At 41.3% G+C, this 144179-nt stretch overlaps 3 protein-coding genes across 5 annotated transcripts in view; 2 read left to right on the top strand and 1 right to left on the bottom strand.

The window, feature by feature from the left end:
• Window positions 1-10716, top strand: part of si:dkeyp-97a10.3 — a 13902-nt gene extending 3186 nt beyond the window's left edge. The window contains exons 3-9 of the mRNA XM_042424118.1: window positions 2117-2464; window positions 3630-3896; window positions 5173-5460; window positions 5823-5927; window positions 6120-6181; window positions 6343-8262; window positions 8668-10716. Of these exons, the coding sequence (XP_042280052.1) occupies window positions 2117-2464; window positions 3630-3896; window positions 5173-5460; window positions 5823-5927; window positions 6120-6181; window positions 6343-8262; window positions 8668-8697 (3020 nt within the window). The 3' untranslated portion in view covers window positions 8698-10716. The remainder of the gene's footprint in view (window positions 1-2116; window positions 2465-3629; window positions 3897-5172; window positions 5461-5822; window positions 5928-6119; window positions 6182-6342; window positions 8263-8667) is intronic.
• A 13578-nt stretch (window positions 10717-24294) lies between these two features.
• LOC121905721 (free fatty acid receptor 3) lies at window positions 24295-27375 on the top strand. Of its 2 annotated transcripts, none has more exons than XM_042424191.1 (2): window positions 24295-24384; window positions 25043-27375. In XM_042424191.1, the coding sequence occupies exon 2, from the start codon at window positions 25298-25300 to the stop codon at window positions 26327-26329; it is 1032 nt and encodes a 343-aa protein (XP_042280125.1). In that variant the 5' UTR covers window positions 24295-24384; window positions 25043-25297; the 3' UTR covers window positions 26330-27375. The 2 variants fall into 2 exon arrangements, with proteins under 2 accessions (XP_042280125.1, XP_042280126.1); XM_042424192.1 differs by having other exon boundaries at window positions 25040-27375.
• A 14492-nt stretch (window positions 27376-41867) lies between these two features.
• On the bottom strand, window positions 41868-139774 carry iglon5 (IgLON family member 5). 2 transcript variants are annotated; one of them, XM_042425279.1, is made up of 8 exons: window positions 139185-139774; window positions 58803-58881; window positions 55896-56128; window positions 54104-54223; window positions 48154-48285; window positions 47765-47885; window positions 45762-45913; window positions 42742-42936 (listed from the first exon to the last, which is right to left on the bottom strand). In XM_042425279.1, the coding sequence occupies exons 1-8, from the start codon at window positions 139243-139245 to the stop codon at window positions 42833-42835; spliced, it is 1002 nt and encodes a 333-aa protein (XP_042281213.1). In that variant the 5' UTR covers window positions 139246-139774; the 3' UTR covers window positions 42742-42832. The 2 variants fall into 2 exon arrangements, with proteins under 2 accessions (XP_042281214.1, XP_042281213.1); XM_042425280.1 differs by lacking the exon at window positions 45762-45913 and having other exon boundaries at window positions 41868-42936.
• Window positions 139775-144179: the final 4405 nt, after the last annotated feature.

Genomic DNA, 144179 nt, shown 5'->3' with positions numbered 1-144179 from the left:
TGTGAAGGCAGTCCAGCGAGACTGATCAGGACCATATTGATTTGATTCACTATAATTCATTGGCCAGAGCATTCTTGCGTGGTAGCTTTATACGCCAGTAAAAAGGGCATTGAAAATTCAGCCTGGGTTTCCCTGCCTGGGTCTGTAATACCAACACAAACAAGAGGGACTGGCAGCCAAACACAAAAACAAAGTGTTGGAGAACAATTTCTTTCCATCTCCACTCACATACAGAGTACAAACGGACAAACAGTATACAACAGTGAAATGCCTGAATGTGTAAAATCAATGATTCTTTACATAAGTGTTTTTGAAAGATTGCCTATGCACCAAGGATTCTTGAGAAGAGAGACAGCAAATATTTCGGCGCGGCTTACGTTAAGACGAGCTAACAAAAACACAAAATAGATGTTTAGCTTTGGATCACTCACAATCCAGAAAACATGGCGTGAAATCTACAAGGGACAAAGGAGTGTGTATCTTACTAATGGGTTTTTACCCCCTGAGCCAAGTCAGTGTGCATGTATAGATTTTGTTCTCTGCAGTGGTAAAAGGAAGTATTCAGATCCTTCTCTTAAGTAACAGTACCAATACGTTACGTAAAAATACTCAATTGCAAGTAAAAGTTCTGCATTCAAAATATTACTGAAGAAAATGTACAGACGTATTAGTAGACCCTGCACTTTACATATTATGTATAAAATTATTAGATTGTTAATTCTGATGCATCATCCTGGAAGCTGCAGTTGTAGCTGGTTTTAGCTACTTCATATACAGTCAGGTAGTTTAATCCAGTGGTTTCCAACCAAGTGTTGGGCCCCTAAAGCTTCACAAGATAAAGCAGATGGGTTGTGATCCTGAATACACTGTATTTGTTACTGCTGGGGCCATTTTTTTTAAGCATATTTTGGCTGTGGTTGATCGGCTGAGACTGATACCAGCTAAGACATAGTGTGCGTGTGGTGCAGCAAGAGGTTAACTGAACCAGGTGCGACAAAGGAAAGAGACGCCGCAGAGAAACAGTTTTTCAACCGCACGCTTCTTAGTTTGATAATCTTTTATTACCGTTTTGTTGTTTTGATACATTGAATTCATATGAATAATTTTCTTTAACTTACGTTAAGCTACTTGATTTGAACTTGACGTAGATGCACATTTGCATAACATATTCAAACATCCATTCACCTCATCTGTACAATGAGAGGCCTACAGGCAAAAACATCTGATGGTAAGAAGATAAATGTGCATGTAGGAAGTCTATGGCGTCTGACCGGCTTTATTTGAAAGTAGAAAGTCAGAACAGTTATTAATGGGGCAGGAAAGAAGAAAAAACATTCTGTTCATTTTTGAAAAATGATTCTCTTATCTTTGCTTTTTTGTCAATTATTAGATTATTTGACCTGTTTGGGTAACAGTCATTTAAGTAAAACCATCTGAGAAATTTAGAGAGGGAAATTACTTTGCTAAAAGCTCATAAACATCTGAAAAGTGACAATAAAAGGGCCCCAAGTAGACACTTTATTGTAAGGATTCACAAGCCAAACAGACCTCGGAACCACTTGTTTGATCTTTAACAATACACTGTATTTTATAAGCTCATCATATACTTTTTATGCAAAGTATTAGAGCCACAAAATTTAGCAGATTCATTGATTAATCGATTGACAGAAAATTCAATTCAAAAATTTGAATATTTTTTGTTTTTTAGTCTTCTATGATAGTAAACTGTACGTCTGTGGGGTCAAAACAAGACATTTTAGGTTGCATCTTGGGCTTTGGGAAGTGGTGATCAACATTTTTGATCATTATCTGACACTTTATATATAAAACAACTAATCGATTAGTTTAGAAAATAATCAACAGATTAATCAATAACGAAAATAATTGTTAGTTGCAGCCCTACGAAGTATGTGGCAACTTTACTGCAGGTAGTAAATTAGAGTAAAAAGTACAATATTTCTTTCTGTAATGTAGTGGAGTAGAAGTATAAAGTTGCATGGAATGGAAATGCTAAATAATACTGTAAGTATAAGATGCTCAAATTGTGTTTCAGTCCTTGAGTAAATGTTCACAGTTACTTTGCACCACTACTTCTCTCCTTTTATTTCCTTTTTAGTCCTCTCTGCCAATGTGTTGGCGCAGGATCCTGTACAGATTGAGTTCCAGACAGACCCGTTGCTGGTTCAAACTGGTACTGATGTAGTGTTCACAGTGCTGACGGTGCCTGAGGTCCTATCCATGACATGGCAATACCAAGGAGGAATCACCCTTGGATTGTTTGCCGGAGGAAGTGCAGTGGTTAACCCGGTGCCTCAGTTCCAGGGGAGGGTCTCTATCACTGCCACTCAGCTCCGAATTGGAGGTGCTCAGCTCCGAGATGCAGGGAACTACACGGTGGAGGTGATCCCCTCTGCTACAACAGGCCTGTCTACTAACTCCAGATCAGTACAGCTGAGAGTGTTTGGTAAGAAATAAAGAAGTGTGCCTGTAAGTTCACTGAACAGAGAAGAAGAGGAGAAGGGGAAGTAAAGGAAAGTAGGAGGGGTACTGGAGTGTGTGGGAGAAGGAGGTTTTCAAGGAAGCGCTAATGTTAAGGAGGAACAGAAGGGAGTAAAGAGAGAAGCTGGAGGATTTGGGGAGTAAGAGAATTAGTCTGGGAGGTATAATGAAATTAGTGACCCATAGTAGGCGAGGTAAAATTAATGAAAAATGAGGAGGGGATGAAGCTAGTGGCTCAGGGCTTTATGCTAATTAAAACTCATTTGATATGCAGCGCTCGTGCTCTTAGATGTTTGATACTGTACCAGTTTAAATGTAGCGTTACATTTACATACAGTACATACAGGATTTGCATTCATTTACATACAGTATTGTAATGGAACCTGAACAGCTGAGTGTCTCTTTATTTTGAGTCATAAGCCCACGCTGGAGGGATGACGTACAGTCTCTCTCATCCCTGTTATCACCGGCACTAATGGGGTGGCAGGGTGACCAAATTGTTAAAAGCACTAGTCTATTATTGCTGAAAGGTCACATCCTCCAAATGCACAACAGCGAGTTCATGTCATGCAGCAGCCGTGTTCTTGAGCATGCCTCTCAACCTCCTACATACTCACTCATAACTTACTCTGGAAATGAGAGCCAGATAAAATCCTAAAATACAAAATGCTGCTGCTGAGTCACAGGCGAGCGGAAACAAAAATGCGAGTGATTAGAGCTATCTGGTTGTTGTCTGAATGTTTTTGTTTGTTTGCTGTTGCTGCTGCCGCGGTTCTCTCTTAGTCACAGCCTCCTCCGTCCATACGCCCCCTCTTCTCCCTCTCCAATTATTTAACTTAGGCTGCCCGCCAAGAGGCATCTCAGCTAACACTCGTACCGTCTGCCCTCTTATTCAACATCTGTGCCTCTATCTGAATCCTGTCCCTTCTCGGCTCTCCCTTGCTTTGATTACAAATTATTCCCAACAGAAACATAAAACTGCACTCTATTGTTTTGTCACTCCAACTTTTGAAGTGAGCGCTCTCACACTCTGATGCTCTCTAGCTAGTGGTGCCTTTAGAAATCTTTTCTGGATAATTCTGCTTTTGCAGCTCTTTGCAGAAATCTTTTATTTTTTACTGTCTCTGTAGATGCAGTGGCCGGGGTCAGTCTGTTTGTACCCTCAGTGGCTGTGGAGGGGAGAAATATCTCTCTGAGGTGTACATGGACGGCTGGGACAGAGATTACAGTCCAGTGGGGTAAAGGAGGCGAAACCATCACCGCCAACTCCAGGATCACCATCTCAGGTGGCTCGCTGGTCATCAACCCAGCCAGGCGGGCTGATACCGGGGAGTACACATGTACTGTCAGCAACCCTGTCAGTGCCCGCACCGCCACACAGAGCTTCACTGTCTACTGTGAGTGTGCACTGATTGAAGTGGCAGCTAATCTGCTGTAGCCACTGCAAATAGCAGTAGCTTATCTGCGTATCCACATTGCACTGAATACAGTGTGCTGAATTGCACTCAGATACAGGACATTTCTCCATAAGCTTCTTGATTTGTCTTGATCATAGCCTTAATTCTGGTGTGACAGTCTCACGGTATTATCCCAACACTCCCAACATCACCCCAGTGGCATACTACAATATCCACAACATCCCTGTCTTCTAGCATCTAACACAGGTTTCTTTACTGAAATGAAACACACATCAGATCATGAGTGTTGGTAAATTCCATTGAGACTATTCATTCCACAGATATATGCACTGACGGACATGTAACGCACTTTAGTTTTGAGTCACCACTTCCTGTGTTCGTGCTAGACAGCAGACTTTATTTTAATCATGTAGAGTGAATAATCAATGTCATGTCAAAATCAGAGGGGATTTTGCAGTCCTGCTTTTAAATTAAGGCTTATAAAACTAGTGTTGGAAAATGTCCCTCACACCTTTCAAGGAGCTGAAGTGTCATCTTCAAATGGTGTGTTTTGTCCGGGGAACAATCCAAAACCGAGAAACATTTAATTTACGATGATATAAAAGAAGAAAAAAGCAGCATATTTTCACATTTGAAGAGCTGGAATTTTTAATCAAATTGATCACCATCTGTGCCGCTACCTGAATTAATCAAATATCAAAGGCTGTTGTTTGATTTTTAAAATTTTTTTTTTTTGATCTACTAATCAGTTCAACAACTTATCTCTTCAGCACTTCAGAGACCTGTTGCACTACTTTTTTTTTGCTGCATATAGCTTGAAATAAAAGTCAAGGTAAACTTTAAAGGTTAGTATGCAAATTCTAGTCTTACTAACAAACTATGTTGAACAGCAGGCTGCAGTAATTTGTCTGGGAAGTGTCTCCTCATTATGCAGTATTTTCTTTAGCCTCTGTGCAAGATTTTGAATGCATAATGCCCCTCACCTGCCAATCTGATTCACCTGTAACCATGACTTGTTGAGACACATGTTCATTCAAGAGGTGGCTGCTATTATGATCCCACCAGAAAGTCCTCTGTGCACTTCTTCATTAGCTGAGTGATATGGTGACAAGTTCAAAGTGCTTTAGCCAGACTTTTCTTACTTTTAATTTGGTGAATTTATCCCAAAATTAATAAACAGATTAATCTTTCTTGCACTTTTGAACCAAAAGTTTGTGATGCTGATAACAATGTCCTCTGATCATCACCAAACCAGATGGCCCTGACACCCCTGTACTTACCAAGGAAACCCCAAAAAATTGTGTCGGAGGCGGTGATGTTTTGGCGGGAGGGACGGTGCGTCTCACCTGTTTGTCTGACTCACTGCCCCCTGCCCTCTTCTCATGGCAACGTGATGGGCAACCAGTCACATCTGGCCAGCCAGACAGCGGAGTGCTCAGCCTTCAGACTTTCTCGTCTAATGAGAGCGGCCGATATGTCTGCACGGCCAGAAACGGCATCACTGGGGGCACCTCGGAGCAGGGGACAGACTTGGCCATCGTAGGTGAGTTATGGTGGACGTTGACCTCTCAGTGACTGATAATGATGACGGTTAGTTTTGGACTCCGTTCCTGTATCTGTCTTTGCGACAGGAGAGGGACAGAATGTGTCCTGGGAGATTGATCTGGTGAGAATGTGGTCAAAGTCATTCAGTGACTTTCACATACACACACATACACACTCTTTTCTCCCTTTATTTTCATTTCTTTCCCCCTCTGTCTCTTTCTCTGCTATTACTTTGTCATCCTTTTATAGAATCTTCTCCTCCTCTCCTTTCTTTTTTCTTTTCCTCCTCAAGTCTGTCTAAACTCTAGACTCATTATCGTTATCAGTTCTCCTAGTTTGACAGCATTCTTTCTATTTCAGACATATGTCTTAATGCAGGAGAAGTGGTGGGGATTGTGATTGGCTGTTTGCTGCTGATCATAATCATCGCGCTCCTCATCTTCTGTCTTGTGCGAAGGAGGAGGGGTAAGTCTGTGTATGTGATTGTGGACATTTTGTTTGTCCACTTCTTATTTATTTCTTAGCGTAGTTCTATTTTGCCAAGACACGCTTTGAAAAATGCTTTTTGATGCTGTCTGTGTCAGTCTAGCCTTTACATAAGAGCTCTGGTGTGTTTTCTTGCACTGAAGTGATATTTCTTTATTTCTATTATTACAGAACAGCCAAGACAAAGGGATACTGTGGTTGTGCAGAAGACCAATACAAATCCCAGGCCTATAGTAAGCCACTGTAAAGTTTATATATGATTCACTATTGATTTTGTCTTTAGCTTGTCCATGTGATGGTGCTAAACGGCTTTTCACAAATTAACCCCCTAATTCTATCTTTGTTTTGCTGTCTCTTCTCTCCCTCCCTTCATTTTTCATCTGCTCCCATTAAGCCCTCTGATCCACAACCTAATGGTGCAAGGGAATTGGGCCAAGGTCTCCACCCCCCTCTCTATCACCTTAACACACACACGCGCCACCCTGACCACTTATACACAGGCCTGCGTGAAAGCCCTGGCAACCCACAGACACTGCCGACGAACGGCATGCATAACTCTGACACGCACCAACACAATGGTCGTACCCACACAAATAGCCTCCTACACAATGCTATTCAGAACACCAATTCATACCCACACAATGGCATTGACAACCCGGCTTTCACACACACTGAGGCTCAGAACGCAAACATGCTCACAAACACACAGCAGCAAAACCCTAACATTCTCATACAGGCTGGCACTGCCCAGGGCGGCGCCCAGCCACCGGCAGTCCACGTCAGCCTCAACACGCTGCCACAAACTGCCGAGCAAAACAACAATGCACAAATGCCCACCATTCATGTCAATCTAAACTCATTCTCAACCAATGGCCAACAGACTCAGCAGGACAGCTCATTTCCTTTTACCGCTACAGCCAATAATAATGCTTCACAAACCCAACAAAACCTGACACAAACAGGGCAATCAAATCCTAGAATGCAAAGTGGGCAGTCCTATCCGAGTGACACCCGGCCGAATAACCACATAGACACAGGTCATCGAGCTCAGGCTGAACCAATCCCGACGGGATACACACACTATAACATTAACAACACCGCTCAGCGAAATGCGAACACACAGACCTACCAGCAGGATCCAGAGCATCATAACAGGTCTGATAGAAACTCACAGAGACATGATGCAGCTGCCAACTCCTCCCGTCGACAGATGCCATGGGATCGCCTCAGAGGGACACCAGCATATCCCAGCGGCACACTTCAAAGAGGACAGACATCACCTGAATTCACCTCTTCCACTACAGACTATACTTACTATCCTCCTGTGCATGAGGCTAACAGATCTCAGCCTCAAACTCAAAGCCAAACCACTTCCCGGAGCAGACCTCCAACCAGACAAGATACACTAACACTGGACAGACAGACGAGGAACCGCTCAGCCGATCTAGGAAGCCCATACACTCTTAGAGTGCCACAGCTTGAGCCTGATAACCACACACATAGAAGCCCCCACACACAAAGAGAGCGTGCTCAGCAAGACATCAGAGGTCCGCCTGGTAGCCAGACTGCCCACAGGCAGGAAGCCACACACAGCAGTAACCCTCAGGCACTGCCTCTCATGAGCCAGCAGGCCTCTGTTGGCCGCTCTGCTGTGTCACAAGGACCCACGACACAACAGGGTGCAGATACAAGAGCTTTGGCTGATCCTAATCACCTTCCACAGGCACACATGGCCCAGCAACACAGAGCAGCACCGATCCAAAAAACACCACAAGGTCTAGGCACACAGACACAGCCTGTCATACATGGTGCCAGTCATCCTCGCCAAGGAGGCACTGCTCCAGTCCTGCACCCATCTGCCCAGCCTAATCCTAGTAACTTAACCCGGGCTACACTTAAAGCACACACGGACAGGGCTCAAATATTTCAGAACCGGAAACAACAGACTCAGGCTGCCCTGCTTCACCCTGGACAGCAGGCTCAAGCTCCTGCTGCTGGAGCTCAGCACCCACCAACTCTGCCTCCTGTTATCCCCCTTGCACAGTTCCGAACCCTCCCCAAAGAGCGCACCCAGCACAAATCCCCAACTAGGGGCCCTCAGCCCCCCAGACCCCCTGTTAATATACCCGTGGCTCAACGACACCTACAAGTACAACAGCGGTCCAATGTGCAGCGCCATGCTGCCACAATGCCCGTCAACCGTCATCACCATCCTGGTAATGGCCACGTGCATGCCACTACACACCGGCATCCCCATGCCCATGCCCATGCCCGAGGTCATGGGAACACTGCCCACTTCACCCACTCATGGCAGGTGAGTGAGACACAGCATGATAATTTGAAACTGCAGCCAACAGATGCCATATGTTTATTGATAGTACAGATTTCCAGCACATGGCTCTCTCCGATTGTACTTAGAGCTGTCATATCATGTCATACTTCCATGCTGTACTTGTGTACAGCGTTATAGACCCACTTCTACCTGCGCTGTCTACTTCATAGTTTGTGGCTGTGTCTGTTCTTGAAGGAAGCTTGACAGCAGCTTTAAGGGAATGTTGCATTTTTACGATTGACAGTCCTCTGGATGCCATGAAAACGTATTTAGTCTTGAGTGTTTGTGACACAGTGGCAGTTTTTAGAAGTAGCATTGTGTGTCAGAGGTTCTGCTTCTTCTTCTGCATGACATGTTGGCAATGAAGGGCTTGTTGTGTCTCTCCAGCAACAGGCTCACAGAGGGAGACCAAGATGATGACAGATGTCAGCAGACTACACTCTACAACTGTCCCGTATCCACTGACACAAACAAACAGCTGACAGACGTGATCCAATAAACCACCAAGCAAGACTGACTGCACAAGGTTCTGCACTCAAGCTGTCATAACCTGGTATCTCAGTACTAAAGTCAGTTTTTTTTAATAATAGAAATGAACACATCTCCCACCGGGATGATAAAACCTAACTTTATTGAAGAAAGTCCTACTTTCTTAGAAACAAAAGACAAAATCTCTTGAAGTACGAGACTTAATTTACCCTTTTTAAGATGCTGTCATGAGAAATGTATTAAATTAAGTAAAATATACGAAAGGGTTTTCATACAAAATGTTTCCCCATCAGCAACCCTCCTCTCCAAACACACACACACACACACGCTGTTTCCCAGACCCTCATGTAGTATTGTTGTATTTTGACTTTGGGAGCACTGGTCATGCATCAAACTTTGCCAAGAGCCTCCTCAGAGCAGACAAGTTCAGTGATCCATAGCTCCTGACCAAGCTTACATCCCCTCATCCATTCATCATCAAAAATGAACAACACTACCTTGGCCAAATGCACTTGAGGTGTTTGTATGAATATATTTGACATTTAAGAAGATCTAATAGTGACAGATGGTAAATGAGAAGAGACCCTGCACAAGATGGACTTAGCCCCTGGGAACGGTGACAATTATGAAAGAAGAAATTAGCTGTAGGGGTGGTCTTGATGTACATGGAACTATTTATTTTGTGCATTCTGTTTACAGATGCCTCTCATGACACTTCTCAATTAAGGGGATTCGCCTCAGTGGAGCTCGAAAGCAATGCTCAGCTAACTATGAAGGGGACCCCACGAATGGATGGGCGCTTATTAATTAAATGCTTTTATGTGACTTAAATGAGTTGGAAAATAATCACACCCGTGCATGAATGAGGTCAGCACAAAGACCTGAGCTGCCACGCTTTCTGCTGAAAAAGCATAGTGTAACAATTTACTGTCTGCGCTGGGTCATGGACAGCACATTAAAAATGATGGAATGTCATTATTACTTTAACATATTATGTATTTATTGGTTTTATATTGTTTTTAGTTTTTAAACTCAGGGATGTACTTGTAAAGTTGATTTAAGTTGTACTGATTGATATCATTGCCATTAATTATCAAGTGTACCCAGAATCCATATATGATATTCTGTATTGCTCTTATTGTCAACAAATACAACCAATTATGAATTAATGTTTCAAACAAATTTTGTCTGTGTAGCCAAAACCTGATATATCTTATATCTCTGTGCCATAAACCTCCATTGTTGTCCAAAAGTATTAAAAACTCATCAGCGAGTCACACTGTTGAACAGGATGACATGTTCCCTTATTACGATAAACATGAGCACTGTAGTTATTTTGAGTCCAACATAGACAGTCATCGTGCTGTAAATACTCACTAGCCACCAAATGTGTATTAATCCTTCACTGCAAATAGTTCCCCAAACTAATGCACTATTTACTCTTGTCTGAGTAATGTTTTCTAAAAACTACCCTGTTCGAAAATTATTTGGCCTTTTAGAAAATTAAACTTATATATTTGTGACCTTTACCAAAGACTTATGGCTTATTGGGAACAAATGGGCTTGGAGAGAATGCTGCAGACAAGATAGGGAAGTTGGAAAGTATTAGTAGACATTCTAACTTTTTTTTTTAGTAAGTTGAGAATAAGAGAAATACAGACTAGCACCAGCTTTATATAAACATCCAAAGTTGGAAACAAATAGAAAAAATACACAGCTCATCGAACAACAAAAACATCTGGAGCAAGAGGTTACTTTACCGCTTTTGGAAAATGAATGCTTGTAAATACAGTGGTTTATACAGATGTTGAATATTCATGTCAGAATGTACAAGTACAGTATTTATCTTTGCTCTGCAGGAAGGATCTGTAAATTTTTTGGGCTCTATGAATTGTTCAAATACCTTTTAATGTTATTAATAACAATAAAGAATTGTTGCTCTTTTCATATGGAGTCTACTGGTGAACAGATTCGGTGCATCGGCTGTCCTATTTTCATCACATCAGAGATCACTTGTTGACTACTCACAGCAGAATGCACAATGAGGATTTTATTAAAGCTCTACTATTTCAAAATGAATACAATCCACCAAACAGGAGGATCTTTTGATTTTCAGTACAATACATCTTCACACACGTTGACAGTAAATCAGACCACAAAAGCACCTATTTATTTTGGTGTTCCTCTGAATCACAGAACTGTTTGCAGTCTGAGCATATTTCTGCTCACTGTCTATAGTGCTAATTATGCATGGTGCCTGTGTACACCGGGTGCTGTTGTTGATTCTATTCAGATAAATCTGTTCCTTCGGCTTGTTGTGGAGGTGCAGAGCGTGTATTTGGATCACAGCTCCATGGATCACAGCTCCATCAGTCTCCCAATCCCCTGCTCCCACTTGTACGTCACCTCTGATGAACAGTCCTGCTGCTCACTATTGAAGACACTTCACGGTAGTCTAGCACTGTAATGAGTGGAGATGGAGTGCATTTGAGTACCTGGTACTAGAAAAGGTTACAGCATTGCCTACCATTTCACAAATGCAATACTTTGTATACTATATTGTGTCTGCCGTCTTTGGAGTGAAGTGTGTTGTTTATGGTCTAAACGAGTGAAATTACAAGGCACTCTGTAGTCTTGAAACACACACAGTAAACCTCAAACGCTGATGCGGCCACCTTCTCTTGGCCAATTTGCATGTAAATCTGCTCGTGTTGTTTAATTTACCGTGATTTACTGTGACCGCTGCAAGTAATTGTAATTGTTTACGCATCCCTTTGGGGGCATAAATTAAAAGCAAACATAACTCAAGTGTGCTGGGTGCAAATAGGGCATTTTTTTTTGTATTGATGAATGCTTGTTTTGGTATGTGTGTGTGTGTGTGTGTCAAACTGCAGCAGTGAGCTTTCCTGACTCGAGTGTGGATGGAGCCTGTGTTGATTTTACTCAGGAGACTGCAGTAGATTTGCGCAGAAAAACGTAATACCACAAGATGGCCAATGTAATCCTAATCCAATTTTAATTTAAATTCAGTCTGGCTCAGCAGCCATACATATTTTTTTGTAGATCTGATGGCATTTCACAGTTTGAAATGACATGGGAGATGCCATACGGTACAATTATTTAACATCTCCAAGTGAATACAAATTTATGATGGTGCCGTTCTTTTTGCTCACTGTGGTGATGACAGTTTTTCTCCACAACAAGGGAAAAGAAAGGGGTCAGGCATGATAGCCCTCATAAGTCCATATCATCACAGAAATGAACTGCAATGTCCTTTGAGATGTGTGTGTGTGTGTGCATCCCTGTCAAAGTGTCCTTGTGCAACCCCCGCTGTAAACGCTAGGTGAGGTGACACATGTCTCACTCTGTGCACTGACCCCCTTTAGCGAAATGGCACATGAATATGAGCCTCAGAGGGATATGAAATGAAACAAATTTATGATTAAACTTCGGACTAACCCCCCCCCCCCCCACCCCCTACTCCCTCAAAAAAACTCCACATTTTACAGCATGACAGCATAACCCTGAATTTATAGCTCCAGTCTGTGCCACAGTTATCCGTTCAGTCAAAGTGTCCTTGAGCAGGACAGTGAATCCCCAACAGTTCACTAACTGAAAATCGCTCTAGATGGGAGTGTCTAAAATGTAAATCATAAGCTGAAACTGCACTGTGGCAGCCACAGACTCCATGCCTCATCGTCCCACAAGGGGGAGCCATGTGAGAGGACTTTTGAGGTTATCTATTGATCACTTTCAACCATTTTTTTTTCCTCCTCAGGGCCCTCACCATCTGTGCAAGTATGATGGTGGGTGCTGAAATTAAAATACAAGCCATAGGCAAAGTTATTCTTGCCTGTAGTCCAGCACACACATACACACAAAAAGCAACAAGAAAATCCTCAGTTGTCACACGCTTATTTATAGATGCTTAAAGGTGAACTGCTGCCTTCGGGGATACATATCAAACACAATAACTTCAAAGACTTTTGTGTTTTATCATAATCTTTTGTTGATTCAATTGAAGGTATCATGTTTTTCTTATTTCCATGCTTTCTCTTTCAAATAATGGCAGTTTCGGTCTTGCTGAGATTTTCAGTAAGGTAAATCAGAAGCAAACCAGAGGAAGGCTTGTAAAAATTCAACATTTGAACATAGAACTTTGATATCCTCTGTGGGATTGAAAAGAACAATGAAGAAAAAACCAATTCGTCACAGATACTGGATTGTAAGTATGTTGTGAAATTTACACATGGTTTCCTTGGTTAAGAAACAGAAATGTCAGGTTAGAAATGACTAGGCATTTTACCATGAAACTAGCACAGTTGGCTGCTGTGAAAGACTAACTAATACTGAAACTATCAATGATAGAGGTCACACCCGCTTACAATTAAACTAACATTCACAATTTCCAAGTATTTCAAAGGAAACAGCTTGACAGATGAAGACAGAATCCACAAAAATAAGTGCCCAGAAGATAGCAAACAGGCATCTTTTGTTTGAACTTGCAGTGCAGATATTTCCTCTCATAACTAAGCCATGTGTTGCAGGAAAAAAAAAAAATCTAACGTCAGCAGAAAAAAAGAAAGATGATGGTACAAAACAGAACAGATGCACAAGTCACTATAAATATATGTAAGCCAAGAACAGAGAGGAACGGCAACATCACAGTTAAATGCGGTTACAGAAGGCATTTCATTTAGTGCTATTTGGTCCACTATCTGTGTACTGCAGCTATGTCTAAATCGTACTTGTTTTCTAATGACATGAACAGATTATTTTATGACTCTTAAGGCTTAACATAGACATATAACATTTCTAGAAGGAATTAGGGCTGTCACAGAGGAGATTACTCTGAAAAACAAGTTGATGGGTGTTACAATTCTGTTAGATCCTCATTTAAAGTGAGCTATGTAACGTTTACTGAACAGCTGCCACTGTGGTTACAAGTGACATTTACAAGATAATGGCAAATACCAAAAACGTAGTGTATTAGCAGCACAAGTACAGCAATGTCTATCTAAACGTTTGCTAACATTAGCCACCATAAGCTAATGGTCGTACCAGACCAAGTAAGGCGTTCAGATTGATCTCAGCTCTGTGTGAAAAAATGCAGCCCTCTCATTCATATGAATGAGAGGCAGTGTATTAACATAGTACCAATCAAAAAGGTTGAACCAGGCTCAACTTTTGCTGCAACCATAGACTGTATATAAAGATGGATGTAGCAAGGTGTGATGTCACCCACTGGTTTGCATTGGAGCCAGTTTGAAGCCCAGAGTTGCCATCTTTTCCGTTTGGAGCTAGGACCCTCCAAATAAGGAGTTCAGGGTGTTGCCTTTCACGCTCGTGTGGAAATTTACCGACCAACACCATAATGACTTGTTGAAAAAATGTATCGACTTAGTATTTAATGAGAGAAGTTGACACTTTTTGAATGGGAGTCAATTGGAGCCACGAAGCCAGCATCTAGTGGATGTTGATGGTATTGCACTTAAAGCTACTTCCACATTGGCTTCAGCCTCCAGCCGTGGTGGTTGCCACTTGACTCCAACATAATGTCATCCAACAAGGCATTGCATTGGCCAATAACATAAATTCACATTCCTAGTAGATTACTTCATACTCAGTAGCCGTTCAGTGTTTTGGCATCTGATAAGCCTTTAAATGCATCAATCTATAGCTCCAACTGGACTTTCTGGATTGTATTTTATTGTCTCACCGGTACCTTAAACAACATGCCCCCACCAATGCAGCCCCTCACACTGTTTTAATGCAGGGCTGATTTTGGTCTGAATGGGTGGAGCAGCAAAACCCCTGAGTGTATTGCCTTGAGCAAGAGTGTGTTTTATTGCTGACAAATTCAACTTCCCCTTTGAAAGAACAGTTAAAAAGTCACACAGTGTCATTTTAAGGTCAGGGAATTAATGCACAACACACTCCAGTGTACGGTATAGCCGTGTGCAGGTTCTACATTACACCAAACATCACTAAAAGCTATTTAAAGAACTCACACACCTTTTAAGTAGAGAAGAGATTCAAATATGCCGACATACCAACCAGCAGTGACAGAGATCAGAGGATGATTCCCAGAAGCAGTTCTGCAGCCACGGTGTTGGCCAAACTTCTCAGATGAGTTTCCATAAGCAAAAATGTGTCTTTCTGTGTGCTGCCAACAATTATGTTAGAGGATGAAGAAAAAAAGAGAGAGTTGTAAATATCAATTCAAAGAGTCAGGGTGAGGTAGGGTGCTGCATGTGGTAGTAAAAGCCTGATTAAACAGGCAGGCAGCTTTCTTCCTACGTGACATGTCTGCAGGGAAGACCCACATACCTTTTTATCATCAGGCTGTCAGCAGAGCTTTTAATACCCTGCCGGACAGCAGCTATACTCTGCTAGTAACTTGACTTATATTTGCATGACAACAGCTGCATAGACTCACTCCTGGTTTATGTTTCTGGCCTACTTTCTTGTGACTGACTTGCAGAGCACACACAACCAAAAATACTATAATTCAGATTCCAGATTAACGACCTTTCATTCTTCAGGTGTTTGTTATATCCGGGCTGATACAAAAACAGCAGGGATCCCTCAGATTTGCTTATCAAAGAGTTGTGACAGAGAAACACACTGAATGTAGTCAACCAAAGGGAGGAGCTTTACTGCTGAACAATGAACTACTGTGAAACTGCAGCAATATCTGCACAGAAATAATATGCTGCCATTTTACATGCTGTAGACTATGTATGAACACAGTATGTGATTGATGCCACTGTTTCTAAATAACTTCAAGTGCATCTCCAAATTAGGTGATTTTGAATTCTCCACCTTTTTAATCTAAATTAAAAAGCAGTTGATTTGCTAAAAATGCATTGTCACAAAGCTGGAAACAGTCTTTTTTAGCCAATAAGAAGATTTTGGAGATGCATGGTTCTCACCCGTCATCCATGCTAATACAGATATCTGTAATTTGTCATCAGCCGATGGTAACGATTAGGATCTTGTCTACATGGTGAATCCTCATTAAATACAGGTTGTGGCCCGTGTGTGTGTGTGTGTGTGTGTGTGTGTGTGTTATTTGATATAGATGTGTTGCCTTACTTATTTGGTCTCGGTCCGGCTACTTTAAAATTCTAAATATATTTTACACCCACAGGGGGAATCGAGAATGGTTTATATTGACAGATTAGACAACTGTAATGAAGTTGTCCCCATTTAGCAATTCATTAAACATTTCTGAATGCAATATCAAGTCCAGTCAAATTTATTTGCATAGTCAGAGTTGGAGTCTAGAAGGACTTCAAGGTTTTAGCACTATAAATCAAAATGAAAGATTAAGTTAACACTTTACTTTAACCCCTTTATTCAGCATTTATAAACACCTAAGTACATCTTCATAACTGAAAGGGTGCATTGAACTTACAGTATGAAGTATTTATAAATGTGCCTTCACTCTCCATAACAACTGAGCAAATCCTGTCTGCAGATGAAGGCCATGAGAAGTGAAAGCTCAGGAATAAACCTATTTATTTTTGTCAAGCTAAACTTGAACTTGAAGCTCCACATGAAATGTCTTCATGAATTTTGAACATATTTATAAACAGTTTAAAATCTGCCTGTGAGTGACGTGCACAGTTAATAACATGTTTGTTCATGCGTCATCAATTATTAAATACTTCAGCCACGTCATTTTGACTTTATGGTTCATTAACTGTTCATACACCATTTATAAATGCTTCAGAGGAGAAATTAGAGTACTACACAAATACATTATGAATCACTTCAAAATGTTGTACTGTCTGCTTACAGCTAAATTCTAGTGTTAAGAATCAGGAATTGAACGTGGGTTAATACTGCTGAAACGATAAGCTGATCACACGAAAGCCGAAAAACTTAATTTTGAGATTCCATTAATTGTTTCAGTCACAAATTAAATAAACTACTAAATCATTTGCTGTTGTCATTTTCATTTGTAAAATTATTATTATTTTTTTTGTCAGACTCACTTTCAGCTCTGCTAATTCATGATGTGCTTTATTACTTTTGGCATTTAAGACTAAATGATTCATCAGAAAAAAAAATTGATAACGAAAACAATCACTGGTATCAGACCTTGTGAGCATATACCAGCATGTTTCTGCTTATTTTCTCTTGACTTTCTGTTGCAAAATGTGGCCCAGAGAGCCCCTGACTATCTCTGCCTTTCAAAATGCCACCGTTGGGCCACGTGACCTCATGTTAAGCAAGCCTCTGGGGGAGTTAACAATGACATTTACAACATTTTTGGCAGGGTTCACTTGTATAAAATTGCTCGCTATGATATATTTTTGAACAGCTTTTGATAAGGACAACATTTTTTAGGGGATGTTGAAGGTCTTTAGGAAATGACATTTTTGCTGACCTAAAAAAAAGTTCTGTTTATCCTATCAGCCTTTTACATATCTTCAGAATAAGAATAAGCAAAAACGCTTTAAAGCTGGAAACACTGTAATGCATGTTATTTTTCATCCATCTATCTGTTCTACATGGCAAAGATTTAAGTCCTATAAGTCTGAATCTTTACTTGGCATTATGTAATTTCTGTTACAGATAAAATTGTAAATATAGTTGGCACTGTGAGTACTAATGTTTCCATGTGGATATTTTGATTTTGGAGTCCTCAGTATATTTATTTTAAGCCCTGAAAAGCCCTGAAAAGGCTCTGAATCCTATTTTCTCACTCATTCTTTTTAGAATTTGGGTTCTGCACCAACAGGACCCCAAACAACTATTTTCTTTTAAAGAACAATTATATTATTCTACATGAGTGATTTCTGTATTTGTGTTGTTGTCTGTGGTCTTCTCACTGGTTCGAATGGGGTGAGCCTATTTAGGAAAAGGTGACGTCAAGTGTGGTTTTCTCAGAGCACTTTGATGTTGATCAAAGTTTTGGGGCAAAGTTCATGCTTGCTTAACTGGAACAACGAGCTCAATATTATGGAAAGGTGCACAGTATACACGGCAACTTGGTTTGGTTTGCGTCATCAGTAAAACACATTAAGCTACAGTATTATTTGATAAGAACAACATTTTTTAGGAGATGTTGAGGGTCTTTAGGAAATGACATTTTTGCTGACCTAAAAAAAAGTTCTGTTTATCCTATCAGCCTTTTACATATCTTCAAAGAATAAGCAAAAATGCTTTAAAGCTGGAAACACTGTAATGCATGTTATTTTTCATCCATCTATCTGTTCTACATGGCAAAGATTTAAGTCCTATAAGTCTGAATCTTTACTTGGCATTATGTAATTTCTGTTACAGATAAAATTGTAAATATAGTTGGCACTGTGAGTACTAATGTTTCCATGTGGATATTTTGATTTTGGAGTCCTCAGTATATTTATTTTAAGCCCTGAAAAAGCCCTGAAAAGGCTCTGAATCCTATTTTCTCACTCATTCTTTTTAGAATTTGGGTTCTGCATCAACAGGACCCCAAACAACCATTTTCTTTTAAAGAACAATTATATTATTCTACATGAGTGATTTCTGTATTTGTGTTGTTGTCTGTGGTCTTCTCACTGGTTCGAATGGGGTGAGCCTATTTAGAAAAGGGTGACGTCAAGTGTGGTTTTCTCAGAACACTTTGATGTTGATCAAAGTTTTGGGGGAAAATTCATGCTTGCTTAAGTGGAACAACAAGCTCAATATTACGGAAAGGTGCACAGTATACACGGCAACTTGGTTTGGTTTGCGTCATCAGTAAGACACATTAAACTACAGTATTATTTTCTCCTTAGACCTTTTGAATGATAAATTATTTTATGTCTAAATTTGTGTTTAAATAAACAAACATATTGTTTTTTTTGTATTGGACTCTTTTTAGTGTGGAGCCAATGCAATAAAGACAATAAAATAACTGAAAATTATTAAGGCATTCCTCAACTATATACTGAAACCCCTTTCTTTAGTGATTTTTTTCTTTTTCAGTCCACTCACCTTTTGGTAATGTCTTGTAAGAAAGGAAATCAAGAAGAGCAATTATTGGTATTAGAGCTACTTATTTTAGAGTGTCAGTGTGAGGTCATTAGCAGCTGGCTTCTCATCTAAATGCTCCCAAATGTTAGCAAAGGTTACCATCATTAAAATTTAATCTCACCTTAACATGGAACCGCACTCGCTTTCACACTCTTCCCTATTACACCACTAAGATATTAAAGATGTGTATTCTGTACATCTATTGAGCAATTTCAGACTGTAATCACGACGAGTAGCGGCTTTCAAGTTTCATCGACCTCCAAGAATGAGTGTGATGCCTCTGTCGCATGGCTCTGGTCCAAGTGGGGGCTCCTTTTATCTCGCCAATCACCCGATGTTTGACAAAACCATTGATTCGACTCTCTTTTGCTCCCATAATGAGATGCATTTTAAGTGCTATGCTTTTTGATCTTTCAAGACATTTTTATCTCCACAAAATCTAAGCTCCTGGTCTGAGTATCAGCAGCTTTTCAACATCTAGTCCTTCCATCAGCTCAGTGCCATATACAGTAAGCTATTCACCACTTTCTCCAGTGGTACAATAAAAACTAAACTCTCTTTATTGGCGCTGAAGTGACTAAAAGTATTTTGTATTCAAGACCTTGAACAATGGCTGATTAATTGAGACAGGTTTTGTATGAAAGCCACAACTAAAAAAAAATATGGTATTCAAGTATGTAATTGTATTGTAGATAAAAAGCAGACAAATAATGGAGGCCAGTTTTCAAATAAAGGCTATATAATAGATGGGCGAGCACAAAGCACAGTTCAACAAGCCTTGTAAATAATCAACAAGCCGTTTCCTGTTGTGCATATTCATCATTTTCAGGCTCATAATGAAGTGCCGATGACGTGAGAGCATGATTGCTTAGGAACCTCAAACATTAATGCTGTATGCCGCAGTGATCTCTGACCACTTTTAAAGCACATCCATACATCCAGCAGCCTCAATATCAGCTTTGCTTTTACAACCACTTCGTGAGTTCCCAGCAACACCTGATAACCCAATAAACAGTCCATTGTACAGGTGTGTGACTTGGCCTCGTTCCCAGTCGTGGGAGAAGTTGATCACAAGCTTTAGCAAAGTTACACTGAAACGTAGTTTGTTTACAAGACTACACCAGTGTATCGCCACATGTTGTTGGCTGAAATATTAATTGCACGCATTGGCAATGAGAGCACACTGCAGAGCACTTTGAAATGAGACTACAGGAGAGTTTCCTTTTTGGTATTTCTCTATAAAAAGAATTTATATGATCGTTATAAAACTGATTAGTTGTTATGGGCGGGGTGCCAAGGGCTGAAAATCTATTTTGCCTCCACGGCTTTTAAAATGTCGTCTATTTTTCCTCGCAGATTTCTGTCCCCCAACAGTTGTTCTTTGGACTCAGGTCATACTTGATAAGACCACCAGCCAAATGAACAAGATTATCTTTTCAACATAGCGAGCTTTATTTTAGGAATGTGTCACTGGGAATAAATTGAGTCCAGCTATGTTGGAGGAAAAGTCACTCTTCAAATAGCAATATGGTGGCTTAGCAGCCACTGAACTCTTCTGTCGGGACGAGAGAATTATGTTGTTATTTTTTCCCCCTGCCACAAATATAAGGAAGCTTATAGGTTCATGCTCTGGGTATTAACAGAGGGATTAGCAAGGAGGCTTCTGGGATGCTCCAGTCCGTGAAGCACAGAGCCGCAATCTCTTCATTGTTGAGATATCTACTTGATGTAACACAATTAACTATTTATTTCAAATGCACCAAGGTCTTAGAGGCAAGATGCAAGCGGATTTCAGTAGCAATCATTCTTTATGTGTTGCATGTAACCTGTTGTGCGCAGCGACTGTGTGAGACAATGATTGGTCTTGTTTGATCTGGACCAAAACAAATTTGCTGATAAGAGGCAGCTGAGTCTATCACTGCAGGATGCTGGACAGATAAGCTGTAAAATTGGACAAATTAACTGTATAAGCCAGCAGGTTTGGCTTTTTCTACCATGTTCAACTAATGAAACTACAACTACTACAGCCTATAAGACTCAAAGGTAACCAAAAATAATGAATGATTCTGTATAACACTGTTTCATATTATCAATATTTTTTGGTACAGCAGCATGAGTTGCAAGAATTCACACTTCAGTGTCTGTCTTTCTGAAGGAGATGCATGTAGCCTGCTTAAGTCACGTAGTAAGAAAGTTGAGGTTTTAGTTCCTTCCTCTTTCTCAGGAAACCTAGCATTTGTTTGTATTTACATCACTTATGGTAAATCAAGATGTGAAACCCATAGTCACACCCACTTTTCACCACCACTCCTCTATCTCCTCTACTCGCTCTTCAAAAGGCTATTGACATCATACGGAGCAGCTCTTGGCTCTGCTGCCCGTGTTTGTGCTCTTAAACAACACAAGCACCCTGACACTTTGTTCATAACAGCCATGTCGATTGAACTTCAAAGTGGCCCTTCCTGGTGAGCACAAAGCTGATGGAGTCGATGACGGCCAGTTTATTTTCTGGGTAATATCATGCCGTGGTGGCTCATATTAGTGTTTTGATAGCAATACTTCTCAATTAATAATTTCTGTTCATCTGTTATTAATTAATACAAGGGTAATTAGCTGTTTCCTCCACGTTTTATTCTTGGTGAAATATTCAGACACCATGGGACACTAAAACACTCCTTTAAAATCCTCACTCATGTATTTCATTTATAATTAGCAGCTCCATTAATCATTATTGCTCACCCTCATTATTTAACCTCAGGGATACTTAAAAGGGGAAAATCCTGCTGTGAGGGCAATATACTATATCTAATTTGGTAAAATAAGGAATTCATTTTTTAAAGATTGTTTTGATGCTCCATCATTTGGTTTTTGATATTTGAGTCTGATACACTGGCACACCTATAAATCTTTCCACGTCTAGCTTGTATGATGTATGAGACTATTTATTCTTTCTCAGTAACCACACAGATTGCTGCAACACTGTACATCTGAATCCTTGTTCTGTTTTGTGTGCTCTTCCACAAATATCGTCCTGTTGCATCAGCTTTGCCTGTCTTCATTCCCAGTGTCCCTCAGCTCTGAAAAACACCTCAGGGTTGAGGAGCTGCTGCCGCTGTTTAAGACTCGTTCTCACACCACTCAACTTGCCTGATGCTGCTGGGAAAATCCCACCTCTCAAAAAAATTTTTCAATGCACCTTTAACACGTGCCTGGAACCTCCATCTTTGTTTATTTTGTGCACTGAGAAGCACTCAAAACACACTGGGAATAATGAATCAGCCGTGTTTATTGCCACAAGGTTCATCAGTGCCCCTTATTCCTTTCCTACTACAGCACTACTGCTGCTAATATACTGCGAATTCTCCTTCTACTAAAAAATATATTTTTTACTTTTCCTCAGGGCTGTGGTTATCATTGTCATATTCTCTGACTTTTATTTTCTCAGAGGGAGTTTATATCCTACATAAAAGAAAAACAAACAAACAAAAAATGAACTACAAGAACAACTAACAAATGTTTTATAGGCTGGTTTCAGTATCTTAAATTTGCTTTTAGGCCAGCAAAAAATAAAGTATGTAGTATTTCCTCAACAAAATACTATTCCTGGCAGTGTGAATTTTAAAAAAGCACTTAGACCTTCATTTTGGGAAATATAATGAACAGGATATAACTGGACAGTTATATTTTCACAAAAGAGTAATTGAACAATATGAGACATTCAGATTTGGTCCGGGTTTGGTGGTGGTGGGACCTCCCTGCTCCTCCTCATGATAAATTCTTGCAGTTAAAGCTATTAACCAAGTGAGGAAATGTTCAGTGATCCAACCTTGCATGCTTTATATCACACATTCAGCCCTATATATAAGATTTTCCTTTGGCGGTGGAGACAACCTTAATAGGCTCATGTGAAAAATCATATGCTGCCTCTGATATCATTTTAGAAGATGATAAAAAGTAAAATATGGAATGTGAAAATGTAAAATGGGACCCCATCTCTGTTTCTTTTTTGATTTGCTTCTCTTTTTCTTGCCAGGAGGGTGAATTGGCTCAGGCTAATTATTGAAGTGGGTTGTCCTTCAGAGATGAAATATTACCACACATTACAGTAGAAATTATACTCAAACAACATCTTAGAAAATCCCTTATGTCATACTGTAAAACCAGCTCTGACCAGCACTGAATTGCCTTGTCACTGAAATGTACGATATAAATAAACCTATCTTGCCTTTCTTTGGAATACACCAGCTTGCATAATACAATTTGATTGTCCAAATTTCTGTGTGGAATACGAATGTGATGAATCGGTAGAAGGATTTCACACAGGAGCGTGGTTCCTGAAAAATGTTTGACTTCTTGTCACTAGTCTGGGGTGCAGAGTCATGTAGGAAGTTAAAAGAAGATCTTTAAAAAAGATTAATAGCAAAAGGGCAAAAGGAGACAGATATGGTAAAGGGGACATATATCTAATAAGGAGTTAGGTCAGGCGGTGACAAAATATACAAAACTCACAAATGGGAATCAAGTGTTTAAAGACTAAGCTCAACTGAAAGTGCCTCAGAGTGATTTACATACATTAAGCAACATCAAAAGGACTCTTTGTACACCTCTGAGTCGTTATTACTTCAAAAGCTCCTTTCTCTCACTTTGTGAAATTAACCACGGCTACCTGCGCTTCATGCTTCACCTGTTCAAGAGAAAGTTGACCCCGCTGTTGTGATATTAGGCGGCAAATACAAAAAGGCCACTGACCTTTACGTCTCTAGGTGCAGCAGATTTGCTGTGGTGGGCTGTAGAATACAGAAATATCTCACCTCAGGAAGCCTCATCAGCCTCTTTTTTTTATTATTGTGTGCACGGCTATCTAAACAACAGGCCTCTGTTTGGATAACCATATAGCTGGCCCTGCTGCCCTCACCGTATGTTTGGAGGGAGGGATCGTTCTGACAACAGGTCATCTCTTTTGTCAAATGCCTTCCTTTTCCCTCCTTCTCATAATCAACATGCGTCCATGTACAGTGGACACAGATAACTAAATATGATTTAATAACCTAGATCAGACAGGCTTGCACACACCATCCACGCCACTCATACTGCAAAAGAAGGCTAGTTGTTACCACGGAAACCGTGTTTGCATGGGAGATAGATTGCAGCAGTATCTCCCTCATTAACACTGGATGTTTAGATTATCATGTAAATAAGGGGACGTGCCAGTCGACAGCAGGTAGGAGCTGAGGGCTGGTGAACAGAGGAGATCAAATAAAACAGCTGAGCAATCACCACATGTGGGAGTGCCAAGAAACACACAGTGGAATAAGGTAAGCTGCAATTACTCCTTTTTTGAAGTAGTCTTCTACTATATTAGTCTTAAACTATATTAAACTTGGAAGCTTGTGGAGGTGGAGTGGAGGTGGAGTGCGCAATTGAGAAACCACTGCCTCAGAATAAGAGGAAGTCTTCAAGTTGCTTAAATATGTGTCACTTCTGTGTTTTCGTCACACTTAGGATCCGCGAAGAAATTCCTCTGTTGCTTTGTCACTGGACTATAAAAGTTGAGCCTATGTCAGACATTCTCACTTTTAATTGATGCAGCTTTTTACATAAAGGGTAAGGAACTTGCTTTTCTTATTACATTAAGGTCCTTTTAAAATTATTCTATCTTTGTATTTGTTTTATAGATTTTAATAATTTCCTTGCTTCATTATTTATTTTGTATTTTCTTTATAATAAAATGCAGGTATTAAATACAGACATTGTTTAGATTACAAGACCGTGTTGTGAAGTTGTGCCAGCTAAGGCTTTGAGACACTCATTTCCCTCTGTGTAGTCAAGTCATTATGGTTATGAGGGTCATCATTTTCACAACATGTCCAGTATTTGTGCATTTTGCGAGAACAGAGCCTGGGAGTTAATGATAAAGGCATCACTGTAATGTATTTACGACACAGAGGAAGCAATAACACAGTATTACAGTTTGTATAAAAATCCATGTCCCAGACTAAAACGCAGGCTCTTCATTAAGAGAAAATTCAGGCCTACGATAAACTATGAAAGAGGGATAAATAAAAAATAAAGCGAGAATGTAGAAAAGAAAAAAAAAACAGATTACCTCTGGCTTCCTCCTGTGGTCTTTCAGCTTACAGGCTAACATTTAACTTATAAAAAAGTATAGCTGTGCATTCTTAAACCAAATGTCAAGAGGACAAATTGAAATATACTGGACTGCGAAGTGTGGTAATCTCTTTCCGTTCTTGCCCATCAGCAGAGCTCACAGCCCTTGAGGAAACGATGAGTGTTGGTTTATCAGTGGGGACAGGAAAACCAGGCTGTCTCAACGGGTTTGTTCCAGGCTGCTGATCCAGTAAGAAACCTTCATCTCTTGTGGTTCGGACTGCCTGACAGATCAAAATTCCCTGCGCTGAAGTGTCTTCGGCCCCCCCACACCCCACACCGGAGTCAAGGACATAATGTGACACATCTTGATCCCTGGGTGACTGACTGACTTACATCCGAGGCCACGATGCAGGAGTGCCACACTGGTCTGTGTCTGTCTGTCTACATCTTTACCTTTGTGCTGGGCTTCCCGGCCAATATCCTTGCCTTCTACACTTTTTGCATGAAAGTGAGGCAGAGACCCACACCGATCGACATCCTGCTCCTCAACCTGACCATCTCTGACCTCCTCTTTCTCCTCTTCCTGCCCTTCAAGATGCAAGAAGTGATGAACGGCATGGTCTGGGACATGCCCTATATCCTCTGCCCGCTGTCGGGCTTCATCTTCTACATGACCATCTACAACAGCACTTTCTTCCTCACCGCTGTCAGTGTGGAGCGCTACCTGGGTGTGGCTTTCCCCATCCAGCACAGCCTGAAGCGACGACCAGTATACGCTGTCGCCGCCAGTATCTTCTTCTGGATTTTCTCCATTATCCATTTGAGCATTGTGTTCATTGTGCCCTTTATTGGCTCTGAAAGTTCTCAAAACTCTCCAAATGACACATTAGGTCACAATGCCTCAGCTAGCCTTGCCTCAAATGTCGAACAAAGGCGGGTGTGTTATGAGAACTTCACAAAGGATCAGCTGAGGGTCCTTTTGCCTGTGCGTCTGGAGCTCTGTGTGGTACTCTTCTGCATTCCTTTCCTGATTTGCAGTTTCTGCTACATCAACTTCATTAGGATTCTGTCCAAGCTGAATCATATTGACCGGCGCAGGCGCCTCCGGGCCATTGGCATGGCTCTAGGAACGCTACTGGTGTTTGCTTTATGTTTTGGCCCCTATAATGTCTCACACATTGTGGGTTATATTACATGGAAAAGCCCTGGCTGGAGAGACAAAGCCCTGCTGTGCAGTACCTTTAACGCTTGTCTAGACCCTCTTATTTTCTACTTCTCTTCCTCTGCTGTAAGAGGGAATGTGGGGAGGGTGATGGAAGGGGTTAAAAGTCGCCTACACAGGTGCATGTCCTGTCACATGCCCTGGGCCCTGTTGGGGGGAATTAACAAGACTACAAAAGATAAGGAGCACAAACAAGAGGAGATCAATGCTATCTGAGCTGACTGAAGTGGAGCTGTGGGCAACAGCCTTCACTAATTTGTTATTTCCTCATCCCTAGAAGCAGGAAATTAATGCCATGTTTATGTTTTTACACGTGAAAAAAAGGGCTTGGTACACTGTATACAGCGCAGCGTGTCTCTGTTTGACTTTCTCCTGGCGAACTTTCTGTTTGGAAATCAGATAAAGCCATAGAGACAGACTACTTTGAAGAGTCACATTCAAATGAACATTTCTTACACAACAGCAGGATTTCACAAGAGCTCCGTCAATGTAGTCAAGTGTTGTGGAACGTTTTTGGTAGAGAGAGACGCCAGCAAAAGCGAATATCTAAGTAACAGCGTTGGACGTCATATCTTAGCAATAAGAGATAAAGCTTTCCCACCAGCTTCAACAAGGAACAGGAAATGGTCTCTGTTTGTAACAACATGGTGTGTTGAATGATTAAAAAAAAACAACTTGTAAAGTGTGAGATCTGAAAGAGGATGCAAGCATGTTGAAAATGGCAGTGCTTTTTACACCTTTAGAAACACATCTATATGGTTTGCTCTTTTGTCTGAACATATATTTGTATATATTTTGTATTTGTATATTTTGTATTATTGTATTCATGCTATAATTTGATGTGTGTTTATTTATATATCTCATGTAATACAGAACACATGGCAATATTTAAACCATCTGATTTGCAAAAGTAGCATGTGTATGAATGCATTTTATATATGCGGGGGTTGTAATCACACATGACAAACCACAGAAACATTATTTTCATTTTATTTTCATAGATGATCAGCAGCTTCTTTTGAATGTGCAGTAAATTTTATTATGTGTAGATAAGAGTTTATGCTGTGGAAAAGTGAGTGCCGAGAGAGAATGACAAACTAATGACTATGCTATTTTCATAAACAAATCATCTAATAATACATTCATGTAATATTTGACTAATGTATTATTTTGCATGGCAGCGGTCAGGTACTGCAAGTGTCACTCTGTGTGTGTGTTTGTGTGTGTGTCAGAGTGGAGAGAATGACAGATACAATTTATACATTTTTAATATATATAACAACATTCATAAAAGCAGTATGAAATAAAAAAAAGGATAAAAAAGGTTAAAGTGTGAATATTTTTTAAGTTTATTGAACACAAAAGGCCTCTTTTTGACATCAATTATGAGGTTATACTAGATACTGATGCTCTAAATTTAATGGTCATTACTACATGTATTATTTGGCACTCTTGGCAGCGTAAACAAGCCTAAATTAAAAATGAACTTCCTCCAACACGTGAATCAAGATCTCACCCCACACACAGCAAACATAAACAATGCTATCACACAAACAAGCGCTGGCATCAACTGTGATCCTGTTTTGTGAGGATTAGGCCCGTGCGGAGGTTGAGCTGATCACTGTATCTGTTTGACAGGTGGATCATGCATGAAGCATTCATTTTGACACACAGACCCGAGTGAATGCGCAGGCTACCAGCCACTGACACAATGAGCAAATCCAAAAACACGCTAGTCAGCATGCCGCAGTGATAAAGAGTTACAGAGATAAACAGCTTTGATGTGCGGGAAGGAATCGACGTTGCATCAGTGTTTGGAGGATAAAAAAAGACAAGCGGTGAGAGAATCTGAAAAGAACTTTCACAAATGTCAACTATGAGAGGAAGAGAGGAGAGAATCTACGTATACACGACATTTACTCATTCAGAACTATCTGGTAATTCAGGATTAATTCTCATTTTTCTGTGATGTATCTGGAGTTGAATTCATATGTTGTTTGTCAATGGTTGGCCTGGTGAGATGAGCCGCACTGAAGTCCCAGCAGTCCTTTTGTTGTTTTCTCTCCTATTTCATTTCGTGTTTCCTGGAAGACAATAATTGGTTGCTGCGTCAGTGTTGACTTTTTCCTAACAATGTGTGATAGGTCGCGGGGATAAGGCAATAAGAAAAACAGCCCTGTGTGAGTGTGTATACATGTGCATGTGTGTGTACATGATTTGTTTGCCAAAGGCAGAGGAGAATATTGTACTCACATGGCAGACATCATTTTCTCCGCATGCAGAAATGCGTGGTTGCTGTGGAGAGCAAGATCACATAAATTAAATATTGTGGTTTTTTTTTTTTTTTTTTTTTAATAACTTCCTGTAATTCTTGCTGAGAGGTTTACTCACTCACCTTCCAATAACAACAACATAGTCATTGCAGAGAGGAAACACATCTTGAGAATATTCAAGTATACAATCAGCTCGTTAGGGGAGGCATCTGGTGTGCAGAGAGAGAGAGAGAGAAAAAAGGCCAGGACTGATTAGCACTGACTTATCATGTTATTGAGCATGACAGAATTAAATCAGGAAGGTTGAACTGGCTTTGGTTTATGGACATTTGCCTCCTCCCTGGGAAGAGAGGTGTTTAAATATTGATTGGGAAAATCATTAATTTGTTCAAGTATGCAGTATTGCAGGCAATCTGTTGCCTTGGAATGATCGATGTCTGACCCACATTAACAGTCAAGTAGGGCAAACACTGAGCAAGCGTCTTGTGGTATGTGAGGCCCTGTTGTCCCTGAACTCTGTGTCAGTAGGAACTGAGTTATGTGGAAGGGAGTTGCCAATAGACTAGTAAAGTGGAGAAAGTGTTTTGGGTGTTTTCTTCCTGGCCTGTTCAATTTCTGCATAAACAGTGGTAGGTGAGTGGCAGTTGGAGACCTTTCAAGGGTTGGATGGGTTGATTTTTTTTTTTTTTTTATAGCATTAATGAGGAGCAACAGCATCAGAAAATATTTGGTTGTGTGATAAAAATTCAAAAGTTACAAGTGTGTGTACATAAAAACCTTAAGCTGCTCTAATCTTAATTTTCACAGTAACAATTGATCAAAAGACTTGGTGCATTACAAAGCATTTCAGCGTCTTTCAGCTCATTGTCTTGGTTTTCTGGCCTGCAACTTTACTGTTCAGTCTCATTACTCTCACTGTCATTTCCAGATATGGCAGGCAGCTGTTTTCAGCAAAAAGCTCTGATAAACCAGCTCTACCTGCTCAGCACCAAATGGCAAAAAGACAAAATTAGCAACAAACTGGTGAACATACTGTAATGGAGCATTTGGCAGCTATCAAGAGCTAGATATCTCCCTCAGAAGCTGGTGGAGTCCAAAAGCAGGAGAGTAAATTTTTGGACTTACATTTTGGACAGAAACATGATGCCAAATGAATAGTAATGTTGCTCCGTATCTGCTGGATGTATAACTAGGGAACTGTTTCCTAACAAATTTGCCACAGCCACTTTATAAGGTGATAATATGTCAGTGTTACAGCTTGTTGAGTAGCCCCAAGCAGCCAAAAAGTCAGTTATTGCAGGTTTAAGAAGAAAATCAATTACAACTCCCAAAGAGTATTTTGGTAAGAAATGTTGAATCAAAGCGCTCAATTTTGTTGTATGAGCTGCAAAGGCCAGACTGAAGATAAAGGTTATATTTTGTAAAAACCCGATAAGACACTCAGCAGTTTAAATCAGTTCACATTCAGATTCTGGGTCAATGTTAGATGATTTCAGCAACTAGTGTTATTTTTTACATCAAATTGCAATGACAAGACCTCTAAATTTACTACAGCAGTGATTCAGACTTCTAACAGGCCTCCTCTGCATATCAAACGGTGGATATCATAATATTTAGAACCATCTGTCATACCAAACTGACAGAAAAAAAACCTCTCTGGTTTCTGCCATTTTTTTATGTTGAGGAACATTTAGAATATCATTTTGGGAGAACATAAAAATGGGATACAGTTCAACCAATGGGTCCTTCAAATGCACAACTCTATGTCTACATCAATGTATGCAATTTATTGTTCTCAGAAAAGGGCTTGAAAAAATGTAGTGATTCTCCTGATTTTTTGTTTTTTTACCCCAAGTGAAGGAGGCAGTCAGAGCCGTGGTCATGGCAGGATGGTCCTGCACCCCACAGGTGAAGGTGATCCCTGTGTCCAGGGACTGTTTCTGCGGGAGGACAAACACACTAAAGAGATACACTTCCCCGCTGTGGTTGTTCATCACCTGGAAACACTGTGGCTGGTGTAGAGGCATGGAGTTCACCAACCAACCTGAAGACAGCAGGACTCTGTCGGCTGGGCCGTCAGACAGGTTACCGTGAGGGTTGACGGCAGGAAGGGTGCAATTGGTGACTGACAGGTGATCAATGTTGGCTGCTGCGCTCTGGTAAGTCCAGGTGAGGGTGAGATTTCCAGGGTGGAATCCCCCAGTGAGACAGAGGAGAGCCCACCGATCAGTCTCCGGTTTCGGGGGAATCTGGAGGTATATTTTGGGAGCAGAAGGTGGTGCTTGCCGTGGAAGAGGGGGTAAAAAACAAAGTAAAGGCATCAGATGAGATCATTCAGAGTGTAAAACTGGGTCATTGCAGCAGCACATAATCATATACAGCAAGGAAAAATAGGACAGACATATGATAAGAGCAAATGTGGTGGTGTTAGTCATCATGCAGCCATTTATTTAAAAACAAGGGCAAATTAAAGGGAAATGCTTTGATTTAAAAAAAAATGTAAAAATACACAACTCAGTGTATGTATCCGAGACACAAAGAAAAATTATGTAAAATAGTAGATACAGTATAAATTGAAGACATGCACTACATGACAAACAAAAATAAGTGTACTTAATTGCTACTCTGTATTATTCTGAAATCACTATCACTACAATTTCTCCTCCTGCTATTACTAATAAAAAAGCTATTACTATCAAATAAATGTTATAAAATATAATAGTAAAATGGATATATAATGGAATAAATGTGGAATAATACAATTAACCAAGGATAAAATGGGTAAAAACATGCAATATCTGTTGTTATTTGGTGGAGGTAACATTGCATCCAGAGAAAATCAAAGGGAAGCTTTTCTTCTGCATGAAGGATTTCCACATAATAATTTGGCTATCCCTCCCTGCCTTGTTTTCTGGTGAGTTTCAATTCCCTGGGCAAGATCGATACAAGGCACTGCGCATGGTGCCGGGGTGATTATTTCTAGATCTGTCATGAAACTGCTCAAGCAAAAAGATGAACTCTGAGGGAATTTCACATGACTTGAATTTTTATAGATTGAGCCTGGCCGTTCCTTTTATGGTGATGCATGGTCCACACTGATGCTCGTATCGAACTGCCTCACACTAAACGCTGTGACTCTGGTGCACAAAAGATACAAATGAGACATAATTACCAGCATGGCAACATCACCCAAGCACAGCAACCCTAATGAATTGCGGGCATGTCCATTTCTGAAACGAGCAATTTGTTTCTCACCCAAGACGACCAGCTCGGTGCCGTTGCCCTGCTCTGGGTCTTTCTGCAGGACGTTGACCTCGCAGTAATACCGCCCAGAATCCTCCAGTGCTACCTCTGTGATCACCAGGGATGAGGTTTGATTCTTCTCCACAATGCTGTGCCTGGATGACTTTGGGATGAGCTGCTTTTCCGACTTCATTTTGAACCACTGAACCCCATACTTGAGGGATTCAACTTTGAAATGACAGGACAGAGTTGCCGTCTCACCCCGCATCACACTCAGAGCGGGAGGGTACTGTCTAACCCTCAGTCCCTCCAGGGTTGCTGTCAGGGCTAAAGACAGAGCCATTAATACAACGTGTCATACAACGAACTTTTAAAAAGTACAGTCCAGACCTGCAGGTCAACTACAAATACTATAAATGTGTTCTTGCATGGGTAACAGCTGGGAGCGAGATTCGCCAGACAAAGACGATCACACAGAAAACTCAAACAACCAAGAGGAACAAAACTGGCAGTCAATTTAGTATAATTTTACAACGCACTGAACACTTATTGAATGGCTCCCGATGTGATAAACTTCACCTAACAACAAATGCTATTTTTTAATATTTCAACAAAGACTAACACAGACATACTCTAATATGTCATAATATTTTCAACAGCCTTATAATAGTTGTTTGATTGCAGTGACTGCTTGTCCACTTAAGTGTGATGAAGTGATGATTAAGTGCGGTGATGAGATAAACAGATAAGATAAGCAAAACTCTCACCACTGGAGTGCAGACGACAATGACGACCCACCAATGTAAAAAATATGGCCCCAAAATAGACTTGCGGCTTTCTATGTTCTGCTCTTATTTATCAAAAGGAGAGCAGCGGCGAGATTGTAGCTTTAATTCCAACATTTTCCTATAATGTACTGTTGTGATTGATTGCATCAACATTATATTATTATAACAACATATTGTACATTTTATAATGTTCTCTCCAAAGTGAGATAACAAGCATTTTAATATTTTGAAGAAAATACAAGCTAACCAGAGATCGTACAATACTGAAAAATGACCTGTGAGTAACAGTTTTTACAAAGCCAATTTGTGGCTTTGTAAAAACTGTTGCTTATTTTTTATTATTATGGCTGACTTGTATTCAGACTGACCTGGTACTTGGCATGTCAACAAAAGAAGCAAACACAGGTGGGGCAATTTTGCCATGCTGCTGTTGTTCTCCACTCCAAGCTTGAGTGGTGAAATAATTTCTCATGCACTCTTGAGTTTGAAACTCGCTGTGCGAAAAATGTGATGGTGTCAGCTTGTTTTTTTTTTTGTTTTGTTTGTACTCTATGGTTAGAGATGATGGTTGATTAATAGGTCATGCTTCAACAGAAACCTGAATCTCAGAGACTGTCAAGGTGAGAAAATTACATATGTCAGTGTCTTAGCAAACAATTAGGCCCTTGTTCTGCATGATGACGGAAACCACAATTCAACGGGGAGAAACTGCTGCTGACATTGTTCCACAGGTCTTTCTACAGGTTTCTCTTTTACTGTACAGTATTACCGAAGCTCTTTGAATGATCATTCAGTTTTGAGAAATTACATATTACTGGTGAAATGAAACAAAGGTAATATTTTAGTAAAAAGCTTCTTAACATTTCTGTTTACAGCCTTTTATCTGAGAAACAATTTTCAATAATTTACAGGTTTAATAGAAATGTAACTTAAAACAAATCATAACTCTCTAGTAAAAACGAATAAACCTTTATACAATGAAATGCAAAGTAAACATGTTTATTGGATTAGCATATCACTGAAACTGTTGATATAGTACAAAGTTCTTGTTATGTAAATATGTATGTAATATTTTGCTGACTGGCCTAATGAGCTACAGTGTAATGAATTCCGATCTGTATCATATGAGGGGAAAACTTGTGGTGCTACAGTAGGTGTTATCATCATTATCACAGCAAGAAACAGAAGTTTAAAACCTTTGAAGAGTTTGTCTTGAAGGAAAAAAAAAGTCTCTGAACTGAACTGAATAATATCCACTCAGTGAAAACAGTGACTTAAAGGGACATGATGTAATGCATTACTTTGCCTTTTTTGGAGCCAAAGAACATAAAAAAACTAAGCTGACAGTGGCCTGAAGGAAACAATAAAGTCCCATTTTAAAACATTAATAAGAGAGCATACAAAAAATGAGTTTGACAGCCAAAAATTTGCAAACTTGGTGAAGTAATAATTACATGACTGGTATTTCTCAACAACCTTTTACTTTTCAGTCTCAAATTGTCTTTCAAAATGACAACACTTCCTCATTTTTGGTCATAATATAAGTTAAAGTCAGTGTTACCTTTTCAAATCATACATATCTCCTTTCTACTATGTACCAGCCTTATCTACTTATCAAATAGCATATTTAAAATATGTGGGCTAATGCAAAGTCTAGAGTTATTGAAGCCACAGGACACCTGAAGTGTCTTCAGTACATATGTATTCTTAAATATCTAATTGTCTTATTTCACATTGATCTCTTTTTTGGTGGGAAATCTACAAAACTTCCAATAAAGCTTTTGTCAAAACTACCATACAGAAACTATTGTTTAAATGTCATTTCACACAGATTTGAATAGAATACAACTTGATAGTTTTTCCTGTCATCCTTCCTGGACAGATTTAAACAAAGGGAACGCTGCTTAAATTATCTAATTACAATTGATTAAAGCAGATTAGCTCCGAAAAGCCATTATCGACTTGTTTGACAATTAACGTCTGAATATGTGGAACTGTGTTGAAGCTGAGGATAAGGAGACACAGATGTTTGTCATAGACAAGAGGAGCGCAAGTGGAGAGCTGCCTCCAGTGTGTATGGCCTCTAATTTCTAACTAGACCCCTGTAACTAGAAATGAACACTGACAACATAATGACAGCCAGTTTTAATCAAAACAGACCCTGACAAACTACTTAACAATTATTTCTTAATTAAATCAATTCTATCATGAATGATAACAATTGTAATAACATTTGTATCGTTTGTAACTCGTAAAGCAATTTGATATGAAATAGGTATTCTGACAGTGTCAAACTGAGCATGCAGATATTTAAAATAAAAATCTCTGAGACAAGTCCACAACCAGAGGCTGTTTACGCAGCAGGAAGGAAAAAGCAAACTGAAGCAGCTCGCTTGACCTCGCCTCCTTTCTAACCACAGGGGCTAACAAAGACCCACGCTTCCAGCAACACAAACCACACACAATGAGTTCTGTTAAAAACAAAACTGATTTTTATTTTTTTTTATCTCCCTCCACTTGATATCATTTTTAACTTCACTTCATGGATTTTGAAAAAAAAAAAAAAAAAAAAAAAAAAGACACACTCCAAAATAAAAGTCAAAGAAGACAAGTTCAGCAACTAAATGAATCAAAAAGAAGTACAATCATCGCTTCACAGCACTGAACATCTGTCAGGGTGGAAGACAAATGTTTTGTTCCTTTTGGTGATTTTTTTTTCTCTGTCTTGTGTGTTTACATTGATGAGATCTTGAAAAATGTAACAAATGCCTGTAATCCAGGTCGGCATTATGAATGAACCAAACATCCCTGCCCTGTGCAGATCAGAGGATCACATGCACATGGATGCACATGTACTGTTAGATGCTGGAATGTAAGACCCCTTGAATTACTAATGTTCATTGTGGAGCTCAATACACACTTACAAACACACACACAAGCACACCATTTATATCAGCGACATCAGAGTGGGCAAACGTGGAGTACTGAGGGGCGGGAGGGCAGAAATTTTACAGATAATCACCACACACACACACACACACACACACACACACACACACACACACACATACTGACAATAAAAAAAGCAGTTGCAGGACAGGGAGAGGAAGGATGAAGGAAACTAAATGTGTGTGTGTGTGTGTGAGGAGAGAAAGAAAGAGGGAGAGAGCAAGAAGGAAAGAAGGCAAGAGAAATTGGTTCCACATTCGACACTAACCTAAGCCAACTCATTCCCTCAATTATACACGGTGAGTTCTCTTCTGGTAAAATTTGTTATTAGTTTCCAAATGAGACATTTTCCATTACTCTGCAATGTGGGATCCTGCAGTCAGTTCACTTTTATTGCCCTCTTGAGGCACACAGCACATGACCAGTCCCTATCATACATCCTGTCATGTATTCCAGCCTCAAGCGCACCTTACACGGTAATAAGACACTTGTAGCCTGCATTGGTGACTCCACCGCATCCCCAGCATCCCCTACCGTCTCATAACTGCAATATAAATCAGCACAAAAACACTAGTTGGTGCTGTCACTTGTGAAAGAAATCCGAGTTTCCCCTGTCAGCTCTCAGCACCACAACCAATATTTACCCCTTGGTTGATTGACAAGGAAAATGCCAGGCGTGGGCTGGTGATTCAGAGGGGCCAAGTAATGGGACTCTTTCTATGTTGGAGATGTGTGGTAGGCGACTTAATGACTAGGGGAGATGTGGTGGGCGAAATGCTTCCATTGTGTTGCTTGGGCTGTGTGAGCATTGCTGTTGCTCAACTGGTGGAATGCGACTCACTGTTAATTAGCCAGACGCTCCTGTTCTTAGAGAGGTTAGTGATTGACAAGACACCATCTGTGGTCGCAGTGAGGAAGAGGGCGAGGCTGGCAGCTTTGTTGCCCAACATCTTTGCTGCAAGCTGCGGTTTTTAAATACATTATACATTACATTACATAATTAATGGAAGAACATAAAGTGTATCAGTAAGGTGTTGGGCCACCGGGTGCTGCCAGAACAGCTTCAATGCACTTTGGCATTGACTCTACAAGTCTCTGGAACTCTTCTAAAGGGATGAAACACTATTCTTCCAAAAGATATTCCCTCATTTGGTGTTTTGATGATGGTGGTGGAGAGTGCTGTCTAACCTGTCTGTCCAAAATCTTCTAAAGGTTTTCAATTGGGTTGAGATCTGGTGACTGTGAAGGTCATAGCATATGATTCACATCATTTTCATACTCATCAAACCATTCAGTGACCCCTTGTGCCCTATGGATGGGGGCATTGTCATCCCGGAAGAGACCACTCCCATCAGGATAGAAATGTTTCATCATAGGATAAAGGTGATCACTCAGAACAACTTTGTATTGATTTGCAGTGACCCTTCCTTCTAAGGGGACAAGTGGACCCAAACCGTGCCAGCAAAATGCCCCCCACAGCATAAAATAGGCACCCGATCCCCTCACTGTAGGGGTCAAGCATTCAGGCCTGTACTGTTCTCTTGGTGTACGCCACACATGCACTCACTCACTTGTCGAGAATATGGTGACTCATCTCACCATATCCCTTTTTTTTCCACATCTCTGTAGATCTGCGCCTATGTGTTTTGCACCACTGAACTCTCAAATGTGCTTTCATCTTTGTAATGATGGGTTTATGTACTGCAACCCTAGCATAACATCCCTCTCTATGTAATTGTCGACGGACTGTTCTTGCTGACTCAGTCTGATCACGTCATGCATTGACATTCTCAGTCACCTGGGGAAGAGTTGCTCTTCTGTTTTTCCTTAAATATCGCACTAACGCCCAAGCAACACGGTCATCAAATGTGCACTGTCGACCACGATTTCTGACCCTATTTACTGATGTCTTTCCCACAGATCTAAATGCAGATATCACTTTAGTTACTGTTCCTATTGAAACACCAGCCAGCTGAGCAGTCTTTGTGACTGAAGCTCCTGCCATCCGTACCCCAGCAATGAACCCTCTTTCAAAGTCACTTAGATCTTTTCCTCTTGCCATCTTGATACAAAATTAGAATCAGCTGGGCCTGCTCAGCATTTTTATACATACCACAGAGCATGATTGGATGTTAATTGCTTAATTGTACCATGCAGTGCACCTGTGTGGAAGCATCTGCATTTGTTATGTTTCTTCACTCATTTATTCAGGTTTTTCCTTTAATCTGTCACCCATCTGTATATATAGAACACCTGAATGAATGATGCTTAAGGAAAATAAAAGTGTCTATCTATCTATCTATCTATCTATCTATCTATCTATCTATCTATCTATCTATCTATCTATCTATCTATCTATCTATCTATGTGATTAACAAAACTGATGTCATTCTGAACACCTGAAGCATGCTTGTGTGAAGCATGTTTCGTCATCACCGTCCTGTCTAGCATGCTGTATAAGCTACTAATGCACTCATTAGCTGTGGTAATGGAAAAGTACTGGGCCTTAATAGACTTGCAACATTGACTTTACCCATGAGAACTGAATGAGCCTGTAGATAGTTGGTAAACAATGGATAATTAGGATAATATATGGGAATTAGACGTGCTTTGCTGTAAAGGATGCAAGCAGTGGATGTAGAACAATGATAATCATTCATATATAATCGTCACTCTGCGTGGCATATCCTTTTGGTATACTGACTCTGGTGCTGCAACATCTGCAGTTTCTAACATTGTTAAATTATAATCTTTAACATAATTTCTTACCATTGCACTGCGGTCTCATACCTTATCTTTGTGTATTTTACATACAAGCATAAGCCTCTAGATACACAGTATCAATAGCTGCTGACATCGGCAACTGCAAAATGATTCAGGTTACATCTCTGTCATCAATAGTGACATATAATGTAACGCTATGTAACAGCACCCTCCAAATTGCACATACAGTGTGAAAGCCCGGTGAGTTTATATGGTTAGCACTATATTATGTAGAGAAACAAGCAGCAAATACCAGCCTGAATTGAATTGAAAATAAAAGCAAATGATTAATTCTTCATTCCCTGGATCCGAACCATAGCTCTGAACACATAGTTTACTGAACTGATATTACAGCTTGCCCAAATAGTTTCAGAGAAGGGCTTAAAATCGATGCGCAATTAGGGGTGTCTTGTATCAGGCATGATGAATTATGCTCTCTGTTCTAAGGCTGGTCTATAGACACTTGATCAATTCAGCTTCTGGCGACCTGGTAAGGCAGGCTGGGGAGAAATTGCTCTATTCCAAAGCCATTCAGTCGAATGTATTGATTAACCATTGCATTCTGAATTGAAAGTCTGTCCAGGACCTGTTCTATGTAGCAAAGGTGTTGTAGGAAAGGCTCCAGCGAGAGCCTGCCATATATAAAACAAAGAAAGAACAGTAAGAAAGTACATTCAAACTGGGCTTACGCAATCCTGGCTTTAAAGCACCTTAATAATTTCACTATTTCACTGCAACAGTTCAGAGACAATGTGCGGTATCTGTCCCTACACCCTAAAGAGCTTAATTACCTGACTCTTCTCAGCAAAGGCACAGTGCTCTGAAACTGTATTTCAGTATTTTACAAACCCTGTTCCTAAAATCCATTTCATACCACTGTGCTGATATGTTAACAATCAATAAAAAAATAAAAAAGTGCCATTCATTTACAACTATATCAATTCACCTCAATTTCCAGCTTTCACACATGCAAACCCATTAATTAAATCTCATCAGGAACAAGAAAACAAACAAAAATATAGCTATCAAAGTGCAAAAAGCAATGCACTGTAAACTGGCACAACGTGCTAGTTTTGTGAGATCCAAACAACTGTTTCATGACACCTTATTAACAAAGACTCTGTAAACAGATCATTGTAACCTTCAGCTGCATGAGCCAATCAACACTTTCTCATCAGGGTGCACCGGATGTAATTAGGGGCCGAGCAAATGTCTCGTTTATATCACTGTAAACTCACTGAACCCCGGCTGGGGTGTTATTTATACACTTGAAGTAGGCCAGACTGTGTTTGTGATCAAGGCTATGTTAATGCTATTCATATTACATAGTGCAACCATAAATAGTGTGTGTGGTACACCCTCCCCTGGGAAAGACCACAGTGCTCAAGTTTGGAAATGCAATATGAGTGCTTGTCTGTCTCCTTCCCCTAAATGGAGAGTTCACTGTCTGGTTAGTGTCATCCCATCTCCCTGTGGCCCTCAGCTTTTGGATTTGCATTGTCAGGGTATCCTCCCACAGGCCCACCGGACCAGTTGCTCTCTCAAAAGCATCCTCATCTACCCTCATGTATGTGCACTCAGGGGAACTGCTGCCTCCTTGCCCACACCCTCTTCAGTCCTCCTCTCTGGCACCAGAAGTGTGAGTCATTTACATACATCATGACCCGTGAAAACATGTTCTTTTGCTGCTTGTTTGTACAAATTCCCACATTCTGTTTATCACCACCCAACGATTTCAAGTCATATTGCCCGAGTTCCCCTTCATCTGGACCCTTTACCCATAAACCTGAACAAAACATACAATGTTAGCTTGTTTTTTTTTTTTTTTTTCAAAATCCACCCATACACGAACATTAACGTGCTTTTTTCAAACCCACATTGAGAAACATGACAGAATGTTTTTTGTCCGTGTTTTTTTTTTGATCTTTTCTTCTGTTTTTTGTTCTTTTTCTTCATCAAGGACAGATTATGTACATACAGATGTTATATGCCACTGACAAATCCAGTGGGATGCTGACATGGAACAATGTACAGTATGTGAGTGTGAAACAGAGAAAAACAACATAAAAGACAGCGATACTGAGAGGATGAAAAAGTGAGACAGAAAAAAGAAGCACTGACCAAACGACCTGCTCTTGTGCTTGAAATGGAATCCGTCATTATTTTTGGAGCAACAAGATGCATGCACAAACAGTGTGTGTTCTGTAACACAGACAACCCGACTACATTGCAGAGGGCAAGACTTTTTGAGTACAACATGTAGTGTTTTAGATTAAGGGCCATTTAAACAGAGCTTCACAATCATTTCAGAGTACTGTACACAGTAAAAGTACAACAACAGACTTATTTGATATATCTTGTTAATGGCAATTTTTCAGATATTACACCACGGCTTTAACCATATCTGATACCTCTTGCACAGTAGAGTTAGGGGTTATTGCTGGTTTGAAACAAAATCAAACAAAACACATTCAGACAACTGATTCAATACTGAGTAACTCCCCTTTAAGGCTGCAGTAGTCAGGGTTCAGCTGGGATAAACTCATCTCTCCGTGCAGGCTTGTTGTGGCAAATTTGCATATAGTCGCTGCATGTGAGTGAAACAGTGTTTCAGCGGAGAAATGAGTGCCACTGTATTGAAATACGGGCTTACCTCCCACTGTTTGTGCTGTGTGGGGGAAGTGGCTGGATAATTGTGCCATGGGGGTTTTGTAGTGCCCATGCCTGCATGTCACAGGTACACATTGGAGGGAGTACTGGTGCACCGAGGCAAGGTTGTCCTTGAAGAGGATTCCTGTCAGTGGCAGGATTGAGCTTGATTTATGGGGGCCATCGCTGGCTGGCAGGAGGGACAGGTGGAGCCCGGGCTCCTTCACTTAGCCAGCCACAGGTAATGGCTAATTACATCTTTATCTGCCTGTGGCCCGGCCGGACAAGAACTGACTTATGCCCACGACCAGAGATTGACATGGTTCCAAATCATTTATCTAGCTGGTCGTAGAGAGACACTATGATAAGTGGACAAATATGCTGTATATGTGTGTGTAATGCAGTTCACAGCATGACAAAAAAGTCCAATACATAAACTGTTACAAATTATAAATTACATCATCATTCACTGCTTCTGGACTCGGATGACATAATCCCTCAGACTGTTTCAAATGTGTTTTTAAAAAGCTTGTCATGGCAAAATAGAGCACATCGAAAACTTTACATCTTTTTTTTGTTTGTTTTTTCGCTGTAGTTGTTCAATGTGTGTGACTTCTCAAGAGTTAAGTACAAAAATTATTTTCCCACGCACGGCTCATTACCATCAGATTTTGTTCACTTTTTTTTTCTCACATGGAATTACTATTCATAGTTATTCAAATACTTATTAACATCATCATCATCGGTAGTATTATTAACACCAAAAAAGTAAAAGCAGGTAACCTTGCAGAGTAAAACAGACACAGTGCGGGGAGGGAGGGAGGGAAGGAGGGAGTGTAGGGAGTATGGACTCACAACAGGAACATCTCTAACCGGTACATGCTATCAACAAGCGACAAAGAGGATGGAGCTGCAGCTTTGAAACAGAAGATATTGTTGTCACTGGACAGTCTCTTGCTGCTTCAGAAGACTGGAGCATAGTTGAGGCAGGTGGGAGATGTCGTTCAGCGCCAGGCAACTTGAGGTCGCTGGCGTGGCCTCTGTACTGCATATATTTACACTGGGTAGGAAGAAGGGGGCTGGGGGGGGGGGGGGGGGGGTTGACACGGAGCAGAGAACACTATAGCGATGCGAACAGACAGAGCACGTTGAACAGAGGGGAGTGGGGGATAAAAAGGTTTGGGTAGTGAGGGGGTCTACATGCGCAACCTTGGTATAAATCCCCCCCAAATTACACAAGGGGGGAGTTAAGACGGATGCCGACACCACCCACCTTTTTTTTTTATACATTTTGACATCATTCATAGCAGGTTCACTGCTACACGGTTAAAATTAAAAAGCCATACATGTGTGTGTGTGAAGGTGTCTGTGTGTGTGTGTGTGATCAAAGGGTTCACATGGCCACCAGTTGGACAATTTTCAAAAGGTCACATGACCGCCAGTATTACATTATAACTATCATTTCATCCACCATAATACTGTGATTTATATGAATCATTTCCATAAGGCAAACATTGTAGGTCAGTCATTAGTCTATGTAGAATATTACATAAATGATCGTCCAGTTGTTAGCTATTCTCTCATTGTCTATTTTCTCATTGATCACTGACACAATAATCATTAATATACACTCTCTATCAACATCAGCCCAGTGGTAATAATGAGGGGGACGCAATGTGAGGGCGGAAGTACCAAGTCAGACAAATCTGCAAGGCATTCTGGGAGACTGAAAGAGAGAGACAGACTGTAAGTGTGTGTGTGAGAGAGAGGAGAAGAGATGATGATGATGATGATGATGATGATGAGTTGACCTCGAAATTGAATTGAGGGTGCTGGGGTTTTAGGGAGGGGTGGGGGTGATGTGGTCGTGTGTTTGATGCAATGATTCAATGGCTCCTGGAATAATGCATATTCTTTTTGTTCACAGTGATGGGTTCGTAATTAAAGAATTTCATTTCCTTCTTCCTTCCGCAGAGGGGGAGTGAGGGAGGGAGGGAGGGAGAGGGGGGGGCTTTCAGGGACGTTTAGGGACAATTCCAGTTGAAGCTCGATCTTTACACCTTCAGCAGAAGAATAGTGGAGAGGGAAACCCAAACACAGATGCCGACGTTCATCCCTGCTTGTAAACCGGTTCCTCGCCCCTGTATGGCCCCCGGTCCTGCACAAAGACAAAAGGACCAAAAAGAAGAGAGGAGGGAAAGAAAAGTTAAAAACACACAGAAAGCTACAAACACTGCCAGATGTAAATGGTCTCTGTTTGTGTAGCTTGTGTAATCATTTACAGATATCACAATTAATTACCTAAATGAATTCTTATACCTTGGTATAATTATTGCAAACAATTAAAAGTTAGCTTGTGTTTTGCGATAATGATAATGTTTCTTAAAGTTAGAACTACATTCTCCATAATCCAACAGCTGTATACCCAACCATCTGCAACTGTTCTCTATAGTGTTGTTTTTGGGGGTGGGCTTTCAATATCCACAATCCTTTTTTATATGATGAAAATCATAATGACATATTTACTCTAGCTATCAAAATGCCCTTGTGTTGTTGTATTTGGGTTTATGTGGGTGTATTCTTTTTTTAAATTATTTTTTTAAAATTTAAATTGTGGTGATGTGTTTTTGGATTTGGATTTCAGGATTTTATTGTTAGTTTTACTTTGAATGTATTGTGCTTCTTTATGTTTCTTTGTCCTTTAACAGCTGGGGACCATGTTGGAAATAAGTGTTTTCACTTTAACATGTTATCCCTTGGATTTTATTTTTGTGTCTGTAATCTGTAAGGTAAATAAATCATATTGTATCTCATCACATCATATCAAAATGACTGTGCATTTAGACCCCATTTAAGACATTTCTGTACTTAAACTTGACTATTATGTTTCTGTAGTTTTCTGTTATTTATACATTGTTATGATGTTGGATATCCATGTTTAACATGGTCAAAGTTCTATGACGTGAGGTTAACATATGTAGAAATGCTACCTGCCCTGAACGATTAATTTGCAACAGTTTTTTCTATCTTGCCAACAAGCTGACGTCACCTCCTCACACATGCCCACAAACAGCCGTCCATTCTGCAGCCTTTGTTGCCAAGGTTGTTGCTAAGGTTTTTCCATGTGATGTTTGCATCGTCCTCTCACATCTTTTGGAACGGTTTCTGGCTCTGATATTTTGACTTGTCACACTGTGAAACTAATAATGTTAATAATGGCTCTGTTCCATTTAAGTGTGCCAGAAAGCAAAGCCAGTGAGCCAGGATGCACAGTAACAGCATCCTGGCACTAGAACACCTAAATGGACTGCAGCCAATATTAATGTTATTAGTTACACTTGTGTTCAAAACATTAAAATATCCACCATGAGAAAGTTTTATTGAATTTCTTAATTCTGTAACAGGTTCATCTCAAGGTACAAAACCATGAAATGTGGGAGTTAACATATTATAGACCAAGGCTGACGTTTTTACTCGTCAAGCACAGGTGAAACTAATAACATTAATGATGGCTCTCTTCCCTTAAGGTGTGTCAGAAAGCCAAGCTCCAGAGCCCACATGCAAATACAGGCACCCTGGCACTGGAACACCTAAATGGAATACAGCCTGTTAATCAATTAATATTATTAGTTACACCTATGTTTGACACGTCAGGATTTTCCCCGTGTGCATGGTCTATTTAATTTCTTTATTAACGTGGTTGATCCCAAGTCACAAAGCCATTAAATGCTGGAGTGATGACCTGAGAATGGTTCTCCAGAAAGCAAAACAAAAATCAATATTATCTTATTCAATATTATCCAATATACCATCAAGAATATCTTATTTGGATATGGAAATTACATCATGCTCCAAAGGACAATTACAAGAAACCTTAATTAACCTTCTCTCTTCCTTTTTTTGTACCAGTGGGCCACTGGGCAGTTTTATGTATAATATAACAGTGTAGAGTAAAAGCTAATCCATGCTGCCAGTGGTCTCAGTAATGGGCTCATTGGTTGAGACAATAATGTGCCAATTTTGATGTGATTGTGGGTTGTTGATATTAAAATGCTACATGTGGCAACTTTAAAACGGAGAACAGAGGGATACAAAAGCAGGGAAATGAAGTCAGGGGAGGCAATGACAGTGAGGGACAGTATATGAATAGAAATGCCACAAAAGTATCAGATTATGGTCCGATTTTCCGTGCCCGGTCCAGAACAGCAAGGGGGTTTGTTGTGTTCTAATGATAGCAGGAGGAGATTAGGAAGGAAAGAGGAGGCAGAAGGACAGATGATGGAGAGATAGGCTGACAGAAGTGGCAGCGGTGGTGGAAAATGAGAGCAGGAAGATGTATGGGTCTGACGGTAGAGTGAGTCATTGAAGGGAGACTGGCCGAGATAATGGGTAAAGGAATGAAAGAAGAAAGGGGATAGATGAAGGACTCACTTAAGATGGTAATGCCGAATGCACTAAAGGGGGGGAGGGAGGGAGACGGGAAATGGAAGGGTAGGAAATCGCTCATTGGGGACGGTTAATGTGAATTGGGCTTGGAGAGAAATGACAACTTCTTGGGTAACGGGACAGAGCAGAGCAACCGTCTGTGTGTGCTTGCATGTGTGTGCATGCAGGAATGCGTACGGACGAGAGATGGAGGGTAAGAGCATGAACGAAAGAGAGAGAGAGATGGTAATATAGGCAAGCAAAGCTTTAATGGGGCGGAGAATAATGAAAATGGGGAGAAGGAGGGAGGAGAGGGCTGAGAAAATGCTGTGCTGTGGGCAGAGCAAAAATGAGAAGAGGGAAAAACAGTGTGTCATTGCGTCTGTATCGTTTTGTGTGTCTCGAATGTGCGTCTGTTCAAGCTCTTGCATGTTTGATTGATAGTTACATGAGACAAATGTCAGCGCATTTGTGTATTTTTGAAAGCCAGGGTTTGCATACATGCACACTGTGTCACTGTGTGCGTGCGGCTGCATGTTGTTCTGTGTGATAACTTACGAAAAAGCAGCATGCTGGCGTTGGAAGCCCCCAGACGGTTCGAGGCAAAGCAGGTGTAGTTGCCAAAGTGTTTCTCTGTCACATTGGTGAACAGCAACAGCGAGCGCGTCTTCTCGTTTTTGATCCTCAGGGTGTTGTCACTCTCTACCGGCCTGGGTGGTAGTGGTGGGGGAGCAGGAGTGAAGGAAGAAAGCGGGAAGAAAATGAGAAAAAGAGTGTGACAGAAAAAGAGATAACACAACATAACATCACACCTAGTGACTCAGCCCACATAAGAGGATTTTTTCTTCGTCTCTCCAGAGACGACCACACAACATAGCTCCCCTGCACACATCGGCTGTGTCTCACCTTTTACTAATAGTGAAATCTAACAGTCCATAAATAACAGATACCTCCTGCTGGGGCCCATTACACTCTATTAACAGCTGTCTCTGGCTGGCAAAAGTTTGTCTAATTACTTCTGTGTCTTGATTTGCCTGATGCCAAATCAACTCTTCTACGCTCTCTGGGACCTTTTATAAACATGGAAGGACAGTTTATGTGTAGGTAATAGAGAACAAATAGGTTTCCAACAAGCTAATATTTCATCACTCCAGAGATGGCAAAAACATACATGATTATCTCAAACCTATACTAATATCAGAGGCTAGGCGAATGGGTGGCTGCTGAGACTATGTCCATATAGCAAACTGGCTGAATCTGAAAATGCTGTTTATGTGTGAAAACTACAAGCTGTTTTGGAGCATTTTTAGAAAGAGCTGTGTCCACATTGAAGTGCCAAAAGAATATGAAAAAATGGCTAAAACGTGTCTTAATTTTCTATTCATTTCTATTAAACATCCATAGCCAACATCTCCTGTAGTAAGAAGAGGGACAGGTACAGCCTGGTTACTCTGCTGAGTCTCAGCTAGTTAAACCTCTGTCCTGTTCCCATCTTTCTGTTTCAGCTGTAAGACAACTGATGAGTATCAAACGGTGATTTGATTGCGGCTCATCAATGCTACCTGTTAATCAGGCAAACTGTTATTCCTGGGCTGCTGCACTGAGACATCGACCAATCAATACCAAGATCACAAAATAAAGACAAGTGCAGGTTAATGACAACACCTGTATTGTGTGATTGGCTATATTGACATTTAAAATGAGCACTCACAGAGTAGTTTAGAGGGAAAAGTCGTCCTCTTAAAGGGGACATATCATGCTTTTTGTGATTTACTGTCATTTATACACTATTATAATGTTGCATGTTAAACATGGTCAAGTCAAGTTCCAAAACTTGAGGTGAATGTATTAAAAATGCCACCTTTAAGTCAAAAGCCAGGGCTTCATCCTCCTCTGAACACTGTTTTTAAAGTTACCTCTACTTCTAATTCAAACTGATGAAGATTGTTCGTACGTGCCCACAGATGCCCTTTAGTCTTTGTTCCTAAGGTTGTTTCATGGGCTTTTTGCATCATCCACTTGCATATTTCAGATCAGATTTGGTCTTGAACATGTATTTGAGGAGCTTATATTTCGAGTAAAGTACAAGAAAAAGAAGCAAAATCTGACTTCTATTGTTTGTCTATGTAGCCTCTGGAGCTAGCATAAGTCTGCCAAAATGCAGCTTCTGGAAGCTAACCAATCAGAACAGAGTGGTCTCATCAAGACGGGGGCCTTAAAGAGACAGGAGCTAAAGAGACAGGAGCTAAAACGGCCTGTTTCAGACAGAGGCTGAACTGAGGAGCTGCATGTAGGACCAGTATAAGATAAATTGAACTGTAAATCATGCAAACATCATAGATTCAAAAGCTCAGTTTTCAATGTCAACACTGTACACACTGATATGCAAGGCCACTGTTTTTGGATTTATCCACTCTGTAGAGTGCTCTGCTCCATTTTGGGTGTAAAAAAACAAATGCTTAGTGTGGATCAAAGGCCACTGAGAGAAAAACACATCTAGCTGTTTTACTGTGGACATGGTCCAAGTATCCAATTAGCACTGAAATCTTCTGTGGTCTCACCTGTGGTCATCCCTGTACCACTCGAAGGAGGCTGGTGGTACTGCCATGGCTTCGCAGCGCAAGATAGCTGTCTTACCCAAATGGGCTGGCATGTTCTTCATATCTGTGATCATGGGAGGGTCTGGCAAAAAAAAAAAAAAAGGGGGGAAATGATGGCGGGAATTCAGCAATTAACTGCCTTCACTGAGAAGTGAATTCAAGTCAGCCCTGGTTTTGCTCCCAAGGTTGAAAAACCACCTGAGAGTACAAAATTAAGACGTATGAATTCATACATAATAATGTATCTACAGTATTTACATATATCATTAATACATCATTATACCATAACAAGGGAGGGTCAGCAGTGTGACTTGAATTATCACCACTGTTGCACAGAGAGGAGTACTTACAGTTGACTGTGACCTTGACCTTGCGCTGATCTGGTGGAGCTACTCCATTGTTGGTGATGCATTCATAGTCCTCGGCCTGCTGCCTCTTGATCTCCGTGATGTCCAGAAACTCCCCCTCACTCACCAACCCATCTAATGGCATAAGGTAGAGGTCAGAGGTCACTATATATCAAAACCAGGCAACTGATTTAAGGTTCACTACTTGAGATACTGGTGCAGGTGGACTGAAAAGACACAAATTCTTACAGATAACATGATTTAAGAGCATGAGGGACAGACTGATGCATATATCAGGTAACATGCATATTTTGGAAAGGGTGAATGGGTGAAAATCAATATCAGGGCTATTTTCTGAAATTGATGTATGCTTTTCAATACAAGATTACATATTAAATACACAAAATGACGTTTAATGCAATGAGCTGTGTTTCATATCAGACACAATTCAGAATTTCTTTCATTTCTCATTGTGTTTATTTTAATCACAATTAGTTGCTTGGAGTCATTAATTTGGACAACAAAAATGATCAACTAAATTATTCTAAATTATAGCGAAACCCTAATATAATATCTATAATCAATTAAAATTGATTCTATGTCATTAATATTTGTTTCATGATCCAAATTAAGGGCCTCAGGCTGGTTTGTTTAGTAAAATAACGGGTCAATTGGTGAAGTTTTGTGTAGATGCAAAGTAAGTAAATATGATTCGACACCATTACTTTTTAAGTGTCTGGGGAAATACTAAGCTTTACTTCCAAGCAGTGGACACACCAGGAGGTGACGGCTTGTTCACCACATTACATAGTGAGAAGAATATTTGATTGTTGCCTGATGTTGACAAACTCCCAGGTGCTCCCACAACTGAATTAGTCAGTCTCGCACTTTCCCTGCTTTTCCTCGGGCGACAAACAGCCACAGAATCTCTTCAGAGGGGAGAGTAGAAGGGACATTCTACAAGTTATTGCTCCTTCATGTGAGGGAATGGATGTTGAGGGTGTTATTGGATTGACAGCGGCGGAGAGAGAGAGAGAAAGAGAGCAGAGAGAGAAGAAGAATGAGAGTACACCCCCTCCTTCCTACAAGTCTTAGCAGCCAGCTGTCTCACAGCCTCCAAAACCATTAGGCTTTTTTTCCTCTCCTTTACCCCATTAAAGAAGTCAGACTGTGGAACACGACATAATATATAATCTCACCACTAACAAGGAAATCCAGCTCTTAAATTGCTGCTCACTTTTCCCTTTCTTCCCCCCCCCACCCCCCTCCCAAACACACACACAACCACTGTCAATCAGTGGACCTTTACTTCTCCTCACAAACACACAAATGGCTCCTTAGCACGTTTGTGAGCAACACACACACACACACACACGCACACACACAAAAAGACCCTAAACGCCACGATTATTCCTGTCAGAGATTAGCACGGCGGTTCTAATTGAAGATTATACTGGAGGATTATTAGTGCGGCTACTGAGCTGGAGACGATTATTTGCAGCTGCTGCAGCAGAGGCTGAGCAGCAAGCGACAGGCGCGGTGATGGCTGCTTTTGCCACCCTAGCGAGTGCAGGAAGGCGCTGGGTGATGGGTCGGGGTGGGTTGGGTGCAATGTTATTCACTCATTCCATTAGCCTAATAAATACAGCTCTCTTGTGACATCTCTGTCAAGCAGGCAGAGCACCCAACTTTGCCAAAGAGGAGAGGAGCTGTGGCGGCATAGAGGGGAAAAAGGGGAAAAAAGATAGAATCAGACAACTAGCACTGGAGGAATTACACACAAGGCTGTTACAGATGACTTCGAGGAAATAAAAAGGACAAAGAAAATAAAAAATGAGAACAATCGTGTGCTAGAGAACGCATTACAAACTCAGAGAGAAAGTGATAATTTGTGAGAGATACCGTGCAAGAAACTGAAAGAGATACACAGATATAAAGATAGAGGGGAAAAGAGAGAAACAGCAACATAAAGAAGGAAACAGAGATGTTGAATTGGGTATTTGATGTGGTTGTTTTTTTTTATGGACTTTTCATCCATGGCACCTATGTGTGATGTAATATGACAGCGCAAAGAAGCAGCCCTCTCACCCTCCCTTTCTTTCCTTCCCTCTCCATCCCCTGAGATCTCTGGACCTGCATCGCACACCTCTCTCCACTTTGGTAGGAGATCATATCTGACTGCAGCCGGCCCCTGGCACTCCTACAATGGTCTGTAAAATACAGCTCCATCAACCACTTATGGCTTTTGAAGGAGCCTGACTCCTGACCACTAGAGATAGTTGGACTGCACCTGAGAAGAGAGGGGGGTGTGAATGAGAGGGGGAAAAGAAAGGATCAGGGGTTCTGACCTGCCCTACAGTGAAACTGTGCTCTATTTCCCCAGCAGCACTTTGAGCCTGACTAGATCATCAGGGCACTTGATTTCTTGGCTCCTCTTATCCATTTCCATTACACAAACTACCGTCAAGGCAGAGAGGTCTGACATCAGGTGAAAAACAGAGAAGGATGGACAGGCTGAGACTGTGAAACATGTCATTTGGAAGAGTAAGGGACAGAAATGTGTTAGTTGAGCTAGTTGAGCTAAAGCTACAGCAGACGTTAAACCAAGTCCTGGTGCTCCTCACACATGCCTAAAATTACTCCACAGAAAAAAATAAAGCAGCCAACATTTGTTAAGGGATACGTTTGGTGATATTCAATATTTTTCTTATGTATAAATTTACACTACTCATTAGCACATCAAATCCACAGCTGGAAATACTCCCCAACAAATGCTCCTGTTTGAGTAAAATCTGCTATAAACAACAGTGCCCAGCTGTTTTAGAAAACTGTTTAGCATTTTTTCAAAAATAATCTGTATGGGACTAATTTTTCAACATTTGCTGTATGTCCTCAATGAACAAATGGGCTTGAGGCTGAGAGCCACAGGGTAAGGAAGTTGAAGAGAAGGACTAATGCACTGTTGGTTTTGGTCTTTTCATGGGATTTGTTGGCAATAACAAAAATACAGAATATCGTCAGCCTTATCACTTAACATAAGTACATCACATAAACAAACGTTTTTTATTAGAACACCTCACATTTGTTTCTTAAAGAATTGTGAGCGATATATGAATGCTTTCACACTTGTTTTTTTAAATTTGAAAAATAAACTTTCCTTGGCAACACCTCCACCTGTTGACCGCATGCCTTCAGACTTTACCACCTTTCCCAATCACTGGATTTCCACACCCACCTGAACACCTGCTCCTCATTTACACATCAAACCACACCTGCCACTCAGTATATATATACCTGCATACAAAGTCTAGTCCTCTGCCACGTCATCTATTGAGCTCTGTGGCTTCAAGCCTCTGTTCCTATCTACTGATTCATGATTCATAACTGTGTCTATTTTTTGCCTGCATGTCCCTTCTTTGGATTTGTTTGCTGTTACCAACCTCTGCCTTGAATCAAGACCAAGTGCACCTCATTTAATCTGCTACTCTACAACTCCCAAATCATTTAACCAATCTCAACCAAACCAACCATAAGCCTTTTCTTCTTTGGATGCACTCCTCTTCCTCCCCACCACTTCATTCATTCATGCTAAGCCTGTGTGCCTTAACGGGTGTGTGTTTTAATGGATGGGATGTCAAATGATAAGGCTCTGATGCACTGGTGTATTTAACTGAATGAGACAGAATGCCTGTATGTCTCTGAGAGGGTCAACTGATGGATGCCACTGACAGTGAATGGGTACGATAGATTGTATCTGTGCCTTGGTGAAGATGAAGCAGACAGCACTTGCAAACAGTGCAGAGCAGCATGACTATCTGTATGTGAGCAGGGACTCTGTGGTACCAAGACTGTAGACAAGTTGCAAAGGTGTTTAAGACTGTTGGCAGGTCTCTGTCTTGCTGTCTTGCCGTCTGCAAGTTGCACCTCCTTCTATCTTGGTGTACACACACATTTTACACTGAACCTCCACATACACTCCTCATCTCCCCTCCCTGCAGTTTCTCTATGCACTCTCTGAGTAATGGGGACAGATGGCTGGCAGCTTCTTGCTGTTTCTTTGGGCTCGTCCACCCCCCTTTCTCCACCGCCCCTGGTCTCCTGCAACTGATGGCTTGGTTGCAGAGACTCCCACGGAATAGCAATGCGGCCCCTATCTCTTTCTCTGCAAGCTGAGGGGTTATGGGGAGAGAAGAGAGATGGGGTGGGGGGGGGGGGGGGGGGGGGGAGCGTTAGAGAGGGAGGATTACTGCTGACAGAGGAGAAATGCTGTGGGCTTGCAAGTGAGGACAACTGCACAGAGTTTGTGATGTGAGGTTATGTGTTTGTGTGCAAGACTGCAGGTGTGTGCGCATGCATGCTTTATGGTTACCTTTTCTCTATATTTTTGTGTATCTTTGGGTGTGTGTGATCATTAACAGGCTTGTCCCTGCCTGAGGTACTGTACTGTATAGGTTCACAAAAACTAACTGTGCTGGGAAGGACATTGCATTCACAGCAAGCTAAGTGGGGACATGCATAAGGGAGAGGAGGTGGAACAGGCCTTTGAGCAAGCCCAAAGCTGTCTGCAGGTACAGCAGTACAGTAGTTTGTGCATTTATTGGCCTAACAGTATAATTACATTGTGTTCAGTAGTTGCTCACACTGACCTATTTATTATTGCTTGCCATGGTGCTGCATTTGATCTGTGTTGCTGTTGCTGCTGTTGTCAAGCTACAATTCAGCCAATAATGATGTGTAATAAAAGTGCTCACTCAAACGATATAAAACTTTGATGACACTGATGCAATGCCAACCTCACAAATAGATCATTATTTGACTGTCAAAACATTGGAAAAGTCTAAAAAAAAATCATCCTCACTCTGTCATATCTCCATATGAAACTTGCTGCGTGTCAGATTCTAAAGTTCAATCCAAGGTATTTTGAAATCTTCTGGCACACATGCCCCTGTTTCACACAACAAACTAAATTCACTGTAGTAATCAGACAGTCTTTTTCAATCAAGAAAGAGAACTACAGCGAGCGGATCACACCACATAAATAATATGCTAAGCTGTTTCTTAAAACCAGGACATTTTATATGTCTAATTAGTGATCTTTTACTTGATAACTGGGTGTTACACACACAAAGAAATAAACTAACTAAAGTGACAGGAACAAAAAAACAATGCATTAGAAAACTACACAAGTCAAAAATGACAAGCATTTTTGACTTCAAAGCTAACAGTTACAGTAGTAAAATACACTTAGGAACATTAAGTCATGGCACAGTGGTTTACTAAGAGCACAGTGTTTTTCTTTATGTGCCAAAGAGATGACACAGCACCACCATTACAGTGCTAATAAACCCTAAAGCCATACAATCTCTAGAGGCTGTGTAATGGTTATTTGCCTGACTTTGGACATTAGTTGTGACAAAGATGGGAACAGATACACAATAAATGCTGTGCTGATGAAATCAAATGGATTTGACTTCATCTATCAAGTCATGCATCCTGACCACCCTGAACTAGTTCTGATTCAACACACTGGCGGAAGCTAAAAATAACTGATTTAACGCCAAAAGTGGCTGTTAGCATCAGTTGGCATCGTGATGCCGGTTGACAGGGTGGATGAAGACAGATGCTGATGATTACGGGTGGCGCGGTGGGGATAATTACGTATAATGGGTGGTTATTTGGGACAAAACATTGGGACATAGGGAAAATATGGGAGAATGAATTTAAGATGGGGACAGACTAAGCAGCTGGGTTTAAGGATGATGACACAGGAATGGGGGATAAAGACATAGACATGTGTTGAATGCTGATAAACCTTTAGGCTGAAAGGGAAAAAAGAAGACTTTAAGAGGCAGAACAGGGTTAGGGATGACTGTGAAGACAGGGAGATAAAGGTGAAGCTGTGAACAAGAAATCTCTGGATCTGAAGACAAGTAAACAAGAACGGGTAGCTTACATTTCTGGTCTTTCCAGGTGACGGTGGGCTCAGGCCGGCCCACTGCCAGACAATAGAGGTTTACATCTTCTCCCTCGTTCACCGACACGTTTTTGGAGATGTTGACGATTCTGGCCGGCACTGAAAAACAAGATCATATTATTAAAATATGTCCTAAAAAATCCTCTTTTATGTAATTATTGATAAGGAATGGTCGTACAGCCTACTGAAGTGTTTGAAGGATGATGCAAATCCCCGCACCTAAGCCAGACAGGCAATCAGCTGATTAATGATCCGTGTCTGAGTGCTTACTGAACTGTGCAACAGTATGCTTGACCGTTTACTTAAAATGCACTGAATTCTAAATTGCTGTGAATGGGCATTAAAATCCCATTCTCCTGATATCAGTTCTAATTTGAACTTTAAAGAAAAGGACATTTGTAGAAGTAGGAGTCACAGAAATTTTTCCTTCTAGTTTTAAGTGAATGACCACCCCTGAATACTGTTTTGCCCCAAACTCGCAAAATGTTGGAGCACTATCTGTGTAGTTAATTTGATAACAAGATGGCCCTTGAATTTAAATGGCCCATTATCATTGTTTTTAATGAGCTTGGCCCTGAAATTGCTTTTTTGTGAGACATCTACCGAGGATCCTATTTTTCTCTATCTCGCTAAAGTTGAATACTCGCAACGATAAAGCACGGATTGGAGTGGCGGATGCATTGACTTGAGGGTGTAATTATTTTGTGTGATATCAAGCTATGGTTGAAATTGCAGATGACTTGGAATTAGGTATATACTGTATGGTCATCTGTGCCAAGCTTTGGACCCTGCAGACAGGAGTGTGAGCTGAGAGCTGTGAGCCAGGCGTTGTGTTCCCACTCCAGCAGAATGTTCCTAATATATCCTGTTAAAAGTTTTCAGTTTCATACTGCTGGTGATGTATATCTGCAATCTGCACTACACAGGCCAAAATATGCATGAAAACTGACAAATGCAGGGGGAATGGTCTGAGATCCATCCTCTGGGCAGTGTTGCACCAATACATCATGTCACTCAGGATCAGTCAAACTCTCATTCACTTAGCCGCTGACTTGATGACTGAGCCCCAGTAGTGGTCCTGCACTGTCAGTTATTTAGTCAGGCAGTTGGACAGCCCCTCTGTGTACCTCATCCTCTCAACACACCTCCTCATCCATCTACTCTGCCTAACTTCCTGTTTATAAAGACGAGTAACCCTCACAAACCGTGTGGAAATAACAAATGGGCCCAGACTCTGCCTTCTTATGGCACCGAGAGTTGCAACTCGACTTAATGGTTATCTGTCACCTGCGCTGCCTTAGCTTTACCTTTTCACTGCATGAATATGCCCACTAAGCTTTCAAGCAAGACATAATCAAGTAATTACATTTTGATGTAATCATAAATACCAACCTTTAAATACTAAAACATCATAAAAACATTAACTACAAAGTTGTATATCATAAATTTAAGCATACATTTAAGCGTAATTTACCAGAAAAGGAACACTGAAACGTAATCATAGAAAAGTTTAATTGCTTCCCCTGATGTCAAACCTCAATCACACCCAATAGACAGCACTACGCTCGGATGAATGACGAAATGCATAATTAAGCCATTTAGCGGATATTTTTATTCAAGGCAGCTTACAGTACCATGGGTGATTTTTTTTTTTTTTTTTGCAGAGGCAATCAAACTTACAGACTCTGGATATATCAGGGAAATGAGCCGAGGCTTAGAAGCAATAAACACTTTAAAGTCACTTATATTCTGTCTCAACTTTGTGGCTGACCTTGGACGATGAGGTAGACGTGGGCGATGCGGGGCTTGTTATTAGCTTGGAAGGTGCAGGTGTAGGGCCCCTCGTCGGTTACTTGCACCTTGTCGATGTGGATGGAGAAGTCGCTGTTGTTACTGTTGACCAGCGTCACACGCCTGTCCAGCGACCACTTGTCCGTCCCCGTGAACAGGATGTTAGAGCGGTTCAGCCAGGCCTTGTGGGTCACCTCCTCATCGATCCGACATCTGTGAGAGGACAGGAAGTGATCAGCAGCTGAAAGTCTTGTTTCATCTTTATGTTTTGATTGTACTGAAGGTATCAATTCTAAGAGGTGCAACATTGTATAATGGCTCGGTCAAATAGTTCTGGTAAATATATATTTCATTGGAGTTGGTGGCAGCTGATACAGATATACTAATGGGTGACATATCAAAGGAAAAAAACATAAAGTGTGTTAGCACAGTGTTGGTGTGAGACACCATTCTGCCAAAAAACATTCCCTCTTTAGGTGTTTTGATGATGGTCGGGAGTGTTGTCTAAGACGTCGGTCCAAAATCTGCAATAGGTGTGCTCAACTATGTGTGTACATTGACCATGAAGGTCATAGCATGATTCACAAGATTCTCTCTTCGTCCTGCCCTGTATGGAAGCGTCTGCATTTGGTGTTTCTCTACTCATTTATTCAGTTTTTTCCCTATAATTTGTCACCCATCTCTACTTCCTAAGGTGATACATACAATTCTACTCATTTATACTGTATTATTCCTCAAGCATTGCGTGAGAAACAATCATAATTTGGCTACAAGATAACATCAAAAACTTTTAAGACAGTCCAAGATACTGTACATATAAAGCAAGCTTATATGTCTAGAAATGGCAACAATAAATGGCAACATGTGTGAAAATGAGGACAGATATTGAAAATAACATACAGTTGTGGTGATTAAAGCACAGTAAATCACTATTGCTATTCCAAAATGTGGTGACCTGCTCCAAAACGGGAAACTAAAAGTGTGACTTCAGTTCTTGGCTTGACCACTAGATGTCCTTACCCTGCTTCAACTTGGTGTGAGGACATGCCTCTGTAGTCCTCATGTTTAATTGATATGACCTGGATAAATATCACTGTTGAGGTAGATCTTAGATCACCTGCCAAGTCAGTGGCAGTGACACCACAGTGCATATCAGCCACAGTACAGGTAAGCTTGGGAGTCTTTAACAAATAGTCAGGTTGATACATGATCTAAAGGATTCACAGTAGATCTTGAAAGGTAAGAGCAGTTTAGTGGACAAAAATAAAGAAAAAGAAAACCATTATTTTGATTAAGATCACATCTGTGGCTGGTGGGTTTAAATAAATCACACCATAAAAAATCATTATCTGTGTACAAATGCTCTATTAATCTATTTTTAAAATTAATCACTTCTGCGCTGATGTTGCTACAGGACTGCAAGCCCAGAGGAAATGAGCACCATAATAGCATCAAATGGGCCTCGTCTTAATGGCCCGCATCAAAGCCAACACAACAGTATTGTCTCATGCATAACACAAGTATTTGTGCCACTTGGGCAAAAGTGATTTTACATGAAAATGGAGTTTATTTATAAAGCTCTTCAGTATTTTGTTTATCAGCTATCGGCTGTCCAGTGCAGACTAAACTTAGACACACATCTGATTACAAAATGTGCCATTGTATCGCTACTAATGAAGCTATAAAGGCAGCACTGTGCCGTGAAATCCAACTCGGAGAATAATTTACAGAGTACTGCAGTTGTGGTTTAAAGCAGTGGTTTTCAATCAAGTCTCAATCAAACAAGACTGTGGGAATGTAAGATGGTTAACAAGCGAACAAAGCAGGAAAACATGATTGTGTTATACAAGATAACCACTATATTTTTTTGTTTGACCTAATATGTGTTTTTTCTTGTGAATTACTGGATAATTTTACCTCTTCTGGAGAGTATTCTTGAAAGTATTTAAAAAATAATAATAACAATAACAATAATAAGAAAAAAATCAGCCTTTGGTTGAACTCAAAACCAGTAGACTTAGGCAACTTGTGTGGAGGGGCCACAAGTAGACATAGTTTTGTTTTGAAGTTACCAAAAGTTTTTAATGTTCTGCCTGCTGGTAAACAAGAGGACATGGATCCACTGTTTAGAGAGATGCTTGTAATGTAACACTGCTATGCAGCTTTTCAGACAGAAAAAGGTGACACCAAAAACATAGATTTCACCACCCAAATGCTTTCAGATGAGGGTTTCAGGTGTTCAAAACACCCAAATGAAATCCATAGATTTGACTTTTCCAAGGCGTCAATAGAACAGCTTCAGGCTACACGTCTTGATGACATTATAGATCAGCATTCTGGTTCTTTGATTTCCAGCTTTGAGAGAGACTTGTTGATGTTAACAAATATTGACATAACTGTACTTGGCTTTGGAATAACATATTTGATTTTACTACAGGGCCCACTTTTCTTTCAAGTATTAAAAAGGGACTGAAAGAGATCTGGAGAGGTGTAGGCTTAAATGTGATGAAAGTAATGTTGACTTGGATATATATTTTTTTTTACACTGCTGAGTGTACTGCCAAGCCAGGTCACATCCACATGAGGGTAAAAAAGCAAGTTGGCTGTTTTTCTGCTTGGTTGTGAGCCGGGCAAAACCTGTGCATTATTTAATGTTACATCTAAGTTAAAAAAAAAAAAAAGGTGGTTGCAGACAGACTGGATGGCTCCAGGGACATCTGACAGGTATTATTATTCAATTAGCTATAGGAAATATGCCACAATGTGGGATGCCTAATTGAAGTTATGTGACAGAAAATTGGCAATTAATCCGGCATGACAGGTGGAGGGGAAAAACAAACATGTTTTTCATGTAATTAGTAGGTGCAGGTGTAGGATCAAGAGTTACCTCAAAGTGACGCTTTCTCCTTCCAAAACTGTAATGTTGTCCGGCAGGTGTCCGAATTCTGCTCCATGCACACTGGACCCTGCCAGGAAAAATGAGAGAAGAGACCGGTGAGCATCCAATAATGGAACCAGACGCTCCGCTGCTGTTCATCAATCTCAGGCCTGGTGCTTGAAGATCGAGCACCACACCAAATCAGGTTGGGCAGGGATGTACTCTGTATCCTGCTTACCTATTTCTGAAGGGAAAGTATTAAATATACTAAACAAAAGAGTCACAATGTCTGCACTGACCCCCATACTTGAATAATGATTTGGTTTTACCCTGCATTCTGGTGGGATGCGCGTTCATTGAACAGCACTGATAATGAGCCGAGGGAAGAGGATTCACGCGGAGCTGCCGGAGCGTGAAATGAAGGGACAGCAACGGTAACAGAAGGGATGCTCATCCTGCCTACCAATACATACACGCACACACCCACAGACACACACACCCACCCCACCCCTCCCACACACATGCATGCAGGTACACGCACACACACGGAACAGACGTACATGCTTACAAAAGCACAAACATATATTACAAACACACACAAGACAGGCACACATCCTCAGGGCCATTAGCTGAAGAGGAAATACGGACTTGGCATCTGTGAGATGTGTGACACAGTCAGGTGAAAGAAAAAACTTCAAAACAGTTTGAAGTCATTTTTGTGAACTTGCCTGGACTGCAAACAAAGATAACCAAAGACCTTATATGCTGCCAGTGATATTGCCCACTGAGTCAGACTGCTCCCTGGTAAGACACCTGGCTCTGTCCATCTAAACTCTGCCAAATCACAGCATGACACCAGATACCTCAGCTTGTGCCCTCTCTCCATCTCCAACAATCTCGTTCTCCCTCTGCCTGTAAAATGACCTCAATATATCAATAGACTTTTGCTGCAGTCTAGCCTTGAGGTTTAATAAATGGTGACTTTATGAAACGAAGCCGCTGCAGTCAGGAGCTAAGAAGCACCTCAAGGTTTGTTAAATACGTGCACAGAGTCAGACACGTTAGGCATGCCGAATTGGAATCTGCTAAGAGATGAAACCCGAAATGACAGCAATGCAATGTGGATTTTAAATTAAATGAAGGTCTTGGTTTGATTACAAAGAATAATGAGAGAGGCTTGAAAATTATAATGCACATCATGGGCGCTAAAGGTTTCCAAACCTCATAGCAGAAAGTCCTGAGAAATGCCAACTACACTAAATAATAATTTATCATCTCTTAAATAACGGTGTGTTTGAGGATGATAGTTTGGTTTGGCAGATCTGTGTGGATATGCCATGGTAAATATAAGCTATATTCATGCTTGTGTATTCATATATTCATGTGTACATGATTATGTGTGCGCACCAGCGCGAGGACGTTGCTCATGGATGTGTACAAAAGAAATACAGTATCTGGTTGTCTGTTGCTCATGGGTGTGAATGTGTACGATTGTTTGCTGACATACCGGTGCAGAGCAAGAAAAGAGGACAATCTAATGACGTCTCAAAAGAAAACTGGCCCTGAAAATCTCCCGCTAAAAGCTGTAATCGCATTAATGGGTGCTGCTGCTGCCACTGCTTCTGTGCTATCTAGGCCGGCCAAGGATCCCAGAACTGGCTCCATCTCTCCCTCTCTAAAAGCCTTGGGGGAGGGGCGTAGCACATTAACCATTGTGTCCAATGTTCAAAAACTGTCAAGCTTTCGTTTATCTGCGGGTTTTTACTATGGAGTAATGTTGCATAGCGTGGCTGTGCTCATGCCTCCTGTCTTAGACTCAGACAGTCCTCAGCTCAAGCTCTCAGCTGTTCCCTTTCAAGTGCTCTGTTCTTTACACACTAGACTTTATTTAGGTTAATTCAATTCAATTCCAGGGCTTGGGGCTTGGAGACGGGTGTGACATGCTGTCATAAATACACACTACCCCACATACGCATTTACAGACACACATGTTGAGAAAAGACTCTCTCTATCACATAATGTAACCATAGGGATACACACACAACACACACACGCACACACAGTTTGATTGAATGAATGATGTATGCATACGCTGAATGCTCCAAACAACATTGCGAAGGTTACAAACCAGTGGGGAGCTATTCCCATTTCCCTACTCAATTCCCATTTTCACAGCTCGATTGGCACCTCGCATTCTAAAACCTGTATCACCCTGCCTCGACTCCCATGCGTCACACAACATGATAACCAGGTCAACACATTCAGCCCACACTTCCTCTCACACACTGAACCACAGGGCCAATCACAGACGCGCTAGTCACACACTCATCAATGAGCCAATCCAGCAGGGATGAATAAAAGTTTGTCAGAGTTTATCACGACAACGAACACAGCAAAGATTCACTTCACATTCCCAAAGGAAACACAAATGTAAGTGCGTACAGACACACATAGGTAAACAATAGAAACAGGGGAAAACACGCATACACAAATATTGAGTGTTGTTTTGTTTGGTATAGGCTAAGGTGATCACCCAAAAATGATGTCGTGGAAATCAACAGCTTGTGAAAAACACAACACATCCTCATAATTAAATAACAGTACAGTAAAATTAGGCTAGCAAAAAACGACCTATAATTACATGTACGCCATCTAGCAGCCTTAGTAATGCACTCCAAAACGACTCATAGGACCATAATTACCACTTTCCAAAACTGTTACAAATCACTATTGAAAAGTAATTATGTTTTATGATTTGACAACGCTGTGGTTATGGTCTGGTTAGGTTTAGGCACAAAAAAACGCTTGGTTAGGGTTAGGGAAAGATCATAGTTTGGGTTTAAATGATGACTTGAAAAGTGGTTTATATGGGAAGCGAACAGTGGTCTCTTGCAGCAAAGTCCACTTTTTGCCATCAACTATCAAGCCATCCACCCAACCTGTCTCCTCCTAATAAGACAAAATCATCTTATCACGTCACCTTATATTGACGTCATCTGAAATGCGTCACTTCCGCGGGTCAAAATTACTACTGCCACTGGATGGCGTAAACATAACTATGGGTTGTTTTTGTCGGCCTGAATTGTAGACCTATGCTGTCGTTTGTCTTGTGAGGACGGGCTGACAACAGATTTGGATCTGGATTTCCATCTGGATTTGAGAGGACATTGCGGGAGGTCACTCTGCCTTTTTTGCATGTAAGCAAAGCACTGCGAGAGAAGCAACTGGGTATCATTATTTGCTAGACAGCTGGATTGCTTTGTTTTGGCAACGAGATAATATTGCATTAATGCAGTCCAAGATGCATACAACCCAACCCCTCAGGAATGTCAAAGGAATGTTAAAGTTGATGACAATGAATGGAAACAATTGTGAAAACATGCACGGATATGGGAAAGGATTTTTTTTAATTTCAAAAACAAAAGACAAAACAAAACAAAATAAAATCCACTGTGTGTCTTGAATAAAGGCAGAAACTTTGAGGTAGATACAGACCAGAAAAAGTAAATTAATACAACTCACAATACAATCACAGTTTTCTTCTCATTGGTCATTTTTTCTACTCTCTTGATGAGAATTGGTTATTATTTGACAGCATCATCTGATATTGAGCACTATCTTTGGTTAAAATTCAATGAACGTATGCAATGTTGGATGCATTATGTATTGTGTAATCTCATTTTTCATGCTAGATGAGATTTTGATCCAAAATTACAGCATTCTACGTCAAGAGTATTGCACATTGACACATGAATTTCTGTTGTGCAAATGGAACTAAAGCAATCATAAAATACCATAATATATGGTGGTAAATGGTTATTGCTATTACAGATAAAGAGATGCATCTGCAGCATCTCATTTATGGGAGAGTGGGAGTGCTGGATGTAAAACAGCAAAATGTAAACATCATCTGGCTGAATGACAGCATGCGTCTCCCACCCTTTGATGTAATCCACATTATTTATCCTTTTCAGGCAATTAATTCAAATGTTACCAACCAAACACAACTGACATGATCAAACAGAACAATAATGAGTCCAGAGAGCATCCAGCGGTGTGCTGTTGCATGGCCAAAACAGAATCTTCAGATGTCACTTTCAATTTCTGGGCTACTTTTGGCTTTATTGATCTCTATCTGAAATTCTCCTTTTTCTCTGCTTCCTCCTGGGGCTTAGCATGCAGGCCGATGAACTGCACCCACCGGGAGGATTCAGGAGTCGTGCCCACTGACACTCAAGAAGGGAGGGTGCTTGCCAATAAGGAAGCTTAAACCACCGGCTACCCCAGAGAGTCTAAATGTGGAAACACAAAAACAATAGGAATTCCAAAAAAACAGCCTTCTCGTTTTTACTGCTACAATATTCTTCTTTAATAAAATAAAGGTGCATTTGTTTATGGGAGAGACATAACTGAGCTGCCTGTAAATACAAAAATGATAAATTACCATGCAGAACAGTGTTGGTGATGAACACTGCAATATATATCTGGACCCTGGTGCTGGTGTAGCCACCAGCATATTGTATTTCCCTGCTCACTGGTTTCACTTGTCTAGAGGAGATACAGTCTGTCCTGGCTACTGGTATCTCTTGTCCTTGCTATGACCTGCTCTTTTGGCACACAAACAGAACCCCCACCTCCCTACCATACATACATACACAGACACACACATACCTTCTTGTATGCTGTCCAAATCACTCCCCCCAGGTTTAGATTTGTCTGGAATTTTTAAGAGAATACAATTTTATGGATATGCCTGAGGGATTACACACAGGAAAGCAATGGCTACCATTCATTCGCCTATACTACTGGTCTTCCTTTGTTACTCAGTTCTACTGTTATACACCCTGCTGCAAAAAAAAAAAAGAAATCTGTTTTACTCATCTGTGGATAACACTTTATCTATTGCTGGTCCATAGGTAGACAGTCACATAATTCTTTCCACTTGTGGCCCAGTGTTTTTGTCTCTGTGCTCTCCTGCATTGTGTCTTTTGTCTGTAAAAGTGTTGCAAGCCTGCTTGCTCAGTACCCACGAGACATCTATTATGTGATTTGTATTCTCTTGACTTTTACATGCGCCTGTTTGTAATTGCACTTCCTACTGGCAGACACTTATGAGTAGAGCTCTATTGAGCTGTACAACTTTAGCCTGTGCAGACCTTGCAAGGCTGTCTTTGTACTGTTCATCTATTTTGCATTGCCCTTGACGATCAAATAAACACAGAGAGGAGGGAAAGCTACTTCTGAAAGCATGATTGGCGTCAAGACGGATAACGGCAGAGGCTATAATGAAACCCATAACAATAATCCGTTTTAACAGAGGCTGCCGTGGTTTTGAAATTGAAAGGAGAAGGAGAGAGGCATACCACAAGGTTGGAAGGAAGAGGTGAAAATAGATAGCCAGGGCGAGGTGAGATCCTGAAAAGAAAAGTCGTTGAGAATGAGGAAAAGCTGTAGTGGAATATGGAATTACAGCATGTAGTATAGCAGCAGTAGAAGCAGGAATACTGTAACAGTGGAGGTAGTTATACAGATGTAGTAGCACTGAAGACGGTGATAACAGCAACACTGGCATAAATAGTAGCAGTAAGAGAAGAAGTGATAGAGAACATCATTATGATTAGGACAGAGAAATGTGAAGATGCAGTCAGTAACGCTGGGGCAGAGTGCGAAGCAAAGGAAAGACACACCCGCATAATTAACACCGGCGTGCTGCAGCCAATTAAATATTTACAGAGGCACTTCCCTCTGACACCTTGATGATGAAGAGAGGCAGCCCAAGGATTATCAGATGCCGGGAGCCTCAGGCAGGAGACAAGGGGTTGGGGGTAGGGGATTAAACATTAACCGGCACAGATATCCCTTTCTTTTCCTCTTCTGATCCCATTAACTCTAGACAGCCCAAAACCAGCGCCATGTCCACCTCTCTGAATCTTGCCCCCCTCCTGCTTTTCTTCACTCCACTGCTAATTCAGCCTCTCTACTCCCCTCTCGATAAGAAAATTCCGACTCCTCTCCTAACTCCTTCCACCCTCAGCACCACCTGTCAGGGACAGAGCAACGGGAGAGCAGGTAGAGAGTGATGGGCAGAGAGTGAGAAACCACCTGGATGCTTCGCTCAAACAACACAACAAGATGGATATGCAGGTCGCCTGCTTTTCACAATTGCAGGTGAGGCAAAATGGATGTCGGCAGGATTCCACTTGACAGGAAATCTAAGAAATGTCAGAGAAGTCACGGTGAATGAATTGTTTTGAATCTGTCTGGTAATGTCATTTTTTCCCCCTCTCAGACCAAAGATGTTTTTTCCCGTCAGAGGAATGTGGTGGAATGACTATAATGAGTGTTTATGTGACTATGGCTTATTTCGACATTTAACTGCTCTGGTGCACTCGTTCTGGGGTGTCAGGAGGAACGGTTGGACTTTCAGCTGCTTGTCATTCAAGATCACGTATTTTGCTGGTCTTACAGGGCCCCCATATTCAAACCATTCTGACACAAACAACATATAATGGCTGACACAGCTTGATCTCAGAAGCATGCCAAAATGATCAACACCAAAGACGTGACATCTGCCCCTTTTTTATTGTACACATGCTGCATCCACAATTTTGCCTCTGGTCACTCCATCCCTCCCTTCTGTCCAGCATCTCCTCCTCTCTCTCCCTCCGTCTTCCTTTGTCTCCCTCCCACCCACTAATCCCTCTTCACACATCAATCAATAGAGCACTGCAGAGTGCACAGAGCCATACAGTACTCAATGCAGCAGTTGTACAACTTCAATGGGCAGCCACAGATCTTTACCATTGAATCAAGCATGGCCGGGGAGAAAAGCTGAACGCGCTAAAACCAGGGACGAGCCCCACTCTGGTTTCTTTTACCCCCCATTTTCCTTGGACTGACGCCTAAACCCCTTAGCACTCTTGAAATCAATACAGTAGTTAAACTGTTACTTCCTTTCCCAGTGAGTACACACACACACGCCCGCCTTACACAAGGCCCTGTAGACTCCCCTAAATACACCCTGTGCTCTGGTAATTTGACAGATTTGTGGGCAAGTGCAGTCACTGCTTTAAAAGAGTAGCTTAAAATACTGATTTACTTCAAGTAGCTAACACCTAACATCCTCTGGCAATAACATATTTTATAAGCAGCAAAAAGGAATAGATATGTGATATAACGGCAGGTTGATGTCTTCTATGGCACAGAACAAATCTGACTTGTAAATTCCCAGTTTAGTGTTATCATATAGTAAAAACATACAGTAAAGATACAATAGATGGATAGGCTGAAATATTATTGTCATTGTATTCATATCTATTTTACTGGACATTATGATAAAAATCTGTATTTTTTATTTTAATCTTTTGCTGGCACATTCCTTTGTTTCTTGATGCATTACTGCCACTGATGGTTGATTTGTGGATTTCCTCATTAGGAATTGGGAATGTGTATGAGGTCCTTGTGTCTGTAGAAGAAGATTGCAAAATAAAAACACAACAGACAACTACTCTTCAGCTGGTGGTCAAAAACTCTACATTACTTTTTCATAGGAACACAGTACAATCCTGTCTGTAGGATATGGAGAATGAACAGCAGCCTCCTGTATTGATAATACATGTGTCACACTAATTCCTCCTTTCCTCCTGTTTGAGTTTTCCTTCTTCATAACTGCAGCACTTTTTACAGTGTTTCTCCAACACATTTTTCGGGTGTTCTCCAGGTGTATTAGTTTGTTTTCCAGGTTGGAAACCTTGTAAATGGTGATCTAAAAACTGGTTTGTACATGTTGGAAAAAAAAGTTTTGAAATGTTGAAACTTGAGTTTTGAAACTTCTGCAGGTGCACATTTGTACTTGTATTGCAGACTGTTCTTTCAGAGCTGAGTTTACAACGCCAACTTTTCAGAGATCTGCCCACACAGTTGCCAGCTTGCGAGTCACGTTATTTCTGGCAGCGATGTCTCCCAGCTCTGGTCTGAAACTCTGAAACAGACAGTCTGAAAAAAAAAAAAAAAAGCCAGGATGCTGGAGGCAGCCCTGGCATTTTCTCTTAACCTATTGTTTGCTCTCTGCTGAAGTACAGTCCAACCACCTGTCGTATTTACCGGATTAGGTGGGATTGGAGCACAAAAAAATGACATAAGCACAAACAAACAAATAAATAAATGGATTTTGGTAATGAGAAAGGACATAATTAAATTATGTCTTGGATTTCTTTTCTACATTTCCATAAATAGTCTTTTATTAAGGCTATTTCTGTATTTATTTCTGTATTTATTTATGCATTTTTGCATTTATTCATTTATTTATTTGTGCATTTCTATAGTAATTTCTCTCTTGACTTAACTCTGCATCTCTTTGTTTATTTATTTCTGTATTTCTGTGTCACTATGTTAATTGAGTGAGTGGTCCTTACATCAGTCTAAAGCGGGATTGGTCAGCTGGGTGAACCAGACAGAAGCAAATGGTTCTTATCAACTCTGTATGACACAAGCTAGCTGTTCTAACCTTCTATTAACTACATGCACAGATTGTATATAAAGATGGACGATGCGTCTCCACTTCCTACCGCAGTGACACTGAAGCTGCCATAGTGCTTGTATGAAGGAATTTGCAACCAGAACTTGCAGTAGAGTCGGGGAGCAGGATTCAGCAATATGATGATGATATTCATCCCATAGTTTTTGGACATTTCCTGACACGGCAGATTTTCTTGTCAGGACAGTTTTGCGAAATCACATAAAACATTTTGAAAAGTTAATGTTTAACACAACGAACTGTTCCACTGTTCAATAACCAATTTTGTTAGTTTGTAATCATGATTTGCTTGGAATCATTGATTTGGATGAAAGAATTTTATAAAAGTGATAACACAACAATCTTATCACCAAGAGACAACGTGAAGTATACAAACCATGATACTGAATTATCACACAGCCTTATACTATAATGTTAAAAAAAAGAAAAACAAAACCTTTAATAGTTAATAGTCAAAGTGTGAATATGCTCTAGTGTTCCATATTTTCACAATTCATAGGAGCTCTGTCTGCTATGAAACCCTACAAATATTTCCAGCCACGCGGTTAAGCTTCCAACACAGTGGCGAGGCTTACCCTATAGTTTACACTTGAGCCACTAAGAGGCTACAATAAAAACAGCAATTACCAGGCGATAGTGACAGGAGACAAAGGAGTGTAATGGCATGGGAGCAGTTATTTTCGATAGGACTACTGGCTGTAAAGTGGAGTCAAAAAGAATGAGGCATCAAAAAGTCAGTTGAGTGTTTGGCAGTATGTGTGTGAAATGGATGACCAGGCAATAAAAGCTGCCAATGATGGTCATTTATGACACACTTGAAAAGTAGGACTAATGAGAAAAACAGTTTGACGAGAGATTGAGAATTACTGCCACTGTTGTTAATCTGGACATTAACTTACACTGAAAGAGCTGAAATCATGCAGTTTCTATCAAAGACAAAAGACGATGTGCTGAAAACGCATTCAGTGAATTTCGAACAAAGTCTCGATTCAATGTGGAGCCGAATAAAAGATCTCATTTAGGTTTTGATTAGATTTTTTTTTTGCATGCATAACGCTTTGCAGCACAACCACTGACTTAGCTTATTAATTTCCCCCCACCATTCATTTCATACTGATAATGACACATTTCTGTGGAAATTTGCAAAATATGTAATATACTCAAACAGAGTAATAAGACCAGTTAATTGTGATGACTGAATGGAGGGCAATTAGCCGCTGTCTGAAGCCGCCATGGTAATGAGCAATCTAAAATAAGTCATTCTTTGTCTGTGCCTTTTGCAAATAGCAAAACAAGTGGGAGCAACATTTTGGCTACAGGGGAGTAGCAACATTTTCACATCAACACACTTGAAGCTCAATGAATGCACAAATAAATTAGTGCACTACTGGAATGCGGTGGTTTCAAGTGCACCTGGGTTACATCTAAGCAAATGTGTTCATCCATGAATTCATGCATGTGTTTATTTCCTGGCATGTGTGAACGTTTTTGAGTGTGTATATCCATGTCAGCCTGCGTGCTTGTTTGTTGATATGTGTGGGCTGATGTGTTCAGGACCACTGGGCTGCTTGTCCAGGGTTCTCGCTACCTGCACCACAGGGGGTGGTAAGAGAGTGAGGATGAAAGGAGGAGATCCTGGCAGGGAGGGAAGGATGGAGGTGCAAGGTGCAAAGAGGAGGGAAAGAGTCAGGGGCAGGAAGGGAGAGAGGGTGTGGACCAGACCCCATGAGTAAGGTGCTGTCAGGATAATTCACAGCAGTGGTACTTGCTGCTAAGAACAAAACAGAATTACCTGGGGGAACAGAAATCAGCTAACACCTGCTTAGGAGGGAGCTCCTGAGGGACGGAATAGGAAAAGAAGGAAAAAAGGAGGGAGGGGGGGCATGCTGCAGTGCACTAAGACACTGGCAAGTACAGATGAAGTAAGCATCAGTGTGTGTGTGTATAAAAAAGGGAGGGACAGTGAGAATGAATGTGCATATGTGTATTTGCAAGCTTGTGTAAATCTGTTTGCTGCGTGCGTGTTTGTGAATCTGTGTGTATGTGTGGGTGTTAAAGTGTGTGTTTTCGTGCATGTTTGCATACTTCCGTCTGTTTGTGTGCAGTTGGATTCCGCCTGGCTGTGCCTACAGCCATCCTTACAGCTGTGGATGGGGCTCATTTGCATTCTGAATCGGAGCAGCTCTTGCCATTGTTGCTCCACTGCTGTGACTCGGCACCGCTAGCTCCCGCACACATAGCCGCTGTGCCAGTTATGTTTGGCTACAGCTGTGCTGGAGAGCCTGTGGCAGACATTCAAACCACCACCACCAGCTCAGGCCTTGGTCTGCAAGTTGGAGTGAGTTTGCTTGACGTCATTTTCCTTTGTGAGCTACCTGGTTCGCTAGGCTAGTGTATTCTCCTTCACCAAATCTTGGAGCTTCCCTCTCTTCCTCTCTGCATCCGTGTCTCACACCAGATGGAAGCTGGATGACACCTCGGCTTGCTTTTGGCGCTGCCGGCGTGCTGCCGCTGCTCAATTGCAGAAAAGCCCCTACCCATTCCCTCGACAGCGTGATAGTCTTGCTCACATTCTCCCTGGTTGCTCTCTTCATCTTGTTGAGCAAAGAGGCCCTCTGAGTTAAAAATATACCCGACTTTGAAGACAAGTCTGCCTCCCTTTTTACCTTCCAACCCCTTCTTTCGGCCTGGGTGATGACATGCTTTTGGTATTTCTTTGGAGAGGCCAGTGCATTAGAAAGGAGCAATCGATAGAAAGCCCATTTAATCTTTGCGGCTGAGCACAACTGAGAGGGGTTCTGTGTATGACATGCACAAAAAATACTGAGAATCAAGAAAAGAGAGATGAGAGGAGAGGTAAAGGTGAATGAATGTGTCAGTCTGTTTGAGAAGGAAACAAGGATACCAGTTACTTGGGGCGAAGCTAAGCTGTGCGTTTATGTTGGCCCTGGTGGACTGTGCCACTGATGAATCTGCTGGCTCATGTTCCTGATGAAGCTGTTTTACTAAAGCCTCAGGCTATTGAGGAATATGAGGAAATCAGCGGCATAACTAAAGCTGTGACAGATGTAATGTGTAATTAAATACAATGCCAATGGCTAATTTGTCTTTCATTTATCGCTACACATCAGTTTCTTGTGCATTTTCTTATTGTGTTTTTTTTTTCAAAGAGGGTGTTGTGTGACTCCTTTTGTGGAGGTTATTAATCTTTCAGTGCACTGTTACAAACATAAACAAATTCCTAAGTCACCATAAGTTATTAGAGAGCCGTCTCCTTGGAGCTGTTTGAATTGGATTAATGCTCCTTCATGTGGAGCACTGAAAATGATCTCTGGCTTCCCTCTCCCTCATGTGTGAATGAGCTGCAAAAACAATTTTACTACTGTGCCACGAGCACACACAACCATGTGAGGACTGCAAACATTCCTTCTGCATATGCATATACCCACACACAAAAATAATAGTAGGTATTGCACACACATGCAGCACATTCTCACTTGCGATGTCACTTTGAAAATTGAAACTGCCCAGCAAAAAACCTGGAGAATCCTTTTTTTTTTTAAAAAAAGTGCCTCACACTTTACAGCAAATAATACACTAAGGAACAAAGGGGCATCAAGACATAGCCATCTTCTTGGGACAAAAATTGAAATATTAATAATTAAACACACACAGCTGCCATGATATATTGTAAATACAGACTGAATAAATACTACAATACTAAAGACTAAATAAAAATGTGCTTGTATGGTAATGAATCCTGCTAAGGTGAAAGATGCACTCTATGGGATATTTCAGAAAAATACTAAAATATCATAAACTTTTTGAAATGTGAGTAAAGTGTACTCCTTTTAGTCTGCATACTAATGTAGCAAAGCTGTTTTCATACAGTCAGTTTAGAGTTAAACACACTAAAGACGATCAGGCAGCTTCTTTAATTTGCATGTCATTCATTATTACTATTCAGCAAGAGAGCGAGTGAATGTGTCATAGTGAGATTGCTTTTTAACATAATTTCTAACCTTTTTACAAGCTGTCTCATTATCTTTACTCACTCCATACTGCATGGGCACCGACTTCATCTGCAAATGACCCAACAAAACATTAGCCAGATGTTTATTCCCCACATTTGCACAAGAGTCTGGATTGAAGGATCAAAATCAACCCCCTGAGATGTAAGTTCACCTCCAGCAAGACATGATTGTGCCTGACTCGCTTCATTCCAAGGCTCTTTAACAAAACCTTTTTGAACAAAGAGAGGATGATACTGAAAATCAGTTGAGGACAAGAACAAATAAACCCTTGGATTCTTTTACACTGTTATGTAAAGCAATTTATTATCAATCTGTGATGTTCAGTGTGTTCCAGAAGTTATTTTGTGGTGAAGAAGTTATTATTAATTATTAAAAGCTAGTGGGTTCATGTACTTCCTTGAACAGCACTTGCATTATGTTCTTCCAAGGCTATCCGTCAGCTGAGATATTGGTGTCTTAGTCTTGTCTAGACTGAATCGCTCCTTGTAAAATTGTTGAGTCTTGGTGCTAATTGGTAAGTCTAGAAAAGAGCTCCAGCCCTGTGTTTCTAATGAACTGACACCAAAATAGTTGATCTTGTACAGTATAGAGAGCTTAAATGCCCTGCTAACAAACTTCACTGAAATCCACTGGAAATATATTTGTGCAATGTCACATCATCGACATTTGACTGGTTATCTGAGTAAAAAACATCAAACCACACCATGGGCTGAGTGAATTTTAACGGCATTAAAATTTTATTTTCCTCAAGGAAGATTTAAGAAAAGGAGTCAGGAAGCTGAAGAAATAAAAAGAAAGAACAGTCGAAGCAACAGCTCATTTATGTTTTTCAACCTACTTTTCTGACCTCACAGCTGTAGTTGATGCTTTACCTCCTGCAGCAGTTGTCAGCCATATTTTTATGAGTAGAACTTTCTGAGTTTAAGTTCTTTATGCACTGAGCAGGACACAATGTCAGAGTGACTTTTGACACTTTAATTACTGTTTTTTCTTATGTCTCTCTATATAACTCTAAAATAATTTGCATGTTTTCTTTACTGTGTGCCTATTAGTACGGCTGTCGATCTCCATGTTGGTTGCAGTAATGTACACAGTTTATGTATGCATACATAGCAGAGCTTGCACATGTCTGTGATGTACTGAAATGTCACACATACAAACATAAAAATCGGAGGATTGACTGTTAAAACCTCCATAAATCTACATGCTGAAGGAGTGCGCACTAGATTGTAGTATGGGAAATACTCTGTATTTAGACTTTGAAAGATGGAGTCTTCTTTTTTTGCCTTTCCAAAACCAAAAATGCAAGCACAAAATTGTAAGGAATATATTAAACAATTGCAATGTTATCATGTCTGGCTAACTAGCTCCCTACCTGCAGTAACCGAGCATTACTTTCAAGGCCAAAGAGGATATCATTAACTAACTACATTAGTTTTTAGGTTAGAGTTTAAAGGTTACAGGTTACTTTTAAAGAGCCTTATTAATAACTAGCATATCCACTGTGTGGAAGTTGGTCCTGGTCCTGGATGATCTTAGACCCTTTTCACAAGATTCTGCTTTTTAAAACAAGACAGCTGGAAACATTAAAAAGTCCTCCAGGACCTGATCTACTATGAATCCCCCATTCAATGGAGAGAAATTGCATAAAAATTGTACATTTTTATTGACTGAGTTGTACAATCCCCTATCCCAGGTTGTAGAGGTTGCAAAACAAGCCCATTCAATGAAGCGCATGATCTGCAGGCACTGTTATTCTCTCAATACACTACAATGTTTGTGCAAAGGGGAAACATGCCAGTTTGCAGAGATTTCACATATGAACCCATTCAATGCATTGCACTGATTCATAAAAAGGGTTTCTTTATAAGGCGATTTTGGCTTATTACAATCCAGTATCATGGCAGTTTTTGAAATAGTCACGAAATGTAATCTATAGATTTGTGTACATTTTTTTCGTGTCACTCAGTACGACTTTCAGACTAATGTATCTCAGCTGAAGTATCTTTCGTGTCAATTGGGACTTGGGAGCACAGAAGCTGTATTGTTTTTTCTCAATTGTTATTCTTTTGTTTTTAACTGTTACATTACTCAACATTTAATCATGATATTTTTTATTTCATTATTTTACAGTACAGTCAATAGTACTGTACAGTCAGTTAATGATATCCTCAACACAAAAACACAAATGTTATGGCCATCTGTTTTAATTGTTTCACCTTTGATTTTTTGTCAGTTTTTGATGGTGGTAGTGGCTATATTACCCATGAGCCTCATTAAAACATTACTATGGAGATGAAGATAGTCAAGATAAATAAGATTTTTTGTGGGTAGCTGGTTCACTGAGTCCCCCCCTTCACGGACACACACATACACACACACACAGACTTCCTCAATTAATATTGAGCCACGTCATCCAATAAAGCACTCTGATGTCTGTGTGTGTGTGTGTGTGTGTGTGTGTGTGTGTGTGTGTATGTGTGTGTGTGAGTGAAGGGGGAGGATTAAATGAACCAGCTGAGCTGCACACAAAAAATCTTAATCAGTTAATATAAATTATAAAAAACTGAATAAATTATAAATAAATCAAGGGTACTAACCCTAACCTGCATTTGCACTAAACTGCATCAAATCTTGTACCATGGCCTGAACTTGTCACTTTCATATATTTCATCAAACTGGACTTTACATCGTGCATTGCTTCATAATTTAATAATTTATGCACATGTCACATTTAATTTTTGCTCTTGTGACCTTCACAGTGTTAATTTTGTTAATGAAAACTATGACTAAATATGTTCGTCAACGACCTTTTTTTCCATGACTAAGACGAGGTGGCACTGATGTCATTAAACACTGACTATGACTCTGTCAACATGCAATATTGTTGACAAAAGAGGACGAGACTAAAATGTAGTTTAAAAAATAAAAACTTCAAAAATCTCTCTTCATATATATTATATTTATTTATTTATTTATAATATTTATAATATTATAGGCTGTTTTTTTCCTGAATATGAGCGGCAAATACAAGTGTTGGTTAAGTGGTCGGTTATGTATGTTGGGTGGGGATTTGCATAAATTAATAAGAAAATGCATAAATTAATAAGATGTTTAGAATGTGGGTGTGAAACAATGACTAAATAAAAAATAGCCAACAAAATTAACACTGCCTTCATATATTTCATACACTTCATTTCTTTGTCTATAGCATAGTCCATATTCCCTTTGTACAGCCAATATTTCATTTCAAGTTTTATATCCCATTTCAAAACTATTACTATTCCATGCTGTAAACGGATTTTAAAATTTCAATGTAATTTCAATATTACTTTATTTATTTCATTATTATTAATATTACCTTACTTTTGTCTATTTATATTCTTCTGCCAAGACACATTCTTTGTATGCATGCATTGGCTAATGAAACAGATTCTGATTGAATGGGCTACTGTATGTCATGCCTACATAAAATCCCAAAACCATGAACCATAAAGAAACAAAAAATCTCCAGTGTTGTGTAAATAGTAATAAATGCATGTGTCAGTATTTGATGACCTGGAAATGAGAATGGGTTGGTCTTTTCAGCCCTAACCGTATCCCTAACCCAAGCACTTCAGGCCTTACTCCAAGCCTGATGTAATGCTCTAGACTGTCAGCAGTATTGTAATTTCTGAAGGTTACTCATTTTAGTCACTGTTTCCAAAAAGACAAAACAAACTAAAAGCTTCATTTTATATACTGGGCGTTCAAAGTGCTCTCCGAAACTAGGCCTGGGATGGTTTGCGTCCATGAAATGAGAAAATTAAAACTTTGTCATAGAGCTAAACCAAATACACTGTTGGAAAGGTCTCGGCCTGGAGAGTAACACATGTCAGTATGAAGATTCTACATGGCTCCTGCTTTCAAATACAGACTTTTGAACCTGGACTTTGGTGCATATTTGAAGGCTTACAATTCAGCAACAAAAGGGGCTGCAGACATGGGACTAACTGTTATAGAGAGCTCTTGACCTCAGCTGTCATGTCAGTATAGTCAACAACTGGGGGCGCTGTCAAGTATGGGTAAAATATGGTTAAAATCAATTTTCACCCATTTAACAATTACCATAGATATTCAAAATCAGAATACAGAAATGTGTTTAACGTCTACTTAAACTCCCCAGTGTACTCTACTCCCCAGTGTACTCTAAATTCAGCATTTACAACTTCCAACTCTAGAAAAAATACTTATTTTTAAAATATTTTTTAAAAACTACAATTCCGCACCATGCAGTTTGATACATATCAGCACCACAGACCAGTTTACAAAGTAGGGTTCTAAGTAGTGTCTTAAAAAGATATATCTACTGAATATATAAAATATCAAGTACAGCCAAACTAGTAGTTACACTGCATCTAGATGACCCATTATTCACAAAAAGTAAAGATGTTGGTTTATTTCAGATATTTTATCTAGTATTCTAGATCTTGTGATTAAATGTTGAGTAATGTAGCGGTCCATTGAATGGGCCTCTACAACCTAGGTTATGGGATTGTACAAGTCAGTCCATAAGAATGTACAATTTTTATGCAATTCCTTTCCATTGAATGGAGGATTCATAGTAGATCGGGCGCGGTCAGAGTAGCTACCTAGCTGCAGCTAGTAATCTGCCAACACTAGTTCTCATTTCAGCCTTCAAAACTGAATGAGAAGCCTGATTTTGTGTAAAAAAAAAAAAAAGAATTTTGAGTGGTAAACCAGCCACTGTTATCCCTGGAAACTGCATATAACTACCTCGCCACAACAGAAAGTCAGAAGAGTAGCAACAGCAGCTAAGGGAGGTAGGGTTTAATGAATGGCCAATTGCTTGATTATCCTCTCCCTTATTCTTCCTCCTTTTCAACTTCATTTCTATCCTCACGTCACCTCCTTTCTCCTTCCAAGGTCCAAACCTCTCATCATATACTTTGCTCATCCTCTCCTCTCACATCCTAACCTCACCTGTCTCATCTTTTTCTATCCTTTTGCCATCTTCTTTCAACTCCCTTTCCCTCCTCTCCTCTTTCTCCCTCCCTTTTTTCTTATCTTCTCACCCCCATGCTCATCTCCTTTTCCCCTGCAATGCCACAGCTGATCTTCTCCACCCTCTAATTCAGCAGCTTATCTGAGCATACAAGTTCCACAAAGCTCTATGATCCCTGTCACCTCGCAGCCCTCGTGGGAATCATGAGTCAGTGCGGCAGATAGATGACGGTGTAAGAACTGGTTGGGGGGGATGAAGGAAGGTGGGAGGTTGAGGAGGTGACAGAGAGAGATTGGGGGTGGGAGAAGTGCTGTCAGGGAATGCTAAGGATGTCAGACAATGAGGGGAGGAAAGGCAAATGGGATGAGTACAAAAATATTAGAAATCAAAAGGAAATGAAATAGAGACAAGAGCATCCTGTTAAATTGATTTATCCAGTCCATCTATCTGTGAGTTTTTGGGTTCAAATCGAGTTCAGGAACTTTACCACATTTAATAGGCTCTCCTATCCTTCCTGTCACCTCTTCAGATTGTGTCAAAGACAGCAGAGACAGTTTGAAATAATTGTTACAGAGGCAAGAAACAGAGCAGAGGTGGGTAATGGATATACATTTTAAAAATATGGGGAGAAAGAGCAGAAAGTGAGTGAGAGACACAACTCCCTAGATAAAGACAGAGACAGACAGATTGCCGTTGTTAGAGATTTAGTGCAGATGTGTCACACAAATCCTGATCTTTAGTCAGACTCTGACAGGCACAGAGAACATCTTGCTGCCACATGGAGCCCCCCTGTTAGTCCTCCTCCTCCTCTTCCTCATCATCTCCTCTTCTTTGGCTCCCCTCTCCCCCAGTCTCTCTCTGTTGTCACTTCCTCTCCGCCTCATTTCTCCATTTGCTTCACTCCATTCCTCCCGTTTTTAACTCTTTTGCTCTGCGTCATCTCTTCCTGCTCTCGTTTTCTCAGTGCACCTCAACCTTCTTGATTCTATTTTGACACTCTCAATCGTCTCTTTGCTTCTACATTCTTTTGAGAAGAGATGTTTCATTAAAAAGCTTCAAAAGTCAGTTTCCGCTGCCCTGTCCGCTCCTGCCCTCTTTGTCCCCTCTCTTACCTCCCTGTCTTTTTCTCTTCTTCTGCGTCACACTCCTGGTGGATTTTTGCTCCTCGTCTCCCTTGCCTCTCTCCACTAATGAATTTTGGGCACTTTGTAACCACAGATGGTGCAGCAGGCAGCCGCTGGCGGCAGGGCTCTGGCTTAACAAAGGGAGAGAGAAAAAAAGGCAGAGTGCTACAGCGATAGACCGTCTGCCATCACCCCTTTAAAAAGAAGATAGAATGCACCACATCGCAGAAAATGCCCTCACCTACACCTCACTTCCTTCCATGTTGCATGCACATACTGATGTGCACACTTCAGCCAGACAGCCAGTGTGAGCACACGTGTCACGAACTCTCTTTTAATGTATTTTTGCTCTTTTCAACACCGCTCTCTTACCACCCAACTTTTTTTTTTTTTTTTTTTCGCTCAGTGGCTCTCTGGTTAATTGCAAAGCCTTGTTTCATTCTGGCAGGCTTGAAACCTCCTTCCCTGCAAGGGAGCCTTGAGGCAAGGAAAATAACCCCAAAGTTATGTTTCTCTCCCCATCTTTTCAACCAGTACCACACCCTTATCTTTTTCCCCATTTTTTATTCAACTCACACACCTTGCAGGATTCCATGCTTAATTCATTCTGCCCTTGGTCTTTGAGAGTCTAAAAAGGCATCAAAGTGCAGGTAGAGGCACCTGTAATGGAAGCATGCATAAGGTGATGGGGGAAGCAAGGTTTGGAACAATTATATGTTCAGTAAAACAACATCCAAGGTCTAACTGTAAACCTTTTATAAAGGACAATTCCAGTTTATTACAGCTTGAATATTATTTTTGTAATTTTTCATTAAATTCCACAGGAGAAGAAGCCCTTCAGAGAGGTTGTAAAAAAGCTAGCACCTTAGCAAGATTATCTAAACTAGGAGGTCATGATCTCTCCAAAGGGCCATGGGAATAAAAAATGACATGATTTACTGGATAAAACAAGAAGACAAACATATGTTATGTTATGTTAAAACTGGATACTACACCTCTTCAAGCAAAGAAAACAAGTATTCATAATTTGGTGGGACTACTCACAACTTGTTGACAAGTGGTTTCATTTTTTGCTTCATTTTAGGGGGTCAGAATGTAAAAAGTTGGGAACCACTGATCTAAACCATTTTGGAGGTAAAATCAAAAGTGAGCACACCTGAAATGTACAAATTTGGGTCTGCTAAAGTCCTCATTTCCACATTTCAAGATCTCAGTGATAAATGTTTGAATACATTGCTATAAGTAACAACTGATAAGACTCAATAAGCCAAAATAATCCTTTATACATGAATTCCCTGCAGCCCGCTGACTGTGCTGAGCTCAGGTGCAATCTCGATTTGAGCATGTTTGGTTCCCTCTGCCCAACCCTTAGCTCCCACATCACTGTGTAAATGCAGAGAATACTGTAAATACAGGGACATCAGAGAGAAGATTGTGTACTCAGTGTATCTTGTGTGGAGGCGTTCCTATATGGTCAGCACAAACTGAGGTAACAGTGAATGATTTATGAATTCTGGGAGATTTAACATGCTCAAACGGCAGCAAACTATATCATTCTATGGTAACCTCTATAGAGTGCGATGTGTTGTACCAGTGGGCGTAAAGGTTGATTGTGCTAACTCAAGGGTGTCCCAGCTGTGGTGCCCTTGAGACTTTTACCATTATACATTTTAAGGCCAAGAAATCCCTCCCCCCCGAAGCTTTATTCTCCCATTTTCTCTATCTCACCCTCCCTTTTCTCCTATCTCTCTTTCCTCTGTAAACAAACTGCCTCGTCATCATTATCATCTCCCTTGACAATGTTGGTTGCTTTCAGCGCCCCGGGTGAAAGCTCTTCTCCCAAGCAGAGATCAGAAGTTCAAGTCCTCTGTCTACTCCCAAATTTTTTTGGGCAACATCACCTTGCTGTGCTTTTGTGCTGTTGACATTTTAAACAAAGTACTTGTGATAAAAAGAGGGGGAAAAATTGCATAGATGCAGGGATTTTCTGGATATTCAGGGAAACAACGCAGAGATTTGATGTAGACTTGAAGTTATATCTTTATATAGGAGCTATTACATGCTGAAATGGCTGGATTGCATGCTGACACATGAACATATTATATAATAACTTATTTAATTTATTTTATAATTTTTATCTCACGTGTTCCTGCACTTTCACATCTTCATTTCTTCCAGGAATATAAGCATTTACTATTTTGCTTCTTTAAATCACCATACCTCCAAACCTCAATAAACTAAACTAGTTGGCGTCAAGGATAAATACTTTTCTCAGGCTATATGTGATTTTATATCCTGACAGTGTTATACATTATATTGTGATATATAGTAAAATTAAATTGAGAAAGCATTTACAGTTAAAGAAAGCGAGCAAGGAAGCCAAATTCATTTGTATGGCACTTTCCACAAAGTTATAAAGCGCTTTACATGAAGAAGACAGGAGGAAAGGGGAAGACAAAGAGAAGACAATATAGAAAATCAGGAGAAATAAGTATACGCAAAATAAAAGTTATAAAATCAAGAGAAAGCAAAAGGAGTCAAACGAGGTTTGAGATGTTTTTTAAACAATATACACTGATTTGGCTTCTTTGAGATATAAATAATTGAAATAACCAGGTGGGAATGCCTAATCCAGTGAATCAAATACCTGAAAAAAAAATTACTCACATGGATGCAACAGTTTTGTAAATCCAATATTTACAAGATAGAGCTGCCTGGGTCTATAACTATTGTTTTCGTTATTGATTAACATGTCATTTTTTGATTGACAGATTAATCACTTAGGGGAAAATGGGTAATGGTAAAATGCCCATGACATCTTCCAGAGTATAGTCACTTTAAATTGATATAAAACAGAGAAAATCTGCAAATTCTCACATTTGAGAAGCTGAAACCAAAGAATGTTTGATATTTTTTTCTAGATAAATGATTAATTAAAATTAAATCAAAACTGCAATTACACAAAAAGCAGTGATGCTCATGGATTTGCAATATTGCACCAAAAGGCCAACAGGCTGTGATTTTAAGTGAATATCTACCTTCCAAGAAAGGCTTTAGCAACATGTCTTACTTGTTAACAAATATCCATCGTCTCAGGATATCTATGTTCATATCATCCAATGCTAAACTGAACTTCGTCCACCATGAAAGCAGATGAGGACTGTACTGTGTCACACTCATCACTTGCTCATACAATCCTTGTCCCTCCTTCTATCTCTCTCCCAGAGGAATAAACAAACTGCTAAACAAGTTTGCTCCAACTTTTTTTTCTCCAATTTATCTCCCATCATTGCACTTCCCTTCTCTCTTTGTCCTTCTGTCGTTTTCTCATTCTCCATCATTCCCTGAGGTGGGCGGCGGTGCGGGGGAAACTGACAGCCATCATTGCATCGTTTGTCGACTTGGCTGCTAATCTGCATGGCGTTAATAATTGATTGAAGCCTGCAACCACAGATCTATGATGGACTCTCTCCCCCTCCATCTCTCTCTCTCTCATTCGTTCCATCTTTTCTCCTCCGCCTCTAAATATACTCCCACTTCACTTCCCCCATGCTATCAAAATGCATTTTTCTAGCATTTTTCTTCATTCTCCCTCTCTTGATGAATCTACTGAACCATCCTAATTCTTTTCTCACACTCTCAGTCACTCTCATACATACACAAACACGTTCTGTGCCTTCTTGTCCCTCACTGTGAAACCTTTACATCTCTGTTTCAGCTTTTCATCCACCTGTTCAGTTTTTTCAGATGAGCCTTTTCAAGTCTTTCAGCTGTTTCTGCTGTGTGAGGTGGCTTTATGTATCCCCTCTCCAACAAACAACAACTGAACAATGCTGTGTCAATGCCTTGCCACCTGTCCTACTGTAGGCAGCACTACATTAGACGCATACAGGGGTGCACACACACGCACACACACACACGCACACACACATGCACACACACACACAAAGACACAATTTTTTACTTGACAACATAATCCTGCCATACTGCTGTCTGTGATTTATGAGACCCAGTTAAAAGGATGTGAGGGTTCTCTCTTGCCCCCACCTCTCTCTCTCTCTCACACACACTCTCTCCTTTCTTTATATCTCCAAGGGGTGTGTGTATGTATGTGTGTGTGTGTATGTGTGTATGTTGTAAAGGAAGGGGTGCATCTATATGTAGCACAGGGCGAATCAAGTCACTCGGGTCTCCATGTGATTTCTAACCACAAGCTCTTGCACCAAAGCACTGCAGTGCTCATCACTCACCTGTCCAGTAAGCGTGTATACACACATACACAACACCACTGCAAATTGCATGTTCACTGAAAAAAACATAAGCACCCACCTACACACAAACAGAAACATGTAAAAATACACATATGCATGCACACACACCAGGCTACCTGCTGTTTCTTGTATACAAAGGTTTTACTTATGGACTATAATCCTTATAATTCTTAAGATTTTTATCATATCAGTTTTATTACTATTTGTGGCAATAATCATTAAATGCATTTACACTCTGTAATTGCTTGTTTGGTGGAGTATGCCTCCCTTGTGCAGGATTCGAATTGTGCACCAGGGACTCACAGGAAACTATGCATGCATGCATTGGATGAGATATAGGAGACAAAAAACAAAAAACAAACAAACAACAACAACAACAACAACAAAAAAAACCCAAAACAGCACATGCAGGTATTTCACAGAAAACTGTTGGAATCAGATGACATTGTTGACCACTGCATTTCTGACCGTTGCTGCTCAAAGCATGGCTGCTTTTATTAAATGAAAAAAAAAGATTTTCAAGAAAAACAAGTTCTGAGTTTTAGTGGAAATACTTGTTTGGTATTTCCACTAACTCTCAAGTATTGCACAGATGATGCTGTGCTTTCATGGTACCTATTCCTAAATATAATTATGTTTAAAAAATTACAAACTGACTAACACAAAGCAAACCTGGGGCAAAAACCCCCACTAAAGCATAGTATTGGTTAGTTTCTGAGGTTCTGGGTAAAATATAATTAAGCTGTCATGTGTCGTAACATAAACTGTATTTGATGAGATACTTAAAAGCAACAGGACATATACATAATTGGAGGAATTGGGGCTTGACAGGGGCCCCCAGTGCTTTTCTACCCTGGGGCCCACTAGCGGGTTAATCAGGCCCTGCTTACATACATGTTCTCTCAGGCTGCCGTCTTTCACAGCAGAAAAATCAGTCTCATCCCTCCATATAGATGCACTCAATGCATACATGTTTGGTCCACTCACACACACATCTCTACCCCGCAGACACATAAATTCATAATAACGTCTTAAGGCAGTCATCCATAGCAACGTAAACACATTTAGAGGAATCTTAGCAGCAGGAGACCCAGAGATGTGTGTTTGGATGTATGCGTGTGTTTTTGTGTGTATGTGTGTGTTGGAATGTACTGTGCATGGGGGCTTGGCTGTGGCCAGGGCTTTTGGCAGGCTGTTAGTCACGATGCTGTGACACCCCCAGCTCCCAGGCACTGCATGGGTCATTAAGGAGCAGCAGCACAGCCGGAGGATGACCACACACACACATGAGCTCACATAGACACACTGACACACATAAGCACACAAACATGCTCAAATGTGACATCATTGGTAAGAAGCAAACCCTCTCCTTTGCCACCAGGGTGGTTTAAAGGGACTGAATGATACGTAGATACATCACACAGGAGACACACACACACACCCATACTCCCACTACCTTCCACAGGGGGAGCCAGTGTGGTAGGAGCCAGCCAAATGGGAATCGTCAATTCAATTACTTAATTAAATCCCAAGCCCCAAAGGGCCCAGGAGACTTAGGAGGAGGTTAATTGAGTGGTTGGGATCCTCACTGCATCCCCAGCATTGCTCTGCATCCTAACCCTTGCCACTGCATGTTACTGAGGCCAAGCAGGACAGCATGGGGACATGGCCCAAGATATGATCTCCAGGCAAAGCAGAGTGGGAGAAGTGGATTAGAGTTGATTTCTGCTTCCATGGACTTAACTTTGAACCTGATGTCGGGTAGTAACAGGATAGATGTAGTTGTGAATAGATGGTGGCGCGATAGATCTCCATTTAGACCCCCAGAGAGTGGTTGTTTACCATGGCTAGGGGAAAAAGGCGTTTTTATGACCCTTTTTTGGACTTTAATTGTGCTGATCTATAGGTGTAATAAAAGACGTTGAGAAATAATCAGCATCCCAGGGAGTGTTGAATGGTTTCTCGGCCACCAAAGTGAGATGCTCTCCAGCCGGAGGGGAAAGTTGTTTCTGTTAAGGGCATTGAAGGAGGAAGGAAAAAGTTAAATGGCTTTTAATTAAATTTTAATCAAGAGATAATTTTCCCTTCCCCAAACCAGTTAGGAGGAAGAGATGGATAGAGCTGAGTAGATGGCGAACGAAGAAGTGCCATGGCAATGATGGATTGGATGTTTAAACCCTGCAGAGAACCCATCACTGGTGTCTTGTTAAAATTTAATCGATCAGTTGATTCTCAATGAAGCTGCCAGATCTTAAAAAAATGAAGCCGCTATAAAGGTGAAATTCCTCAATTTGGCTCAAGCTTACTCACTTGAGGATAGTCTTTATCCCTCTGTGAGAAGAACATCTCATGGGGAAATTTAGACCAGTTCATGAAACACCTGTAGTCAATACTGTTGCTTTAACATCAGGTCAAAGTGAAATAGGTCATTGTAGATATACTGTTTTGCTCTGAGACTGAATACAATTAATGTTGTAGTTCTTAAACGAACTCAGACATTAATGTTGATAATGCCACCACCTCCTGTACAGCAAACACCTTCGCTTTGCCACCAGAAATGACCCAACCTTTAAGCAAAGCCTGGTGCTCAATACAACTTTATTACTTTATTGACTTGACTGGCTTAGCAGTAGCAGTGCTGCACAGTAGACATTTCATCCTGAATGTCAGACTGCTGATGTCAAAGTTGCCCGGGAAGCTGGACCATCTTCATGAAAGCATAGAGCCATGTAATCATCTAAAACCCTGGACTCCTCATCACTTAGCTTGACTCTGCTCTTTATGAGATGCTTGGTGGGATGGGCAGACTGCATCATGGCCTGAAGCCTGACCACAACATTACATTCTCCTCACTGATGTGCTGCCATATAACAAAACACCACCGGTAATCACATTATCATATTCACGCAGCATCTGTATGACTTATAGAGGAGCAGTGACTAGCTGCAAGCTAGATGTTGCATTGGATTACATTTCAACTGAGTGTTTCCTGCCGTTACGGCTAGCTATTACTATTATCACTTTTCTTGCTAGGCAGGATAGGAGTGCAGTAGCACATAAAGTGAAAATGTCACGGGGGTTTTAGTGGATAGGAAGTGGTTTGGAGGGGGAGTGTGGTAAGAGGCTCCGGTGTGCAGAGTAGAGTGTGTTTCTGACATGGTGTGTGACGAGGGGCATCGCGCCGACCCCTGCTCATGAATAAGACATGGGCTGAGAGGGCCGCCGGGGCGCCCGTTGTCCATTTGCCATTTGCACGCTTGGCCAAAGCCATGGAGGACGACTGGTGAGGGAGTGCTGTATGGAGTCGCTCTAGGAATACGGCATAGAGATACAGAGTACACAGAGGAGACTGCTGCATGCAGCTGTGCCATTTGTGGATTGAGGTTTTGAGGTCTAATACACTACCATAATTAATGACTGGCTTGCTTGATTACATGGGCATGAACAGCATGTCAATTTGATTGTATATTTAAGGGAAAGCATCTGGGATTCTGATTTGTGTGGCTCTGGGTCTCCTCACTCTTCTGTATTGGCATCATATATGGAAACAATGCAAAATACTCTGTTGCTAGTCAGTATGTGTCAAGCATGTGACAACAGTCTGAGAGACACAATGAAAGTAGAGATACAGCTGCAGGAGGAAATATAGTAATGCAGTTGAATGCAGTGCTTACTTTGGATACAGATATTTGCCTTGATCATTTCCAAAGTTGGCCTTGAGCTCACAAATTGATGTCCTTTAAAGATTTCCAATAACAACCAGCATCTCACGGTCACAGCATTTGCAAGTTCAATATGAAGGAAGACTGCTGATAATTGCATGGAAATCTCTATGTTGAGTTAGCTTTTGAAATTAAAATAAAAACCAAATAATTATATTTCTTTCGCTCAGGCTGGCAAACATGAAATGGTTAATTGCTTTCATCCGAATCACATGCGACCCAACCCCCCATGGGAGGTCAAGCTAACATCGATCCACCACCCTCCCCCTGTCTTTCTTGTTTTTCTTTTTTTTCTCCTTTTCCACCCGACCAAGGCAGATGGGAATCAATAGAAAATCAAGGAAATGGCTGGAAAATAAGTTGGTCGTGAAATCTTCCAGACTGAACTTTTACTTCAAAAGGAAGCTCTGAAACAGGGGGAGATACGGACACACCAGTTACAATAACTTTTAAGCCTGGGCCTTAAGCTACATTTACACCAAATCCGGCAATGCATGAAAAGCGGCAGTCCTCTCATTCATTTGAATAGGGGCAGTGCATTTACACTGCGGGAGTGGAGACTGCATAGGGCTCAGCAAAAAACCGCAGGGACCTTCCGGCAAGAAGTTAAACCAGACTCAACTTTTGCCAAAACGTAACCTGACGTCATGTGGTGGCCATCACATACATGCAAGTACACATTCCTGGTGGACTATTTTCTAACGTGAATGCCTTATTTAACTGTTTACCTCATGATCATTGTGACAAAATATAAAACAGTTGCCACTGTGAAACTTTCCAGAGTTGTACAATCTGGTCTGAGTTTTACAAACCTGCGCTGTGTTTTGGCTTCTGATACGTCCTTAAAGGGCACCTATTATACTCATTTCCAGCTCTATATTTTTATTTTTGGACTCCACTAGCGTAGCTTTGCATGATTCACAGTTCAAAAAAACCTTTATTTATCTTATACTAGCCCTTTATGCGGCCACTCAGTTCAGCCTCTGTCTCTTAACAGGCAGTCTTAGCTCCTGTCTCTTTAAGGCCCCCCTCCCATTCTGTTCTGATTGGCAAGCTTTCCAGAAGCCGTATCAGAGTTGTGTTGAGTTACTGCTGATACAAACCTAACATTTCCTGCTTTACTTCTTCAGCTTTTAAATGACTAAATAATGGGAGACTTTTATTGTGAAGAATTTAAAGGAAATGAAAGGTTCCTCACCAAATTAACAGAGCTTCATTAGCAGAGTTAAAAACCAGTCGACATAACAAGATATGGACATATTTGGGGCTATTTGTTTAACGGATCAATTATAAAATAATGTAGGGATGAATAGTACAAGCAGGAACAACCACAGTGAGATGTCTGATTAAGAGCTGTAGATGGCCAGCACACCTCCAACAGGTTAACAACTTATTTTACTTTGCTGTGCTGTGCAGTGGAAAAAAAACTCACAACGTGCCAGCTTGACTCAAGTCAAAGCTTAGCCTGACTTCCCCAAAACAATGGAAAAATGCCATATAGTTAGTGGAGTGGAGCAGTGAACTCACGAGTTGTGTGTGGAGCAGATGAGCATATAAAGAAATCCATCACAAGCTGACGTCTGCTTGGGCTGAGAGTAGAAAAAAACATTGGAAACCTAGCATTCAGAGCAGTCAGAGGCTGGTGCTTTTTGCACACAGGGATTACTTCTACATATGTTTACCTCATTATTTGACACTTTGGCCACATTTAATATGAACATCTGACATTGTAATGTAAATGTAAATGTAAATGCATTAATCTGTAACTCCAACTGGACTTCCTTGATTGTATTTCATTGTCTCACTGGTACCTCAAACAGCATGCCCCCACCCTTAAAGCCCCCTATAATGTAGTGCCGGATTTGGTGTGAATGCAGCCTTATGGATGTAAAGCAGCAGATTTAGGTGAAGAGTCTGAATGAGGATGCTGGCTGCTCAGATAGAGGATAAGAGGTCAAAAATACTATGAATTGGACAAATAAGTGCTCTGCTGTTAATGCAACCTGACACCTGTACAGAAAGGCTAAGCCTTGCTCAACATGACTGTTTATGACAATGCTCAGGACAAAGGGGTATTAATGGGGTCTGAGGGTTTTCAACTGGCTGTTCAGACAGAAGGACAATGATGGAAACACACTGCTAGTTATGCTTTTTCTGTCTTTTTCTTGGATTGCTGATTGGAAAGTCTGTACAAACGTACTGTACAACAGTATGAAATCTGCCCGCTCTCCTTGAGGCTTGCTCAAATGTAAACACCTCTAACTGGTTGACACAGCCTTCAACCTCCAAGCCCATGGGTCTCCTCAAGCTTTTAATACACCTTTCAATTGAAAAATGTGTATTTCAGGAAGTAGCAGGATAGTTCATGGGAGCTGTTAACCACTGACCTTGTGGCTCACAGTGCCTGTTAGCAGAGTGACATGTCTAACCCAGCTACACTAGGCCAAACAAATTAGGCAATAAGCAAGACAAAGGACTGGTGGCACCTAGCTGAAGGCCCAAGCCACAACAGCTTCACTTGGCCATTCAATTTCCTATTGCTACCACGCCCACACTCCAGTGAAGAAGCTGGAGAAGCAGCTGGGGCCCCATACCAAAATATCTCTTATATAATGAAGTACTGAAGTGGAACAGAAGATTGTTTGTAGGAAAACCAAGGATTGATTGGGTCTGTCTAGACAAACTTACAGAAAAACAAACTCAGAAGTACCACAGTCCACACATCAGACAGCCCAGAGTTCACCAAACCACCCAGCTTTTCAACCCATATGTACAAAAAAGAAAAACAAGTTTGTCTCAGTGTGCAAATAGTTGGCTAAAAAATGCAACTTAAGTCCTTCAGCTTATCTGGGACATATTGCTCCAGTGTAGTACAACATAAGAAGACATAAGACTAAATTACAGAGATACCCATTAGCAAGAGGTAGGCATTCATTATGTAACAGATACGTATTTAATGAGATCACACTAAATGGCTACTACACGCTTAAGGAAGAGGACTCAGAGTAGTAGAAACTGGGTGTTCATATCAGAGAGCCTTTAATTAGAGCTGCGTGGAAGACATCTAGGGGACCAGGGAGCTTGTTCAGCAGGGACTTGGCATGGACAGACTCGGGTGAGGAGGAAAGAGATGGAAAAATATCAAGAAACAATTGGGTAAAAATAGGAGGAAACTCGGGTGATAATTACAAGTTGGAGAAGGGTAAACTGCTGTTGGAGGATTGATGAAGTTGGTGGAGGTGTAAGACAATCAAAGTTCCTGCCCTGTACAAAGGAGAACTTTGGCACACTGTGTAATTAAAGGTGATAAAAGCAGACTCTTCTAAGTGCAGAATGTAATGGAAGATGGGAGTGGATGGGAATAGAGGCGGACAAAGGTGGGGGTGGGGACAGGTGGCAGGGTTGGTGATGTGGTGTGGTAATTGGTTGGCAGGAAGCTAAGCTGAGCCGATCTCTGTGCTCTGTGGCAGTTTGAGGTGTATGTGAGTGTGTGTGCGCTGCAAAGGGAGCGAGAATTGATCATCAGATTTGTTCATTCCCGTGGAAAGGCTGGAGGCAGGACAGGGTACCAAGGGTCAGAAGAATTGGGCTTGTCTAAGTCCGATCAAGGGAGAACAAAGGTAAACAAGGGAGACATGGAGCAGTAGAGAGAGAAAAAGTGGTAGAGGGAGTGTGGAGATGAAATGTAGGGAGGGAAACAAGCCAAAAGAACACAGGGAGAAAGAGAAACACTGACTCATGGGAGGATTAGGAGCCGAATGCAGTGGAGGAAAAATAAGAAAAACTCATTTACAGAGGCTGGTCAGAGACATCTTGAAAGTGTTGGAGTCGATCACAGAATTTCAAGTTAGCCAGCCAGATTCCAACTAACTCACTTCATACTGGTCCACTGAGAGTAAGACATCTATTTTGATTCAGGTGGCTCAGACAGCAGTAGCGCACTATGTAGTTGCCAAAATTGTATGTCCAAATCTAACTCACTCCAGTCTTACCTGTCTAAATTATAACTCTAAATAGTGCAGTACCGCGTTGACATTTATTTTAACAGGAAAGGCAGGGAACTTGTCGAGATTCTTTAGTTTTTCTCAGAGGGGCCAAGGAATTGAAGTGCTGTAGCAAAGCTTTCTCTCTGATAAAGATTGAGGTGTAAGTCCATGATGAAAAATCCTTTTCTCTTTCTAAACCCTGGCTTTATGTCTCAGCAGTCCTTGTTCAATCCTCAATGCTTACATAAACTGTCAATGAGCAGAACTATCAAGTAATTCAAATGTTCTACCTTTGTTGCAAGTACAATGTTCATCAATCAATCAGTTTAATCTTCATAAATATCATCAGTTCACACCTACATAATCTACACTTTACCATAAGCCAGCTCACCTATAAATCCATCGGGATCAAGTAGAGGGGAAATGCTGTGAATGAAATGTCTTTAAACATGTGTGTATGTCTTGCTTTAATGTGAAAACTTAATTTTCAAAAATCATGTGGGCTGTAGGATTGTGCTTGGATATGCCAATCATAATCATTTTGAAGTGGAGAAAGAGAGCTGGAGAGAGAACGACACCACGATAGAAAGAAGGGTAAGGAGACGACAAATGGAATTATTATAACTGAGGTTCAAGAACAAGACCACACCTGTCTCCCGAATTCAATCTGTCAACCTATATCAGTATGCCTAAACCCCTTCCTTTCAAATTTGTCTCAGTCTTCACAACCCTGCCTCCCCCACCCCTTTCGATGATGAAGCCGAAGCTCATCCAGCAGTGCCCCCATCCTCAGTTTTGATCCCAGATGCATCAAGACCCCCATTCATCCCCTCCTACTCAACCCCTTTTATTCCTCCTCTGGACCCTCAATCATCCCACCACACATGACCCTCATCCAACCATCAAACCAAATTAACTATTTTGTGTATACTGTAAAAATGGTGAGGTCTTGTTAGCGAATAAGAGGGAAAAGGAACAAAAATACAGGAAGGTGAAAGAAAGAGACACTGTCAGTGTATGCCGAGGCAACCAAGAGCAATGGAATGATAGAAAAGGAAAAGCTTAGATGTTTGTCGCAGTCACATTGCAAATCTCTCTAGAGAGGAAGTGAGGTGAAGGAGAGGAGAAAAAAAATTGAGGATGGCAATGAAGAGAGACATTAATATTGCACTAAGTCAAGCAAGACTTAGGTGTGAAAATGGCCTCCAGTTTGTTCGCCAGTGCTACTGCCAAGCTATCAGCCTGTCCCCTTCAGGCAAATTCTCCACAACACAAACAAACACTCATATTCAGGGAAAGAAAAAAAAAAAAACTTCTTGCGGCAGATAATCAAGCTGCAGTTGCATGGTGCTGCATTTGTAATGTGTTTTTCCATGCTTAGGGTTATAATTCAAGACTGAAGGATTCGCAAGCACTTACATAGCCTTGGTCACTCCGCTGTCAAGATTATAGGTGAGACATTGATAAATCTTCCATGAAACCTTCTCAAAAGTGAGCAGAATAATTCTATAAGCCTAGAGGGAGGAAGGAAAAGAATGAAAGAAAACAGACACACTGGAAGAAATGAGCCACAAGCTGTCTTGTTTCCAAGCCAAGCACCCTTGACCTACATGTCAGGCCAGAGCTACAAAGCCCCCCCCCCAAACAAACTGGGTTAGCTGAATAAGGAGTGCCAGCCAGGAAGAGGGGTAAACAGATAACACAAGAGAGATGGAATTTAAGGCTTGAAAGAAAGGAGGCGACAGAATAATTGGTCACTAAAGAGACCGGACACTGAATTTCCTAGCATCTCCCTTGCTGAAACCTGTTCCCATCCTGAAGCCACTCTCTTGAACCCCAACTCTTTAACACGCCCTCCGCCTCCCCCAGCCAACAAACCAGTCCTCCAACCATCCCCCTGCCCGCCCCCTGGAGACTGCTCATACTTCCTGTAAGTTTCCACTTTTCAGTGCCAGAAACTGGAGCTAGTTGCCATAGAAACAGCCTTGTATAGGAGGGGAGGGGGAAAAAAATCTCTGCCGCATTGCTCGACTTGGATGAGTGTGTATGAGTGCATGTGTGCATGTGTGTGTGCATGCGTGTATGTGTGTGTTTTTCTGATACAGACCTTATGAATGACTGTGTAATCAGCCACTTGTAGAGATGGTATGCAATGTGTGTTTTGTATATGTGTGTTTTTGTGAAAGTCCAACAGAAAGACACAGGGGACAAAAATGTGTCCTTATTAATTATGTTACAATGTACACTGTCAAGTCAAACCTCTACAGTCCATCATGCTACTTTGTATGCTCTGTATGTCTGCGTGGTTATGCGCGTCCATTGGCATGTGAATGTGTTTTACTGATCCAAATCCCTGCCCATTAATGTATAACATTAATGTAAATGAGACAGGATGTTGGATTGGTGACATCACTTAGACCTGCTGCACACATGGCAGGCCCATTATGCTCCGCGGCATTTAAAGCCTCTCAACCAATCACAAGATTGTTATGGTGGAATTGAATCTGTTCAATTTGCTTCTGGATTCCAAAGACCTTAACAGTCTTTATTGTGGGCAGGCCCCTTCCCACCACTTCTTTGGCTCAGCCCCTCTGGTGACTGAGGTGACATTTTGTATTAGACCATCAGAGGAAGGTTACGGAGCCTTGGTCTGCGCCCCCCATTCTCATTCAGGCCCAGCCTCTGCCTCCCTCGCTTCTTCAGCCACTCAGCAGCCTGGCAGCCCCCGTCCTCTATTGATCCCACAATCTCATCAAGCACGTTTCCTTGAAGATGCAATTTCCACCACATCAACACACAGGGCCAGAGCACTTTGTTCTAGCCGCGCTCGCCATGTCATTGATCTAGTTCGCCGCTTGCTCACTGGCTCCCCATCCCCTCCTCCCCGTTCCGCCATCATTGCACTGCTGCCAGTATCACCTCCAGCTGCCAGCCGCCACCCCACACAAAACAGACACTCTCCACCCTCCGACGCCCCGTGAAATACACATCTCCACCCTCCCTCCACCTTGGCAAACGTCCACCTGCTGTTCACTTTCCTCCACTGCCTGCGCTTTTGACTGAATGAGGTTCAGAGGAGCAGTGAACCATAGTGCACCCACGGGCACGCACACACAATGCTTATAAACACACACAAAATGTACATGCAAACACACACCACACACAGAGACACACGCACACACACAAGGCATATGCCCCCCATCAAAACTGTGGCAGCAAAGGCCATAAGGGACTCAATGGGGAGGTTGATGGGTATCCTCACTCTCAAAAAAAACCTCAACTGAAAAACCGAGTCACATCCACTCAAACCTTTACACAAATAGCAGCTCTCATCCACTCTGGATACAAATTGTAGACAAAACCACCAACCTGAACATTCTGTATATATTTGCTTTATATTTCACCCTTATTCCCTCTTATCTGTCTTTGTTTCACACACATCAACACACTCTTTAGTATACCCACACAAATCTGCGCACAGAAATATCCACACATATACACAAATACACACACACCTCATCTGCTGGGCTTCAGCAGTGAGGTCATGGCGGTCTAAGTCCACACCTCGAGGCCTCCGAGACCTCATCCAATTCCTGCCTCCTCCTACTCCTTCTCCCATTTCTCCTCCTCCCCTCTTGCCCCTCTGTAATCCGCTTCTATTTTCCTTTATGTAATCTTGTCGCAAACGCGTTTCAGATATGACTAACACATCCTCCCGTCCATTCTCCTTTCCCTTTCTTCCACTCCTTTTTCGCCTTCTTTCTTTAATTACCGAGGCAATCATATTTACCAATTCCCCCGCTTGTTTATCCCTCCCCGCAACTGTTTGAATATTGAAATTGCAATATTTATTTGTGTTCTCGCTTCTCAATTCTTGGAGAAAACGGAAAATGTAAGACAGAATCGTGAGGGATTTAATTGAGTGGGTCAGTGGCTTTGGAATGAATTATTAAATAAGCAACAAACATCGCTGACACGCAGGCGGTGGCACTGGCAAAATTGTGATTAAAAACATCACACGCTTGTTCTGCCCCCTCACTCTACTCCTCGCTTTCCTTCCCTTCCACTTTGTCTCACCTCATCCCCTATATTGGATGTCAAAACGGTCTGTCACAGTTCTTTTTAGCAGGCAGACAAGACACAGACTTCGCTGCAAGTGGCCTTTGAGGCACTAATGTCAGCGTTTATTTTCTGGTGCCCACAATTATGTCGCTCGACATTTGATGACAGTGTCACCTTGATTGATGCCATGAAAACAGGGTGGGACAAACATGAAAGCAGGTGAGAACTCAAACAAATGCTGTATATTTTTAGGTATGCACCAGACATCTGGATGCACTCTATGTCTTTCTGATTTACCTGCTGCTGTTGGACGGCTCCTAACTGATGGCGCAAAACTCTGTACTAGACAACAGTGATCTAGCTTTTCTAACACACTGCATGTCTGCAGCTTTTATAGTCCCTGACAGAGTTTTTCCTGCAGAATAAAATACAGTGGGACCAATTATCACATCACTTTTCATACACTGGAAGAAAGGCAATATAGTGATAAATACCTGGTAAGGTTTGAAAGATATACAGTATACAGTAGTGGCTGCATAAACTGAGAGATGATCCCTTTAAAGGGTAAATAAGATGACTGTTGCTTTGATGAACTGAGTCTCAGAGAAGCAAGCTGCGTCCGGTCTCTAAATTGAGAATCATCGGCCATGATGCATGCGTAACCGGACCATCATCAAAGACTGTCACTGTTGACATATTTGACAATCAGCACAGAACCCCTCTGGAAGCCGGCCCTGATTACCCCATAGGGGGTAATGACATTTCTGAGTGTAATTAATCATGTGTTGAGCGCCACTTTCCCTGGTGGATGTAAATCATGTGAGACATACATACTAAGACGATTTCAAAAAAGACACAAGAAACGGCTGCTCTTCCCAGCTTGTGTTCCATTTACATCCAATTACCTGGTGGTGGGAGTGACACACACAAGTGGGCTCTGTTTCCAAGAATACATTGACCTTGTTTCTCCTTGCTTATGAAACAGAAATTAGAATGCCTCCACTGTCTGACCAATCCCTCCAAGTGTCTTGTTGCTGCGCTCCTCTTGGTTTTAATCAGTAAAAGGATGGGACTTGCTGGCCTGTCTGAGGTAATCAACATCAGGGGCCATAAAGCGATGCTAATTGAATGGTCTCCTCATTGTCATGCACAGGGGGTATCTCTCCTCACTCCCTTTCTCTCCCAATCCTTCTCTTTCCACTCTGACTCTCCCACCCCTTTTTCTCTTGTATGCCTCTCATACAAGTCCCTTGGAGACCCTCCATTGCTGGCGCTGGCTTTTCCCACCGACAGCTCTAAGAAAACAGGCCTTGTTTGAAGTGGATGGAGGAGATGCTGAGAGAGTTTAGCCCCTGTTTGGATCCCTATTTAGGGTGGGGTGAGGGGGGGTGGGGGTGGGGGGGCCTGAGGAGAGGGAAGGAATTGGAGAAAATGGTGTAAACATTCTGAGAAGATCACCAGAGCAAGTGAGAACATGCACATGTGTGAGTGTCGGTTGGTATGTGTCAAACATACAACATTTGTCCGTGAAGTTTCCCATGATAGTGAGTGGGAAAAGACACCACTGCTATCACAAGAGTTCATATTGAATTTCACTTTTATTTCAAAGATTTATGAGTATGTCAACTGCGAAAATTGGTCATGTAAGGAATTTCACTTTAGTTCGACTGAAGCTGCTGAAACTATTGACTGTTTTAAGTGTTCTTCCCTCGCAATGGCCCCTCGCTCAGACCCACACTGTGAATATCCATAGAGACAAGCCAGGACCGTGACCGAGTACATTGACTAGAACAAAAGGCCACTGATTTCATATTCAGCTTTGCAGATGAAAGGAATTAGGGTTACATCACGTAGCAGGGTATGATGGCACATCAGTGACTCACATCGAAGCAAATATTGTGGGAGGATATGTTTTTGTTCCAGACATCATTCGACAAATTCATGTGGTTGCATAACGAGTCAGCTTAACCTGAACAAATGGCATTGCTCACACTTAGATCACTGCCTCTTCCACATATGGAGGCGATCCCCCATTGAGGCTCTTCCCTCCAGGCTACCATGGCAGAGGGATGTCATATGGGAAGGCATGCACGCCACTTCCAGAACCAGAGGCAGCATTCTCCAGCGACAAGTCTACAAAGCCGAACCATCGACACAGCACCTCCGGCGACAGAGCGGAAACCACACAGCAGAGAGGCTGCCTGCATGTGTGTCGCACAGCAGCTCAGCAGGCAGACCATAGCATGCTGCCGACAATTGATTTTCTTTTGTGTGTGCCCATTTTCACCTGGATATGCAACAAAACTGTAATCATCCCCACACTCTGCATCCTCCTCCCCGACAACTCCCCCTCATCACCACCCATCCTCCCACCCCCCAGGCAGCTGCTGCTCAGGCTGCCATCTGGAGAGAGGCTGACCACCGCTTATCAGCCCCTGGCTCATCACACAGCTGGCACAGTGGCACAAAGCGAGGGAGAGCGAGGAGAGAGACGGTGACGAAAGAGAGGAGGAGTTAATGAAAGATGGAGGGATGGTGAAAGAGCTGTGAGGCTGTGAAGAGATAAAGGAGGGACAGAGGAAGATGAAGAGTGACAGATGAAGAGAGAGGACAAAAAAACTATAGTGGAAGATGGAGGAGTAGTTAGACAATGTGACTGCCAAATCAGGAGATAAGCAAAGGGAATGCAAACCAAATGACAATAAAGGAAAATCAAAAGCGAACGTGTGTGAAAGGATAAAGAATACAATAAAAGAGAATCAGAGGAATCTCAGGGGCTGGGGTGGGCAGTTGGAGCTGAACCAATGTTCCTGTCCTTTATGCCTCATAAATTAGGGGCTATTGATCTGGAAAAGACAAACACACCTCCTCAGGTCTGGGGAGACAGCCGCTTGTTGCTTCCATTGATGACATGGTCGTTCAGTCACTCTTTCATTACAATCCATTCACCTCTCAAACGGAGAAGAGTGATCCACAACCTCCTCTGTTGGCCTCTTAGCATCCTGGCCAATGCCTCTAGAATACGGGAAGGGTGGGAGGCTCAAGGAATAGCCTCATGGGTCTCCTCTCCTCCCCTACCCGTAATGAGACTTTATGTTGCTGTGAGTCACTATGTCAGTCACCTCACCTAGTGGAGGCAGTGTGTCTGTCAGACAGCCAGTGTGAATCAGGGAGTGTGTCATGTGGGTTAAACGGTACACAGTCCACTGTATATCTCCCCATCAGCTGTCACAAAATGCCTGACACTGACGCAGATTAAATCAAAGCCCCTTGCTTTCCTTTTCTGCCTAAATACTCCGGCCTTGTTTATGAATCTGAGGGCTTCTCTTTGTCAGATAGCGGACGCTGCTTGGAGTTGTGATTTCCCTGGAGGCGGGGAAACCTGCCTCCTGGTTTGGCTCTGTTGTGTTCCTCCTCCTTGTTATCCAACACATATTTACATCAAGGCGCTGTTGGAGTGCTTGCATAGCACATCGAGACCCAGTTTCGCTCCTGCAGGATTTCTTGATGAGATCAGTGAGTAGGACTGGCGAGAAATGATGTGTTTCATATGCACAGCCAGTCTTATTTCCATGATTCAATGTCTAATTTGGCTCTAAATTGGTCCTCTAGTGCCGAGATCTCCTACTGGGCCTGCAGCTGTGGGAGCATGTTGAGCCTCCGTGGGCTAGAGCATCTCATAAGAGAAGGTTAGCCAGCACCAGGTGTGGTCCGACTGCCTCCTGAGACTCCAACTGGCTTGTTCATTTCCTCTCCACTCTCGGCCTTAATTATCAAATTCAACTGGTCATTTGGATAATAATTCACACAGGCTGGTTCATTCAGTTTTTACGTCTTTAAGACATGTCCAAATGAGCTGATAATTAAACAATACCTGAACTTGCATGCCCCCCAGAGGAGTGACATTATCTCTTCTCTTGGATACGATAGATCAGTGAGATGTTGGTTGTCGCTGCCGGAGCTGCCTCCTGTCTTGGAAGCGGGGAGTAAACCCACTTGGTGAGAGACAAGCATAGCAACCTGATTAAATCAGCAGATTTATTTTCTGTGTTGGTCCCCGTTGTCTCTTTGTTCCAGTTTGCTTCCTTTCCAGAGTGCTTCTGATGGGGAAGAGGGGAAACAAAAGGAGCAGCAGCAATAGCTTTCTTCTTCTTCCCTCTAAAGAGATTATAAGTGCTTGTGAAAAGACTTCAAGGAAAAGTGCATGGAATTGTCTTTTTTTACTTCATATCAGCCTGCAACCATAAGCTTGAGACGGCTTCTAGGGAGACAAAATGACTCCAGACATCTTGCCACACACAAAGTAGCGGTAGACAATGGACCAGCCTTGCTTTAAGCCTGTTCCCCCAGCCACCATAACCATCTGGATGGTCTAATAGCTTGTTAGAGTGTATCCAGTGGACCAGTCAGTGGGCTGGTGTAGTGAGTAGAGTTGGCTGGCAAAGGCTAAAGGTCAGAGTGTTGGACGGGGCTCGCCCGCTAGGCATCCACAGAGATGATTTACGGTGATCCCTTTAATTAGTCCGTTCAAGCGTGTTAATACTCCTGCCATCCAGACCAGAGCTGACTTATTACACATGCACTGGACAGGCAACACTGATGAACAGCAGGCTTGGATTTACGAGATGTGGGTGCTTCATTGTGATTCCTTCCTTATTCTTTCTGTATCCTAATTTTCTCCTCGCAGTTGAATATAACCAGAGACAGGCGACACCCCACTGCCAGGAATTAGCATTAGCGTGGGTCTAAAGCTCATCCATCAAAGCTGGTGTTTCGCGATGCTCCCTGCCTCTGATGGTACCTGTTTCCCAGATCAGTCTGCTAAACCTACACCGCTGTCCTAGCACTCTCCCTTGTGAATTACTTGTCCAATCCAAAGTGACTGCTCCAATTCCACATGTGATAAAAAAATTCTGGTTCTGTATCAATGTGTGAAATCTCTGAAAGTCAATTGTAGCATTTACTCCCCGTTCTCTCTGTCCCATGACACTCATTTCTGCTTGGTGAATGTTCTAATGAGTTTTTGGCACAGCTTGGGCTGATGCAGGAGGCGCTGGTATTGGAAGAGACTTTGATGCCAGGTGGTGAATTGCTCTGTGGAAAAAATACTTGGATATAGTTGTCCTCAAAAGAATCCTATCCAGCTGTATCAACAAATAAAATTTAATGACTTACTATTTTAGAGTTTTAATTAAATTTAGCTGTGAGACTACATTTAAAGAATAATCTTTGAGTGATACTGAGGTGGTTTACTTCTACCGAAAGCCAGGTGACAAGAAAAAGTATGTTTTTCTTTGAGTTTGGGAATTGAGATTTTGTCACTTGATATTCGATGGGCATGGTTTCCTGTCTTTGGATGATAAAACGTTTCAAAATTCTTAATTAAATCAAGCAAATTAGCAAAAACAGATTTTGCTTTTGAAACAGGGCAGGTCTCATAAAAAATCTTTTTTTTTGCAGTAGGAGCATATAATTACAGTATATACATGTGCTTCATGAGGTCAGTAATCATGAATCAATACTATGATGTAGGTAACTCTTACAGTGGATAATTACCACTTCTGTGTAATAATTAGCCATTTAAAAAAAAAGAGCGGGCACAGTGTTGGCCTGATAAGCACTGCCATAGTTATATGGATAATAGGGATTTCCCACACAGCAAAGAAATGCATTTGCTTGGACATAAATCTTGACACAACAATCCTTTTTGTGTGCAGATGAACTCTTGTCAGAATGAGGGAAAAGGGGATATTGCTAATTATAGTTATTAAATGCATGCCTGTCAGTATCAGCTTGCGAGGAGTCGAACATGATGGGCTTACTGACTTATATAGAGAAACCACTTCATTTGCTAATTATCTGAACGGGCTTGGCCACTTATACAGCTTCCTGAAAGCATGAGTGTTGAAGCGAGAGGTTGTGTCCCTCACTGTCAAAAGAGGTCCTGAGCTGGCTTTTAGTGCTACCCTGCCGGGTCAAGTCACACTTGTGAACTTTTTAATGTCATTCAGAGAGGAATATCAATGCTCATCTCCATTTGATTGAGGCATAAAAATGCATGGTGGCCTGCCGCTCAGTGTGAGGATTTGAAAAAAAAAAAACTGTCAACATGAGCGACAGCCAGCAAGCCAGAGCCGACGCATGATTGCACTCCACAAACCACCTTCTGGGGAAGGGGTCAAATGAGACTGAAATCCTGACAGGATTCTTAAAATTGGCAAGCTCATAACTCATAACTAAGTAAAATTTAAGGAAGACAACAAGGACTGTAGCTGAAAATAGCAGCTAATGACACAGGCCCTGGAGTTGTGTTGTGGAGGGAGTGACAGAATGATGTTAATGTGATGGGACATTTGATGGAATGAGAGTTAAAACAAAAAGCAAGTAGGAGGAAAAAGCCACTCAACCACCCCCCATCCCCCTTCCCCCCCGACCCCCACCCCATACCCTTCTCTATCTCTTTTTCTCTCTATTTCTCTCAGTGTCTTCTCATACACACAAACATACTGGCACACACACCATAAGCACATATTGGCCAAGTCAAGTAAAGCAGTCCCAGTTTTGCCCTGGGTGCTGCCCATCAGGGACAATTAAACCCAGTGATCTGTGACCCCCTTGCCACTCTGTGTCACTGGTTGCCTTTTCAGATATACAGAGAGACTCTTGGGTTCCCCCGACATTTACTGTGGGCTACAGTCAAATCAAGGAAATCGTAAATATCTGCAGTGACTCACACTGTTTTCTTTCCCTCACTTTCTCACTCATTGTCCTTTCACCTTCCATTAAGAGTCTTGCAAATTATTTTCAGTGTCACAAGTGTTCACCTCTTTTAATGCAAGAGCATAATTTAAAATGCAACAGAATAGAAAAGCATGTTTTTATTGAGCATATACAACTGCAATTAGTTGGCAGAAAGGAGCATGAGAGCTTTGAGAGGGTAAGAGGAGCGGAAACTCCCCACAATGCTGCTGGGTGACAGTGAAAAGGAAATTATGCCACAAATAGATCATCTCACAGTTGTAGTTGCTTTTATGTTGTTCCTTTTCTGTTGTCTATCAAGTCCATCAATCCACCATCACCCTAAACGCAGAACCCTGACATGCATGCGAATTGGCTAATTTGTTGCCTGCTCTTATTTCCCCCCAGACTCATTTGTGAGGCCTGGCGTCTGCCGAACATGAGCTGGATGCACACCAGCAGGTTCACAGTCAATTAAACAAAACACAATGCTACGGTGATGAATAGAAAGCAAATGGATTTGACAATAATTTGCGCCCTTGTAACACCATTTGTGAAACTTCGCCTCTGAAGCGATCTATGATGCTGTTATCACTACAGAGAGAAAGAGGCAGAAACAGAAAGAAAAGGAGAGATCCCATGGAGCCGCTAGCGTCAGCATTCAACTTGTATAACAGCCAGCTAGTTATGAAAAGCCTGGGCGCGTGTGGGTGTTCTGCTTTTAGTCAAGTGCAAACATTTTAGCCTTAAGAGGGAGATCTGCCAAAGTCCACTGCCAATATGAATGCACCATCAACACCCACGCCTTTTCTAGTAACTCAAGTACACACATCATACAGTACATACAAACAGAGCAAACACACACACCAAACAAGCTCTCCACATATATCTCCACATATATTTACTCATGCATAAATGCTTTCATGTACATTCTCACATGCCTCTACATTGTACGAACATGCGAACATCCAAACACACACACCAGGGTAATTAGTGTATTACATCACAGCTTACAGTACAGAGCCTAGAAGGCAACATAAAGCTCATCTAAGCTGAAATTTTTACCGCTGAGGCCCATTGCATCACCCCAAACCAGACAAACCCTGCATTAGATTATGTTGCTTGAGAATCTAATGGTTGATTTCCTAATAAAAACTCCTGAACTTCATACTTTTTAATGAGTTCCTTCTTCATGTTCGACAAATTCTCATACTCACAACTAAATAAGTAATTTCTTGGTGCATTAAAAAACCCTATGACCTTTCCAAAAACTACTCATGATGTTTCTGATGTGCCACCTCTATTATTAAGCTATGCTTATGTTTAAGCAGTTAAAGCTACTTAGTTAGGAGGAGATCGACTTCATGGTTGAAAAAAAACTATCTTTGTTCACCAGACTATTCACCCAGTCCTCCCCCTAAGACTTTTTGTGGTGATATATCAATGTCATGCCACTCCTGTCTTTGTGACTGAACAGAAATATGTCATTTTAACAAATGTCATTTTTTTCTGGAGAGGATAGACAGTCTGCCATTTGAAAAACAAGCAATGCTTTTGTTTTTCGGATGAGGACAGTCTTAAAGGACAGGTCCATGAGCTGCACAGGCTTGGCGATCCTCAGGCTTTCATCACTCTATGTGAACTTCCTTGGATTATAATGAAAAAATGAATGTTGGGGCTTAACCTGAAACATCACCTCTAAGATTTTTTAATAAAGTCTCCCGCTCTGAATGTCTCCTTGAGTCGTTCCAAGTCACAGCTCCAGGAGGCACCGTCAATCAACATAAATCTCTTTCAATCAGAAATGTCTGCAGCTCTCTTGCTCTCAGCTCGCCAGTTGTAGGAGGAAGACAGCAAGCACAGCAACAAGGAAAAATATTCTGCCTCTTGCCCCTAGACTTGTAAAATTATGTTTTTTTCTTCTGGGTACTCGGAGTGCCAGGAGTATGTTCACATTTTTGGGGAGCACCATGTGATAAACCTAATCCAGCAATTTGATGAGTCAGTTTAGATACACAAGGGCGCAGTGGAAATGTTCACATCATGCTCCGAGCCTTGTAGTTGACAACGCAATCATGCACAGGTCACTTGCAATATGTACGACAACGAAAGAAATTTCTACCATATTGCTCGGTAATGAGGGTGATGGTGATTCTGGGCTGTCATGTGTGCATTCTGCGGGTCCCCATCTGTAGCAGTGAAGGTCATTGCGACATGGCGACAGAACCAGCAAAACCTCTCACCCCGTCACAGTGATGAGCGGGCGATGCTGCTGGTTCCCATTACAGATCACCTCCTCACTGATTAATTAGGCTCATTCTGCTAATTGAAAGTCACCCCTCACCCACTGTTCCGCTGTGAGACTGAGGGCAGGCTGAGAGATTGCTTACCATCCCACTCTGGAATGGCGAGCCACTGAACTGCCACACTTTATTAAATCAACCAGCGACCACCATATTTTTCTCACAGCGTTTCCTCGTGTTCCCTCCCCTCCCTGTTTCTCATTGGTCCAGACAACGCCCCCTCTTTTAGGGTTTATGGAGGCCTCAGATGAATGACAGCCAACCCACACCGGCTGCCCTGGGAGCAATCGCCGTAATAAGCCAATTAACTAATTAAGACCTTGTTTGGAGGCCTAACGAGGAACACGGACACTCATTTGTGTAAATAAACAGGATTTTTTTGACTGCAGTTGGAGAGCTCATATATGTGTGTTCTTCTGCAGAGGTCAATAAATGAAAAACAAAATAACGGAGAGTGTACACAGGTTTCTGCCAATAAACGCCTCTTCCTGTATGCATGAAGTGAAGAAGCAGAAACAGTGCAATATGGTGATTCATTTATTCTAATGATACTGCTGACATCAGCCAAGCAAAGGAGCGGATCAGATCTGTCTTATCACAGTAGGGAGAGGGGAAGCTCTTAGCCTTCTGACTGTCAACTCATTGGCAGCCGCCGTATCGTAATAGCATGGCTGAATACCAAACTGTAAACAGACGCGAGCTGAATTGTTACTGATTTTCCTGTCGTCCAGTATCAATCTACATCAGGAGACATGGCGCCCATTGATCTCGCAGCTTGGCACAGGCTTTGATGAAAATGCTCTATAAATTAGGACTGCATGATGGAAAACTGAATGTGTAATGTGCTCCCGCCTTGCTTATTGGACAGTGAATATGCAATGCATCAAATCAAAGGGTCTCTGTATTAATGCTCAAAGGCAAGAGCATCATCAGAGGATATAATGTTGAAGATCCGATTACAACTCTAAAAAAAATAAAAAGAAAAGAAAAAAATGGAACATATTGACTCACCTATCAGGGAAATGAGTTCTTTTAAACAGTCATACACGTTTCACACCTTTCTAATCGCGAAAAAGATGAAATATTAGATATTCTAGGGCACATGTGCACAGTGCACACAGCAATTTGTTGGCTGTCCTTGTATCTTTCATGAAAAAGAAAATTTGCACTTTCTCTTTGAAATTTCTGATTGGTTAATATTTGAAGAGCTCTATCCCAATGAGTGTCCATTCTGAACATAAAAATAATTATCTGAAACTTCTGATTAAATATTTCTAAAATACCAAAGGTACCATGTATTACATTGTTATCTCCCACAAAACACCTTGATTTGTTCCCTTAATAAATCTGTGAGGGTAGGTGCTTTTTTTTTCCAATGACAGATATCTCTTTTTGTGGTGAGCTTATTCGCTGATTTTCTGAACTTTAATATTTTTGTAACTGGTACATACTGACTGGAATGATATGACACCTAGGGGTCACCAGGTAATTAAAGATGATGGGATCACATAATTGGCACATGACAGAACATATTCAGATTGAAATGTGTAACTGGTGGTGCAGAAATGATGTGCACTGTACAGGGCTCTCATTAAAATGTCTTCAGATAAGGGCAGACCCTTTTGAAGACAAGCATACAATGAGCAGTCCAGCCTGCCCCATAAAGCCAGAATACAGACATCAGGCTCAAGGCCTCAACATGTGTGTTATTAAGTGTCTTGTGTAAATCTTCATGCCACAGATTCAACCTTGGCAACCGCAGAGACTCTGATCAAGTCTGTGGCTAATCCCCTATGACTGAGCCTCCAATATGGGCTACAAACAGCAGGAGGGGAAGACAGAAAGAGATGAATGTGTGTGTGTGTCTGTGTTTGTGTACACAAAGCAATAGATGTGCAGAGGGAAGCAGAAAAGAGCAGATGCAAAGAGGAGAGTGTGAAAGATAGATGGGCAGGAGGTAGAAATATGAGAGATGGGGAGGGGAATTGGAAAATTGGATCTTAGGATAAAAAAAATGCTGAACAGCGGAGCAAACACAGAGAAAAGTCACATCTGATGTAGGGGAAGTGTTGTCAGGGGAGAAAGGGGTGAGACAGAAAATGGCAGGTATGATCACGAGGAAGGAAAGGGGACCAAAGAGTGCAGGAGTGACCTGTATTGTTGATAGCTGTGATAACGGAGAAGTGGGGAGGGAAGAAAAGAGCTGAGGGTTGACTTTTTTTTTTTGTCTCCCTTTATTTTCTGCTGGGAGTCAGCAGGTTTGGGTGTGGACTGCGGGTGAGCGGATCGATGTGAGTTTCTACAGCCAGAATACTCTCCTCCATCTCTGACAACTGCCAGGATGGTGTGATAGACCAATGGGATGGAGGAGAAGGATGGAGGCAGCAAAAACAAGAAAATGAGAAAAAGGGAGGGGAAGAAGTTAGCGAAAGAATGATTGAGTACAAGGCCATTAAATTCCCTGCTACCAGTATTTATAAATACAGCATATTTTTTTATTTGTTAATATTTAAAAGGCAAGCTAACATTGGCTTTCTGCTCCACGTACTGCATCTGACAGGTTTATCTCACATGGGCTGCTTAATCCGCACACAGAGCTCTATAAGTAAAACATCACTCTTATGCAATACTGAATACTGAAAGTAAAGTAAGATCTGGCCTTGGACTGCTGCCCCATAAGTTAACAAGCTGTCTTAAGTGAGGAAGGGGAGGATCGTTGTACAAGGTTGAACATGCTCATCAGGGCTGAACATGCTCTTAAACACACACAAATAAAGGCACAGACACACACACACACACATAAACCCATACAATTCATTATCTCCATTCTGGCAGCTACTGTATGTGTGATGTTAATGTTAAGCCACAACTCTGTCATTCACAAGATAGCATTATGCTCTGGCTTAGGTGAGCCACTGAGAGATTTATGTTTGTCTTTATTTCCAGTACCACCTCACTCTAGGCTTTTCCTCACATGCAGTGTGATATACTGTCCAGTCAATAAAAGAGAAAAAAAAGTCATGAAAACAAAAGGCTGTATTTTGGAGTAGAACCAGGTCATTCAAGCCTGCAAATGGGTTTTGAGCCACCTATTGAGGAGCCACAGTGTGAAGTAGCCCTTGCATCCACTCCACACTGGGGGACAGAGAGGAAGAGAAAGAAAAAAGGAAGTGTATAAGACAGCAAATAAGTCCCAAGATGAGGGAGTGTGTAACAGTGACAATGCCCTTCAGGAAGGTCCTTAACCTGGCCCACTCAGGCAGTACTAACTCGCTAATGTGCACTGTATGAAAAATGTAAGTGGCTTAAATTGCATTAGATTAAGGCAGCCATGAAGCGAATAAGTGACAGAATAAAACAATAAGTCTCAATGGGAGTAGCACCAGTGGAGAAAAAAAGCATGTGGCATGTCGCTTTAGTCCCCAGGCCCGCTGCTGCTGCCGGCTCCGTGCTGCCGACAGTCAATTGGACACGCGCCACAGCCAGGTGTAGGGGATTTTATGCTTGTTACCTTGTCCTCTGTGTGAATATTGAGTTAAATCACAATCCTATAACCTCAAATGTGGTCTAGCGACTTTGTTTTTTATTTATTTACTGTACCTCTACGGCAATTTATATCACAGTAGTGCCATGTGGCCACGACACACCTGAAAATGGATCAAAGTGCTGCATTGCATTTTTCTCCCCACCGCTTTTAGTTTTTCTGCAGTGCCAGTTAGAACTGTGCTTGGTATGTATATAACAGCAGCAAATCACAGCCAACATAGTTTTCTTTGTCCCCAGCTGTGTCCCTTGATCCCAAACTGCTATGCACCAAGTCCTAGAGTAAAGGAACCTTGAGTGTAAGTGCTGGTTTTGCTTTTCATCATGAGTATTTTATATGCCTCTTATCGACCCTGCATCCCTCACCTTAGTGTTACAGCTGCAGAAAGTAGTTCTGTTTCTAATTGGAAATAAAATAACCTTATTTAGTCATTTTCAAAGCAGTACTGGATTTTTTTTTGTTTTATTTTCTGGTGTACACACTTATAACTAACACTAGTACATTTTTTTATATGTCAGTGTTGTGTCTCTACACTACCTCTTTGTATCTGCACATGTTCTATAGAACAAGGACAACTGTGCAAGGGGGAACTACAGGACAAATTCACTATAGACAAATATTAGGGCCATCAATCGATTAAAATATTTAATTGTGATTAATCGCATGACTATTCATAGTTAATCGTGATTAATTGCAAATTAATTCTTTTTTTATCTGTTCAAAATTTACCATAAAAGGACATTTTTCAAGTGTTATTACTCTTATCAACATGGGAGCGGGCAAGATATGCTTGCTTCATGCAAATGTATGCATTTATTGTTGGAAATCAATTAACAACACAAAACAATGACAAAGATTGTAAGAAACCTCACAGGTAAAGCATTTAGCTTTTTAAAAATATGCTCAAATCATAACTTATGGCAAACTCAAACCCAACAGGAAACAGATGGGCACATTGGCCAACTAAATTTTCCATTACTTTAGTACTGATTAAAGATCACTCCCTGGATCTCTCACTTCAAAAGCAAATCACACAATGTAATCGGGTCTAACCTCACATGGGAAAAATGGCTCACAAAAACATCCACTTGTGTTATGGGATAAAAACAGGATAATAAAGAATAAAGCAAACACTAAATAAAGTGAGCAGGAAATAGTGGAAAGGGAGTATAAGAAAGAAAATTACTTTCGCTCTTTGGTCACCATACAGGTTGTGTATCTTCCATAGGCTGGTGGCTCTCAATGGCAATTCAAATGCAATCGTTGGATGTAATCCGAATTATTTCATACAGACCTTCATCCTCCACAATGTTTACTGGCCTGCAAGCTGTAGTTAGCCATTTAGCTATTGCTGTTGAAAGCCTGCTACTTGTAGGTTTGTCTATGGGTTTCCCTTGCACACTAACGAGGCTGCCTACATTAGCATTAGCTATGTGCCTCCCTAACAAATGGTATTTAAGACTAAGGGTGAACGCATGAGAATGGGGAGTTGGTAGGTGTGGCTTCCAGTACATTACATTCAGTGTCAACCAACAGTAAAACATGTGAAAGTAAAAACTCAATACTAAAAACTTATTTTTGTTCATGATGTCAACTGTCTGTTATAACGAGAAAAACATGACTGCGTTGTAATGCACAGTAATATGTAATATTATCATATTACATTAAATCCATTTTATTAAATCCTATTTTATTCATTTCATCAGTGCAGCGTCTCTCACATCTGTCTGCGTGATGCGCATGTCAGATCACTCCTTCTCCGTGACTGCCTGCAGCTAAACTTCCCCTGTCCTCATGACTGCAACTTCTGTTTCATTTTAAAAGCATTCAGGACCGTCACAGACATCTGGTCACCCTAGTAAGACTAGATGTACTCCAGTGGTAACTCAGTTCCCATCGACAGTAACTACAGATAACTTTGTCAGCAGACCCATCTGACAGGGCTTTGAGGCTAAACTTGCCATTCAAAATACCTTTTTCTTCATCCATCGTTCCTTGCTAGTTGCCATCTGACTTATAGCGCAGCCTTCTTTTTCTTCTTCTTGTTTTACGGCAGTTGGCATCCAGCTTATTGGTGCATAATCGCCACCTCCTGCTCCAGAGTGTGACTCAGACAATAGTCTTATAATCTAAATCCCCATAACAGAACCTCTGTTAATGGTATCAAAAAAATGAGTGGTGTTAAAATGAATTTGTGTTAACGTGTTATTATTGCGTTAACTTTGACAGCCTTAATAACTATATGACATTTTAGTCTCAGCTGCTATTGTAATACAGTGAGAGTTCATCTGTGCAGTGGAGCATAAGTGCATTTTAAAAAAGATCAAACATATAAAATATGCTGAGAGGGTTTTGGAGCATTGATGGGAATCCTGAGGTTGCATGGGCCACACGTGACATCATGTATGCACACAATTTCATAAAAGAATGATAACAGAATGACACTAAGCATTAATGTATAACTTGAAATATACTTAACTGTGGTGTTTAATATGTAAACTGTATCATTCTTACTGACCTCTAACAGTGGTTAAGGAGATTTAAAAAAAAACATTTTAGAGGTCTGTAAATGACAAAAAATAATAAACTCAATTCTCAAAATAGACACTAGTAGGATATTTAATTAGAGGACAGAACCAAAAGACAGGACAACCTTCCTTCTGGAGCAGTTGAAAACTGAAATATGATCAGCAGCTGAGTTAAGAAAATCCTAGCAAGTTCAATATTCATGTTTCAGTCTTTGTTGTTGGTCAATTATCTGACCACACCACTACAAGTTCTCATTTTGTGCTGTGGTGGGAAATTAAAAATCATTTTTTACCACATCTTAAAATACAAGAAATATTAGAATAAATTATGATGATATGATTTTAAGGGAAGAGAAATGTTGGCGAGATCAGCAGAGAACAAGGGAAGTTCAGCTAAGTAGGCCAAGTATGGATACTCCTGCTCACCTTGGGGCTCTGTGTGTTTTGGTGGAAGCTAGTTAAACTGTGCAATGGAAGCCCCAGGCCTGCCAACGATCCCCTATCTACAGAAACAGAAACAAAGCTCTGCAATCATCATGCTTACTGTGGGTAACATGTAATTAGTGATGTAACAGGGTTATGAGTGATACCCTACAAATATACGGTGTATACAGTATATACTATGCAAAAAAAATCAATCGATGACTCTTAATTCTGAATAAACTGAATAATTTAACTAAAAATGAACAATGCAACCGTAATCATATTCCCATTGGGATGCCTGCTGCAGCGGTTGTTATTATCCTGTTTTATCTCAATATTTACTTTACTGATAACATTCTCTAAATATGTTATCACAGAGTGAAAATAATTGAACATAATGAGTCAATATGAAGAGAAGAATTGATTCATCAAATAGAATTTGGGTCGCATATCCTCCATTTGATCTACTACTGAAGTTTAAAGTCCTGGTCTATACTACAACAACACAATCAGCAAATTAGACAGAACACAATGAAACAGAATTGAGTATTGTCATTAATTTATTTCCAAGTGGAACAGCTTTGGCTTGGTTCATTGGCCAGTTCTCTTTGATGATCTGATGGTCTGAAATGATCCTTTCCTAATGATCCTCTCATAATGATACGGAAGGCAAAACTCATTACATATTGTCTCCTCCGGATGCAAAAATGTGATACATGCAGGGTTTATGTGTCAAGGATGCTGCTAGTTCAATGCTGAACTATGCAAATTTCAAAAAGTTTAGCATGATACCAACACTTCTCAGGAGAGGAAATTCATAATCTACTATCATGTGTTTCTGTGCCTCCCTTCATCTCTCACTTCTCATAGGCCCTTATAGTAATTATATTGTAATATTTTCCAGTCCTTTATTCTCCACCTGTCCACCAGAAGCCCTCGGACATTCCTAGTTACCTGATCTCCACACCCTGCACACCTGCTCCTCATGCTGCTTTCATGCCATATTGGAGTTATTGAAATTACACATGACTTGCAAATAGCATTCATGACAACTTCCAAGTCATAATTATGACTGGGAAACTTCCTGAAAATCTGGCAAATAGGGACGCCTCACGTCTGCCAAAGTCCGTTTCTCATTTTGATTAAACCCAAATGTAGTGGATATAGTGTTATGTTGTCAACGCACCATATTGTTAATTCTCACTCATGCCAACTCTGTATTCATACGAGCGTCTTGAGCTGTGTGTTGACAAGAAGTATCGCAAGTTGTAGACATGGGACTCTTTCCCATCCATCTCATCTGACATGAATTTGGCATCATCCCCACATCAACACACAACTGTCCCTCATCTATGCCCCTCAGTACACCCACAAACACTACTTCTTTATGGTCACAGTGTTCCTGCCCTTGTTCTACTGTTGCCAAAATGTTTTCTGAAACATTGTCCAAGTAAACATCATTATAATCTTAACACTGCACTCCGCACTGAACCCACCGAAATTGTTACACTCGACAAAAAGACTCATAAATGGTTGTTGCCTTCGGTGAAAAGGGCTGAGTATCGAGGCTCTAGACCTTTGAGTAAATGCCTGAAATATGTCTGTAGCATTGAGTTTTGAAAACACTAAAGTATTGAAAGTTTGCATCAACTTCTTAGCCAGATTCTTACTGTTATTTTACTTTACAGATTTATCTTGATCTGGCAATGTTGCACATTATAGAAGGTATTTTATTTATGCAAAACAATTGTAGCTGTCTGTCTTCACAGCCCACAAAGCACTATCTTCTGTGGCTTCAGTCTTCTGTCTACACAGGATGCCTTCAGGCACAGTATGGAGTATAGGTCAAGGCAGAGCTCAGAGCCCAATACATAATCACTGTAGTTACACTACAGAAGAAAACAGACTCTTAGAAGTCTTGGTGTTATATTTGATCAGGCTATGTACTTTGATCAACATACTAAATCGTTGACCTGTATATGTTTCTTCCATCGCCAAACTCATGTCTATTGTGTTGCAACCTGAGCTTGAGATGATTATTCACACTCTTATTTCATCCCAGTTGGACCACTGTAATTCCCTTTTCACCTGCCTCAGCAAGTCATCCTTGGACCATCTACAAATAGTAGAATGATGTTGCAAGACTCTTAACCAGGTCCAGCAGGACGACTCACATCAGGCACCTGTGTACATTTGTGACTTGCTCCATCCATATATCACCAGCAGGTCACTTAGGTCTTCTGACCAGGGCTTACTGGTTGTCCCTTGCTCTCGACTTAAAACAAAAAGTGATTGTGCCTTTGAAGTTGTGGCTTCTACACTGTGGATACACTTCCACTAGTTTCTAATGTGTTTTGTTGCTTATGTTATGTTGTTTGTTTGCTTTTTACTGTTTAATAGTCTTATTTTTAACTATTTTACTCTCGGTTATGTGCGTATACAGTGAGAGAAACAGGGCTGATCCACGGCCTGTGTTAAGCTGACACAGGTACTGAAACTTTAAGTAGTTTGGCATTTGTTGATTAAATAAACAGAATGTTTAGATTCCTCAAACAAAATTATTCAAAAAGGTATTGTTCAGTTCTGGACCAAAACTCAGGTGTATTGCAGCAATACATAATAGAAAAAAAAAACAAAACATCAATCATCACCCCATGTTACCTCATGTCTAGACCGCAAGTGTAGCGTGAGCAGCAGCAGCAGCGAGTGCTCCCTCTGTGTGTCTACAATGGAGGCGTTCAGGTGCAGTGTTCAACGTAGGTCATCTGCGTTTTGGAAGTTCCCAGAGCCCAACACACAATAATTGTAGTTATGCGCGTAAAAAACGGAGGAAAAAACACTTAAAGTGTAAATAAACACTTCAGGTCGCGGTAACACAGCTGAGACATGAGCCTGCACGACAGCTGCATAGATTAAAATGAGGGCGTACCAGTTGCGTGAGATGTGCGAGTAAAAAACGCGTCTGATACGCTTGCAGTCCAGACACAGGGTTCCAGGCAAAATATCCCCGGCAACAAGCCCCCAAAAACAGCCCCAAAACTGAGTCAAATATTTCCTCTCAATAAAATATTCCTATGAGAGAACATCTGTGCTGATTAACTTCTAGTTACAATGTTACCTATCCGAATCACCCTGTATATTACAACACTTAAACCATGCATAAAAACACGCTACTCGCTTTCACTTCAGCAGTGCCACAAGCTGAGCATCTCTCAGCACTCATCTAATGATGGGGGTCAGTCAGCACTGCACAAAGAAGAGAAAAACTTGACAGATTGGCATTCATGTCATGAGTGGAGTTCAGATCATTTGCAAAGCCATCAACTGGATGTCCTTTCATATCCAAAGTCTCTGCTGTCCTATCACTCCTACACGCTGGGGATCTTAATGATGGCTCTCTTATTTGCAGTTATTTCAGGAAATTCAATGACTTACTTGCCAGGGTCATGAGCAAAATGAACAAGACAAGCATCTTTGAAGATTATGATAATGGAAACGGAGGGCAAAATTGGAATTGTTTTAAAATTCACCCGCACGTTCCACATCTTATTATCCTTCCACTTGGCAGCCACCCATTTTCAAAGGCGTGATAAAAATACACATTCGATACATTCACTGCCACTCTATGTAGCAGAGAATTTTATGGCCTGTAAAGTTTGGCATTTCAGAATGAGAAAAATAAACACTCTTCACAGCAAAAACTAAAAGAGATCTACAGGCAAGATGGATGTTAGTCCATCAACAAAACAGTCATTAGGATTAACTCACTTATGCTCAACGCTACAGACGTCTATATTGAGATGAAAATTGAAACCTTCCATTCTTAGTGGGAGAATGACTATTCAGTGCTTGATACAGCACTAAACTAAAGACCAGATGGTACCAACTAAAACATTCTTTAAGAAGGAGGATGTTGTTTCAAAAGCCAAACTCATGCAAATCAGGTCCACAGTGAAGCTGTTGACTCATGCAATTTCACAGTGTTTACCAATAACAAATTGGAATGGAACATTAATACTGCTTTCTGAGCAAAACCCTGGATAAGGCTAATTGTTCAGAGGAATGTGTTATTACAGCTGACCTAAGAACTGAAATGCTACATTAGCAAATTATGAAAGGCTTACTAGGTGCCCGGCATAAATTATGGCCGTTGAAAAAAGGACGCATTGACCTCCGAAAATAGACACACATTAAGAAAACGTCCATTATGGCTTTTGATCTTTGAGAGCTAAACAAGTAGTGACTAAAATATATGCAATTACATTAGCTGGGCAGCCTCTGAGGCCACATGTTCAATAGTGTCACTGACAGTCTGCCTCACCACAAAATTATTCATCTTATTCTGCTCCTTTGGTTCATTCCTCCAGCCTCTAATTAGAATTACACAGACTTTTGACATTGTTTTTTTTTAGAACACAAATATTTTCATGTAAGTGGAAATAGTTTAAACAACAAGGCACAGGGGTCTTTTGGGCTGTAGTGCTGAATCTGATTAAGTATTGCTGCATGTATCTGTATGACAACACTATATTTACAAAATGTTCCTTTTTCACAACCACCCACTGCTCCATCCTGTTTACCGTGGTGGACATCTGGAGTGCAGCAGTAGCTAAAGGAGTTTGGAAGGACACAGCAGGCTGCAGGGAAAGACAGGTAGTTGTGCGCTATGCAGGGGCGTGAGGCAACCAGGTGCTGTGAAGTGTGAGGCTTTGCCCTCCCAGCTGATGATCAAAGACAGGCATAACTGCCACTGATGACCGTGGCTGCTGGCCAGACCAAATGCACAATGTGGACTATGATGTCAGCAGAGCTATGCCGGCTAGAAAAATACTGTTATTGCTGGCATCAAACAACATAGTGGATCCACACAGAAACATAAACTGAATAATGTTTCATCAATTATCTATGAAATCCTTTTTCTGCTTTTACTAACCTTGAGTTCCCTCATTTAGTCGAGAATGACCAGACCACTATTTGGTATTTTAAAGAGAGTTTGGTGACTGGGGATTACTCAAGACGTTGCGGTGGAATTAGAAAGAATATGTCCCTCCAGTCAGCCAGCCAAGATAATGTTAATGATGTCTTATGGGATCCTCCACTGGAAGGACTCTGGATCTAGATCCAGGGGGATCCACTGCAACTTCTGGCACCACTCTGGAGCTCACGATAACTCCTGCTATTAATTCTCTTCTAATAGAATTAAACTCTTGATAAAAGAACCTTTCTATAAGAAGATTATCTATCGTGTCAAGTTATGTGAGCATAGGTCTTCCTGGAGAACCTTTTCCCAGATGACAGTTACTGAGAGCACTTTGTCAGAGGAATCTTATAAAAGACGAAAAAACAGTGCAACTGAATGGGAGATAGCTGTCAGTGTCCCAGTGCTCTGCTGTGAAAAAGTGGCCCTCATGGACCACAGACCATTCATTGAATCGATGGACTGAGCACTATCTGTAGTCCTAAATGACTTCACATAAAGAAACATTATATTACATCAGGCTATAACACAAAACAGACACTGCCTTGCAAGGCGAGGTCAGATTCAGTGCAATTCAAGTGCAAGAGCTTTACATAATGCATAAACCAAAATAAGGGAAAGTAAGCATAACAACTTAATACTGCATCTCTATGTATTGTTTTCGGCGCTGGGAACAGATCGTTGCCAGAAGAGGGTTCATATCCTTAAAGACTTTCAAATATTTATTTAGTGCCTAAAATCACAGCAAATCATAGACAATCAGTAGTAGTAGTATTTTAAGCTCAGGTTTTACTAGAAGCCAGTGTAGAGATTTGAGAAGTAGGTGAGAGTACTATATAATATCTTTGACCCTTACTTTCCATTATAGTAGTCAGCATTTCATGCACTTTTCATTTGACATACAGACATATTGACAGAAATGCCATATACTCTGTGCACAGCCTCCACTATGTGGTTACAATGCACCATGTCTTATAGCCATGCCTGGGTGTATTCCATTGTCATGGATGACATTCCCTATAGTAACAGCACTTAGAGATCAATGCATGCAGGGGCACCACCTGTGCTACCTGGAGCCCCACTAAAAGCCTCTGCGTCTCGTCTGAAGACAGAGCTGCCATCCCTGGGGACTCACCTTACAGCAGAAAGCGGGAACCTCCCCCACTCCCACCGCCCCTCCCCCTGCATCATAGCTTCGGAAAACTCCATCGTACAGTCATCCACTGCTGGGAAATCAACATGACTCCTCATAGCTACCCTGTCTTTTCTTTATTTTTTCACTTGTGTGGTTCGAGCAGGCCTAATTAACTTCCTGTAACAAAGGGCTCCACCGCTGTTGCTCCACAGCCTTATTGGCTAAGCTTGCGGCACAATAGTACGAGCTGAATGTCACGCTCTCCTTGGGCCGATCAATCCAGGCGATCAGATATCAGACACCTGAGGGATGGTTCTAGCCACAGATCACTCATGCGCAGTCTTATACAGGCACGCACGCAAACACAATAGAAACACACTGTCGGGCACATTGCAGGTACGCACACAATCGCACAGAATCAACACAAACACGAATTAAACTATGGTCAGGGCCAAGGACAAGAGCTCATCCACAGACACACATGCTGAGCCGAAAGCTTTTCTTCCCAAACATTTTGTCTTTCTCTTATTTCAGCCATATTATTATCTGCATGTCAGCTTGATGAGATGACTCCCACATTGATAAGACCCTCTGTTCAACGCAATTGCTGCTCTTGTCACATGCTCACCGACTGAAAATTGCGTACCTTGCTCAAGGTCACAGACAGTGGTTTTCCCCCTCGGGGAGAGGGAGCCAGACGAGCAACTCCCTCTGTTCACATGTCTACGTCTTTCTAATTGCCTCTGTGAGAGGTTATGGCCTGTGGGGTAAAAGTGGTACAGACAACAACAACCATTTTGTATTTGCCTGTATTAGTCATTCAAAAAACAATCAGCGATGGTAAACATGCAGTTTGCCCTCCCTGGGAGTGTTGATGACAATCATTCTGTTAGTAGATCATCTGCCTCTAACCTAAAGGGATAACAACGACTCCCTTATGTAAACCTATGAAGGGATGTTGTTTACAAAGTGGGGATGAGCTACTGTATATACATTACTCACACTACTCACTAGGCTGTAGGATGTCGTTCACTGTGGAGAATGAATGCTTCATTCGTCTAAATAACACCATTGTCATCCTCCGTTCCATTGCTCCCATCCATCACTACTCAGTTTCAACCCAGTGGTTCTCTTTTTTCTGTTTTCCCAGCTCAATCAATACGGTCAGCAATAATACATGAGTCGAGTTTGCCGCCGTATCTGTATCTCACCTTTTTTTTTGTCTCCCTCTCTGATTCTTTCTCATCCTCACTGTACAATGTACATCTGTCTTGCCAACCCTAGCCTCCTCATTATCCCACTCCGCCAATCCTTTCACCCTCCAAACTTTCATTTGCACTGCTCTCCACCAAGGCTGACAATACACTTCAGTGTTTCCGTCATCAACAAAGTCTTTCCCTTTGACACTGCCGTGACTTCTCGCTTCCATTACAACAAATACTCCTATTATTCTCCCTATGTCTTTCTTTCTCCCCATTCTCCACTCTCTTTATTTTTCCTTTTCCACCAAGTCAGTTTTGTTCTCAATAAAATGTAGAGCGGTTGAATGGACCCCAGCCATTCTCTGTGGCATATTCATGACCCCTCTAAGCAGCAAAGGAAGGCAACAGTGGACAGGCTTCAATCTCCCAGTGAGCTGCAGTGCTAATCCATCTGGGGAATCACATGAAACAGAACTGCCCTTATGTGTCATTTGTAAGGGAAAAAACAGAAGCATGACTAATACTCCTTGCAGATGTACTTCTTGTAGGAGACTCACTATCATTAAACGGTGTAGCTGACTGCAACTACAATTCCTCTGAGAGTTCCACCACAATCACAATGGATGACACATTTGTTGGACACTGCTGCACAAACACATTCAGGCTGGCTCTCAACACAGATATTAGGGTTAATTTGCTTGGGTTTTCAGGATAATTTGGCTGGTGAGTAACAAGCGCTCCAGTGACGCGGGCTGCTAAATCAATCCAATCTGAGCATGTACTCTCTTCTCACTGAACTGCCAACATATTGAGCCGCCTCCTTCCTTGATACTGGAGTAATCCAATCAAAATGCATCATGGGGATAGCATTATGTGCTCATTTGTGTAGCTGCAAAGCATTCCCTTTGAGGAAATATGCAGAAATCAATAACTCAAAACCCTGCCCTCACTCAGCTCGTCCCTTTAAAAAGTTCAAATTAGGTTTTCCGAGGAAATGAAATAAAAGTTTTGTTTTTGCTCTCACAGTTGAGAAAAAAGAATCCTTCTTGTCTTAAGTACAACAAAGTGAATAAAAAGGTCCTATCATTCAATCTGGGCTTGGTATTTTGTTACACAGTTAAATTGGGGAGAGAATGAAAAGAAAGAATATAGTCTTGGAGTGCCTGGGAGATGCATAATTTTTTGCTTTCTCTCGTTCCCTTTCTGAAGGGAAATGGGCTTAGGAATTCAATCAGCTTTAGAGAGCCAAAGCTGTATGTGATCCAGCTCCGCCTTGGTGTCTGTGTCCTGCGCACATGAGTGAAAAGAAAAGAAAACAACAACAAAAAAAAAAATCAAACAGAGAAAAAAAGAAGATATTCAACCAAACAGCAGCAGAGCGTAAACATAATGCAATGCCATTTCAAAAAAAGCCAGAGATGTTCTAGCCACATGCACCTAAATTACTCTTTCAGGGAATGGAAACAAAATTAAACCTACAAAACTTTTTTTTTTTTTTACAAGACCATATCTTCCTGCCATCTGGCTCAAGCGCTTCAGTCTCTGTTACACCTTTATGCTGTTGGCTGAACACAAACGAGTGCTGTGGTATTGATCCAGTCGTATACCCCTTTTATTATCTCTTCTCCCATCCAAAGGCAGCTTTCCGCTTTGATAGCACCACTGTTGTAGAAAAGCATAAATTCTCAAGCCCATTTGATGTGAGGGGGCGGATAAATGGATGTGAAATCAGGCCATGAAAAGCCAACATGGCATGGTGGGGGAATTTTATCCTGAGCTCATTAGGAAAAGCATGTTTCTTTATTCCTGCTCTGTAATTGTGCACAATATGCTGATTGAATACTTTTTTCTCTCTGACTCCCACATTTTCATGAATGCTTTTTTAATTGAGAATTTTGTTTGGGCTTTAGTTCTGCAGATATTCTTTGGCACACTAGCCGTGGGAGAAATCAAGCCTGGCTTCAGCTTGTCAAACTAACAGTGGGCCATAGAGGAGGTGAGGAAGAGGGTCCTGAAGCCTCTCCGTGCTTTGTGACAATAGGGCAGCTGTGTGTCAGGGAGACCAGAGTAAATAGGGCTGTGTGGAGTCACAGAGCTGCCCTGATCAAAGGCGCCTCTCTCAGTTTGCTGTCACAGTTCCGAACGTCCTCTCTGTTGCTTCTCTGCCCAGCTTGCCTCACTGACTGACTGGCAGAGGCACTGGACTAATAGAAAAAAACATAAGACACAGCCTGCAACACGCTATTATATGTAGTCAGTTTGTGTGTGAGTCTGGAGGTGCAATGGGTTAGAATTCACAATCGCCGCTACCCCATGATGCCTTTAAGATCCACTGTAGTCTTTTAAGTTCAGAGAGAAAAAGCTGCACAGGTAAGATGGTCCTGCAGGGTAACAACACCTGCTGTTTCAGCCTGTCCTCACAAGAAAAATGAAACTATAGGTCTAAAATTCAGACCGGCAAAAACCACTTATGCTTACGTTTATGTCATCTTGTGTCCGTTGTAATCATGACCTAGGGAAGTGATGCTGTTCAGGTGACATCAATATAAGGTAACTTTCTTATCATGGGGAGGCAGGTAGGGGGGGTGGCTAGATAGTTAGCAAGATGGTAAAAAAGGCAAAAAGTGGCTGCTGTTCCACTGTTCGCCTCCCGCTTCAAACCAAGTGTCCTCCCCTACGAAAATCGCTGCGACTCAGGCGTGTTTTTCCCTGCAGGAAGCAGCGTATTTCACCGATGTTTACATCTTAAGTGGCTGCGGCTCGGGTGTCCAAACCATGATCTTTCCCTAACCCTAACCAAATGGTTTTTGTGCCTAAACCTAACCAGACCTTAACCACAGTGTTGTCACACCATAAAACATCATTATATTATAAAACGGTCCTGTGGGTCCTTCTTTTGTTCCCGATCCCTCCTCTAGAGGGCGCTGAAAACACTCATAGGTCGTTTTGGGAGTCATTGGAAATAGACCTATTCTGTCATTTTGGTATGAGGATGTGTTGGCTGTTTTCTTGTACCTCTACACATCCTCTATCTCTTCTCTCCTCCATGTCTGAGAAAACTGTACACGTGAAAGAAAGGCCTGAGGTGTGTTGTTCCAACAGGTATGCTAATAAGACTCACTAGAAGGAGGAATTTCTCTCTTAGCGTTCTTTCCTCATGGATGTGCCGAGCCTCAGGGGACTGCTGTGCATATATTACATTACTGCACATGGATTAGCATGAGTTTGTGGAAGGATATGTATGTTAGTGTGTGCCTTTGCATCCATATGTTTGAGCAGAAGCTCTTTGTTGCATACGCACAGAAACACATACCCAGAAAAGATGCTCTGAGGTCTTGATCTTCTACCTGCCCATGTTTTATCCCCTTCTTCTTCTCTGTGTATATTTTACCAGAGCTGCAGGCCATTTCCAATTAGGACAGCTACACTGCTCCCCCACTGCAGTTTGGGCCCAGTGTGCATATCTTGCCCGCTTTCCCACATGGTGGGATCGCAGTGAGGCGATGCGTGACTGCTCATGATTGAGCCCTCTTTAGCTAACAGGTGCTATCATCTTTGCAAACCTTTGCCGGCGCCTCACACTCATAGCCCCCACGAAAGGTGTAAAAGATGAACAAATGTATAAATTATCTGATCACAAAGAGAGGCGCAGCGTGAAATCCCAGACTGAATGAACATTGAAAGTGGGATTTTGGACTTCAGGATAAGAGCTAAAAAATGTGCTGAATTTCAGAGGCCGAGGTGGTTTCCTGGATTTGTGTAGGCAAACCCTGGTGATTTCCAGCTCTGTTGACCCAAACTGAATCAATCAAAAGACATAAAATCAACACAGAATTTTTGTGAATGAAGTATCCCAGCTTTGAAAAACAGCTGTCCTTGAATTAGGACCGGTGTTGGGAATGTTTGCTCTCAATACGCTCCTTAGAAACCCCCAGAAATAACCCAGAACCCTTCTCCATTTATCAGGATGACACGTCTATTGGTTTATAATTTGGAGAGAGGGGCTGCGTTCAATAAATCTTACAAGATGGCTGGCAAGAGTCTGGCTCTGTTACATGGACATGGTTTGAGCTCCCTCTCTCCATGTCCTCCTTCTTATCACTCTCTCCACTACTTGCTACAACATCCTCCTCCTCCAGGTTTTGCCTCCACTTCCCTCCCTCCAAATCACAGTCTTTGCACCTGTAACCCCTGGGTGAGAGATGATTACACCTTCTGAAGCAGAAATTGAACTGAGAGCTTGGCCCTGACCCCATTCGCACACCTCCACCTCCACCCACCTTGACTAACAAATGTGTAGAAACACCAGAACAACAACCACTTGATATACACCTGCAGAATTAAAAAGGACAGTAAATAGAAAGAATATTTTCTGTGTGAAAAAAAACATCTAAATTAAACATCTTGTTGGTACATCTGAACAGACATGCACCTACCCTTTGTTCATTGATAAGCACAAGCAACACACCACTTCCCTCCTGCTCCCCAAACCCCATCACCCAAAGCTGTTTGGCACTAGCAGGACAGCAGACCAAAGGCTGCAATTTCTAATTCACTAAGCCTCGAGGCTAAATGACAGGTAGTCAATGGCCTGTTTCTCTGCATGCTATATCTCCTACGGAGTCGGCAACAAACTCATTTTCCCTACTAAAAAGAACCACAAAGACTTCCCAAGCCTCCCCATAGTTCTGCTGGCAAACTGAGAGAGAGGAGATGGAGAAAGAGAGAAGTAGGCATAAACAGCAAGGGGAGATTGAGGTTGAGGGCAAGAAGAAAAAAAATAGGGGAAAGATGTGATGGATTGAAAAGAAGGGGAATCATGGTTTGAAGTGAGATGAGATAGCGTCAAGGTTGGGGGAGGGGAGAGAGAATGGGTGGGGTGGGGTGGGGGCGCGGGGGGGGGGGGGGGGGGGGGGGGGGGGGGGGGGGGGGGCACTGAGAAAGCGACACACTTTCCGGGCTTATTTACACGTAGCTGCCAGTATGACAGGTAATTTGGGCAAATTCTCCACAGAGCCTGCAGCAGACGGCGGGGGGATAAAGACGAAAGGAGAGAGCAAAAGAGAGAAAAAAGGGAAGGGAGGAGAGCGGGAGGGGAACGAAGGAACAAGCACTGAGGGGGACGTGCGCAGACTACCTGACATGGCTTGAGTTGGGTCTGAGAGCAAGACGGCAAATGGGTTTCCAGATTCCAATCAGAGGAGAGGGCTGGGCTAGGAGGTGGGGGCAAAGAGATGGTTGGGAGGAGGAGGGTGAAACAGGGGCGGAAGTCCTCCTGTTGACAGAGTCTGATCATTTTATTTATCTGCAGCGAGGAAGAGATATCAAAAGCACTTTTTTTTAATTCAAATTCTCTTTTCCTGTTGAGACTGAAAGATCAAGCAGAAGGCAGGAACTGATGAGGCAAAAGAAAAGAGGGGAAAAAAATACATATCCAGATCTCCAAATTTATTCAAGCTCAGATTTATTCACTGGTTTGTCTATCTCGTACTTCGTGTGTGTTCACATGTGTGCCTGTGTGAAGGCAGGTGTGTGTGCAGGATTCAGCGTGCATGTGCGTGTTCCTCTCAGTACACTTCACATTGGGGCGAAGCAAGCCTGTTAGACTGTATTTATAGAAAGCTCTTGTTCAGCGCATAGCTGTCTATCAGTGCTGAGAGCCAATTAGAAAACACTTGTTAATGGTGCAAGTGCTACACATCCCACTACCGTGTGTGTGGGTGTGATGACTTTATTCTCCCTCGCAGTGACAGCAACGAAGGTGTGGACGACAGTAACAGAGATAACGATGAAGGAGATAACAAGGTGTTTGTCCCTGTGGGTGGAGGTCCCCTCAGGGGGTTGGGATGCACATTGCACTGGAGCCTCTGCTGGCTTCCACTTCCTGTGGTGACGCATGCTTTATGGGGAGTGGAGCCCTTACCCTGGGTTGACCTTTTCACCCAGCCTCCTTCTGTGATCAAAGCCTCGGGCATCACAGACGTGACCCATCCTTCTCGTCACACACATACAAGTGCTGATGCACCCATGAGTGCCTGCTGCACACACATACATGAAAACTTGTGCACAACCACAGCTCTCCTGATATCAATCCTTCTTCCAGAATTTTGGATTCACTCAGATTCACACTGTGCACATGTACACGTGTGCATGACAGCGATGTACACACACTTGCACGATGTGCACGAACACATGCATGCACAAACACACTCTACACTGTCTATTCAAGCACCTGTTCAGCTCTTACACACCATCTGCACCCCAAACAGCTTCATACAGAGGAGTATGCTTGGTGTTATACACAGCAATCTCACAGTTTATGGCACAGTAAGAGGGGAAGAGCAACAGAGGTCCAGCATATAAGAATGAAGAGGGGCAAACTGAATGAAAAAGAAATTGGGGAGCAGATGGGTTGAGAAAGGAACACCCAAAGGCATAAAAAGATGAGAAATTGAGGGAGAGAAAGATGGAAATGGGCTTAAGGAAGACATAAACTGACATACACAAAGCTACAACAAGAGGAACCTAGAGTCAAAAACAGAATAACAAAAAGGCATCAGGACAGATGGCCACATCTGGAGGTGGCTGCACAATCCAGACGAGGGTGGAAGGGCGGAGGAAGGGGTGAGAGTGAGATGGGGGGGTGGTGGGTTGAAGAATGAGCACAATGAAATACAATCAAAGACAGCGAGAGAAAGGATTACCTCCTTTGCTTCAGTGGAGTATGTAATTGTGGTAAAAAACACTGTGACTTACTGCAACAACAAAACACAATTGTGCCGCAGAGAGCCGAGTCCGATGCTGGGAATTAGCAGTAGTGATAAAGATGGAGATAACAGTGAGAAGATGAGGAGGCTGATTATCAGTGTTGATGACAACAGTGTTGGTGGTTATCATAATGAAGGTAGTGAGGATCAAACGTGGCATAATGTCTTGATGATATGACAAAAAAAAGAGATGACTTGATTAAAATTGCTACTGATACCAGTGATGATAGTGGTTTTTTTGCTGGCATAATTTTAATCACAGAGACTCCAGATTCTACATTTTGTGCCATAATTCAGTATAACAGGAAGGCTGTTTTGCATCACATAATTCCCTTTTGGTTTTTTTTTTTTTTTTTTTGCATTTTAAAACACAATCTCCCATATGACTTCATGAATATTCAACAACCAGTACTGCCCTGGGGTATCAACACTCGTGTCACTCACTTGCTTTTATTTTCAAATCTAGTATGACTGCTAACCCTCAAAATTAAATTAGGCCTACATGGCCATTTTATACGTACAGAAGCAAACTATTACTTTAAGCTTTTAAGCTTTTCCACCCTCTTTACCCTTAGTCGTTGAAGGTTCCACCCCAACTCTGGTCACCCATACTGATGAGCTGCCGACTATATATCCTGATGCTGAAGTAACCAGCATCCATAAAGCCAACCGCAGGTGTGAAAGAAGAGGAAGATGGAAATCGGTAATATAGATAAATATTTGCACATGTTTATTAATGAGTTCTGTCTGTGTGTGTCTAACCTAAGTGACAAAGAAGGGGTTGGATTTTTAAGGTAATGCCATCTAGTGGACAGGTTTAAATCAACTCCAGTGCTAAAGTGTATTAGAGGCTGATAAGAGGTAGTATCTCTCCTTTGGGATTACAGGAGGGTTATTACATTGTGTTGTCTGGATTGGGAATATCAAGTGTTGGGAGTGGACAGGAGAGGGTGGAACTGTATCTGTTATTGTTTGACAGTAGTTGTACAGTGTGTAGCAGCATGTGTTTTAGCATGAATTATGATATATTTATTCTTTATTTGATCCCTATTCATGCAGCAAATCAAGTTGTATTGTATATAAACAAATTGGACAAATTGGAGGTGATATAGAGCGGGTACTGAAAACATTTAAAAGTGTTGTATTTGGTTCTGTTTGAGTAGAGATACATTTCAAAAGTCAACATGAGAAATAACTAGCCTACATTTTGAAACAAGATCTGGAGGTAATCACGGTTCAGGGTGTAACTGGCAACAAAAACAACTTCACTTTAAAGGACCAAAAGAAATAAATTGATATTGTGTAAGACATCCAGTGCCTGATAAGTCATCTTCCCATCGGATTTAAGTTTCACCCTCTGTACTCCACATCAGCTCTCTCCTTACTCTGACTGTTTCCTTTTCAAAAAACGACACTGTAAACCCAATGTAGTCACTTCAAAATCACAAGTTATATTTATACTTGTGATCTAAGAAACGTTTACAATAGTTTACCTCACCCACAATAATTCCATTCATTTTTAAATATCTTTTGTCACTTTCTTTTTTGCTTTGTTTTTAATGTCTACTTTTTGCATCTGTCTTTTTCATTTTTGTGTAGCACATTCTATTGTCTCTTTTTTATGAAATGTGCTCCATAAATATAGTGTTCTTGTTCTTGTTCTTATAATTATTATTATCATTATTGTATTGTATATTGCATATTGTAGGTTTAGGATACACATGTACCAATCTGATTATGTTATTTTGCCACTTTTAACTGGAAGCTCAGTATGGTGAGTAACGTACTTGAGTAAACAAAGCTTTGATTAACTGGTCTTTACTCTGACCCCGATCTTAGAAAAGCTCAGATATGCTTTACACAGGTAATGTGTGGCAAGGTCATTCGTCAACCTTGTGTAATTAACTGGGTGGCCTGAAAATGCACCTTTAGGATACCATTAACCCATGCTAGCCTAACAAGGCTGTGCAAACACAGGATAAATACACCGGCAAACACACATCTGTGGCTAGAGCGAGTGGGAGACCAGAGAGGAAAATCCATTTCATGAATATTGGATTTCATTATGAGGGTGAAAAAACAGCTTTGCTGTGGATCATTCTTTAATGACCTAAAGTCCACATGCATGAATCTTTTAGCAGTTGCTGTCTGTTTGATATGGGTGAGGGAATAAGAGAAAAAAGAGGGAGGAGAGCCATTTTCCCCAGTGGATTTTGGACGGACCAAGAGACGAGACTAGGGTTGAGCACCTGCATCATGGACTTAGACAATCTTTTTGGCAAACAGGTCATCCTGTTGCAGACATTAAAAGAGTCCAAGTGGGGTTTCATTTCTCAGACACATTTGATGCAGATTATCTTATTTATGGAAACCTGCAAAGGAGAAACAACAGATTCTGGCTCCAGACTTGAATGTTTTCTTTGTTTTCAATATGAGAGAAAAAGCTGAGAGCCTCTCCTCGCCTCCAAACTGATCCTCACTGATTGGCCAAGAGGTCAGACTGCTCACTTCAATCCTCTCCTCTCTCCAACCACTAGACTCCACCACTGTTCAGTTGGGTTTGTCTCTAACAATTTAGAAACAATTCACCTTTCTGGCTAGGGCTGAATTTACACAGACACAATTTTCTGAGCAAATGTGACACAACAGATGTGTGAATCTGATTTGTATGCAACTCAAATCTAACATCCTGATATTTTCTGTGTCTTATTTTAGAAATGGAAAGCTGTCATGTCAAATATATTTAGTCCTAAAATATTTTTACTTTTACTCCAACAATTCTCTTCCAATCAATGAGTGACTCAGAGATTATTGACATTCGAATGAGTAACTACAAGGAATGCTGTGGTGAGAAATGGCAATCAACTTAACATGCCATGGAACATGATGCAAGTTAATATTAGTCAGCTCAGCACTGCCGAGTTGATCTGTCACCTTTAGTTATGTTGTTGCTCTGCTGCTCAAGTCTGGATTTTGTGGTTATATCAAAGTACATCTCTATTTAATGATACAACCCAGACTATCTGAAAAAGGGATTACATGAGATCAAAAGGCTAGTATATGTGTAAGATCAAAAGCTCAAAGCTGATATTAATCACTTGTAATTAAAATAAATGCCACATTGGTATTACTTTATTAATTTTTTTTTCACAGTTTGCCAGAAAGCTAATGCTCCTCTGTTATGGAGCTACTTAAAATGAGCAGCTTCAACTGGAGATGCAGGTGGAGAGGCACAGGCATGAAACAAATGTGGCAACCAACCTGGCAGAGCTAATAAATAAAACAACCAACCACAGGCAGGCATAGCCCTCCATATGGTGTGCTTCTGTCTCAACCAACTCAATCTGGCTCATCCATCGTTTGTGAAAAGCACACTCCATCCCAGGAGGGGCCTTACCCTTTCCAGCCCAGCCAATTACTGCCTTTAATACAGCATTCTCCTCACCCTCCACTTCCTTACATGCAGGCGCTGTTATAGGTACCGTCTCCGCTTGACCATCTTAAAAACAGGATTCATCAAGACCTTATGAATGATGTATCCATTCAATGTCGCCCTAAAGTCACTGGTTTGCAATGTGGGAAAGGTAAAAGCAATATGCCACCTCCAATACTGGAGTCACTAGTGAAGCGATAAGGTTGTGATCCCTCACTGGCTTCCCATCAGTCAACACTACAATCTGGTCGATGTCATGTCCAGCCAAACTGGATTCACTGCAATCAAACCTCATCTTTGCAATGCTTGGCAAGTGATTTTCCTCTGTGCCACCCCGACATGCCTATAATGGAATAATAATGTTATAATATCAATAACTTAATGTCAAATATCAGTCACATACTTTAGCATGAGAAAAGTATGGACTCGCAAACATTTTGCCAATTGTTAGCAAGTTTTATCAAAATCTGAGAAATTAGAGATATCATCTGTGCATTTAAAAATATGGTGTTTATTGTGTGTGTTTATTGTGTAAGTGTCCGAGTTAGGCCATTGATGTAATTTGTAAGGCTACCTCCTAATTCTATTAAGTGAAGTACCCAAAATTCAACTGTAAAAATGAATGCTTTCAAGTCAATTGTAGTTTTAGTATTAAATATTGTTGGGTGAACAGTTATGTGTGATGTAGCCTAATGCATTTGCCATATTGTGACATATATTGATATCATGAAACTATTTGTATTAATATTGTGATATTTATCACAGCCATATGAGTGACGTCAGCCTGTCACCATGGAGAGTATATACACCAACATCTGCTGTTAAATACCTCTGACAGATTATTAGATAGTGTCTTCTTTTAACATGCATGGCATGAATTAAGTTGTTAATATCTGCGCACATTCCCATTAAACTTGCTGCAAGGGGAGTATGTTGCAGGGGGCATCACAGCAGGAGAGGCACAGCGTTTATTAGAAGTTGTGAAGATGTGGTGTTCCCCAGGTAATCAGGCCAACACAGATGGTTGACAACTGTGATGGTACATTTTTATCACATATGTCCATTTCCCTCTAGGCATTAAGTTGCCCCAGAAAAAAGCAAACAGATGGCCTTAGGTTGTGCGCTCGTGTCTTTAAGTGTTTTAGGTGAGAGCAGGAAGTAGCAATGGGTGAGTGGGCACAGTCAGAAGGGCTGGTGCGTCCCTGGGTCTGAGCACTAAAGCATAACTTATAGAACACAAACTGGCTGGGTTTTACATTATAATAAATGCAGTCTTACTGTAATGCAATTCTATCCATTTCCGTGTTTGACTATGTAATTGCTGTCCTCTGAATTGAAATGTTGCAGTTTCAAAGACGCAGTATTTCAAAGCCGTTCAGTCTATATGGCTTGACAACTTATGTTGTGCCATCTTTGCTTTCACCCTGTACAGCACACTTGTATAAAAGAGAATCTCTGCTCATTTAGAAGTCCCTGCTTTAAGAAAAAAAATCACTGTGCCACATCAAACTGTACTGTCAAAACCCTGACAACGAACGTCTATATATTTCAGAATAAAATCCTCGCTGTGATGTAGGGGAGCAAAAATGAGGAATTAAATGACAGGCAATGGCTAAAGTGCTTCTTAGTCAGTATATTATATGAAACATGTTTGCTCAAGTGCATCATATTCAGCTCTTCATACTTTCATTTAGTGACAATACGTGTTTTAATCAACTGCAATCCCTTACATGTACAGTATGATGTCATCTTTTTAATTGTCTGCAATAATTGAACCTTAAGGCAAGTCTATTCCCACCATCATAAGTCTTCACATTAATTCACCACACAAAACCAGTCTGGTAAAAAATCTAATTAAAGGAAAATCAATAGCACCAGCAGAATTCCTTCCAACATTTTTGGATTCATAAATGTTCTGTAGGGCTGAAGTAATATGCAATTTTTAGATGAAACTTTTCGCGCTGTAGTCGATCAGCTGCTATCTTTCTTTTCTCTCATCACAGAAAAAAGAAAATCTTAATAGAACCCCAATGTCAATAAGGCTTCATCGTGATGGATTTAAAAGAGGATCAATCACGCCAGTCTGATTGAGAAAACACCTGCACTGTCTGCCCCACATTTGTCATGTCTGATTTAGCTGCCTCCCTGTAGTATACAGATCAATTCTGATTACAGCTGTCAAACCTAAAATAACAAACAAAGGTAACTGTCGGTTTGATAAAGCAGATATTTACAATAAATAGGCCAACATGAAGCTTAATAACAAGTGTTGAATAGGGACATCAATCTTCTATGGTTCAGATATCATCCGATGTAAATCTTCAATATTGTGATTGCTCTGACATCAGCCTGATAGAGATTTTGTTTTGTTGTTTTCTAAGACTACATTTTCGAACTTGAACCTTCACATGTTTTAATTTGTATTGGTGGCCTCTCATCACATCATCAGTCTGTGATTACATTTTAAATGTGCCATTTGAAGGCATCAGTTTTTTTTTTTAGTCTGTCACAGCAGAAATGCATAATATCTTTGTTTTTGATGAATCAGTCAAACAAACTCAGTGGAACCTAGATCAACAAATTCACTTCTATAATGTCAAGAATCCCAATAGCTCTGATAGTGACTCTAAATACAGCAGTTGCTGTCACGTATAGATATCGACTTGTCAGCAAAAATATGTTGTATTAGAGTACTGTTGCCCAACATTAAGCAGCTAATTGCCCTTTTCTGACACCTTCATTATTTCTTAATGGAATTGGAGGTCCGCTGGCCAGATAAAGGTCACATCGATACAGCCTGTACCCCCTTAATGGGGAGAGAGTGTGATGTTTTGCTGCTATGACAAAATGATTTCACATTTCTGGAGAGAGTGGTGCTAGAATAGTTGTTTTTTATGTACTAAACTTATTTGAGGTTTACAGCCATGGGCAGCGCCAGGGTGGGTGTTTAAGCCCATGATCTTTACTGTTAATCACGCATTGCATTTTTTTTTTACTGAACCTAAATCATAGCTGCAGGAACCAGTGTGTTTTGAACAGAATGGTTGGAGTGTAGCACTGATAGAACAGTAAACAGAGCCCCTCACCCCGTGTAGTCTTGTTACACAGACCTTGTTGCTGTTTTTCGGAGTACCAGCAGGAGGAGTTCCCACTGACAAGGTTCATGAGCTGACAGTGAGCACATAAAATGAAGCAAGTAAAGCAAACGCAACACTGGACAGCTATATTTACTTAGAACTCTGTTGTAAAAGCTTTAGCAATTGTCCATCAAATTGTTAACTTTACCATAGTATTACAGTTGGCAGCACATTTTGTGTGTCTATATGCACTTGCAGACTGATCATAAGACGTTAACACAATGTTAGAAAGCGAGTGCTAACGATGTAAGAGACGGTCCCTTGTTCCTGGTAATGATGATAATAAAGTGTTGTAGTCAGTGCGGGCAACAACACAGTTCCCTTGCCTGATCTGTGTTCAACCAGCCAACCACTTGACTTAACCCTCTCCTGGACCCCAGACAGCAATGAATGCCGAGAGGTTTGCAGGTGTACCTTGATAAATAAATAAATAGATAAATAATATGACAGCTGAACAGAACTGTTCGTTTATTAACTTCTGCACAGTGGCTTAAATATTTGTTTAAAGCTGGAAGGAGCATGTGCCTTATTTTATGGAAAGTTTGCCATTAAATCTGGCAGTTGGTAATTTTACAGACTATAATATGTGCCTTGGTGGGGGTTTTTATTGTTGAATTTATTGTTCCATAAGAAATGCCACATCAAATCAATAATGTAAAATGTCAGTCACATTATCAGGACAGGGTGAGTTTCTTGTACATTGTTTGAATTATTGCATGTTTTCATTTGTTTCATATAAGGAAATGGCTGTTTTTTGACAGTTAATTGTGTGTTTGAAGTAATACTAATAATAATACTAATGATAATAATCATTTATTTATTAAGCACTTATTGATATTGCTTTATTTATTCATTGAAGAAAGATCACAGACTCATTCAAAGATTTCTGGGCTAAGAGGATCTCCACTGACCCAAGAACCTTCCCTGCTTTCAGCACTATATTTGATCAGTATATCAGCACACTTTCAATGACAGGAAATATCAGGTTCTGGCAATATTTTTATTGATATGTTTACATGTGTTCTAGTATTGCAATAACTGCTGCAACTTGGAGTATAAACAGGAGTTCAAGAAGGACGGGATGATGAGGAATTTTAATTGGAAATTTGACTTGCAGCTCTGGAATGATATTATGCATTTGAATTAGTACAACTTGGACACATTCCTTCTTATTTAGTGCTGCTCTGCCAGAAGAATAAAGCAAAGAAGTAATTGACATATGTTTTTAACGTGCAGCATATCCTTGAAATGTCTAATGAAAAAGATTTTTGAGCAGATTTTGCAAATCACACTGGCACTCCAGGAATGATATTTGACAACAAATTAGATAGCACTATTCACCAACATCCCTCAATGAATAAAGGAACAAAATGCAATTGAAGCGCAATTTAAAAGCACAGCATATCCTTGAAATGTCTTAAATAATGCCCGCATTGAATATTGTGAACACAACCACCCCCATGCAGGTCCAAGCACTAATGGAATTTCACTCACTGCATTACAAAACTGGGAAGAGCTGCGCAGGCTTTTAGCGTTATCCAACCCCACATCTAATTAGTGAAATATCATAACACAATAACAAAGCAGTGTCTACTCCCAAACCCAATTATTGGTCTATTGCAGCACAATTGTTTGATGAAATCTCACCTAACATCCCAATTACCACAATATCAACATAATATCACAAATGTGATATTTTGTTCAAAAAATATCCCTATGATCTTTTGCTTCAAAATGTGTGCAGAAATTTCCAACACCCAATACCCAGAGGAAATGGAGAAAGGAATCCAATTCTTTCAAGACACTGTGGAACATTTCCTGTAAGTCCCTTTTATGGGCTGTCACAGCCAAATCCTTGGTGAAATTCTGCCTAACTGAATCTTTACTGTCAGAATGTCGTGCTAATACGGACACTTTATTACAAGAAAATCCCATCGGCACCTTCACAGCTGGAGCTGGAGCCATGTGTCGGCCTCAAACGACAGGAGAATTGTGGCATATCTCTAAATCACAGCATAAGCTCTGAGTGGTGCGCCAAGTACTGCCTACCACTGGGCATCGGAATGGTTTGTTTTCCTAATTATGTGGCTTTCCAAATAGCAACACCGAAACTGGTATTTGATTGCTGTGTATGCTGCCAATTTTAAGGAGTATCTAAATATAATATTTTATGTAACCTGTGGATTCCTGACAAGTTCCAAGCCACTTACCATGATGTGGGCACACTGCATGAGTGTCTTATTAGAGGTGTGCTGCCTCGCTGGAATGACTCCCTAACCAGTGGCATATCACATTAGCACCAGCTCCTTAATGCCGCAATATCACACAACAAGTGACCCTGAAACAATTTTACCACTCCCACTCACAGCAAAATCACCCAAACACAGTTTTCATTGGCAGGATAAACCTGCCATGTTTTTTATTCCACCTAATCATTTGCCTGCAAAATCAATCCATCTCGATCACTGCCTGTTGCGGGTCTTTGAATCCCTCCTCCCCTTCCTCCCTCACACCATCTGTCTCTCTCCCCTCGCTCCCTCCCAGCAGCCCTCCTTCAATCATTTTTTCATAACTCCTCCATCTCTCCGGCCTGTCCACCCTCATAAGCTTCCTCCGTCTTTTCCCCCTGCTGCTTCTCGCTCTCTGCATAAAACATACATACTGCACACCACATACGCTGCGTGTAATGCATGTTTTGTGTGTGCAAATCCCATGTCAATGTGAGAACATATCAGCTGATGATTGGCGCATGGTGGCATTGAAGCTGACCACGCCTGATTCATGGCAACACGTTTCTCAGCTGCTGACTGGCTCATTATCATTTAGAACTACTCGCTGCACAAACTACACACCCACACGGTCTGTCGCTAACTCCTGACAGGAATTAGAATTATGTGAAAGTCAGGAAGAGAGAGATTCTTACAGTCACTATTATGTAGTGCCAAAGTCCGGGGGCCCAGCCTCTCATATGCCTTTTTTTGTTCCCATAGGAGACAATGTTGGTATGTGGTGCTCGTTAGCACACCCTGTGTCGCTTCTCCACCCCTCACTCATGCCTTCTCTCTCTGTCTATTAAAGCCTGGGACACAATTATCCCCATTCTCTGTCTCTCTCTTTCACCCTCCATCTCTTTCGCTCACTGTGAATGAAAGTCTGGAACACAATTACCCCTGTTCTCTCTCTCTCTCTCTCTTTCTTGCACTTTGTCCATCCCTCCCTCTCTTAATCTCTCCCTCCACCTCTTATGGCTTCAGGAGAAGTCTGTGAAGGGAGCAGCTGCTGAAATATTTATTGATCTGTTTTCCTCAGTTTTATTTATTTCCCTCTCTTCCCTCTTGCCCTCCCTTCCCCTCCACACAGACCCAGAAACACCTCCAGCACCACAAGATGTCAGAGGCGGCGGAGGGGCTGAAAATCCACAACACGAAACCATTATTTAGCATTTGTTGCACCCAGTAGTTTTACCTGTGTAAACAAAAAGAGAAGCACAAGGATGGGATGAAGGCAAATGTGTGAACAACAGCGGCATCAGCTACAGCGAGAACAGATGAGGCACAGATTGAGCCGTGAGACAGGTGGATTGTTTGGCATATTTTGACGCCGGCATCCGCTGCAGGGGGTTGTTGACAGGAAACACCAAGGTGCTGCTCTTTTTCTTTTTATGAGCGTAAAGGAAGTTGTACACAACTGCAGGCTATTGAAGTAGTAGTAGTCATGGCAACAATGCCTTAAGCAATTATAATTGCATTCAATGGTAACAGTGTTAGTACTGGACTAAATGGATTCACTGATGAATCTGACGTTATCTCTGCGTAATTAAAGGGCTTCCGTGCTATCGTATGTCCCGGGGTAAATATCAGCGCAGTTAAAGTGGAGTTTTGAGGTTACTCCAACGGCGAGCAATTCAGTAGTCATTTGAAGCTAATGTTTTTCTCCAGCCTTCTGTTGTTGCACAAATGATTAAACTTACACACACATACACACACACGCGCGCGCGCGCACACACACACACACACACAAGGGAAGATCACACACATAAACACATGCACATGCTGAGACACAAAAAAACCACACACAAAAAGCTAAGTCCCATCGCTAGGCATGGCCTGCATTAGTGCCTAAGCCTTTTCCATTGATTTGCCGGCGAGTTCCTTGTCTTTTGGTAATGAGGACAGGGAGAGAAGCGGGACCCTCGTCCCTCCCGGCTCCCTTAGGACAAGCCGCCTGCACTAATCTGAATTGTGTTTCCAATGATGCTAACTCCCTGGCACAAAAAAAAGATTAGAAGGAAAAGGAATAGCGGGAGGAAAATCACACAGCGCTCTCTCTCCCCCTCTAACAGTATTCATTCCTCTTAAATGTGTAACATCTGCACATCACCCAACAAGAAAACATCTCTTTTTCTCCCTCCCTCTTTCTTTTCCCCTGCAGATAGCTCAATCTACAGTTTGGATTGAAGCCTTGAAAACCAAAGGGATGAAATTCGCACTCTGCTGAGGCTTGTTCAATTTTCTCCATATGAATGCTATTGAAAACAGATCAATGAGAGTTATTAATATCCACGCTGATGTATATATATATAGGCTATATATATATGTATATATATATATATATATATATATATATGTATGTATGTGTGTGTGTGTATATATATATATATATATATATATATATATATATGTCTCTTTGTGTCCCTCATGGCTCGGCTCCCTTGGCTTTCCATTGATTTACCGCTTGCACCTTTAGTGAAGTTCATCTTCCCAGTGGTCTAAGTAAAGGAGCTATTCCACAGTGTACATATGTATACATTTATTTCTATGTAAGAGTGCAGGTAGGTGTGTGTGTGTGTAGGTGTGAGCATGTGTGGGTAGTGGTTGATGTGAGTACATGAGCTGCCACTTATTCCTGCTTCTACAGCCACTCGGCTCCCTCTTGAATGATCCTTCCCCTGCACTAAATAAAACATAGCCTTTTCATTTGTTACATTGAGAACCCACAGCTTATATTCATATTCACACCTGGACCAACGCAGGTCTTTAAGCTGGGACTGGGACACAGGGAGGACGAGAGGAGGTTGTATCGAAGCGAATTACTACAGTAATTAAACACAGTATAACTACCTGTCCCGAGTTGAAAGCGGTCCCAGTTCCTTTCCATTACACTGAACTCCATATATTATAACTGTAATTATAATTGCAAACAAGTCTCGCTGTAATCATTATTTATGACACTGACACTATGTGTAATTGCCAACCCCGCGAACCAATATGAGAGGCCCAGTAAAGTGTTTATCAAAACCGACAGGAGAAATCTCAAAGGCAGCGAGATGGTGCTGCACCCGACTATCATCTGCAGCAACATTGAGGCTAACCTCAACCTAACCTCAAAGGATTTGAACCTGTGACCTCTGTCACCACTCTGGCCAGAGAGCTGCTAACACTATGCATTGTAGAGTTCAGCCTCAGCCTGCCAGGTCAAAGGGTCACCAGCTCAGGGGTTATTCATCTCTGTCTAGCTATTAATTGGAAATGCTGCAAAACCCACATAGTGAGGGCAGGATATTGAATACAACTTTATTCTCTGTTCTGGTCAATTGGTTATATTTTACTGTCTTTGATGTGGATCCTGAACACTTTGAAATCAGTCAGTCAAGTGGTTGCGGTGGTTGTGTGACACAATTCTTTTTTAAGGTTAAAGTCAGAGCTGTTTCACTTCTAAGTTAATCTGAAGAAGTCAGATAATTGAAGTGATTCTACAAAATCATAAGACTTGATGAGTCATCAGTGGGTAGTGTTTGACTCTTTCAGAATTTCTAGTATATTTTAAAATGTTTCTGCTGCTTAAAGCTTAAAATTGGAAAATCTGAGTGTGCTCACACTGTCAGCATTACCTAACATAGCTATGCCTACATGCACGTGTACTTATCCGTTCAAAATTGTTCATACAGCCAGCATGACAAATTGGGTTTCCATACTAAACCAAACTCAGCTACTGTCTTTTCCAGTCCTAGGTCAAAACACAGTTGTATTTTCATAAGGTAGTATCTTGGCTCCACTGTGTGTTAGGAATAGATTCTGTAGAAGATGTTGGATGAACTGCACCATAGGCCACCAAAGGAGCAAAAGAAATTTTAAAAAGTGAGACCCTAGGGAAAATCATCCAGACCACAGACCCACTCGAGGCTAGTTAAACCTCCAACCCTTGTCCTTGAGGCTCTTGAGACAAAATCCAGGCCCTCTTACTCCAGTACTTCCAGATAAATTAAACTTGCCAAAATGGCAGCGCATTTCTAAGCCAAACATGGGAAACAACAGCACACAGAGACTGCAGATTTCAAAGGGAGGGAGAAAAAGCAGAAGCCCCTCCAGAATAGGAGCACAAGGCATCTGTTGATGCTGGCATCTCTCTTCTCTTCATCTCCAAGCCAAGACTGGTGATCCAGTCGAGGGTGTGTGTGTGTGTGTGCGTGTGTATGAGGGGGCAGGAAAGAAGAAGAGTTGGCTACATGCTAACATGTGCAATGTGCATTGACCCCACTTGGCCCCCATATGTTGCTGAAACAAGAAGGATTGCAGGTTTCAAAGCGACCCGCCTGTTTTCACCTGTGTTCCTGCCTTGTACACTTCCTCTTACCAGAACCTACATCTCAGCAGTGCATGGTGGTGATAAGACCCATCTGTTGGACTGTTTGAACACTAGTGACTAGTATACACTACAGCTTGCAAGTGTGATTTCCTACAGTAACTGCAATAATGGATATCTGTGAGGCAGAGGTCTGTTTCTCAAAGATCTGAATTTAGTATTCAAATTGTATTCTTTGATATGTAACCTTAAACGTCCTCTGCTGTGACCTATGTAGCACCGTAAGCAGAGGCAATTTCTCTTGTCATCTTCACTTTTCACTGAATCAATGATGGCATTATTCTCATTATCAGATCTTGCAGGTTTCTGTCATAACAGGAATCCTTTGAGCGCAGGGTAAATTGTTTAATTTCATGTGGAGGTGTGTGCGTGCGTGCGTGTGTGGGTCTGTGAATATATTCGCAGGCTTAATGTTTCATCACTGGTAAAACATTAAAACCTCACACTGTTTGGTCTTGTAGATGAAACAGGTTTTGATTAATTGCAGACAGCTTGTGTGCCAGAAATAAAGCATATAGATATTTTACTGTATGTATGAGTGGGTGCTTGGCCATCCTCCTTTCCAGAGTTACTGCTCTCAGAAATTTTAAGTAAAAAGGGTGAATAAATGAGGTAGAGAAAGGCATGATGGCATGCCAGGAGCTGGGCATCACACCTATGGAGTGGTTTGTGGATTCACACGCCAAACCAGTAGGAAACCTTTGAATAACCTAATGGTGTTTTGCAACACAGGAAAAGCTCCTTTTCAACCTGATTGGCATGCCATTGCACAGGTCTGAAACATGTTTTTGCTATCTGTTTCTGAGGGTGTGAAAGATAAAATGCCACTCTTCCATAATAAATATTTGTCATGCATAATGTGGAGTGGCTAAATGAGTGATAATAACTGTCAAGATGAAGAAATATCTTCAGATGAATTAAAATACTATAGAAGAAGTACAGTCATTCAAAGTAATTTCTCTCATAAATCTTTAACCAGGTAATAATAACTCACAGACAGTCTGCTTAACAGTGCAGGTGAAGTATTTTGGCAACCACACACCACATTGGTTGGACTCTCAGGAGCAGAGCTACAAAGGATTATTTCACTGCTGCATGATTTATCAAGCAGCGGACAGTGCCCTTTTAACAGTCATGTTCTTCCTTCATAATGCATGCTTTCACCTTAAAAGAGGGACATGTTGTGGACCTACAGCAACTCAGAGCAGAAGATGGGATGCTTCTCCAAGATGAATCTGATTCACATGTACTGCAATGTGCACAACTCACATCAATATCCAATTATTTTTCAACTGTGGCTCACATGATTGGTCACACCTTCATGCTGCAAAACCCACAGGTTACAAATTCAGAAGGCTGAAAGCTGCAATGAGAGTCAGAATGGTTGTAGGGTTGGTTTGTGTGGTGCCGAGACCATCGTGTTGGTGTGCTGTGTACGTCCTGCAGGGCTGTCCGTCTGCTCTCTGCCTGGTGTGGAGAAGGGACTTGCTGTGTCAAGCCAACCATGACCGGCTGGGCTCTCCTGCCCAAAAGGAGCTCAGAAGCAGGAGGATATAGCCCGTCTGCATCTGCAGGTTGTTAACCTCACATCTTATTGCACTGACACATCAATTATTGTTATTAAGGGCTGGAGTAATTTATTTATATACTGATTTCCCACAGGACAAAGGCAGGACTAATTGAGCCAGGTGTGTGTATTTGTGTGTGTGTGTGTGTGTGTGTGTGTGTGTTCATGCTAGATGGGCAGGGGGGAAATTAGAGTACATGGTGAGAATGCCGCACACAACTAATATATGTAGGAACATCCCATAGCATGGTGAGAATATTAGGGGATGTCATGAAAAATGCAAGAAGATTTTAAATATTCCCTGGTCAGCGTTCCCTGTGGACAACAACAACATAACAACACTGTCTGTTTATATTATTCATAATGGACGAGCAGATTAAAATGCCATCTGAATCTTCTGGTTGAGCAAGTTCTCTCGACACTTTAAAAGGGTTTTCAACTGGAGGAATTTTAGAGCAGATGAATTAAGTGTGTTTTTCCTCTTGGTTCAGTTGTGGAGAATATGTTTTAAGCTGGTGATAGAAAGAGGGAATTACGGTTTGACTAACCAGCCAGTGCAGGTTTGACCCCAACTGTCCATCCTTCACAATGTATCTGTCTTTGTCTCTCTCGACCTTGGTTTTGAAGAGAGAGAACAAAACACTGTCTTTCTCTCCAGGGTCTATCTGCATTGCTTCTACCCCTTACTTACATTAACCCCCACCACCACCCCACCCACAGATATCCCCCCCCCACCCCTCTGTGCAGTGGTGGTGCGTCGTGTGCGTGGGATACCGGGCCATTCATGTCACGTAAAGGAATGTTCACAGAAGACTGGGGGTGGGAGTCTATTTTATTTATTTATTTATTTATTTTTGCTCAGAGTAAACATGCATCACACGTTGCTTACACTGAACCACGAGGTTGGCTTGGAGATGAACCTGGCGCTGCACTCACACGCGCAAGCACACGCACACAGCCGCGCGCTCGTGCACGCACGCACGCACGCACGCACACAGACATACAGCATTTCTCCTTCTCTCTACATTTCTATCTATCTTGCAAATGGAAAGCCGGAGCGCAGAGGAACAGCAGACACGCGTGAATCACAGGCAGGTAGAACCCCCCCCCCCCCCCCCCCCCCCCTCTCCTCCTCATCATTAGTATTCACCTCCACGATCCTTTTTTTAGAAAATGAAAGACAAAGATACATGCGTATAGGCGAAGCAGCACAGAACCACCAGGACATCGCTAAAGTAGCTCGTAAGAACTTACCTTTCGACAACAGAACCAGGATGAAAGCAGCCAACGCGTTCCGCAAGAGGGGGCAGCCCATGATGGAGTTCTGATTGATTTTCTGCTTGTTTTTGCAGCCAAAAGCCTGGTTAGCTATCCCTCCTTTATGATGTCGTTGCGGGGAATCTGTGTATAAAAAAACGAGCCAGCGTATTTCAACAGCAATAGTCCAACGCTTCTACATGTGACTGGACGAAAACATCAGTCTTATCCACTTGACTTTTCCTTTTAATGACCCCCGTCGGAGAGAGAGAGGCGGGGAGGGCTGTTTTTCTTCCCCTGTGTAGAATCTCTCAACCAGAAAAATGTCAGAGCAGAAAAAAAAGACAAATATCCCAGACACTTAGTTTGGCTCTCAGTGCCTTGAAGAAAAGATATATGTTTTTGGAAAATGCATGGGAAGAGAAGATAAAATTTTAACTGTCCAACGACTTGACATGAATATGTGTTTTGACAGAGAGCAGGATGGGGTCTGTGCGTCCTTTCCAGTCGCAAGTCGCCACTTCAGCCTTAATTAGCCTGCTCCCGTATGTCTCTGTTGGTATGCAGCGCGCCTCGTCGCTCCGCACTCAGCGCGTCGCAGGCAGCAGCAGCATCACTGAATGCGAGGCGCACAAGAAAGAGCATGATTGACAGTTCAAGGAGAGCCCCTTTCTCCCAATCACAAGCCCCAAGGAAGGAGGCGGGATTTACGATTGCACCCATATCCCACTCGGAGAGGCCGACCAAGGAGCATCAGCGGCCAATTGCAAGCGCGCAGTGGGCGGGCATAGCGCGAGGCGAAGCACGGCGCGGTGATAATGCAATGTGATTTATAGCCAGTTCGGTGTTGCTGCAGTACTCAGAGAAAACAGTCCACAGGGGGACAGGCAGGCATAATAACTACAGGGACAGAGGTGGGGGGTGAGTGAGGGGCAGGTGGAGCCATATGGGCTCTGGTGCGCGGCTGTTTTATACACTGAATGAAAACAAAACGAGGTCGAATGACAGGTTGCACGGCTGATGAGCAGATGTTATTCAATTGCTGAAAATGAATATTGTCAGACCAGAGGAGGTGAAACTTGTAAAGAGTGTGAAAAAAACTGCCCACGTGTATAGGCTATAAGTTCTGGGTATACTGGGTGGACTGTCAGAGCAGATTGCAACAGCACTGCAGAAAAAAACACCATCTGATCACACTGCTGACTTAATGGCAGGCAACATAAACCCATTTAGGCAGACACTTTATATTAGTAGGCTACTAATGAGCCATTTATAAACGTGTTAGCCTCTTAGTCTCTGCGCAAAAGTGTGAGAAGCAGTTTCCTATAGTGAAGATCTAATTTTCTATAAAAGGCCATTCACATGTCGAGATAATCATTTTGCATGAAAGCTAGAAGCCGGAGACAGACACCAGACATGGCACAGGAAGTTGCAAGATGCCTTGAAAACTTGACTGCCAAATTTATGCACGCATGCATTCCTAACATTTGGCAGTTCATTACAGTCATATTGCATCATACATCAGTGGACCTTATAGTCAGAAACACACACAACATTCAGCTCCTGCAGTGCCCACTGGGTCCATTTTTTGCAATATTTACATTCTGTCTGTCTGAGATGTAATATGGGGCATTTATATATTAGCTGCTGTAGTGTTTCATTTTTGACTGATGCACTAGTTTCTTTATCCCCCTGAATAACCAATTAATGCTTTATTACTGCTGAGCTCATAAGTAATAAAGCATTGCTTGCTGATTTATGATATTCTGCCAAAGTTAGAATTAATACAGTGGGGGATAAACTGACTTCAAATCTTCCCCAGATGAAAGATAGAGGAAGATGATCGGGCAAGCACTAAGAAAACTCAGGACTGATTAATGAGTCAGCTAATCAAAGCCTAGCATTAGTTACTGACAGTGTGTGATTTGTTTGTAAATACTTATTATTCACTATTAATTAGATTTGACACAGTGGAGTGAATCAGAAACTAATCGTGTTTATGATGTTAACCACTGGCTCATTTGGCTGTTATTTTCAAATGTTACTTTTTGAATTTTAGCTTTCTGATGCAAAATTAATGATTTATGATTTATGGAACAGGAGATAGATAGAGCACAAGGCATCCTATAGCATTTGTATAAGGTGCTCCAGTCTTTCATCTCACTCCAATGTAAACCCTCCACATCACTATTAGACGCATTTTTTCAACGTGCAGTATCACAGCAGTTTGTGAAATTTCAATCATCACAAATAACTGTTGAAAATAATAATTATGTTTTATGGTGTGACAATGCTGTGTTTAAGGTCTAGTTAGGTTTAGGTACAAAAACCACTTGGTTAAGGTTAAGGAAAGATCATAGTTTGGGTTAAAATGATCACTTGAGGCGTGGTTGGAGGCGGGAAAGCGAACAGTGGTCTCCTGCAGCAAGGTCCAGCTTCTTGCCATCTATTCATCCATTTATCACCTTATATAGACATCATCGGTCTCACGGCGTCTATTTCAGACATGGGAGTTCTATAGAAGTCTATCGGACTACGCTACATGTTGAAAAATGATGCTAAGAGGTACCCAGTGCGTTAAAAAAGTGAGGCTGAGGGGCGTGACAAAGTATTTGACAAGTTGGGAGTGAGAATGGGCATGGGTATGCTGTTGCTCTAATCAGCATGTCCTCCTCCTCTTCTTTGTTTGGACATACAGTAGGCTATTGTCACTGAAATGCTGCAGGACAGTTATTGTACAGCTTCCACATTAACAAAGAAAGATTGCCTCTACATGACACTAAAAACTCTGATCTAAACAAGAGAAACAGAATAAGTACTTGTGCAGCTTCATTAAGGGCCTTCATGATTGCAATCAGTTAGTCAGCTAGGTTTCCGTGTACTCAGGATATTATTTATAGACCTGTCACAAGTTTCCGTTTGTTTGTACACTATTGTTCCAAGTTATTTGATAAAAGTAGAAACACCTGAGAAAATGTTGACATAAATTTGCATTTTGACTCAGATTTTACAAAGCCAATTACCCTCATACCTCACCAGCTCCCATCATACTGTATGACATCCTGAGCACAGTGGAAGCAGGCATGCAGGAAGACTGAGACAGAAAAATATTTCTTAATTTTTGAAATACTGACATGCATAATTAAGGAAATCGTGTCGCACTTTGCATTGTAATTGAAAGTGAAGAACCTCTTCTCTTCTCTTCTCTTCTCTTCTCTTCTCTTCTCTTCTCTTCTCTTCTCTTCTCTTCTCTTCTCAGCTGTAGCAATATATCCTAGAAAGGCTTTTTTTTCTAGGTGTATAAACAATGCTGCAGCGGGTACAAAGTGCTGTTTATTTATAAAGATGACAGGTCAGGAGCGGCTCTGTAGCTGAATGGTTACTGCACGTGCCACACAACTGCAACGTCTCTGGCTCGATTCCAGCCAGGGAATGTCATACCCATCTCTCTCCCCTTGTTTCCTGTCTGTCACTTCACTGTCAACTATACAATACAAGCAAGAAATGCCAAAAAAAATGATCTTAAAAAAAAAAGAAGAAGATGACAGGTCACCATTTCCTTCCTCTATGTGTGAAGCCAAAAATGAGCAGGCTTCAGACTCAGACTGTTGCCAGATAGTATTCTGTATGATTAAGTGCCAAGTCGAATAAATCAGAGCTTTCATAAAATCAGATTTTCTGAGTCATAAATGGGACTTGGATGTTGATGTGAACGCTATTTACAAGTTGGAAACTCGTAATTATGATAACTCCAATATGACATGAACACAGCATGAGCCCACTGAACCCAGCGCACTGTCAATCTCAGCCTACTCGGAGGAGCCAAACTTTTCATTTGGGGAAATTGCCCAAATGTTACAAAAAGTAGCCCAAATTGTCATAACCCATCCAAAACAAATTTCCCCATACAATTAAATAAAAAGTAGCCCAATTGGACAGAAAAACACCCAATCTGGCAACACTGTTATCAGACTTCCAAGCTAGGGACCCCGAGCCTGTGAGCCAAAGGAATACATGTAGAGTTTCCAAGAGAGAGAAAATTACTTTGTTTGCTTCCACAAAAGTATAATAGAGGATATGATTCCTTTCGCTGTGTTTTTAAGTCCTTTTCACTCAATATGTGAAGACAACACTATTATAATTTAGATGTGAAAAAGTAGGCTGTACGTGAAATAAAACAGTACAGTAAAACTGGGCAAATATAAGTTTATCTTAAGGTTTTAGGAAAGATTTAGGAAGGCAGTAGTGTCACACTAAAACAGCACAGTGGGATGAAAGGTTGCTGGAGGTCATTATGGTGACTGTATATTTACCTTCAAACCCAATGAATCACTCTTGACACATGAAAAGATTTATATTATGAGGAATGTTTAATTGTGATCTTTTTTTTTTTACCCATATCAAAATATTTGACTTGCCAAAGCATTACTAAACTTTTTCTTTACTAATCCATATATTCATTTTCCAATATTTGTCCACAGCACCAGATGTTGAAAGAAAAGCAGGAAAGGAAACAAGAAACATTGCCAGCTAGTGTCAATGCCATGTGAAAATAAAGCAGCACAAAATTCCCTGTTTAATATCTTTCAAAATCTCAAGATTCTGTTTTTTAAAATGTGTTACTTTGCCATCAGCTTTCCCCTAAAAATTTCCATAATTTGTCCAAATTTTGTGCTACAGATCATCTTTTCAGAGTGGGTGCCAGTTATTCCAAATGTTTCCATGTTGGAGCAACAAAGAGAAATTATTATGTACTGACAAGGTTTTCAATTGTCATCAGCATCAGAGCGCTGGAATAAACAGGAATGGACTAAGAGTCAGTGCACAATAGCCAGCTATTATCTCTTTATATCTTCTGATGGTTCAGTTTAGAGTCATCCTGGTTGTTAAGTTTGGTGCGATGTTTTTCAAATTTCCAGCAATTTATTTATTGATTTATTTTTTAATCTTAAAGCATTATTGTCTCAGTGTCTGGTTTGTCCCTGACGGCAA

This window comes from Thunnus maccoyii, chromosome 10 (assembly GCF_910596095.1).
Source record: "Thunnus maccoyii chromosome 10, fThuMac1.1, whole genome shotgun sequence".
NCBI lineage: Eukaryota > Metazoa > Chordata > Actinopteri > Scombriformes > Scombridae > Thunnus > Thunnus maccoyii.
This window is presented reverse-complemented; position numbering and strand designations above follow the sequence as displayed.

Bases quoted from the DNA above. Each gene is read 5' to 3' on its own strand.
- LOC121905721 (XM_042424191.1), top strand. From the start codon at position 25,298: ATGCAGGAGTGCCACACTGGTCTGTGTCTGTCTGTCTACATCTTTACC.
- iglon5 (XM_042425279.1), bottom strand. From the start codon at position 139,245: ATGGGCTGCCCCCTCTTGCGGAACGCGTTGGCTGCTTTCATCCTGGTT. The intron at 48,286-54,103 runs GTAAGCTACCCG...TTATGCCATTAG, and splicing joins CACCTGGAAAGACCAGAAAT to ATGGGTTGGTGAGTGAGGGG. The intron at 42,937-45,761 runs GTAAGTTATCAC...GTCTTTGTGCAG, and splicing joins CGCCAGCATGCTGCTTTTTC to GACCGGGGGCCATACAGGGG.